Source organism: Urocitellus parryii, chromosome 4, assembly GCF_045843805.1.
Source record: "Urocitellus parryii isolate mUroPar1 chromosome 4, mUroPar1.hap1, whole genome shotgun sequence".
Lineage (NCBI taxonomy): Eukaryota > Metazoa > Chordata > Mammalia > Rodentia > Sciuridae > Urocitellus > Urocitellus parryii.
In genome coordinates this window covers 101,974,172-102,095,537 of record NC_135534.1, presented here as the reverse complement: position 1 = coordinate 102,095,537, position 121,366 = coordinate 101,974,172, and the positions used below count along the sequence as shown (strand labels likewise).

Below are 121,366 nucleotides of genomic sequence, written 5' to 3'. Positions count from 1 at the left end.
TACACAATATGGAAAACAGAGTAAATATTATAAAATATGATCATAAGTTTTGCTGTCCTTTTAGTAGTATATATTTTAATATTTTCATTCTTTTCCTGTCATGAGTATATTTTACCTATTTGTAATCATACTGTATATGTGGCTTTAATACTTTTGCAAGTAACATCATGTACTATAAATATTTTAATATTGTTACATAATTTTGACTATTATTTTTAATTGTCGCATAACATTCCACCAATAACATGTAACACAGGTGCACGGCATATGATATTGGATAATTGGATTATATATAATTTTCATTTTACTTAACACTTGAATAGTTTCTCCCCTTTCATATAAGGATTCATGATTATATCTTAATGACAGATTCCTGAAGATGAAATTACCAGATCATTTATTACTGAAATAAATATTAAAGAATAGTTTTATTCATTTTGACTGATGAATTCTAAAGATTATATTTTATATTATCATCAGCAATGTGTAAGACTACCCTTTATGTCACACCAATGTCGCATTGATCAGTCTAGCAAATAGGATGTAAGGGCTATAAATAATGTAAAGTAAAATAAGAGACTTAGTCAATTGAAATATTTATCTACCTGACAATAAAGACCACCATATGCATCTGCATAATGAAGTAACTGGAGGGAATGTTTCTACCAATTTAAAACCTGTTCAGGTTCCAGGAGTATCTCATGCCAGAAAGGCCACTTACCAGAGACCTTCATGATAGCAGACTAAAATCACTCAGGGGAACCAGGGTTAGAAGCCTACCCCTGATGTTCATTGACTTGTTTGATTTTTACTTTGTTCTATTTTCTAACAATAGACTGCTATTTGATATATATATATTGAACCTAGTATTTCCTCTGTTACAACTTTTGTCCAAGATATTTCTGGAACAAGATATTGAAGTGTGCCCACATAATTACATAGCATCATGTATAGATAGCTGTTTGGATAAAGGGTCATACAAAATTCACCTTCTAATTAATGACTCTGGATAACCCCATGGTTACTTACAGAAAGGGATTATCCTCATATATCACAGTTAGATTTTTTGAAACATTTATTTTTTAGTTGTAGGTGGACACAATACTTTTATTTTATTTTTATGTGGTGTTGAGGATCAAAGCCAGTGTCTCATGCATGCTAGGTGAGCTGTCTTCCTGACCCACAATACCAGTCCCTCAATTTAAATTTTTGATTAAGTTATTGAACACTGTTAATAAAACTGGTTTTAAATTTGACCAGTGAAAATGGAAAATTACTATTACATTTATTTTAATATCAGTATGTTTTCAACTTTATTTTTCTTCCAATAGTTGTTTTACTAATGTATTTTTTTGTGTGAATTGCCCCAGTTACCTCACTCTTTTAACAACCTGGTATAAAACACACACACACACACACACACACACACACACACACACATACACACATACACATACTAGGATTGCCATGTGGAATGTTTGTTGGTTTTCCCATCAAAAAATATTCAGATATTATAGCTGTATCCTGCAGTGAAGTGGTACCAGGAGGTAAAGAACTTTAGAGAGGGGATTAGACAAGGGGGTAGGGCCCTTATGAATGAAATTAGTGCTTTTATAAAATAAGACACATCAGAGAAACAAAACAAAAATAAAAGAGATCCTGGAGAGATCATTTGCCCCTTCCACCTCATGAGGACACAATGAGCTGACTGTCTGAGAATCAGGAAGCAGGTTCTCCCCGGATATCGAATCTGCCAGTGCCTTGGTCTTAGACTTCCTGGCTTCCAGAAATGTTAAATAAATTTCAGTTCTTTATAAACCACTCAGTCTCTGATATTGTTAGAGCATCACAAACAGACCAAGACAAGGGTTTTATACAAATATACACATGTGCACAGGCACAAATTTCTCATATGTATATACATATCCTTCACATATATGCATATATTAATATATATGGACCCTTTTTAGAAAACCTAATATATTTTGCTCCCCTTTCATCTAACCACATATCTAATTTAGTACATAATTCTTTTCTCTTTCATTTTCTCATCCAATATGTTCCATTCATTTGCCAAAGATTTTGAAGGACCTGGCTTCTAGTTCTCTTCATTACTGAAGCCCGGACATCCTCTAGGTACATGGCAAGAGCCATGGAGGCAGATCCTCTAACACCTAGATTCTTTTTGCTTCTGAAGGTCTCAGACATCATATGACATATGGCAATTCAACTTCCGATAATCCTGCCCAACTTAAGTATAATCACACTTTTTCTTTCCTACTTTCTATACTTTTTTTCTGCAGCTTCTTTTGTAAGAATTTAAATGTAATATAATGTCTCCCATATTATGGAGAGAAAACATTTGAACCCCTTATTCTCCTTTAATGGCTACCGTACCTTTTGTTTGTCCTGTACCCCTATCAATCAAGTGTCTCAAGAAATCTCTTTTATCCCCATTCTCTCTCACTCTCTTCTCAGCCTGCTTCTTATTTTGCTCCTCAGAGTTATTAACAAACTTTTTGTCATTAACTGTGGTGAGCCGTTTCTGTGTACTGTGGCAGCCATTACAAGATGGCGCTGGTCTCCGCTGTAGTCTGTGACAAACAACTCCTTATCAGGATGAGTTGGCACGCTGTGACTTGGCACCCTATGAGAAAAGTCCACGTGGCAGTTGTGCATTGGGGCTTTATCTGCTTTATTAAGGCTGGGGCACACTGGAGTAGGGGGAGAATCAAGCTAAAAGACATGTCAAAACAAAGGCCTGAATAAACTGCTGAAGGAAGAATCCTGTGTCGTGTTTCCTTTGCTGGCAAGGGGTCTCGACAATTAACAAACTTTTTCTTCTCACTCTACTGCTCACCCACAGGAATGTCTCAGACTCCAATGACTTCAGCTGCTATTTGTAGTCTAATACTTTCTAATTCTAATATTTTCTAAGCCAGATCTTTTCCAGCCATAGGTCTGTTTATTCTACAATATATAGAAGCAACATCTCCACTTACATCACTATAATGGACCTGGACCTAGACTACTCATAGCTAACTTTATCTTCTCTCCTCCAAATATATTTCTCCCAGTGTGGTAGGAGAACTTCAATAAATGGCATCACCAGCCAAGCAGTTGTACAAACCTGGAATATAATGCCTGGTTAGCCCCATCTCCTCCCCTCCCATAGTCAGTCAATCTTGCTGTCAATTCCATTGTTAAATTCACTGACTTTTCTCCCTCTTTATTATTAAGACCTTATTTCAAGTCACCATTACTTTCTCAGATCAGATCTCCAAACAGTCTTTCTTTACTTAGTTATTTACCAATTATTCATTAAACATCTACAGTATGCCAGACACTGTTAATGAATGAATAATATGTAAATTCTTGCCTTCCTAGAGACCAAGATAGATAATAATCAATGAACACCATAAATCAATAAATTATATACTATAGTGAAAGTGAAACATATTATTGCAACATAAGAAGTCAAACATAATAAGAAGAATCCAAAGAGGTTGTATTAAGGCTGGTTTTAGTATTAAATAAAAAGATGTACTAAATGGTTGGAAGGAGGAGAAACTGGAAGCAAGACCAGTTAAGAAAAACTGCAGAAAGGGGAAATATGAGAAATGTTAACTGGCCTACATAGAAAATGATAATTATAAAAAATTAAAACCCTGAGATGAAGATAGAGAACTGGAATAGAGACTTAATTGAATTAGAATCTCCAAGGCCAAGGGAGGAGAGAACCTTGAGGTGGGATGCTTGGCAGTGCCAAGTGGTACAGAGATTCACCTGTCTCCAGAACAAACAGTAATTGTGCATATATTGTCAAAGAACTAATGCTGAACAGAGAACCCTCTCCTCCACATTATCTGCTAAGATCACATGTTTTAAACATTTCTTTTCTTTTCTTTTGGTACTGGGGATTGAACTCAGGAGCTCTTGCCCACTGAACCACATCCCCAGTCCTATTTTTTATCTTATTTAGAGACTGGGTCTCACTGAGTTGCTTAGTGCCTTGCTTTTGCTGAGCTTGACTTTTGACATGTGATCAACTTGTTTCAACCTCCCAAGCCACTGGTATTATAGGTTTGCTCTACTGTGCCTAGCTTCACTTTCATTTCTTGCCCCAATAATGGGGAACATTCAAATAAAATCACTGTGACTCTCTATGAAATTCTGAAAAAATTCTGAGACAATTCCTACCTTTGTGTGGCCTTTTGAAGTGAAGTAAATGACCCACAAAGCTAAGATAACCATCAGCATCAGGATGCATTTGTGAGGTTTGGCATTTGAAAACAACATAAGTATCCTAGAAGATAAATAATCGCATTAAGTCAAACCACCATAATGTATCTCTGTACACTTTGGTTCCTCCTTAGCAATTTTCACAACAGGGTAATGTTGTTCTGTGTTTGTAGAAAGTTCATTTATTCTGGAAATCAGAAACAAAGTTCTTCCCTGAGGCAGGAACACATCTATTTGAAGGACTCCTGGCTGCTTACTCTCAGGTTAATTCTCCGGGTATGGAGGCCCATCCGGTCACACCTTCTTCTCTCATCCAGGACTTGGTGTGGACAGCAAGGAGTTAGCAATCAGTCACTCAAAGAGATATGTTTCTTTGCTGCCCCCTTTCCCTGCCATTAGAGCTTACCAGTGAGGTCCAAAGGTACGCACCTATGGATGACTATCTGCTTCAGCATGTTCTCAGATCCACCTGTACCAATTTCAGCTGTCCACAGAGTCTGCTTGTTCCAAGAGGTCTTTGCATTTATTTCAGGGTTGGAGTTTCCTCTTAAGCTTCATTGATTTCTCTGAGGCCACAGGAAGCTCTGAAGTTTGCTTTTAGAGAAGATCATTTCAGGGAAGGGCAGGCTCAGTCATCTTTGGCAGAGGCTTCAAGTACTCACACCACACATTTCCCTACCTTGTGCCTTTGTTTAGCTGTCACATTGGATTAGTCAGTTATGTCCCATTTGACAGAAGCACCCAGAAAATTGGAAAGAAAGACCCAAGCCCTATCCTGTATCTGAGTCCTGTCCCAAGAATTGATCTGGCTGGTTCTTCACAGTATTTGGATGCTTTCCTGATACGTCTAGGATTTAGATTTATATTTTATATCCTCCTTGGTGAGTAGAGCTCTTTCTGCTTCCTAGTTTCCATGACCTTCTGTTGTAATATTCTGCCTCCTTCAGGCCCACGGCCATCTACCAATCATGGACTGAATCTATGAAACCATGAACCAAAATAATTGTTTCCTCTTGTATGTTATTTTTGTCAGGTATTTTGTTCACATTGATGAAAAAAACTGACTGAAACATAGGAGAAAAAAATCGACCCTTTTTTTGTTTGTTTGTTTGCTTGCTTCATTTTAGGATTGGCTTATTTCACGTGACATGATGGTTTCCACATCCATCCATTTACTGGCAAATGTCATAAAATGATTCTTCATTATGGCTGAGAAATAGTCCATTGGGTATATATACCACAATTTATTTATGCATCATCATGTATTAGACAAAGGGGAATAAAGGGAAGGGAAAGAGATAGGAAAAGGAAAGACAGTTGAGTAAATTTGACGTAATTTTTCTCTGTACAAATATGTATATACTACAGTGAATCTCACCATTTGTACAACCACAAGAAATTAATTTAAATTAATAATAATAACTGCAAGGACACTCACAGAGTCCACGCTAAGTCCAAGGACCACATCACACACCAGAAGTTCACACAAGAGATTTATTGTTGGTAACACAAGGTATACCTTTGACAAGACTGTCCCTCTGAGGAGAGTAGAAGTCTGTTGGTACTCACAGAGCAGCTTTATACCCCACAAGAGGAATCTCAAAAACTGCTAAAGAGTTTAAGCTGAGGTGGGGTTAATGATTTTTTTTTTTTTTAAGTAGACACATGTTCTTACAAGAAGTTAACAGCATTGCCTCAGAATCAAATCTTTGGAACCTCTAGATAAAATGGCTCCTGACCTAAAATGGTGAATCTGATGCCAATATTCCTCTTTTTGTTTTTATAGATACCTGGTATGGGGATGATGCTCTTTCTTCTTTCGCTTCTTCCTGTTGGTTAAGGGCAAATAATCACATTCCTATAGAGGTAGTTAGGGAGGGTTTTAGGTAGGAGCAGAGTTTCTGGAGTCAGGGAAGTTGACCGTGAATTGTAGGTCTCAGACTTGGGTATCAAGGGCTGGTAGTCTTTCTAGATGGGAAGTATTTCTAAATCCTTGGGTAGGACAGTTAATTGGGTAAAAGTATGAGTGTCTGGGTCTGTTCAGGTGAAGACAAAAATGATCTAGGCTTGGGAGTGTAAGAAAATGGAGAAGAAGATATCTTTTAAATTCAGAAGTGAAAAATGAGTGGTATGTGAAGGAATGATATAGAAGAGTGTGTATGGGTTGGAAACTACTAGGTGAATGGGGATTACAGCCATATTAATGAGGCAAACATCCTGTATGAGTCTGTAGGATCTGTTTGGTTTCTTGACTGTTAGGATGGGTGTGTTAAAAGGGGAAATTGTTTGTTTTTGGAGAAGATCAGAGATCAAAGGTTTGAGACCCTTGAGGCTCTGGAGGGAAAGTGGATATTGGGGTCATGCTGGGAAAAAGGTGGAGTTCTTGAGATATATTATCAAGGGAGGGTGGCGGGCAGCTATGGAGGGGTTTTGGAGCCCCCAGATTGAGGGATCAACCTCTGATGTAGATAAGGGGTAAGAGGGGCCCTCAGAATGTGTCTAGAGTACTAGTGTTATAGTTAAAGCTTTGTCCCAGGGTTTCATAAACTGACTTCCAGACCACTCACATATAATCGAATCAAGCCTTTATTGAAGCACATCGGTGGCGGCTGACCAGAACATAAAGCTGTTCCCCTGATCAGCCCCGAACAATTTCAAGGACACTCCTTATAAGCCTGAAAACCGCAAAAGGGATGTTCAGGGGGTCTAGCCAATGCAAGCAAGCCAGGTTACAGAAGCAGGACAGTGCAGTCAAGGGGAGGGAAGCCTAACCAATCACAGTTAGCCCAGTCACCCCAGTTACAGAAACAGAGCCCCGTTACCCTAGTTACAGAAACAATGCCCCATTAGTAGTTCCGTGTTCTTAAAGGTTTCTATAGCAAAAGGAAAAGAACATCTTGCTCCAGTCATGACTCTTCTACTTGGCATGGTTGTTTTACAGGATGAAGTCATAAAACAAAATGGAGTCACATTTGCTCCTACTATCACACTAGCAGGAGGGAGACAGAAGGCAAGGTGGAGTTGAGGTGAGACTCAGGAGTGAAGGTAATGGAAGCTCCAACTTTGGCTAGGAGATCCCTACCTAAGAGAGGAAGTGGGCAGCAGTGATAACCAGGAAGGAAGGGGAAAGGGTAATGCCTGGAAGATGCAGTGAAGCAAAGGGGTTTGTAGGGGCTGGTAAGGTAGTCCTCCTACCCCCCAAATAGAGAAATGAGATAGAGAAGTAGGTCCCCAAAACTCCTTTAGGACCGAGTATGTGGCTCCAGTGTCCAAGAGAAAAGAGATGGGCCTACCTGCTCCCACAATGGTTACCCTGGCTCCTGAGGAGTGATGGTAGTGGTCAGGTAAGGGGATCCCAGGCTTCTCAATCACCCATTGCCAAAGATGTGCTTGAAAGGTTTCAGAGCCAGATGGCCTTTCACCTCTTGGTGTGTGAGAACAGTGACATCCCAGTGTCCTTCCTGATGGCATTTGGGACATGACCAGGAAGATTCCAGGGATTCGGGCACACTCTGGCCCAATAACCTATTTAACCACATTTGAAGCAGGGGCCATGGGGTCCCCCTAGCTGCTTCCTTGGGAGCAGGGATGCTCAAGTGCCAGTGGATGGGACAGGTTGAAAGGCCTTGGCCAGCATCTGGTATAAGTGTTTACAGGCCTTCTCATCCCTCCCATTATGCACCTTAAAAGCCACTGCCAGAACCTCTGCTAGAGGAGTTAGGGGTCCCTTCTCTAGGCATTTGAGTTTAGTCTTAATGTTGGGGAAGCTCTGGGAGAAAAAGTAGGTGGTTAGCAATGGTCTCCCATCTGGGGTTTTAGGGTCTAGATTGGTGTCCTTAAAAGGGCCTTTGTAAGGTGGTCCAATAACATTCAGAGATTTTCATTTTGGTCCTGAATAATTTCTGGAGTTTCTCATAGTTAATAGCCTTATGGGTCAGTTTTCTTAGTCCTGCCATGAATCAGGTAATAAATTGATCCATCCAGCTAAATTGTAATCCCAGGTGGGGTCATAATCAGGGACGGCTCAGTGCTAATTGGGTTAGTGGGCAAGGTTTGGTGGACGTTGTCTGCATAGTTTCTGGCCTGTTTCCAAACTTGCCTGTGTTCCTCAGGTGGGAGTGTGTTGGGAAGGATCATATGGATGTCATGGAAAGTTACATGGTAGGATTGGGTTAGATACTGGAATTCCTTAATGTACCCTGAAAGATTGGAGGTGAAGGACCCTAGCCTTTTTTTGATTTGGGAGAGGTCACTAAGGGAGAAAGTGATGAGTACCCAAACAATTCCCTCTGACCCTGCTACTTCACGAAGGGGAAGCAGAGGTGTGGGCTGGGTAGAGGGGTCTGTGTGAGAGTGAGAGCGAGTAATGGGACTGAAAGTAGGTGAGGGGGGGTCCTGGAGGAATTGGAGCAGAAGGTCAAGAGTGGTGGGGAGATCAGTGGGATCAAAGTCTGGGGTTTCAGGAGAATCCTCAGGTTGAGGTGAGAGGTTTTAAGAGCAAGGAGAACCTGGGCCATAAAGCAGGAAGAGCAGAGGAATGGTTTGAAATGAGGAAAGAGAAGACCTGAACATAGGGGACCTTTTTCCATTTCCCTGAGTGTTCACAAAAGTTAAAAAGGTCCCTCAAAATATTGGGATCCATAGTGCTGTTAAGCAGCCATTTGGAATCATTGTCTAAGGTAGAGAGGGGCCAAATTTGGTTGTGAAGATGAAATTTTTTCTGTACCTTTAAGTCAGGAGTAAGGCAGAGTGAGTCTAAACTTGCTAAAAGGCAACCCAAAGGGGTGCCTGAGGGGATGGCAGAGGTGGCTGTACCCATGGCAAGAGAGAGTCAGCCATCCTCTGTGCTCTCTTATACCCAATGAGGAAGAGCTAACTTCTCTGGGAATAGTCACTACCTCAGTTCGATAGCTGGGACTAAGACTCATAGGGGTTCTCAGTGCCTGGCACCAGGGCTTTTTAGCACAAAAAGTAACTGAGATCCAGAGAGAGATCTTTTGCCAGGGGTGAGACCTTCCTACCTAATGGACTCAGTTGACTGTAGGGATCAACTGCAGCTCTGAAAGCTGTGGTTGGGAGTGCAATGGGAACCCTGGGAGTGATGGACATTCAAAATGGTCACTTACTGGGACTTGTAGGGTGTTTGAGTCGCACAAATGCAGGGGCCCTTACTGGAATCAGCCAGTGGTGGATGGTAAGTGGAGCCTTGGTGAAAAGAAAGGCGAGTTCGAAGTGGATGAGGACGGCGTAGGACCGAGTATGGGTCAGATCCCCAAAGGAGAGCAAAGTCAATGGGAAAGCCCATCCAAGTATGGGTAAATAGCAGAAAGATCAATATTGGGAAGCAAGGCTGTGGGGAAAAGGAGAGGTAGTGGAATAGGATATATTCTCTGCTTGTATAATTATGTCAAAATGGATTCTACTGCTACATCTAACTAAAAGGAACCAATTTAAAAAAAAAATTGACTGAAACCACATTAAAGGTGATAACTGGCACAGAGATGATAACTTCCAGGGAACCTGTACCCCCATGTCACAACTAACCTTATTTCCTTTGGATATAGACTCAGGAGTAGGATTTCTGGATTACATAGTGGGGCTGTTTTTTAATTGTTTGAGGAATTCTGTATTGCTTTCCCACTTGCCATACTAATTTAGATGGCACAGCAGTGCACTGGGGTTCCCTTTTGTACCTGTCTTCATCAACACTTACCTTTTGTCTTTTAAATTTTATAACAGCCATTCTAACACAGTGTGAGGTGATCTCCACTGTTACTTTAATTTGCATTTCCCTGATGATTAGTGACATTGAACATTTTTTCATACACCTATTGGCCATTTATATTCCTTCCTTCAAGAAATGTCCATTTAAGTCCTTTCCCCATTCTCTAATCAGATTATTTCATTTTTATTGTAATTGACTTGAATTCCTTAGATACTTTGAGTATTAATTCCCTATCAGATGTATGGATTGCAAATATCTTCTCCCATTTTTAGGCTATCTTTTCATTCTCTTGATTTTCCTTTTTCTGTGTGGAAACTTTTAGTTTGGAATAAGTTTATCTATTTTGGGTTTTGTTGCTGGTGTTTTGGCATAATATCCAAAACACTCAGGGACCAGGCCAATGTCAGGAAGCTTTTTTCTGTCAAGAGATAAATATGTTGATTTTTTTCTCAGCTCTCTATTCTGTTCCATATCTGCCTGTTTTTAGCAAGTACCATGCTATATTGATTACTAGATCTTTGTAATAGATTTTAAAGTTAGGTCATGTGATACTTCCAGGTTTGTTCTGTTTACACTTGGGGTCTTTGTAGTTGTGTCTAAATTTTAGGATTGTTTTCCTATTTTTGTGAAGATTATCAGTAGTATTTTGGTTGGAATTAAATCAAATCTGTAGACTGCTTTGCGTAATATGAACATTTGAACTGTTAATTCTTTTGATTCATGAACATGGGTTATTTTTCCAGTAACTTATATCTCCAGTTTCTTTCATTAATGTTTTATAGTTTTTACTGTGAAGATCTCTTACCTACTCAGTAAAATTTATTCTGAATTATTCTTTCATTCTAAAATAGTGAGATTATTTCTTCTGATTTATTTTTCAGATAGCTTATTGTTAGTGCATAGATACTCTAATAATTTTTGTATTTTAATTTTATATCCTACAACATTACTGATTTTTTTTAGTTCTAACAGTTTTTGATAGTCTTTATGTTTTTTAACATGTAAGATTGTCTCATTGAAGGAGATAATTTTACTTCTTTTTTTCTGATTTACATGACCTTTTTTCCTTTTTCTTGTTCAATTTGCTCAGCCAAGGACTTCCAGCAGTGTTATATGAAGTGCTCAGAGTGGGAATCCTTCTCTTGTTCCTCAGCTTGGAAGGAAAATATTCAACTTTTATTATATTGAAGTACATTCCTTATAAACCTAACTTGTTAAGAGTCTTGATCATAAAAGGATGTTGAACTTAGTGAATATTTTTTCTGTGTCTAATGGTTTTCACCCTTTATTCTGCTAATGTGCTGCCTTACATCCATTACTCTGTGTATGTGCAACTAAACTTTTCTCTCTAGATAAATTCCACTTCATCATGATGACGCATCCTTTTAATGTGCTGTTGTACTCAGTATTTTGTTGAGATCTATTCTGTCTATGTTCCACATGGATACTGGCCTATAATTTTTTTCCTTGTATGTCCTTGTCTGGCTTTAGAAGTATAATGCTGGCCTCATAAAATGCTCTTGGAAGTATTCCCTCTTCATCAATAGTTTGAAAGAGTTTGAGAAAGTTTTACATTATTTCTTCTACAGTGTTTGAGAGAATTCAGCGTGAAGCCATTGACACCTGGGCCCTTTTTTTGGGGCGGGGGAGATTTTTGTTTACTAGTTCAATCTCCTCATTATAGATCTAACTAGTCTTTCTACTTCTCCATGCTTCAGTATGGGTAGTTTGGGTATTTCCAGGAGTTCATCCATTTAATAGAAGTCATCCAACTTGTTGGCATAAAATTGACCATAATATTTTATAATCTGTTATGTTTCTATGATATCAGGTGTACTGTTTCCTTTTTCATTCTTATTTTATTTCAGTTCTTTTCTTTTTCCAATGAACATTTATCCAGTTTATTTGTCTTTTTTAAAAAAATCTTAATTTTTTTGGTCTTTCTATTTCTTTTCTAGGATCTGTTTAATTTTTTGCTGTTGTGATCTTTATTATTTCCTACTTTCTACTCCCTTCATGCTTACTTTGTCATTTTGGGGGATGAGTAATAGTAAATTTGGGGGGATTAGTTCTCTGTGATAGTTAATTTTAGATGTCAAGTTGAGTGAATTAAGGAATACCTAAGAATTGGTAAACCATTATTTTTGTATATGTCTGTAAGGGTGTTTCCAAAGATTAGTTTGAGTGGATAAAAGGGGGCAGATATGTTCTCAATGTGTGGGGGAATATTCCAGTCATCTATGAGCTAATAATATAGGACAATGTCACTTGGAGCTAGGACATTGCTGTTCTACTATTGTCTTTGAACATGAGAACTCCAGGCTTTCCAGTTTTGGACTTGAACTCTTTCACCAAGCTTCCCCCAACTTTCTCAGGCCTTCAGCCTTGGACTGAGAATTTCACCATCAGCTTTCCTGTACTGAGGCATTTCAGACCTGTACCAAGTCAGCTACATGTATCCCAAGTTCTCCAGCTTGCAGACAACCCATTGTGAGACATTTTGGCCTCCATGATTGCATGATAGAGTCCCTAATAAATCCCCCCTCATATAGTCAATTATTCTATCTGCAAGGTTTACATCCTTGGGTTAAACCAACTGCAAATCAAAAATATTTAAAAAAGAATCATACTAAATTTGTACACTTTTTTGTTGCCATTATAATTGTCATCATTTATAATACAACAACTGTTTATATATCATTTCCATTGCATTGTTAGTCTATGTAATCTAGAGATGATATAATGTATATTGGAGCATGTTCACAGGTTATACACGAAGCCTGCACCATTTTATATAGGCACTTGAACATCTATGAATTTTAGTATTTACAGGGAGTCCTAAAACTAATCCCTCTTAGAAATCAAGGGACTACTGTGTGTGTGTGTGTGTGTGTGTGTGTGTGTGTGTGTGTATTTGGTTCTGTCTTTCTGGAGAACCCTAATACATTCTCCATTTGCTCAGTCTTTTTTAATTTCTCAGCTTATTCAGAACTCAGCCTAAAGGACAAAATACTATTTATTGGAAGTCATTTTAAAAAAGGAATATTTTTTTCAGTGTATGCCAAAATTGCACTTGAGTTTTTTGTTCATCTTCTCATTTAATTCTTAAACTTGGAAAGTTATAAAGCATTATTCCCATTAGGGTCTGGAAATTGGGAGACTAGACAAAATAAAATAATGTTTTATACTTCTATTCTCTATTCCTGTTTCCAAGTTGAGAAGAGGATGGTACAAATATATTGATTTTTGTACCTTGAACCAACCTTACATCCCTGGAATGAAATCCACTTGATCATGGGGCATTATCTTTTTAACGTGTTTTTGTATGCAATTGCCAGTATTTTATTGAGAATTCTCACATCTATATTCATCAAAGATATTGGTCTTAAGTTTTCTTTCCTTGATGTATCTTTGACTGGATTTGGTATCAGGGTAATACTAGCTTCATAGAATGTGTTTGAAAGAGTTTCTCCTTTTCTATTTCATGGGATGATTTGAAGAAGATTGGCCCAATACTCCAACACATTGTCTTAGGAACTGACTTCCTTAACAAGACTCCTAAAATACAAGAAGTAAAATCAAGAATCAATAAATGGGATGGAACCCACCTTTTAAAAAGCTTCTTCACAGCATAGGAAACAAGTAAGAGTGTGAAGAGACAGCCTACAGCATGGGAGAAAATCTTTGCCACCTGTACCTTAGATAGAATATTATTTTCCAGGATATATAAAAAAACTCAAAAATCTTAATGCCAAACAAACAAACAACAAAAAGACCAAATAACCCAATCAATAGATGGGCAAAGAAACTGAACAAACACTTCACAGAAGAATACAAATGGTCAACAAATATGTGAAAAAAAGTTCAACATCTCTAGCAGTTAAAGGAATGCCAATTAAAACTACACTCACTTTAATAAAAATGGCAATTATTGAGAATACAAGTAGCAACACATGTTGGCAAGGATGCAGGGGAAAAGCTACACTCATATATTGCTGGTGGGACTGCAAATTGGTGCAACCACTGTGTAAAGCAGTATGGAGATTGCTTGGAAAACTTAGAATGGAACCACCATTTAAGCCAGTTATCCCACTCCTCAGTACGTAGCCAAAGGACTTAAAATCAGCATACTATAGTGACACAGCCAATCAATGTTTATAGCAGCTTGATTCACAATAGCTAAGCTATGGAACTAACCCTAGGCACCCATCAACAGATGAATGGATAAAGAAAATATAATATACACACACAGTGCGATATTACTGAACAATAAAGAAGAGTGAAATTATGTCAATTGCTGCTAAATGGATGGAGCTAGAAACTATCATGCTAAGTGAAATAAGCCAATCCCCTCCAAACAAAGGCTAAATGTTTCTTCTGATATGCAGTTGCTAGCACAGAATAATGGAGGGGGTAGGGAAGAATAGAAGTTCATTGGATTAGACAAAGGAGAAGGGAAGGAAGGGAGGGAAATGAGAGTAGGAAAGATAGAACAATGAATCAGATATAACATTCCTATATTCATATATGAATACATGACCAGTGTAATTCCACAGCATGTACAACTACAAAAATGGGAATTTATACTTTGTGTATGTATAATATGTCAGAATATGTTTTATTGTCATGAATAACTAAGAAAAAAACAAATAATAAAAAAATAAAATTGTGGTTCCCTAATTCTGTCATTTCTTCCACATGCATTATGATAATTTTTCTGCAAAGAAAGACTTTCCTTCAATTTTTATGTCTACTGGCTGTTTTTTAAACAGGAAAGAGTACAAGTGCTCATATATTTCCCTTTAATTGCCCACTTTCAGAGTAAGAAGTTTGCTATCTTCACTAATGACTCATGAGCACTTTAGTTTTTGCTTTTCAATATACCTCTCCATTTTCAATATTATTATGAACTCAGGGATTTTGTATAGTGTATATTTTAATCAACTGCAACTATTATTACTTTTGTTGATAAATTTGTCCCATCTTTGGCCAATGAAGAGAGCCTTTGGATTACTCCTGTGTGCTATTATATGACTCCCCATGTCTTTGATAATTTGCTTTCTCGCATAAGAAGATGCTGAGGCTCATCCTTTCTATAAATACATGCCTGTCCTGCCCTTATCCTGGATTCAGCCTTTCCTCTAAGGATGCCTTCTTGTTCTGGGAGTGATTCCTGATAATATTACTATAGTATCTAGGCCTTTTATGGATAGAGCTAGGAAATATCTACGTAAAAAATTAGAATCATGAATTTTTCACTCATTTTCAAGTTGATTAAGCATGTTTTTAAAACTGAAAACTTTGCATCTCAATTTTACACTGAAAGTCTAATTACCTAATGTCATTAATATATTCATTTACTTTATCCAATAAACCAAAAATACTTGCATAATAATAATACTAGTATTACTTATCTATACATGTACTCAAGAATGATAATAAACATATATTAAGTTCATTGGATTAGACAAAGGGGAATGAAGTGATGGGAGGGGGAATGGTAATAAGAAAGACAGTAGACTGAATTGGACATGTCTTTCCTGTGTTCATTTATGAATCCACGACCAGTGAAAGTCCACATCATGTACAACCACAAGAATAGAATCGCAATTAGACCAAGTTCGCAATTAGACCAAGTTATACTCCAAGTATGTATAATATGTCAAAATAGATTCTACTGTCATCTATATTTAAAAACCCAATGTGTTAGTGGTTTATACATTTACTTTTACAATTAATTTATAGTGTTCTCTTTATACTTAAAAAAAGTTTACTGTATTTGGTGAACTCTTTTTATCAATGGTTGTGGTCTTGTCAAATTCAAATGGAGTGTCAAATTGTGCAACAGTCATGGAGGAGTCGTCTTGTGCAGTAGGACCAGCACGGATCCTAGAAAGTTTAGAAAGATTTACAAAGACTGTTGCTTTGGTTTTCACGATTAGTTGTGTAATATCTCTGTACTTTATATATTTTTTGTGAGTAGGGTAGGGATGCAGTTTTTTTAAATGCATGTATATCTTATTTTCTGAGAACGTTTGTTGTGAAGACTGTCTTGTCCTCGTTGTTCCATTTGTCAGAAGCACATGTCAATATTTGCAGGGCCTTCACTCTCTCCTCAATTCTGTTTCACTGATCTTTGACTCTTTTTTTTTTTTTTTTTTTTGCACCAATGCCACAGTCATAATTCTATGGCTTTAAGGAAAGTCTTGCTGTTTGGAAAAGTAAGTTCTTTAAACTTATTTCTTTCTAGTAGTAATTTGATTACTTTTGGCATTTTATGTTTTCTTAGAAAGTTTGGAATCATATTGTCAAATTATATACAACTCCATGCACACATATAATCTGTTAAGACTATGATTTTCCGGAATTGCATTGAATCTACAGAATGCTTTAATCCTTGAGGTTGTGGAGTGTGTATATGTATATAGAGATCTTACATATCCTCTATTCTGTTTAATCCTAACCATTGAGTTAACCACTGTTTTTAAATTTTTTAGTTGTAGTTAGACATAATACCTTTATTTCTTTTTTATGTGGTGCTGAGAATCAAACCCAGTGCCTCACATTGTGCTAGGCAAGTGCTCTGCCACTGAGCCATAACTCCAACCCAAGTGTCTCTTTTTGATAGTTTACTGAGCTGTACTTTGAAGTTTTGTGCATATTTGTAAGACATAATGAATATTTGACAATAGTAAAGATTTTAAAAATACAGTAGATCAAAAAGTACCAAATATCTAGGATTAAGTATAATGAAAGATGTACACAATCTTTATGAAGAGATACCATGTAGTTTTGATTATGTCATCTAATTTTGACTGTTAAAGAAGCTGTTAGGTTTTGTATATTGAACTTGTGTGAGGGCACCTTCTTCTACTTAGGCTTTTGATTGTTTCCTAAGGGGATGATGAAACAGGAGCAGTTACTCTGTTCTTTTCCGACATATACTGCAGTCCACGGGTAGATAGAGCTAGTGAGAGGTTCTTGGGTTTGTATTTGACTTAGTAAGAAATAATTTTTGTGCTTCACTCACTTAACTAAGTTAAGACTTAACTCTAGAAAGAAAAATGAAATTACCAACCAAACAACAACAACAACAACAAACAGCCTAAGTGAGAATAGATGGAGACCTCATTGAAAGTACTTTATGATTAGCCTGAACTTCCAAAAGAACATAAAGTAAGTACATACTTTTTGCAACTCTGGGTAAGTATTGGATCCACTGACGCAGTGTGGAGTCTCCCAGCAGGTAAATGAGTTTTCCTTTCAAGCAGCCATTGATCTTGTTTGTGTCTAGTTGAATCTGGTCACAAAATGTTGTTATCCACCTTCCTTGTAAAGTGTATCCACCAGGGACGGGAATCTTCTTTCCAATTTGGCATTTCTCTGTGCTCTTTTCTCTCTCTAGTGACAGAGATCCCATGGTGAGTGGTGTCAGTGGCATGTGTCAAACACCCAGCCTCCTCTCTTGGTCCTTCCCTTTCTTGGTCCCTTTCTCTCTCCCTCTACTTTTGTCTTTTGTCTCTTACTGGAGATTTTTATGACCGCCAGCTTGTTTTAGGCACTGCTACTCTTTCTTCTGAGAGACTTTGAATCATGCTGACTCCTCCCTGTTCATTTTCTTCCACCTGTGGCCATTAGCTAAGTCTCCATGTCCTTTCCTTTCTTTGCCATTCCTCTGATTCTGCAGTGACTTAATTTGGTTCTCTAATCTGAATGTCAGTGAACTACCCGTTGGTGTCTTTGTTATTGAGTCATTTACATTTGTTCCATCAATGAAGGAATAGTATGAGTTTTTTCATGTTTAAAAGATGGCTTAAATATAATATGCACCTTTTGAAAACCTTATATAATATAAAATACCTAGATTGACTTAATGCAGTTTTTAATAGGACTTTAATAAAATGTGTCATGCAGCACCCAACAGAAACCATGATTCTGAGAAATTATTGCAGCCTGTTCCTCTGTAGCTGCAGGCTGTATCGTTGTCTGCCTTCAAAGGTATCCCTCTTGGCAGAGCACCAACTCTTCGATGTGGCATAACAAAGGTCATCAAATGTATACATCTTATTTCCTTGCCATTCTCTATGCTGTTGCCCTTCTGCTGAGCATTGTCTCATCTTTTAGGTTTTTTGTTTTTATTTTTATTTTTTGCAATGCTTGTAATTAGACCCCAAGTTTCATGCATTAAAGGCAAGCACCCTTCCACTGACCTGTATGTCCAGTAATCATAATTTAGATTTTGTTATATCAGCATTTCTGTATTGCATTCACTTACTGTACTGGATAGGAAACAAGTTGAATGCTATAAAATAGGCCAAAATAATGTCTTAAAATTGGAAATGAATTGTCCCTCACAGAACAGTTTCAGAGTGACCAGGCCAAGGTTAATGTGTTATTGCATCTTGTGAGGGACTTCTCTTTCTCTTGTTGTTCTACTATTGTTAACATATGGTTTTAGTCTTTCAGTCTAACAGGGCAGTTTCCTTTCTCACATTTTATCTTCAGTTCACCTAGTAGCAAGGAGATAAATTAAGAGGAAGGCAAGTTGTTTTGCCTTTAAATGCATTACTTATAAGTTCCCCAGACAATTTCTGTTCATACTATTAGAAAAAATTTAATGTGAGCATAAAGTAGCCACAAGGAAAAGTGGGCATGGTTCCAGCTCACATAATGGTTACTCTTACTAAAATGGAGGAAGGTATGGATATTGGGAAATTACCAGCACTCTGTGCTTTATCTTCCTTGTTAAGTCCCTCATTGACCTTGCAGTCTCTGGTTGCTTATGTCCACAGAATGGTATACTACCCATGGATATACTGAATAGTCAGCCCTCTATATCCATGGGTTCTCGATCAGTGTGTTGCACTCAATAATGGATGGAAAACATTCAGGAAAAACTTTTACTTTTATCAAATGTGTATAGATCTTTTTCTTTTTATTTTCTAAACAAAATGGTATGACAACTATTTACAAAGAATTCACATTGTTAGGCATTGTAAGTAATCTGCAAATGATTTAAAGTATATGGGAGCATGTACCTAGGTTATGTGCAAATACAATGACATATTATGTAAGGATTTTATTGAACACAGTGGTTCTCAAAACCAAACCCCCATGAATACCAAATCTCGTTGTAATTGGTAGACAGAGTGTCAAAATGGTACTGTTTTCAGAACTAAAAAATGTGGACTCAGTCGTGGAGTGCTCGCCTAGCATGGGTGAGGCCCTGGGTTTAATGTGCAGTACCACACTCAAATTGAAAAATGTACTTAAAATACTTCTTAAATCCTGGTGATTTTGCTTGCTAAATGGAGCCTTCCTAATCCTATGATTTTATTGGAATTTCAATGTGACCTTGTTGGGCTCCTAGGGGGCTTGATAGGTCTGCATTATGCATGATTGAATACTATAACCCTAGAAACTTGAGACCCACAGTTACTAAATATTTTCCATCTCCATATTTTTTATTAGATTACAGATTGTGATGGGTACACTATACCCCTCCCCAAAGATATTTGGGTTCTAATACTTTAAATCTATGAATATGTTGCCTTCAAGGGGGAAAAAAACAGATGGCAAAAGGGATTTTCCAGATGTGACTAAGAATATGGATTTTCAGATGGAGAATCTAGGAAAAGGAGTTCAGTCTAATCTCATTGGTTCTCCATGGTGGAAGAAGGAAGCAGCAGGTAAACTAGAATGTTGTAACTTGAAGACTTGACCTACCATTGTGGCTTTGGAGATGGTAGATGGCACTAAAAGAAAGGAAGGCAGCCATTATAAAGAAACTGAAAGTTACAACAAATTCTTCCTTAGAACCTCTAGAAAGGAACACAGGCCTGTTCCACCTTGGTTGTAGCTCAGTGAGACAGATGTTGTGCCTTGGGATAATAACACTAAGATAATATGTTCTTTTTACTTAAAGCCACTTGTTATAGCAGCAAGAAAAAACTAATGCTGAGGAAACTGATACCTTCTCAACATGAAATCATCCCAAACAGAAAGAGTATATTTTCTTTTATGTATGAATTTTATTTTATGTCACATAGTAACATTTTAAATTAAATTGTCTTTGTATAGGTCATGCTTATTATTTTCAGTTGTGAATTTGCTTTTTAAAACACAAGGAGGATCATACCACTGTCTTGCATGGTTGGTCTCAGTGGCTTTCTTTAACTTTCTAAATAAACACTCTAATCCTCAGCACAGTTTATTTACTTAGCTTATTCCTGTTTTTCTAGCTCTATATTCTGCTACATTCTACCATATGCTCACTCCATTGGCTTATGAACACAATGTCTCACATAATTTTGCTTATGAGTAATTATACAGTAAAAAAGTTCTCACACTAAAAATACAGGACACTTAATTATTCTTGTGAAGGACTTTTTTTTTTTAGTGCATGAGTTATGCGATACTTTTCCTTTATCTCAATGTACATATACAGTGGCAATTAGAAATTAGTTAAATTTAACTGATTCCCTGTATTATGTATTTCAATCTGGCAACTCTACCCATGATCTTTTTGAAGTTTCTGACTATTGATAACCTTCAGGGCTCGGTCAAATATATTTAACTTTAAAATAATTTTAAAATGATAAGTCCCAGCTTCTTATGATGACCCATAAACCCCTTATCACAGAGCCTCTGCTTCCATCTTTAGCCATATTTCCTGATATGTTCAACTTTCCTACATACTTGTATTTTGTATTTTGCTTTCTTCATAAAGTTGGTACATTTATAGCAAGAACTTTTTTTTAGATCACAAGCTCAGTTTTTTTTTTTTCATTTGCTCATGGTGCCTCATATCTATCAGGCCCTCAGTAAACACTTGAGGAATAAATGAATAAATATTGACAATATATCATTATAAGTTGCCTAGGATACTAATGTTACTGGTAAACTCAGGCTTTATAAACAGTTATTTAAAGCTAAGTTATAAATAAATATAAACAGTATACTTTCATATATAACATTGCTCTGTATTTTCCATTAAAATATTTAATAAGATGGAAGCTCCATATAAAATTAAGTATACCAACTAAAATAAGGAGGTTATGCTGGTAGATATCAGGAAACTAAAACCACAGTATTCCCACTCTGAAGCTATCAAAGGTATTTGCACAGAACCTCAGACTCTGGGAGATGAATGTAGGATATTTTACTTTCTTTTTTAGGATAAATCAAGATGAATACTGGAATGAACAGTCTGAACTAATTTCCTTGAAACGATTTCTCCCTATGAAGTCTTGCATGATTAAGATCACTGACACCCTCTAGGGATTATGCTCCTGGAAAAGCACAAATAAAAGAATTAACACTGATAATTTTTCTCTGTGTAAGACACATGCCAAACATTACCCACCATGGGAAAAGTGGACTTACTGTTACAATGGGAGACATTGATATGTTCAAGATCTTTCATCATTTCAACTCCCACTTTGGACCTTCAAAAAATAAGACAATAGATTAGCCTGTTGTGTGTCCACAAAGCACAGGCACCAGGCAACACTTGCTTATTTTTAAGCAAGGATATTTTTAACTTTCTTTAACTAAAAATTATTATTTCTGCTGTATATTTTGGGTAAGTTGAGTACTGTAGATAAATTTGGATTTTGAAAGGTTTTCTCTCTTGCTGGGAGCACCTGAAGTCCAGGGCAGCTCTACTCATCTGTTACATGTAATGATATGCAATAGTGTGTGATAGAATTTTAAATTCATAATATTATTTAGTCTGCATAATCTCTATGTGACTTCACATCACCTATTCAAGTTCATGAAATAAATTTTTAAAATTACTGTGAACCTCTAAATGGTCAACCTAATTTTTATCTCACCTAATTTCTCCAGCACAACTACCAGAGCACCCTGTCCAATTGCAAATGCAACTGCTTTATTCTTTAAAAACCTTGATTGTCTCCCTATCACTCACTGCAGGAGGCCAGGCTCTTTATCATGGCACATAGACCCCTTATCACAGAGCCTCTGTTTCCCTCTTTAGCCATATTTCCTGATATGTTCAATTTTCCTACATATTTGCTTTCTGAGGATCATTTGAAGAAAGGTAATTTATTGTCTGTGCTCACTACTGTATCCTCAGTATCCATCAATATGGCTGTCAGAAAGTAGTGTTCACACTGATGTGTGAATAAAAGAACACTGTATTTCTTTCCTCCACTTGACGAAGTCTAACTGACTCTTCCTACTTCAAACTTATTTTCTTACCTCTACCTTCTCTTTTCTTCAACCAAACATATATTGTGTGTAAATAGAGGCAGGCAGGGAGAGGTTATGGGTAGGAGGGTTCAGGTACCCAGTACAACAGATGTACTCTGTTCTCTGTAGGGGGGTCTTTTTAGACCCAATTATGAAAGGAAAGGGTAAAACATGATCTCATCCTTGATGTGATTTAGACATGAGGATGATTAGTGCTTAGAAGGAGATTAAAAACAAAACAGTGAGTACAGAGAGACTCCTCATGTAATTGTGTTTTTCTTTGTGTGTGTGTGTGTGGTCTTTCCTAGGACTCTCATCATTTCCTCATTATGGTGGAGGTAGTGAATATGATACTTCAAAGAGCTCTGCTGATGTTAACATTCAGCATCTCTTTTAGTTATCTGGATAATGTCTATAAATACCCCACAAAGGTAGGAACAGTTTTCTCCAGTTTGGTCTGAAGCCTCCACCTGTGACTCCAGCAACTTAGAACTAAAGTCAGTTCTTACCCTTCCCTCCTGCTCCAGCTCTGCTTTCTTTGTTTCCTTCTCTGCCTCATTTCAGAATTGTGAATAGTTTGGGATTTAGTGAGTTGAATAGATAAGAAGTCAAAATTTGGAAAACTGGGTAAGATACTGGAATGCATTTTATTTTCCAGGCTTGGTCTCTGCTCTAATTTCTCATAAGCATATTTTTTTGAAAGCTTAAGGAAAAAAAAGAGTCTGAGCTTGACTTTGAAATTTTCTAAGAAAGAAATTGCTCAGAATATACTGTCACCAAATGAAGGGAAAATAAGTCATCATGGCACAGTCAAACAGATTTTGGCAGACTGGAAAGTGAAAAGGAGGTAGACTGAGGCTTATGGAAAGTTTGAAAATGAATAAAAGATTCTAGGACTAATAGGTGTCCAGGTTGGCTCACAGATTTTGGATTTGTGATGAGAATCTCCTTTTGCAAACCATCAAAGTGGCCCATGAAGAAGTCCCAATAGTTCATTCTCAGGAATAAAGCATTTCCCATTTCAATGGAGAATAAGGAGATTAGAGAGTGAGCATCTGTTTGTTTGTGAGCAGGGGGAGAAAAACCTAGTGTGGTTACTGCCAAGATGGATAGGGGAAACATGGGCACCGAGGTTAGAGGAGTCTGTTCAACCAGGGCTTCCAGGAACTGATAGGTCACAATGGGGAGAGGTAGGAGGACTCCTCCACCATGAACACTGTGTACTAAGGCATCTCTGATCATGGTATCAACTGGAGATGACCCACAGGAGTTGGCTATTTAGAAAGATTGCTCAGGCTGCAGTATAGAACGGGTTCAAGGAGGATGTGATTGATGATGGGAGGGAGACCAAGTGGGAAGCCATTACAGTCATGTAGGTGAGATGATGATGGTCTCAACTTGGATAGCAGCACTGGAAATGGAGAGAAATGGATGAATGAAAAACACACTTCAATGCCAGAATCTGTGAAATACGGCATGGGAAGTAAAGGAACATGATCTTATGATATGTTTATCATGGAATCCTTTTTTGGTGATGTATTTGAACATACAACAGAACTGTTTTCCATGGAGCATATTTTTTTAAAAAAACCTATGTCTATAGTAAAATATATGGTCAAATGTGACAATACTGGTTTCCTTGAGAAGTACAGGCATATATATTATATAGTTCTAACTTATGTAGCCCGCCTTGAGCTTATTTCAACCAAAATGCACACTATGGTGTGCTGTCATGGACACTGGTCTCCATGCAGATACTGTGTGTCTGATTTTAACCTTTAGAATAGAGGAGGCATCTGAGAAGATCCTGCTTAATATTGAGACAGGCAATGTGGCTCTGATTAAGGACACCACTCATTGTATTGAAATATACTTACTTATGGAAAAGTCTTTTATCCTTGACAGAAAGATAAGAAATTTCTCGGTTCATGGTGAACACATGGGTCAGGGCCTCACAGGGCATGTGTTGAGGCTTTATGCAGTAGAAGGCTTCCTGGTCTCTCCCATACAGGTAGGTACACAGTTCACTGCTAGAGTTTAGGGTCAGGCCACATTCAGTGAAGACTTGGGAGGTGCCATTAACAAATTTACCTTTGAAAGTAATTTTATCATAGCCTTGGTTCCTTGCCCTCCAGAGAGCCGACACCCCTTCACTGGGGTGGATGAGCAGGAGAGACAGGGAGACCTGGCCCTCCCAGAACAGAGTGAAGCTGACAAGGTAGGTGCCATTGTGGAAGTTGTCACCTTTCCTGAGGCGCCTGCCTTCAGGGCTGGGGAGGACATCCTGGCCCTCAAAAAGTCCCCTCCATATTCCTTTCTGCGTCCCAGGTGGTCCCTGGCCTCCAGCAGAATATCCAGCTGGTCCCCCCTGCAGTATGTGTCCCGTGGGTTGAGGAGGATGACTGTGCTGTGTGTGGCACTGGTGGTGGTGTCCTCATGGGTGAAGGGTCTGGGCGGGATCAGCTGGTCTAGTTTCCCCAGGATCTCCTTTATTCTCAGCTCAGTCTCTGTAGGTGAAGTTTCCCTTTGTTTCTTGGCAATATGGTTTCTCAAACTGAAGGAGAACTGAAGAATTGAGGGGAAAGGATATATTTACTACCAACAGATAATAGGGCTTGCTTTTCAATATAAATTAGCATGATTCAGTTTAAATTTCCACAAGATTAAGTTACATATCAGTGTTGAATTCAAACTAGTTTTCAGTTATGAAATTATAGGAATTGATTTCCAGGTAGTGTGACTTCCTCTGCTGCCAACAGATGGTTTCTTTGGGGGTCATTGGCTTATAAAGTAACTGGATAAAATAAATATCTGTATTTTCACTATTTGATCTTATTGTTTTCACTTTGCCATCTTTCATTTATGTTTTCCTTATAAAAATCTTATAACCATTTTATACACAATATGGAAAACAGAGCAAATATTATAAAATATGATCATAAGTTTTGCTGTCCTTTTCATACTGTATATTTTAATGTTTTCATGCTTTTCCTATCATATGTATATTTTACCTATTTGTAATCATACTGTATATGTGACTTTAATACTTTTGCAAGTAACGTGATGTAGTATAAATATTTTAATATTGTTACATAATTTTTGACTATTGTTTTTAATTGTTACATAATATTCCACCAATAACATGTAACACAGGTGCACAGCATATGGTATTGGATAATTGGATTATATATACTTCTTTTCATTTTACTTGACATTTGAATATTTTCTCCCCTTTTATATAAAGATTCATGATTATATCTTCATGACAGATTCCTGAAGATGAAATTACCAGATCATTTATTACTGAAGTAAATACTAAAGAATAGTTTTATTCATTTTGACTGATGAATTCTAAAGATTATATTTTATATTATCATCAGCAATGTGTAAGACTACCCTTTATGTCACACCAATGTCTCATTGATCAGTCTAGCAAATAGGATGTAAGGGCTATAATTAATGTAAAGTAAAATAAGAGACTTAGTCAATTGAAATATTTATCTACCTAACAATAAAGACCACCATATGCATCTGCATAATGAAGTAACTGGAGGGAATGTTTCTACCAATTTAAAACCTGTTCAGGTTCCAGGAGTATCTCATGCCAGAAAGGCCACTTACCAGAGACCTTCATGATAGCAGACTAAAATCACTCAGGGGAACCAGGGTTAGAAGCCTACCCCTGATGTTCATTGACTTGTTTGATTTTTGCTTTGTTCTATTTTCTAACAATAGACTGCTGTTTGATATATATATATATATATATATATATATATATATATATATATATATATTGAACCTAGTATTTCCTCTGTTACAACTTTTGTCCAAGATATTTCTGGAACAAGATATTGAAGTGTGCCTACATAATTACATAGCATCATGTACATCTTAGTCTATAATTAGATAGCTGTTTGGATAAAGGGTCATACAAAATTCACCTTCTAATTAATGACTCTGGATAACCCCATGGTTACTTACAGAAAGGGATTATCCTCATATATCACAATTACATTTTTTGAAACATTTATTTTTTAGTTGTAGGTGGACACAATACTTTTATTTTATTTTTATGTGGTGTTGAGGATCAAAGCCAGTGTCTCATGCATGCTAGGTGAGCTGTCTTCCTGACCCACAATACCAGTCCCTCAATTTAAATTTTTGATTAAGTTATTGAACACTGTTAATAAAACTGGTTTTAAATTTGACCAGTGAAAATGGAAAATTACTATTACATTTATTTTAATATCAGTATGTTTTCAACTTTATTTTTCTTCCAATAGTTGTTTTACTAATGTATTTTTTTTTGTGAATTGCCCCAGTTACCTCACTCTTTTAACAATCTGGTATAAAACACACACACACACACACACACACACACACATACACACATACACATACTAGGATTGCCATGTGGAATGTTTGTAGGTTTCCCCATCAAAAAATATTCAGATATTATAGCTGTATCCTGCAGTGAAGTGGTACCAGGAGGTAAAGAACTTTAGGGAGGGGATTAGACAAGGGGGTAGGGCCCTTATGAATGAGATTAGTGCTTTTATAAAATAAGACACATCAGAGAAACAAAACAAAAATAAAAGAGATCCTGGAGAGATCATTTGCCCCTTCCACCTCATGAGGACACAATGAGCTGACTGTCTGAGAATCAGGAAGCAGGTTCTCCCCGGATATCGAATCTGCCAGTGCCTTGGTCTTAGACTTCCTGGCTTCCAGAAATGTTAAATAAATTTCAGTTCTTTATAAACCACTCAGTCTCTGATAGTGTTAGAGCATCACAAACAGACTAAGACAAGGGTTTTATACAAATATACACATGTGCACAGGCACAAATTTCTCATATGTACATACATATCCTTCACATATATGCATATATTAATATATATGGACCCTTTTTAGAAAACCTAATATATTTTGCTCCTCTTGATTCATCTAACCATAAATCACCAATTTAGTACATAATCCTTTTCTTTTTCATTTTCTCATCCATTCACTTGCCAAAGATTTGAAGGCCCTGGCTTCTAGTTCTCTTCATTACTGAAGCCCTGACATCCTCTAGGTACATGGCAAGATCCATGGAGGCAGATCCTCTAACACCTAGATTCTTTTTGCTTCTGAAGGTCTCAGACATCATATGACATATGGCAATTCAACTTCTGATAATCCTGCCCAACTTAAGTACAATCACACTTTTTCTTTCCTAATTTCTATACTTTTTTCTGTCAGCTTCTTTTTTAAGAATTTAAATGTATTATAATGTCTCCCATATTATGGAGAGAAAACATTTAAGCCCCTTATCTCCTTTAATGGCTACCGTACCTTTTGTTTGTCCTGTACCCCTACCAATCAAGTGTCTCAAGAAATCTCTTTTATCCCCATTCTCTCCCACTTTCTCCTCAGCCTGCTTCTTATTTTGCTCCTCAGAGTTATGTCATTAACAAACTTTTTCTTCTCACTCTACAGCTCACCCATGGGGTTGTCTCAACTCCAATGACTTCAGCTGCTATTTGTAGTCTAATACTTTCTAATTCTAATATTTTCTAAGCCAGGTCTTTTTCAGCCTTAGGTCTGTTTATTCTACAATATATAGAAGCAACATCTCCACTTACATCACTATAATGGACCTGGACCTAGACTACTCATAGCTAACTTTATCTTCTCTCCTCCAAATATATTTCTCCCCGTGTGGTAGGAGAACTTCAATAAACGGCATCACCAGCCAAGCAGTTGTACAAACCTGGAATATAATGCCTGGTTAGCCCCATCTCCTCCCCTCCCATAGTCAGTCAATCTTGCTGTCAATTCCATTGTTAAATTCACTGACTTTTCTCCCTCTTTATTATTAAGACCTTGTTTCAAGTCACCATTACCTCTCAGATCAGATCACCAAATAGTCTTTCTTTTCTTAGTTATTTATCAATTATTCATTAAGCATCTACAGTATGCCAGACACTGTTAATGAATGAATAATGTGTAAATTCTTGCCTTCCTGGAAACCAAATAGATAATAATCAATGAACACCAATCAATAAATTATATAGTATAGTGAAAGTGAAAAGTATTATTGCAACATAAGAAGTCAAGCAGAATAAGAAGAATGAAAAGAGGTTGTATGAGGCTGATTTATTATTAAATAAAAGGTGTGCTAAATGGATGGAAGGAGGAGAAACTGGAAGCAAGATCAGTTAAGAAAAACTGCAGAAAGGGATAATGTGAAAAATTTTAACTGGACTACTCAGAAAATGATAAAAAAATTAAAACCATGAGATAAAGATAGAGAACTGAAACAGAGATTTAATCGAATTAGAATCTCCAAGGCCAAGGGAGGAGAGACCCTTGAGGTGGGATGCTTGGCAGTGCCAAGTGGTACAGAGATTCACCTGTCTCCAGAACAAACAGTAATTGTGCATATATTGTCAAAGAACTAATGCTGAACAGAGAACCCTCTCCTCCACATTATCTGCTAAGATCACATGTTTTAAACATTTCTTTTCTTTTCTTTTGGTACTGGGGATTGGACTCAGGAGCTCTTGCCCACTGAACCACATCCCCAGTCCTATTTTTTATCTTATTTAGAGACTGGGTTTCACTGAGTTGCTTAGTGCCTTGCTTTTGCTGAGCTTGACTTTGGACTTGTGATCTTCTTGTTTCAACCTCCCAAGCCACTGGTATTATAGGTTTGCTCTACTGTGCCTAGCTTCACTTTCATTTCTTGTCCCAATAATGGGGAACATTCAAATAAAGTCACTGTGACTCTCTATGAAATTCTGAAAAAATTCTGAGACAATTCCTACCTTTGTGTGGCCTTTTGAAGTGAAGTAAATGGCCCACAAAGCTAAGATAACCATCAGCATCAGGATGCATTTGTGAGGTTTGGCAGTTGAAAACAACAAAAGTATCCTAGAAGATAAATAATCGCATTAAGTCAAACCACCATAATGTATCTCTGTACACTTTGGTTCCTCCTTAGTAATTTTCACAACAGGGTAATGTTGTTCTGTGTTTGTAGAAAGTTCATTTATTCTGGAAATCAGAAACAAAGTTCTTCCCTGAGGCAGGAACACATCTATTTGAAGGACTCCTGGCTGCTTACTCTCAGGTTAATTCTCCAGGTATGGAGGCCCATCCGGTCACACCTTCTTCTCTCATCCAGGACTTGGTGTGGACAGCAAGGAGTTAGCAATCAGTCACTCAAAGAGATATGTTTCTTTGCTGCCCCCTTTCCCTGCCATTAGAGCTTACCAGTGAGGTCCAAAGGTACGCACCTATGGATGACTATCTGCTTCAGCATGTTCTCAGATCCACCTGTACCAATTTCAGCTGTCCACAGAGTCTGCTTGTTCCAAGAGGTCTTTGCATTTATTTCAGGGTTGGAGTTTCCTCTTAAGCTTCATTGATTTCTCTGAGGCCACAGGAAGCTCTGAAGTTTGCTTTTAGAGAATATCATCTCAGGGAAGGGCAGGCTCAGTCACCTTTGTCAGAGTCTTCATGTACTCACGTCATGCATTTCCCTGCCTTGTGCCTTTGTTTAGCTGTCACATTGGATTAGTCAGTTATGTCCCATTTGACAGAAGCACCCAGAAAACTGGAAAGAAGAAAACCACAAGTCCCATCCTGTTTCTTAGCCCTATCCCTAGAATTGACCTAGCTGGCTCCTCACAGTATTTGGATGCTTTCCTTATACGTCTCCTTATACAGGGCTCAACATCACTGGTTTTATTAAGCATTATGACAATAATGGTTTAAATGAAATCTCAGGAATAAGGGGAAAAATCAATAGATCTAAATCCTACTTCAACTTGCCTAAGGTAAGAATCCAAAAGAGTAAACTCTGAGGATGTAGGTTTCATGACACTTGTTATCGTTTAGGTATCAGATGTCAACCAAAGCCCATGTTCAGAGTGAAATTGTTACATGAGGAGACTTGTAAACTAATCATTGAATTAAGTGGGCAGTAACTGTAGGCAGGTAGGGTGTGGTTGGAGGATTTAGATTTATATTTTATATCCTCCTCGGTGAGTAGAGCTCTTTCTGCTTCTTGGTTTCCATGACCTTCTGTCGTAATATTCTGCCTCCCTTCAGGCCCAGGGCCATGTAGTCAGCCAATAATGGTGTGAAACTCTGAAACCATTAACCAATATAAATGTTTCTTCCTGTATGTTATTTTTGTCAGGTCTTTTAGTCACTGTGATGAAAAAAAACTGACTGAAACATAGGAGGGAAAAAAAGCAACCTTTTGTTTGTTTGATTGGTTGATTTTTATGTTTTATTTTGTTTTAGGATTGGCTTATTTCACTCATCATTATAGTCTCCAGATCCATTCATTTATAGGAAAATGTCATAAAGTTATTCTTAATTATGGCTGAGAAATATTCCATTGGGTATATATACTACAATTTATTTATGCACTCATTATGTATTAGACAAAGAGGAATAAAGGGAAGGGAACGGGATAGGAAAAGGAAAGACAGTGGAGTGAATTTGATGTAACTTTCTATGTACAAATATGTATAAACCACAGTGAATCTCACCATTTGTACAACCACAAGAAATTAATTTAAATTAATAATAATAACTGCAAGGACACTCACAGAGTCTACGCTAAGTCCAAGGACTACATCACACACCAGAACATCACACAAGAGATTTATTGTTGGTAACAAGAGGTTTACCTTTGACAAGGCTGTCCCTCTGAGGAGAGTAGAAGTCTGTTGGTACTCACAGAGCAGCTTTATACCCCACAAGAGGAATCTCAAAAACTGTTAAAGAGTTTAAGCTGAGGTGGGGTTAATGATTTTTTTTTTAAGTAGGCACATGTTCTTACAAGAAGTTCACAGCATTGCCTCAGAATCAAAACTTTGGAACCTCTAAATAAAATGGCTCCTACCTAAAATGGTGAGTCTGATGCCAATACTCTTCTCTTTTTGTTTTTACAGATACCTGGTATGGGGATAATGCTCTTTCTTCTCTTGCTTCTTCCTGTTGGTTAAGGGCAAATAATCACATTCCTATAAAGGTAGTCAGGGAGGGTTTTAGGTGGGAGCAGAGTTTCTGGAGTCAGGGAAGATGACCATGAATTGTAGGTCTCAGACTTGGGTATCAAGGGCTGGTAGTCTTTCTAGATGGGGACTATTTCTAAATCCTTGGGGTAGGACAGTCCAAGTTAATTGGGTAAAAGTATGAGTGTCTAGGTCTGTTCAGGTGAAGACGAAAATGATCTAGGATTGGGAGTGTAAGACAATGGAGAAGAAGACATCTTTTCAATCCAGAAGTGAAAAATGAGTGGTATGTGAAGGAATGATATAGAAGAGTGAATATGGGTTGGAAACTACTAGGTGAATGGGGATTATGGCTGTATAAATGAGGCAAACATCCTGTATGAGTCTGTAGGATCTGTTTGGTTTCTTGACTGTTAGGATGGGTGTGTTAAAAGGGGAGATTGTTTTGTGTAGGAGGCCTTTTTGGATAAGATCAGAGATTAAAGGTTTGAGACCCTTGAAGCTCACAGGGCATTTGAGTCACCCAAAGGCAGGGGCCCTTACTGGAATCAGCCAGTGGTGGATGGTAAGTGGAGTCTCAGTGAAATGAAAGGCGAGTTCACGTGAGGATGGCCTAGGACAGAGTGTGGGACCACAAAGCAGCTCAGATCTCCAAAGGCAGATCAAGGTCAATGGGAGAGCCAATCCAATATGGGTAAATGGCAGAAAGATGAATACTGGAAAGCAAGCAAGGTATGGGAAAAGGAGAGATAGTGGAATAGGATATATCTCCTGCCTGTATAATTATGTCAAAAGGATTCTACTGCTACATCTAACTAAAAGGAACCAATTTAAAAAATTGACTGAAACCACATTAAAAGTGACAACTGGTCATAGAGATGCTATCTTCCAGAGGACCTGTTACCCTCATGTCACAACTAACCTTATTTCCTTTGGATATAGACCCAGGAGTAGGATTTCTGGATTATATAGTGGGGCTGTTTTTAATTGTATGAGGAATTCCGTATTGCTTTCCCACTTGCCATACTAATTTAGATGGCACAGCAGTGCACTGGGGTTCCCTTTTGCACCCGTCTTCATCAACACTCACCTTTTGTCTTTTTTATAACAGCCATTCTAACACAGTGTGAGGTGATATCCACTGTTACTTTAATTTGCATTTCCCTAATGATTAGTGACATTGAACATTTTTTCATACACCTATTGGCCATTTATATTCCTTCCTTCAAGAAATGTCCATTTAAGTCCTTTCCCCATTCTCTAATCAGATAATTTCATTTTTTTGTAATTGACTTGAGTTCCTTAGATACTTTGAGTATTAATTCCCTATCAGATGTATGGATTGCAAATATCTTCTCCCATTTTTAGGCTATCTTTTTATTCTCTTGATTGTCCCTTTTCTGTGTGGAACCTTTTTAGTTTGGCATAAGTTTATCTATTCTGGGTTTTGTTGCTGGTGTTTTGGGATAATATCCAAAACACTCAGTGACCAGGCCAATGTCAGGAAGCTTTTTTTCTGTCAAGAGATAAATATGTTGATTTCTTTCTGAGCTCTCTATTCTGTTCCATATCTGCCTGCTTAAAGCATGTACCATGCTATTTTGATTACTAGACTTTTGTAATAGATTTTAAAGTGAGGTCATGTGAGGCTTCCAGGTTTGTTCTGTTTATACTCAGGGTCTTTGTAGTTCTAAATTTTAGGATTGTTTTTTCATTTCTGTGAAAAATATCAGTAGTATTTTGGTTGGAATGACATCAAATATTTAGACTGCTTGGGTAATATGGACATTTGAACTGTTAATTCTTTTGATTCATGAACATGGGGTATTTTTCCAATAACTTATATCTCCAGTTTCTTTCATTAATGTTTTATAGTTTTTGATGTGCAGATCTCTTCACTACTCAGAGAAATTTATTCTGAATTATTTTTTTCATTCTATAATAGTGGGATTATTTTTCAGATAGCTTATTATCAGTGTATAGATACTCTACTAATTTTTGTATGTTAATATTATATCTTACAACATTATTGAATTTGTTTATTAGTTCTAACAGTTTTTTTGATGGAGCCTTTAGGGTTTTTAACATGTAAGGTTGTCTCATTAGAATAATGAGATAATAATAATAATAATAATAATAATAACTTCTTCCTTTCTGATTTAGATGACATTTCTTTTTCCTGTCCAATTTGCTCAGCCAAGGACTTCCAGCAGTGTTATATGAATTGGTCAGAGTGTGCCACAGTCTGGCTGGGCACAAAATAACTGGGCGGTCACGAGCCACTTGTAGGTTCAAACAGGAACTACTTTATTACTCGAACCCAACAGGAACTCTCTAGAACTCCACGGAAATTCTGCGAGAACCAACGGGAACTCAACGGGAACTCAACAGGAACTCCCCGAGAACTCAAAAGTAGTGGACACCCGAGGAAGCAGGAGCTGCCTTATTGCCGGACAGAAGAGGCTTATATACACAACCGAATACACAGCCTGTTTCAATTTAGCATCATCCAGCTACAGCAATCAGACATTATCTTAATAATTATACACACCTTAACTTAATCACCATCATCCCAATGGTCGCTGGCGTCACTGCCCAACCACTCCTTCTGGCAAAATGCCAGGCGCCATCCTGTCTTGCCTGTGGCTCTCAACAAGACTGGGCATCCTTCTCTTGTTCCTGAGCTTAGAAGGAAAGTTTTCAACTTTCATTGTATTGAGGTACATTCCTTCTTAACCTGACTTGTTAAGAGTCTTGATCATAAAAGGATGTTGAATTTAGTGAATATTTTTTCTATGTCTGATGTTTTTCACCCTTTATTCTGTTAATGTGCTGCCTTGCATCCATTGCTCTGTGTATGTGCAACTAAACTTTTCTCTCTAGATAAATTCCCTTCATCATGGTGACCCATCCTTTTAATGTGCTGTTGTACTCAGTATTTTGTTGAGATCTATTCTGTCTATGTTCAACATGGATACTGGCCAATAAGTTTTCCTTGTATGTCCTTGTCTGGCTTTAGAAGTAAAACGCTGGCCTCATAAAGTGCTCTTGGACGTATTCCCCCTTCATCAATATTTTGAAAGACTTTGAGAAGGTTTTACATTATTTCTTCTTCAGTGTTTGAGAGAATTCAGCAATGAAGCCATTGAGACCTGGGCCTTTTTTTGGGGGGTGGGGGGAGATTTTTGTTTACTAGTTCAATCTCTTCATTATAGATCTAACTAGACTTTCTACTTCTCCATGCTTCAGTATGGGTAGTAGTTTGGATGTTTCCAGGAGTTCATCCACTTAATAGAAGTAATCCAACTTGGCATAAAATTGACTATGCTATTTTATAATCTGTTATGTTTCTATGATATCAGGTGTACTGTTTCCTTTTTCATTCTTATTTTATTTGAATTCTTTTTACAATGAACATTTATCAAGTTTATTTGACTTTTTAAAAAAATCTTAATTTTTTTGGTCTTTCTATTTCTTTTCTAGGATCTGTTTAATTTTTTGCTGCTGTGATCTTTATTATTTCCTGCTTTCTACTGTCTTCAGGCCTACTTTGTGATTTTTTTTTTTTTGGATGAGTAATAGTAAATTTTGGGGGATTAGTTCTCTCTTATTAAAGGATAGTTAATTTTAGATGTCAAGTTGAGTGAATTAAGGAATTCCTAAGAACTGGTAAACCATTATTTTTGTATATGTCTGTAAGGGTGTTTCCAAAGATTAGTGTGAGTGAGTCACACCTCAATGTGTGGGGTCATATTCCAGTCATCTAGGAGCTAATCATATAGGACAATGGGAGAGAGAAGACAAGTTCCTCTTTCTCTCTCTGTCTCCCTCTCTGTCTCTTGGAGCTAGGACATTGCTGTTCTACTATTGTCTTTGAACATGAGAACTTCAGGCTTTCCAGTTTTGGACTTCAACTCTTTCACCCAGCTTCCCCCAAGTTTCTCAGGTCTTCAGCCTTGGACTGAGAATTTCACCATCAGCTTTCCTGTACTGAGGCATTTCAGACCTGTACCATGTTGTGCTGTAGGTATACCAAGTTCTCCAGCTTGCAGGCAACCCATTTTGGACCCATTTGCATGATTGGGTCCCCTAAATTCTCTCTCATTCAACCATTATATTTGCAAGGTTTACATCCTTGGGTTGAATCAACTGCAAATCAAAAATATTTAAAACAAAAATCATACTAAATTTGTACACTGTTTTCCTTGCCTTTATTCTTGTCACCATTTATGGTACAATGTAACAACTATTTATAAACATTTCCATTGCATTGTTAGTCTGTGTAATCTAGAGATCATTTAAAGTATATGGGAGCATGTTCACAGGTTATACAGGAAGCCTGCACCATTATATATAAGGCACTTGAACATCTATGAATTTCAGTATTTATAGGAAGTCCTAGAACCAATCCCCCTTATAAATCAAGGAACAACTATGTGTGTGTGTGTGTGTGTGTGTGTGTGTGTGTGTGTGTGTATATATATATATATATATATATATATATATATATATATATATTTGGTTCTATCTTTCTGGAGAACCCTAATACCTTTTTCATTTGCTTAGTATTTTCTAATCTCTCATCTTATTCAGAATTCAGCCTGAAGGACAAAAAACTATTTATTGTAAATCCTTTAAAAATGAATTATTTTCTCAATATATGCCAAAATTGCACTTGAGTTTTTCATTCATCTTCTCATTTAATTCTTATAAACTTGGAAAGTTATAAAGCATCATTCCCATTAGAGTATGGAGATAGGGAGACTAGACAAAGTAAAATAATCTTCTTATGCTTGTGTTCTGTATTTCTGTATCTAATTTGAGAAGAAGATGGTACACACTTATTGATTTTGGAACCTGAAGCAAGCTTACATATCTGGAATGAAACCCACTTGATCATGGTGCACTATCTTTTTAACGTGTTTTTGTATGCAATTGCCAGTATTTTATTGAGAATTCTTGCATCTATGATCATCAAGGATATTGGTCTGATGTTTTCTTTCCTTGATGTATCTTTGTCTGGATTTGGTATCAGGGTAATACTAGCTTCACAGAATGTGTTTGGAAGAGATCTTCTTTTCTATTTCATGGAATTATTTGAAGAGGATTGGCTCAAAACTCCAACATATCAGGTTAGAACTGACTTCTTTAATGAGACTCCTAAAGCACAAGAATAAAATCAGTAATCAATAAATGGGATGGCATCCACCTCAAAAGGTTCTTCACAGTAAAGGAAACAATCAAGAATTTGAAGAGAGAGCCTATAGCATGGGAGAAAAACATTGCCACCCATACATTAGATAGAATATTATTTTCAAGGATACATGAAGAACTAAAAAAAAAAAAACTTAACCCCCCCAAAAAAAAGAAAGAGAGAAAAAAGCCAATCAAAAAATGGGCAAAGGAACTGAACAAACGCTCTACAGAAAAAGAAATACAAATGGTCAACAAATATATGAAAAATATGTTCCACTTCTGGCAATTAAGAAATGCAAATTAAAACTACACTGAAATTTCATCTTATTTCAGGCAGAATGGCAACAATCAAGAATACAAATAACAATAACTGTTGGCAGGGATGTGGGGTGAAAGGTATACCATACATTCCTGGTTGGACTGCAAATTATTGTGACCATTTTGAAAAGCAGTATGGAGATTTCTCAAAAAACTTGGAATGGAACCACCATTTGACCTAGTTATACAACTCCTCAGTATATATCTTAAAGAGTTAAAATCACCATACTACAGTGATAAAGCCACATCAGCATTTACAACATTTACAGCCTCCTAATTCACAACAACTAAGATAAGGAGCCAACCTAGGTACCCTTCAACAGATGAATGGATAAAGAAAATGTGGTATATACACACAATGGAGTATTACTCAGCCATAAAGGAGAAGGAAATTATGACGTTTGCCAGTAAATGTATTGAACTGGCAATCTACTAAGTGGAATAAGCCAGTCCCCCCAGACCAAAGTTTGAATGTTCTCTCTGATATGTGGAAGCTAATCCACAATCAGGGGGTGGAGGCAAATAGATATTCAATATATTTTTGTTTATCTAATATTCAAAAAGCAATAAAGGAAAGGAAAAGGCATAGGAAAATGAAAGTGGAATGAATCTGAAATAATTTTTCTATGTACATATTTAAAAACATCACAGCGAATTCCACCCAAGTGTCCAACTACCAGAATGTGATCCTATCTAGAATAAGATATATTTCATGCTTAAATAGTTATATCAAAATGGATTCTAATGTCTTGTATAACTAAAAAGAACAAAAAAAATGCCCCACAAAATAGAGGTAATCACTGAAGGATTACCTCCATTTTGTGGGGCATTATATTGATCATGTAAGCCAGACATAAAAAAGACAAGTACTACATGTTCTGTCATATGTGGAAGCAAAAATGAAAAAAAAAAAGTTGACCTAACTGTGGAATAGTGGTTAATGGAAACGGAGAGGGGTAGATAAATGGTGGTTGGACTTGATAAGTATACTCTGTGTGCCCATGTGGAATTATTGCACTTAACTCTTCAGTATATACAATTAATTCTTGTTTGTCAATAGTAGACTAACTATTTTAAAAATATTTTCTAATTGTGCTTACATGAGGTATTCAGGTGTTTAACATATAATGAATAAACCAAAATATTGTGCTTTCTGTGATCACCAAAAGTATCAGCATGCTTACTGAATAAAGAACAGATTGAATTAGAAAAAGGAAGAAAAAGGTAGAAAGGAAGGAAGGGAGGGTATAGAGTTATTATGGGCACTAGCAGAATAAAATGACCCTTAAAGCCAGGATGTTCATTAAAGAGTGTGGAGTTTTCATTATTTGAAAGCAACACTATTGGTAGCAGACCTGCTTTCCGCTGAAAGTGGAATGAATGTGGAATGAATCTGAAATAATTTTTCTATGTATCTATGTAAAAACATCACAGAGAATCCCACACAAGTGTATATCTTCACACTCATGCTGAAACATCTGATCCTCAATACCTGTATGGAGCCATCCTAGTTCATCATGGTCTGTGAGCTTCTTGGTCCTTGATTATTACTAACAAATTTCTAGGCATTTTGATTTAAATTATTGTTAAAGGAAATATATAAATGAGATATGTGACCTTGGAGAATCTCCTAATTCCACATAATATTATTGTTCATAATCTTCTACATAAAAGTTTTTATAATACTATTAAAAAAAAATGTGGATTCTTCACTGTCAGATTGAACTACACAGCACTTACATGATTCTTTCCTGGGCACCATTCTCAGAATGGACTTGGCTTAAATTCTAACCTCAGTTAAATAGTATCTGACTATATCTAAGGTATTTTGGGGGAGTTGTTTAATAAAGATAAAATCAAGAATGTTCATTAATTCCAAGGACTACAGTAACATTTTCCAAAGAATATTCCATGGAAACCTGGATGCACTGAACTCTATGCTCTGTGGACAAAGGAATGCACTGTAAAATAAGATCAGAAACATTCTGCACCCTAACATTCTAATTTTGAGAAATATATTAATTATTATATTAATGGTTCTGAGAATATTTGCAGATGAACTTGTTTCATTTTTCATAACCAATCATCTTCCATATTGATTTACTAAAAACTGCCTTATTCTCCCAAAGTACATATTGATCACAATTCACTGACTTACTAAACTTATTTAATTGTGAAACTATTACCAATTTTAGAATATTTCTATCATCCTCCAAAGATCCCTCATACCCATACCCAGTCACTTCTTGTTTCCACCTCCAGCCCTAGGCAACCGTTAATCTGCTTTTTGTCTCTAGACCTATTCTGTTTATTTTATATAAATGTAACCATTTAAAATTGGCCTTTTGTGTCTGACTTTTTTCACTTAGCACATTTTTGAGGGTTTATCCATGTGGCAGCATGAATCAGTATTTTATTCCTGTTTATTTCTAGATATTATTTCACTAGGAAGATATGCCATATTTTATTTATTTATTAGGCATTCAGGTTGTTTCCACATGTTGGCAACTCTGAATAATGCTGCTATATAAATATTTATGTGCAAATTTTTGTGTGTTCATAAGTTTTCACATCTCTATGCCTAGGAGTGGAATTGCTTTGTTTATAACGATATTCAGCCTTTTGAGAAACTGCCAGGTTGTCCTCCAAAGCGGCTGTTCCATTTTACAGAAGCTCTATTCCATGTATGACACTCTGAGAGGATAGGGCCCTAATTAGTCCCCCAATCAGCTTTCTGTATGAGGAAGAAAAAAAAAAAGCCCAAGAAGAACTAAGAATAAATGGGCCACTGTCCCTGTCTTGAGTTTTGGAACAGCATCAGAGGTTTAGCTCAGGTTAAAAGGCAGGACATAAACACAGTATGTTGCAAAGGTCTTCCCAAGAGAAGTTTCTTTACTTAGAACATAATGAGGGGAGTTTGATCCTAAAGAAACTCTCAAAAATTAATAGAGATAATGATTTAAGTAATCAGAGGTGACTGGTAGCTCCTTAAGAGCAACAATAAAAACCACAGGCCAATAGTTTACCAGAGGAAATCATGCAGACATCTAAGCAGGGCCCTCTGGTATTGGAACAAACCTCAAATGCCTGTTGCAAAGGGGAGCCCATGCAAAAGGGCTTGTATTTAATTGGATTAGACTGTGGAGTAATTTATGTCCCAGAACATTGGAGGGAAGAGTGAAGCAACCAGTCAGCAATTAATGGAGGCTAACATTAATTGCTGGGTGTCATACCTGTAGTTAGACAGCTTAACAAATAAGAGCAAGCAATGGTCAAAGAGAAACATTATAAAACCACTGTTATTTCAAGATGATTGTATATGTGCCAAAGGCTACACCTGAGAAACAACATGAGATACTCTATACAGAAGTGGGGTTTACAAAATCATCTGGTCAAATCAATTAAAAAAAACAGTAAACAACAAAAACATTAAATTTTACATGGTGGACACTGGTGCATAAGTTGCTTAATTGTTTTCTGAAATATCCATTATTCATTAAAAAAATGATCAGACATGCAAAGACACAAGACAGTGTGATCCACAAACATGAAAAAAAGCAGGCAATAGAAACTTTCTTAAAAAGGCCAATGTATCAGCCCAGATCCACCCACACCAGCCTCTGTGATGCCCAGGTGCACAGCAGGCTGGGTCCACCCCTTACCCAGTGGGGCACACACTCCCCAGAGCCTAGCTTCTGTTGTAGGTCCACCCCTTCAGACCAGTGCACTACCTCAAGAGCCAAGATCCAGCTCAGACAGCTCATTACAGCCCACACAGGATCCAGGATTTTATTAGGCCTGGTTCACCCCTCCCCTGGCAGAGCAGACACTGTCAGAGCCTAGCCTTTGGTGCAAGACCGCCCCTTCCTACCAGTGGACTACCACCAGAGGTCAAGTCCAGCAGCTCAGATCCACCCACTCCAACTTACTTAGGTCCAAGACACAGGATGCAATAGCATCCATTAAGGGACACCAGCAGGGCTGGAAGGCCAACATCAAGGTGAGGCACAGACAATTTGCACAGGTACTACAAGAATATAGGGAAGAAACTGTAACATCTCAGATGCATACTGCAAGAAAGGAAGACACATAGACAACATGAAAAAACAAGGGAGAAAAGTGTCCCAAACAAACCAGTACACTGTAATAACAGAACCTAAGGACAGTGAAGTTGATGAAATGTCAGAGAAAAAGTTCAGAAGGTTTATAATTAAAATGATCTGTGAATTAAAGAATGACCAAAATGAGCAAATACAGGCCAAAATTGAACATTCCAATAATGAGATAAGAGAGAAAATACAGGTAACAAAAGATTACTTTAAGAAAGAAATAATCTTTAAAAAAGTTAGAAACCCTTGAAATGAAGTATACAATAAATAAAATAAAAAACTCAATAGAAAGCATAAGCAACAGACTAGATCACTTGGAAGAAAGAACATCAGATAATGAGGACAAAGTATACTATCTGGAAAATACAGTTGATCACTCAGTGAAGATAGTTGGAAACCATGAACAGAATGTCCAAGAATTATGGGACAGAATCAAAAAACCAAATCTAAGAGTTGTTGGAATAGAGGAAGGCAGAGAGTTTCAGACCAAAGGAATGCACAATCTCTTCAATGAGATAATATCAGAAAATTTCCAAGCATGAAGAACGAATTGGAAAACCAAATAAAAGAGGCTTACAGGACACCAAATGTACAAAATTACAGATCTACACCAAGGCACATTATAATGAAAATTAGAGCATACAGGATAAGGATAGAATTTTAAAAGCTGCAAGAGACAGGAATCAATAGGGGGACACCAATTTGTATCTCATCAGATTTTTCAACCCAGACCCTGAAAGCCAGGAGATTGTGGAACATATACCAAGCTCTGAAAGAAAATGGATGCCAACCAAGAATCTTATATCTAGCAAAACTAAGCTTTAGATTAAATGATGAAAAAAAACCTTCCATGATAAACAAAAGTTAAAAGAATTTACAATGAGAAAGCCTGCACTCCATAACATCCTCAGCAAAATATTCCAAGGAGAGGAAATAAAATACAATGAAGAAAATCAGCAGAGGGAGGGATTACACTAAAGGAAAATATAATCAGAGGAGAAACCAAGTCACATCAAATACCAAAAATAAACAAAAATGGCTGGGAAAACAAATCATGTCTTAATATAACCCTCAATGTTAATAGCCTAAACTCACCAATCAAAAAAACATATAATAGCAGATTGGATTTAAAAAAGACCCCAAAGTATGCTGCCTTCAAGAGAGACATCTCATAGAAAAAGACATTCATAAACTGAAGGTGAAGGGTTGGGGAAAATCATACCACTCACATGGACTGCAGAAGAAAGAAGGGGTTTCCACCTCATATCAAATAAAGTAGACAAACTAAAGCCTGTCAAAAAAGGATAAAGAAGGACACTACATACTGGTCAAGGGAACCATACACCAACAAGACTAAACAACCATAAATATATATGCCCCAAACAATGGAGCATCTATGTTCATCAAACTCTTCTCAAGTTCAAGTGTCAAATAGACCACAATACAATAATTTTGAGTGACTTTCACACACCTCTTTCATCACTAGAGAGATCTTCCAAACACAAGCTGAACAAAGAAACTATAGAATTCAATAATACAATCAATAACTTAGACTTAACTGACATATATTAAATATTCTAACCTTCAAGGACAGAATTTTTCAGCAGCACATAGATCCATCTCTAAAATAGACCATATACTATTCCACAAAGCAACTATTAGCAAATGTAAAGAAGTAGAGATACTACCCTGCATTCTATCAGATTATAATGGAATAAAATTAGATATCAATTATAAGAAATAAAATCCACTCCAACACCTGGTGACTAAATAATATGCTACTGAATGAACAGTGGGTTACAGAAGATATCAATGAGGAGATTAAAAAGTTTTTAGAGGTGAATAAGAACACAGATACAAGATATTGAAATCTCTGGGACACTACAAAAGCAGTTCTAAGAGGAAAGTCATTGCATGGAGTTCATTTCTTAAAAGAAGAAAAAGTCAACAAATAAATGACTTAACACTACATCTCAAAGCCCTAGAAAAAGAAGAACAAATCAACACCAAAAGCAACCAAAGACAGGAAATAATTAAAATCAGAGCTGAAATCAATGAAATTGAAACAAAAGAAACAATTGAAAAAACTGACATAACAAAAAGCTGATTTTTTGAAAAAATAAATAAGATTGACAGATCCTTAGCCATACTAATGAAGCGAATGAGAGGGAAAACTCAAAACACTAACATACTAATAAAAATGGAAATATCACAACAGACACTACAGAAATACAGAAGATAATTAGAAATTATTTTGAAAACTTTTTACTCCAATAAAGTAGAAAATATCAAAGGCATACACAAATTTCAGGAGTCATATAATTTGCCCAAATTGTATCAGGATGATATACATAATTTTAACAGACCAATTTCAAGTGATGAAATAGAAGATGCCATCAGAGACCTACCAACTAAATAAAGCCCAGGACCAGATGAATACACAACTGAGTTCTATAAGACCTTTAAAGAGGAACTAATACCAATACTCTTCAATTTATTTCAGAAATAGAAAAAGAGGCAGCATTTCCAAACTCATTCTATGTGGCCGGTATGACCCTGATTCCAAAACCAGTCAAAGACAGATCAAAAAAAGAAAACTTCAGACCAATATCTCTAATGAACATAGAAGCAAAAAATTCTCAATAAAATTCTGGTCAATCGAATACAAAAGCATATCAAAAAGACAGTGCACCATGATCAAGTGGCATTCATCTCAGGGATGCAAGATTGGTTCAACACATGGAAATCAATAAATGTAATTCATCACATCAATAGACTTAAAGATAAAAACCATATGATCATCTCAACAGATGCAGAAAAAGCATTTGACAAAATACATCACCCCTTTCATGTTCAAAACACTAGAAAAGTAGGGAAAACAGGAACATATCTCAGAATCATAAAGGTTATCTATGTTAAGCCCCAGGCTAACATAATTCTAAATAGAGGGAAAAATGAAAGCATTACCTCTAAAAACTGGAACAAGGCAGGGATGCCCTCTTTCACTATTTCTGTTTAACATAGTTTTTGAAATACTAGCCAGAGCAATTAGACAGATGAAAGAAATTAAAGGGATATGGATAGGTAAAGAAAAATTCAAATTAGCACTATTTGCTGACAATATGATTCTATACCTAGAAGACCAAAAAAAAAAAAAAAAATCCCAACAGAAAACTTCTAAAACTAGAACGTGAACTCAGCATGGGAGCAGGATACAAAATCAATACCCATAAATCAAAGAAATTTTGTATATCAGTGATAAATTCTCTGAAATGTAATTGAGGAAAACTACCCCAATTATAATAGCATAAAAAATACTTTGGAATAAACGAGAGAGGTAAAATACCTCTACAATAAAAACTACAGAATGCTAAAGAAAGAAATTAAAGAAGACCTTAGAAGATGGAAAGATCTACCTTGTTCTTGGATAGGCAGAATTAATATTATCAAAATGACCATACTACTAAAAGCACTATACAGATTTAATGCAGTTTCGATCAAACTCCTAATGGCATTTCTTATAGAAAGAAAAAGCAGTCATGAAATTCATCTAAAAAAATAAGAGACACAGAATAGCTAAAGCAATCCTTAGCAGGAAGAGTGAAGCAGGTGGCATCACTATACCAGACCTTAAACTATACTACAGAGCAATAGTAACAAAACAGCATGGTATTTGCACCAAAATAGACCTGTAGAAAAATAGTACTGAATAGAGGACATAGAGACTTACCCACATAATTACAGTTATCTTATATTTGACAAAGGCACCGAAAATATACATTGGAGAAAAGATAGCCTCTTCAACAAATGGTGCTGGAAAAAATGGAAATCCATATGCAACAAAATGAAATTAAACCCCTATCTCTCACCATGCACAAACTCAAAACTGGATCAAGGATCTAGGAATTAAACCAGAGACACTGCATATATTAGAAGAAAAAGTAGGGCCAAATCTAAATCATGTCACATTAGTCCCCAGCTTCCTTAATAAGACTCCAGTAGTGCAAGAATTAAAACCACAAATCAAGAAATGGGATGGATTCAAACTAAAAAGCTTCTTCTCAGCAAAAGAATCAATCAGTGAGGTGAATAGAGAGCCTACATCTTGGGAGCAAATTTTTACCACTTGCACATCAGATAGAGCACTAATCTCTAGGGTATATAAAGAACTCAAAAAGCTAAACACACACACACACACACACACACACACACAAAACCCAATCAATAAATGGGCCAAGGAACTGAACAGACACTTCTCAGAAGAGGATATACAATCAACAAATATATGAAAAAATGTTCAAAATCTCTACGAATTAGAGAAATGCAAATCAAAACTATTTAAAATTTCATCTCACTACAATCAGAATGGCAGCAAACAACAATAAGTTTGCCGGCAATGTTGGGAGAAAGGTACACTCATACATTGCTGTTGGGACTGCAGATTGGTGCTTCCAATATGGAAAGCAGTATGGAGAATCCTTGGAAAACTGGGAATGGATCTATCATTTGACCCAGCTATCCCACTCCTTCGTCTATACCTAAAGGAATTAAAAATAGCATCCTACAGAGACACAGCCATGTCAATGTTTATAGCAGAAAAATTCACAATAGCTAAACTGTGGAACTAACCTAGATGCCCTTCAGTAGATGAATGGATAAAGAAAATGTGGTATATATACCCAATGGAATAGTATTCAGCATTAAAAGAGAATAAAATCATGTCATTTGCAGGTAAATGGATGGAGCTGGAGAATATAATGCTAAGTGAAATTATCCAATCCCTAAAACCCAAATGCTGAATGATTTCTTTGATTGAAGGATGCTGATTCATAATATGCTGCAGAAGGCCAGATGGAAGGATTAATTGACCTCTAGATAAGGCAAAGAGGAAAAGGAGAGAGAGGAAAAGGGAAGGGACATAGGGGGAGGAAAGACATTGGAATTCGATGGTTATCATTACCCTATGGACATGTATGATAACATGAAGTATGTGAGTCTACATTGTGCAAAACCAGAGATATGAAAAATTACAGTATGTATGTGTAATATGAGTTCTAACAATTCAAAAGGTATCAAGAATATACAATGGGAAATGCATTATGTTGTCATATATATCGAATTAAAATTTTTAAAATGCCAAAAATATCAGTTAAAAATAAAAAGAAAATTACAGGCCAATATTCCCAATAAACATAAATGCAAATATCCTTAACCTAAAATAGCAAACTAAATTCAGCAGGATCACTAGGATCTAGTGGGATCACTTCCAGTGATTCAAGGATGATTCTGCAGGTAAATGTGATTAACACAATGAAGGGCAAAAACCACATGGCCATCTCCTTAGATGCAGAAAAATCTATTAACATCTTTGTGTGTGTTGGGGATTGAATGTAAGGGTGCCACGAGTAAGATGCATTCCTATTCTTTTTTTATTTCTAGATTGTGTCTTGTTATGTGGCTGAGGCTTGCCTCCAACTTGAAATCCTTCTTCCTCCATCTCCTGCTTTTTTGGATTTAACATCTTTTCAAGACAAAACTTTCAATGAGTTTGGAATAGAAACAATGTACCTCAACACAATAAAGGCTATATATGACAAGTCCACAGCTAACACACTCTATACTGAAGAGTTGAAAGTTTTTCCTCTAACATCAGGGAACACTTTTACCACTTCTGGTCAACATGGTACCGGAAGATATATTCAGAGCATTAGGCAAGAGAGAGAGACACACAAGGCATCCAAGTTAGAAGGGAGGAAGTTATGTCATTCTTGTTTTCAAAGACATAATCTTTTAAATAGAAAATCTTAAAGATTCTGCCAAAAAAACCTTTTTAAATAAACAACTTTAGTAGGTTACAGGATACAAAATCAGCACACAGAAATAAGTAATATTTCTGTAACTAACAATGAACTTTCTGAAAAAAAAATCAAGAAAATATCTCATTTACAGTAGCTGCCCCCCCAAAAAAAAAGATAAGATAAAAATATTTAGAAATAAATTTAACCAAGGATGTGAAAGACCTGTACACTGAGAGTTACTACACATTGATGAAGAAACTGATGAAGGCACAAAAAAATGAAAAGATACTCTATGTTCATGGATTGGAAGAATTAATAGTGTTAAAACATCCATACTATCCAAAGCAATCTACAGATTCAATGCAAATTCTATCAAAATACAAATGATATTTTTCATAGAAATAGAAAAAATAATCCTAAAATTGACATGGACTCTCAAGACCCTGAATAACCAAAGCTAGAGGTCACAGTACTTGATTTCAAAATACACTACAAAGTCTACTAATCAAAACCACATGGTACTGTTGTAAAACAAATCCATTGACCAACAGAACACAGCAGAGAGCCCATAAATAAATACATGTATTTCCAGTCCTTTGACTTTTTAAAAAAGTATCAAGAATATACAATGGGAAAAAAACAACAGTTTCTTTAAAAATAGCTTTGGGACAAATGGATATCCATATGCAGAATAATGCAATTATACCCTTACATCACACTTTATACAGAAATCAACCCAAAAGGAATTAAAAAGTTACATGTAACACCTGAAACTGAAAAACTACTAAAGGAAAACAGAGGAGAAAAGCTCCTTGACATTGGTCTGGAGAATGATTTGTAGATATGAGTGCAAAATATGTTGGTCACAAATTTTCACTTAGGAGAAATAAGTTCAAGAATAAGTTCAAATATATTGTCTAACCTAGTGACAAAAAAATAGCAATGCATTTGCATTCTTAAAAATTGCTGAGGCTGGAGATGTAGCTCAGGTATGGAATGCTTGCCTACCACGTATGAGGCTCTGGGTTTGTTACAAGGTACCACCAATGCCCCTCTCCCCAAAATACCCCAACAAAACAAAACACAAGAAAAAATTGCTTAGAGAGTAGATTTGAAATATCACCACCAGCACCAGATAATAATAATAATAATAATAAGATCCTAATGTTAATTAGCTTGATTTAGTTATTCCATAATGTATTCATATTTCAAATCATGCACAATACATATAATTTTTATTTGTCAAATAAATATATATTTGAAAATAAGAAAGAAAATGTTTAACATGCATGGGGCTTTTACGTATAATATCATTTTTTCTATTCATCTTTTATATTTTGATTGAACATTCTATGTTATCCTTAGTGTTTTTTCAGATTGTTTTTTCTAACATAGGAAATACTGAAATACAGATTTATAGAATGTTTACTTTCTAATTATAAATAATACCAACATATTATTAAGAATAAAGAGAATGTGAAAAGTGTATAAGAAATAAAATCAGCCCCAAATCATGCCAACCATTGATAATTACTGTTAAAATTTTGCTGAACTTCTCATTCCTTGTGTACCACTTTGCCTGAGAGCAAATAAATATTCATCATTAAATTTTGACTTTTAAGCAATGACATCAAAATCTGTCAACCTTATGTCAAAGTCCTTTATTATTCCAGCCTACAGGTATAGCTTAATATTTTTGGATATATATTGCTTACGGTTTTTATCATATATTTAATTCTATGAAGAATGACTCTTCTTACAAGTCATTCTTTGCAATTCAAGAAATTACCAAGAATCTCAGAAATAAAATAACTAGTAAAATGGTGAACTTTGTTAAAGGATTTGATACATACCAGGAATTGTTAAAAATAAAATTGTTCCATTTTACATCCAGACCAGCAGTGCATGAGAATTCTAGTCTTACCGTATGCTCACAACAGTAGATAGCTCCTTTTTAGAGACATGTACCTTTGATGAAAGCTTAGCTTTTCCACTATCTAGCTATGCAGTTTTGGTCAAGTTCTTAACCTCTCTTGATTCAGTTTTATCATTTGAGTATCAGGGCATACAAAATAAACAGCTTATGTATTTACTGTGAAGATTGATGGAATAACATGTGAAGCATTAGGAAAGATACTGGCACATGCTAAATATTCATTATTACAGTCTCTATTACTTGATAACTAAAGATTTTTTGGTTAAGAATATCTTGGCATATCAAATAATAAAATAGTAGGATGAATAATTACTATTAATCATTTATCAGGATTTCTAATAAAGGCAGAGTAGTATGTACTGGACCAATTCTCCTGTAGACACTAATAATAACCCCCCAAAAATATATATTTTAAAAATCAACTCTCTAAAAACAGTGGAGAATGAGCACAAGCAGATAGGGATGGGAGGACAGTTGATACCCTGAAGAATGGGCAGCACAGGACTTGCATTCTAAGTGCTGACTGAAGTTCTTTAGGCTGTAGGAAACTCAGAACCTCAGCACCAGAAGCAGGAAATATAGATAAATATAAAAGACTGTTTCTATTTCTTTAAAGTACTCATACTTATTTAATAAATTAAAGTTAAAGACCCAAAATACAGCAGGAAAAGAAAAGCAGAGGGAACAAAAAAAATAGAAGGACCAAGCAGAAACTAAATAACAAAAGTGTTCAATCTAAATCCTCTCGTTTTAATAATTCCATTGGATGTAGGTGGACTGCCTGCCTCACTAAAAGGCAGAAACAAAAAAAGAAAGAGCCAACCATTTGCTGTCTACAAGGAATACCACTAATGTATAGGATACCTGTAGGTTGAAAGTTATATGTCATATTTCATACAGACAGCGATTGACTATATAAGCATACAAAAACCCAATATTATTAGTTTTGGGGACAAAGAGTATCACTAGAAATAAAGATGACTATTTCATCCTGATAGAAGAATCATTTTATCAGAAACCATAGCAATCATACATGTGTGTACACTTATACACACATGTACCTATAAATGAAGCAAACTTTGACAAATTAAAGGGGAAAATGGAAAAATCCACAATCAAAATTAGAAATTTAATAATCGTCTCAGTAGTTGCTACATGAACTATATGATAAAAATGGGCAAGGACCCAGAGGATCTAAATAATGTTTTCATAGTAATGTATTTGACCCATCACACCACATTATCAGATAATTATATATGATTGCAAATTTAAATAAAAATAATAAATGATTTTTAGAATGATAGAATTATTTTCTGTGCTAAAATTTTTGGTAGAAATAAAATAAGCAAAGTCTGATTTAAGATGAAAGACTAAGTACATATTGAGGTCTCAATATTTTGCCATAAAAATCCTATAAAACACAGAAAAGAACTTCACAAATCTATTTCTGGGAAAACAGAAATTCCTTAATTGAACCAGAACTAATGGAAAATCTCCAGAAAAAAATGAGATTAAATCAATATGAGATTAAATTAAGAAAGTAAATCATAGCTCCAAGGCAGTTAAGTGTTCTGGAAAAGATGGAAGCCATAATACAAATATACTTTCCATCCTCAAAGAGATGCTGGTGGCATTAATGAATCAAGTAGAGATCCTGGAAAGTTAAAATTTTATTGTTCAATATGCAACAGTCAATTGTGCCCCTCTATACCATCAATAAGCAATTAGAAACTCTCACTTTAAAAAGAACAGCATATACAAACAAAATATTATAGCAACATGTAATTATAAGGTACCTAGGAATAAATCTAACGGAAAATGTTCAAGACCTGTAGGCAGAAACTGTAAGATTTACTGAAACACTTGAAGATGATGTAAATAAATAGATATCCAATGTTGCTCAACAGAAAAATATAAACGTCAGTTTTTCCAACTGGACTTATGTAAGTTGAGGTCATGGTTATAGAATTTAACCAAGGTTTTTCTTCAGATTTGATAGGCTGATTCCAAAATGTGCAAGAAAGAGTGAAGAGCTACGATGGGGCCAAATCTTCTGAAGTGAAACAAACAATGGCAATGTGACCTGCAAGCTTTCAAGACTAATTTTGAAGCTCTGTCAGTAATAACAATGTAGTGTTGGCACAAGGAAGACAAATTGGTCAATGGAACAGAACAAGAGCCCCAAAAGGGACCATCACTTGGTAGACCTTTTGAGATATGAGGTGGCATGCCCTAGAAGGAAAGGACTATATTAAATAAAAGGAGGTGGCTATCTATATGGAAATAAAAGAACAACAGAAAGACACAAAAACAAAACAAAGCACATACATTGAAAGGTTAAATGTCAAAAGTAAGAATTTTTTTATTAGAGCTTCATAATTATACATAGTAGTTGGGTTCACTTGGGCAAATCACACATGCAAGGAATTTGATTTCAATTCCCAGACACCCTTTTCTTCTTTCCTTCCTCCCTCCCCCTAATCTCCCTCCACTACTCACCTAAACTTCCTTTCTTCTACATATACATAAAAGTGAATTTCCCTTTGGCACCTCTATTTAAGAATCTAAAATGATTTTATTAAATTCATTCTATTTATCTTCCTCTTTCCCTTCCTTCCTCACTCTTGACCTCCTTCTTCTACTCCACTGATTTTCTCTGTGTCTTTCTGGTATCCCATCTCCTCCCAAACCATCTTCTTTCCTGTGCTTTGCTCTAGCTTTCACATATGAGAGAAAACATTCCACCTTGATTTTCTAAGTCTGGCCTGTATCACTTAGCATGATTTTTCTCTATTTCCACTGATGTACTGACAATTTCCTTGTTCCAATACCACACAATGGCAAATACCATTATTCCATTCTTCTTTATGGCTGAATAAGACTCCATTATGTCTATGTACATGTTTTCTTAGTCCATTCATCTGCTGATGAATATCTGGGTTAATTCCAAAATTTGACTATTGTGAACAATGCTGCTATAAACATTGAGGTGGCTGTATTTCTATAATATGCTGATTTTAGATTTTCACAAGCAACATTTAAAATTTCAGTAGATTATTTAGACAAATAATCTAATGTTGGAATGTGGAAATATTTCTCGTCAAAGTAAAAAGGCAGATAAATTTTACTATATGAAAATAAACATTTTGTTCTTCAGATGTTCTGTAAAAGAAGGTGAAAAAACAGGGTCTGTGTGTAAAAACACACAGTGTTACCCTCTCAAATGCTGCTTAATGATTTTCAGTTGCTCTGTTTCTTAAAAAGTGTGCACGCCTTTGAAACTCCCCTACTACGTTTTATAGGTCTTGAAGTTTGGACTTTCCTAGAACAGGGGAGGTATCAAGTAAAAACATACTTTTGCAAACACAGAAAGCAAGCAATTCCTACCTTTGTGGAGTTTTGGAGAACTGTAAAAGTGATCAAGAAGGCTAATATCAGCAGCAGTAGCCACAGTGACTTCCGATTGGTCACAGTTGTTTTCATGATCAGGACCCTACAAGAGACAACAAAACAAACACACAATAAAACAAAACAGAAAGAAAAGCGTGGAAACACCCGAAGTTCTTGTGCCTCCTCAGATGAGTTCCTCCCAGAGGTAAACCTTGGCCCCCCCCAGCTGCCCTTGCACTCCCCCAGCAGCTGTTCATGGTGATCAGCTTGTACTTTGCCCAGGAAAGTTATTCCATGCAGCCCACCATGGACTCTAAGGGACTGAGCAGCTAAGCACCTACAGGGTGCAGGGATGCTCATGGTTAAGGGGAAGCCTCCAGTGTATGTGTCATCTCAAATGCTTCCTATTCTCTTGCTTGAAACATCAAGTTGAAGAATTTGAATAAATATTGACCCTGAGATTCATATTACCTCAGTGGCCTTCTTATGTAAATTGATCATTCACCCTCCTCAATCCCTGTCTGTTAATTTGTTCCATTTTCTTGTTTTACTTGGAGACTTTCTAGCACCCATTAACCTTGAAAATAATTATTTTAAAACTCATGTTTATTACTTCCTTTTAAAATTATTTCAGGCTTTATCAGTCTTTTTCTTCAATTTATATAATTTGTCTTTGATCTGGAATTTCAACTTGTGATTTAAAATCAGATTGCTTGGGCTGAGGGCATTGCTCAGTGGTAGAGTACCTGTCTAACATGCACAAGGCCTTGGGTTTGATCCTTGGCATCATAATAAGTAAATAAATAAAATCCAGGTGCTTGATTGATGCTTTCTAAAATGTTTCATCCTGAAAATTTATTTCCCCTCCTAGAAGCAACTACTACCCTGTACTCTCAGTTTACACATAGACTTTAGAAGTTTCTGCACTCAAGAATAAATGTCACAACTCTCCCTCACTTGCTCCACTTTGAAAATGTTTTCATACCTTTAGTTGTAAAGACTTCTTCAATCCTACACCTAGGAGCTCCTGTGAGCGGGATGGAGATTTTCTTCTGAGGTCCCCAATGTGTTACTAAGGCACTTCTTCTCTGTAATAAAATAAATTACAAGCATGAGTTGTAGACTGGATACTTTTTTTTTGTTGTTTTTTGTTTTTTTTTTTTGAAATCATTTTGAATTTTAATCATAGCAAATGTGTTTTAACAGTAGTCATAAAATCAACATTAGCACAGAGTAGCTTAACCTCCTGGAGAATCTTACTACTGCTGGGAAAGTTGGTTGAAGACTGTTTTGGTTTCTGTTCTGGTGGTTGTCATTTATTATATTCATTCCTTCCACCACTTGTCCGTGTTTGTCTCACTTGACAGTCACAGGTGTGGAAGCTGGTTTCCATCTGGATGGTCACACTGCTGCCCAGGGTACCTTCCCTTCTGAGAGCTCTGCTGGTGGGCTCCCTGGGCCCCTGGATAACAAATGGCTAGATGAATGCTGCCTGGAGGCTGTTAACCAGTCCTTGACATGTTTTATTTACAATTATGTGGATTATTTATTTTAGGAGCTTTTCTTTTAAGGGGCCAAATCGCCCTACAGATGAATGAGCTGCTGGGCCACGTAGAAAATATTGTCCAAATGTTGCCAAATATAGACTGGATACTTTTTAAAAAACATTTTTGTTTGTAGTTGGACACAATGTCTTTATTTTATTTATTTATTTTTTCAATGTCCTAAGACTTTAGTAGTCTAATTCTAGGAAGGACATGATAAATACCTGAGAAGACAAAAGGAAATGTAGCCAGAAGTTCAAGTGATCAAGAATAAACTGTCACTCATGGAGAGTTGAACTTCCTATTTTCCATGTGAACCTTGTTATGAAGGCCCCTTTGCCTTGTTATGAAGACCCTGTTGCAGATTATCTTATATTCAATAAAATTTGTTGAGTAGAACTCAAAGAACCTCAAAAACAATAAAGGCAAGACATCTCAGACTGAGAGAATAACAGCACATTTGTGAATTCTAATTTGGAAGACCAGGGTGATGTCTATACAGGAATTCTGAAGTCTGGTCTTTCAAGATCGAATCCAAGTCATATAGACTATAAACTGTGTTAATTCCTCATGTGTGATGCTAGGCTTTAAAAGGACTCTGTGTTTGAGGAGAAATGGCTCTCAAATATTCCATGCCAAGACTTAAAACACTTTAGCATTTCAGCAAATAAAATAGAACAATTTGGAAAAACAAAGCAGATGTCCTTAGGATAAAAAGGAGATTGTGTTAGGTTAAATAGTGCCAGTCTTTTGTATTCGTTGGTTCTGCAGCTGAGAATTCAACCAACCATGGATGGAAAAGTTTTGAAACAGGACATTGCACATGTACTGGACATATACAGACTTTTATCTTATTAGTCCTAAAAGAGTACAGCATAAAAACTATTTATAAAAAATACTGCAACACTTGGTGCAACCACTAAACATTTTTTCTTAAAAGATACATGAATAATAAAATAATAATGGAGATTAAATTAACTAATTTTTATATGTTTAATTAACCCAATATAAGGGTAGGAATGAAGGAAGGAAGGAAGGAAGGAAGGAAGGAAGGAAGGAAGGAAGGAAGGAAGGAAGGAAGAAGACAGCTCTCAGGATAGCAGATTTAAATCCAAAGACAGAAATAGTGACCTGATATATGAATGTTCTGATCCAGAGATAGACAAACATTTTCTGTAAAGAGATAATAAATATTTCAGGAGAATGAAATTACAAATAAAAAATAAAAATGTGTATATTAAAGTGAAATGGGAGGTGTACAGTGAGAAAACTAGACCAGCTGCTCCCTGCACCACAGGCTGGACAGGTCGGGCAGGGTCTCAGCCCTGCAGATCCCAGACCCAGGGCTTGAAGCACCACAAACCTCCCCTCTCCCCACCTGGATGACCTGATGGCTGCAGCTTGTGCAGCCCAGACCCTGCTGGCTGCTGGGTGTCTGGATGCAACACTGTTGTACCCAGGCAAAGTCCAGGGAGGACATGGCACATTTGGGTGGCAGCAACATAGCTTGGGAAGAGACTTTGTGACTACCAGAGAACTATGAGGGCAGTTGGGGATTTGCTTTTTTGTTTGGTTTGGTTTTTAAACTTGTAATTTATGGAGTATTTACCATAGATAATAGCAAATAGTCTTAATAACCAAAATTTCCAACAATAGGGGCCTGAATATATTAGAGTATAGCATATATTGAGATTTATACAACTATGAAAAATCAAAACATTGACTTATAAGGCAAAGTAGAATATTTTAAAATTTTTTCTTTTTATTTTCTCATTTCCAATATTTTCTATTTTTATTAGTGCATTTTAATTATACATAACTATAGAATTAATTGCTACATATTAGTACATGCAAGTAATACAATAATATAATTTGGTCAATTACAATCCTCAGTACATTTCCTTTTCCTCCCCTCTTCCCTCCCCTTATTCCTTTTTATCTTTGCTCTCTGGCCTTTCTTCAATTTTTATGCGACCCACCTCTCTTTCTTTTCCTTTCTAACTTCTACATATGAGAGAAAATATATGTGCCTTGACTTTGTGAGTTTAGCTTATTTCATTTAACATAATGCTCTCCAATCCCAATCATTTTTCTGAATATGCTACGATTTCATTCTTCTTTGTGGCTGAATAAAATTGCATTGTGTGTATATACCATACATTATCCATTCACATGTTGATGGAAACCTAAGATAGTTCCGTAGTTTGGTTATTATAAATTGTGCTGCTATAAACATAGGTATGCATGTATTGCTATAGTATGTGACTTTAATTCTTTAGGATAAATGCCAAGCAGTGGCATAGTTGGGTCATGTGGTGATTCCATTTCTAGTCTTCTGAGGATGCTCCTTACTGATTTCCATAGTGGTTCTACTAATTTACAGTCCCACTAACAGTTTAAAGGCTCTCCATCCCCCTCACAAAATCTTCTCCAGCATTTATCATTTTGTATTCTTAACGACTGCCATTCTGACTGGAGTGAGATGAATGAAGTTTTAGTGTAGTTTTGATTTGCATTTCTGTAATTGCTAAAAACATTAAACATTTTTTCATATATTTATTATCAACCACTGCTTTAGACAATAGAGCCACACAGATCTGGGTCCACTCTATGGCTGTTGGGCCAGACCTCATCTTGTCCTAACAATGACCAACAAAGACCTAAATGGTCCTGGAAGGTGAGCAAAGCCCTGGACAATAACAGGAATGGTCAGTGGCCATCAGGCAGATTGTCTTCATTTTACCAAGAGAGAAACAGTGAGTAACATACCACATTTTGCCAACTGGAAATGCCCACCACTCTCTGGGATATTTACTGCCCATTTGGAGATGATATCTTCTAAAGTAAGCCCTCCTTTGTTGTTACAATTTTTCAGGTCCATGTATCTTTTCCTCATATGCTGTTAAGAATCAATAAAATCAGAATACTACAGTGATGCAGCCCATCAATGTTTATAGCAGCTCAACTCACAATGGCTAAACTATGGAAATGACCTAAGTGCCCTTCTACAGATAAATGCATAAAGAACATATGGTATGTTTACACAGTGGAATATTTTCAGCCATGAAGAAGAATAAAATTATGACATTTGCTGGCAAATGAATGAAACTGGAGACTATCATGCTAACTAAAATAAGCCAATCCGCCAAAAGCAAAGGCCAAATGTTTTCTCTAATATGTGAATGTTAACTCACAATAAGCGGGGGCTGTGTGGAACAATAGAAGTACATTGAATTAGACAAAGGGGAATGAAGGGAAGGAAGGAGAAATGGGAATAGGAAAGATAGTAGAATAAATCAGACATTACAATCCTATATGCAGATATGATTATACAACTAATATAATTATATATCATGTACAACCAGAAGAATGAGAAGTTATACTTCATATATGTATAATATGTCAAAATATATTTTACTCTCATGTATAATTAATTAGAACAAAAACAACAAAAAATAATCAATGTTCTTAGTAAGGTAGCAAGATGGGAAATTAATAGATGGGATGGCATTGAATTAGAGTTTCTGCGCAGCAAAGGAGGCAATTAAGAGGATGAATAGAGAACCTATAGAATGAGAGAGAATGTTTGCCAGCTACTCCTCTGACAGAGAGTTAATATTCAGAATATATGACAAACTATATAAACCACCCAAACCCAAATAACCCATTCGACAAATGAGCAAATAGAAGTGGCCAAAAACATATGAAAAAATATTCTACATCTTTAGCAATTAGGAAAATGCAAATCAAAATTACCCTGAAATTTTATCTCACTCCAGTTTGAATGACAGCTATAAAGATACAGTTAATAATACACTCTGGGGAGGATGCTTGGGAAAAGAAACATCTTACCCAGCTGCTGAGATTGTAAATCAGTATAACCACTATGGAAATCAGTATAGAAGGTTCTCAAAGACTAGAAATAAAATCACCATGACTCAACTCTACTACTCCTCTGTATTTATCCTAAAGAATTAAATTCAACATACTGTAGCCATACATGCTCACCCAGGTTTACAGCCACACAATTCCCAATAGCCTTCAGGTCTATTAATGGATGAATGAATGAAAAAATACATGGTATATATACACAATGGAATTTTATTCTACCATAAAGAAAAAATAAATTTTATCATTTTCAGGAAAATGGATGGATCTTTAGAAGCAAAATAAGTCCAACTCAGAAAGTCAGTGTATACAAAGATGGGAATAGGAAAGACAGTAGAATTAATCAGACACAACTTTCTTATGGTCATATATAAATACACAACCAGTGTAGCCCCACATCATGTACAACCACAAGAATGGCATCCTGATTAGAATAAGTTAAACTCCATATATGTCTAATATATCCAAATACACTACACTGCCATGTATAACTAAAAGGATCAACTGAGAAAAAGTAAAATAATAAAAACTGTCAGTGGTTATGTTTTCTCTCATATGTGGAAGCTAGAAAGAAAAAGAGGAAAACCTCATGAAAATAGAAGGGAGATCAGTATGGTGTAGGAAGGGAACCAAGGGGAGGAAGGAGAGAAGGGCAAGGGGGAGGTTCTGGGGAATGTGAATAACCAAATCATATTTTTTCTATTTTGTGCATGTGCACATATGTAACGACAAATGCTGCTATTATGTATATAATGCACAAAAAATTGTTTAAATGGAGAAAAAGAATATTTCATCTTTTTCAAATCCTCTTCATCTTCCTGTAACTGTGTTTGTTAGTGGCATCTCCTTTCAGACACAGCTTTCTGCATCCTTTGCCTCCTTTGCTCATCTGCTGTCATCCTCAGACATTATCAAGTAAATGTGTAGAGATGGCAAGCATTGACCCTTCTATTTCTGATAATAGAAACTTGTAGCTGGACATGTGACAATGCAGTTAAACAACATTTCCCAGGTTCCCTGGTGTTCAGCTTTGGCCCTGGGATTGCTGTCTCTGCAGTGGAATTATAAACAGAGGCAACACATGACTTATTTTCTCAAGGCTCTTTCTCTTCCTGCCTGCTGCAAACAAGGCATGCCACCAGCCTCACACTGACAGTGAGAATAATGACAACATCCTGGAGCAGGGGGTTCCTAAAACTTCTTTGTAACATGGCGCCCTTGGTCACCTTTTGAAGCCTTTGACCTTCTCCTAATAACATTTTATAATGTGTAAACTAAAATATATGGAGTCATAACAAACCCAGTTAATTGAGATATAATAATCAACAGTTTAAGTAACTCCATTTGTTACATGTTTATATAAAAATTCTTTTTAAAATGTTTTTATTTTTAGGACACAATACCTTTATTTTATTTATTTATCTGTGGTGCTGAGGATTGAACCCAGGGCTTCACACATGCCAGGCAAGCACTGTACCACTGAGCCACAGCCACAGCCCCTAAAAATTCTTTATTAACACAAAAATTCAAAACTTAGCAACAGGCCTGTATGTACAGTAATTCCAAATCTGTGATATGCATGGACGATATTTTAAGATTCTTTAATAGTTGTGTCATATGCCACAGGTATTATAAAACTCCTGTGGTTTGTTGTCAGCATTCATAACTGAGATTAATAAACTTTATGTAGAGGCTGGTGATAATAAAAATGTAATTCTTTTTCCCATTTGAGATCACGAACCTCCTAAATTCCCTCCATGAACCCATAAGAGGGTACCCTAACCTCAGGTTGAGATCACAGGCAGAGGATGGCAGAGCTTTCAGAATACCTGGCTTCCTGGATGACCTCTATGTGATGAACCTGCCTGCATAGTCACAGGAGAGATAAATAAACACCTATATTGTGTTTTTTGTTGTTGTTATTGTTTGGTTTAGGGGTGTTGTTTTAGTTTTATTGATTTTATTTTTTTTAAATACATGACAGTGGAATGCATTACAATTCTTATTATACATATATAGTACAATTTTTCGTATCTTTGTATATAGAGTATGTTCACTCCAATACATGCCTTTATACATGTACTTTCTTTTTTCTTTATTTGTTTGGTTTTGCATTACACTTCTTATTACACATATATACCACAATTTTTCATATCTGTTTGCATGTAAAGTATGTTGACACTCAATTCAAGTCTTCATACATGTACTTTTAAAAGCAGTATGGAGTTTCCCTAAGAACTCCCCGGGCCTTTCAGACATGGCAGCAGGCAAATTGCCAGTGGACAGCTAGAACTCCCCGGGCCTTTCAGATAAGGGGCCCTTAATGTAACATGGCGGCGGGCAAATTGCCAGTGGGCGGATAACAGTTGTTTTGAAAACCTTCTAATTGGCCCTCCAGTCTTCCGAGCTTGTGAACAGTTCGTGCCCCCCATTACTCTTATGCAGGGAAGATGTGCATGTGATGACCTGACCTTTACTATGATTGTCCCCGGGAGCTTCCTGGTTTAAGATAACTAACTTTCACTTTCTATATAAGCTAGCACCAGCTTGCAATAAAGTACTTCATCTTTGTCACTGCTATCTCTGTGTGTGCATTTTAATCTCCGACGACGAGCCTTGGCCTTTCAGAGATTCCTTGGAAATCTGGGAATGGAACCATCATTTGACCCAGTTATTCCTCTCCTTGGACTACACCCAAATGACTTAAAAACAGCATACTACAGGGACACAGCCACATCAATGTGCATAGCAGCACAGTTCATAATAGCTAAATCATGGAGCCAACCTAGATGCCCTTTAGTGGATGAATAGATAAAAAAAAAATGCAGCATATGTACACAATGGAATTTTACTCAGCAAAAAGAGAATAAAATAATAGCATTTGCAGGTAAATGGATGACGTTGGAGAAGATAATGCTAAGGAATTCAGCCATTCCCCCCCCCAAAAAAAAATGCTGAATGTTTTCTCTGATATAAGGAGGTTGACTTATAGTAGGTCAGGGAAAGAGAACCTGGGAGGAATAGATGAATTCTAGATAGGGAAGAGGGGTGGGAGGGAAAGGGAGAGGGCAGGGGATTAGCAAGGATGGTGGAATGTGATGGACATCATCATCCAAAGTACCTGCATGAAGACTTGAATTGGGTGTCAACATACTTTATATACAAACAGAGATATAAAAATTGTGGTATATATGTGTATTAAAAATTGTAATGCAAAAAAACCAAAGTACATGTATAAAGGCATAAATTTGTGTGAACATAATTTATATTCAGAGATATGAAAAATTGTGCCTTATATGTGTAATAAGAATTATAACACTTTCCACTGCTGTCATGTATTGTAAAAAATAAAAATTATAAAAATAAAACAGAAAAGAATAAAGACTGAGGGCAGGTGGCATCTCAGATGTATGGATCAGACAGAGCTTTAAGAGCAAATTCATTTGTTAGACTATGTCAAATACTATTTAAACCATTTGTGTGGGAACTGGAAATCAGAAAATTAGGTAAAATAATTGATTCCCTTAAGTGCTTTACACACACACGTACAGTTAGCCCAAGGAAACATTGCTAGTTTAGAAAAAAAAAACTTGCTGATGTTCTACAGGGCAGTAAAACCATAGCATGTTTGAAGGTTATTTCTCTAAAGATTATGCAACATACTGCCTGAGCAAATCCTTCAGGGTAACCTCTAACTTCACAATGCTCCAGCACCGTTTGCTATTTTATCAATTGTGGGTTGTTAGTTAAATATACTTTGGAAACCATGTAATTAAGCCCAGTAGAAGATAAGGTAGGCAAATCAGGACTGCACAGCCTGACTCCCTTGAGCTTTGGAAGTTCTCAAAATTTCTCTTTGTAAAGGAGCCAGGATTCTCCTGCATCACAATTGCTAGACTTGTATACAAAATTGGAATACGTAGACTCTAAGAGTCATATGTAAGGTCCCTACTCATGAATTTTAGTATTTGGAATATGTGAAATTCATTTTTGCTGCTGAGAAATGTCTTTTGTTTACTAGCTAATTTCATAACAAGTTCTATTTAAGCAAAATGTCAATTCTCTTTTCAGATGCCTTTATAAATAATTCTGCTTCTCTTAAGTACACGAGTCAGAGATCTGTTTTAATACAGGCCTGAGAGAAATCTTGCATCAGGATCAAGGCAACTCTTTACTATTGTGTCCCTGGTGCTAACATGGGACTGGCTTACTGTAGGCATGCTTAGTAAATGAAGTCAGTATACAAACAGTATGAAGTAGTAAATGAAGTCAGCATATGAACTTAGCTAGATGATAAATTCTTCTCACTGATGAAGTTTACCTAGGGCTGGAATGTGTTGGAGTTGGATAAATGGAGTCTGTGAATTGCTTATTAAAATTTCAGTATCTTTTCAGAAAGTAGGTTATTATGGTATCTTCATCCTCATGTCTTTGATTTTTCACAATTTCTTCTAATTTCATTTCCCTGTATTTGGGAGGATAAGTTTCCCAAATTTTGTCCCTAATAAATGCTCCAAAGCAAAAAAAAAAAGTTTCTTCTCAGCAAAAGCAACCATATGTGAGGTGAATAGAGAGCCTACATCTTGGGAGCAAATCTTTACTCCTCACACATCAGATAGAGCACTAATAAATAGGGTATATAAAGAACTCAAAAAGCTAAACACCAAAAAACAAATAACCCAATAAATAAATGGACAAAGGACATGAACAGACACTTCTCAGATGATCATGTACAATCAATCAACAAATACATGAAAGAATGTTCATCATCACTAGCAATTAGAAAAATGCAAATCAAAACCACTCTAAGATTTCATCTTACTCCAGTCAGAATAGCAGCTATTATGAAGACAAATAACAGTAAGTATTGGTGAGGATGTGGGGGAAAAGGTACACTCATACACTGCTGGTGGGACTTCAAATTGGTGCAACTAATATGGAAAGCAGTATGGAAATTTCTTAGAAAATTGGGAATGGAATCTCCATTTGACCCAGCTTTCCCTCTCCTTGGTCTATATCCAAAGGATTTAAGAATAGCATACTACAGGGACACAGCCACATCAATGTTTATAGCAGCACAATTCACAATAGCTAAACTGTGGAACAACCTAGATGCCCTTCAGTAGATGAATGGATAAAAAAAATGTGGCATATATACAAAATGGGATATCACTCAGCAATAAAAGAGAATAAAATCTTGGAATTTGCAGGTAACTAGATGGAGTTAGAGAAGATAATGCTAAGTAAAGTTAGACAATCCCATAAAACCAAATGCCAGCTATTTTCTTTGATATAAGGTGGCTGATTCATAGTGGAATAGGGAGCGGAAGCATGAGAGAAATGGACAAACTCTAGATAGGGCAGAGGGGTTGGAAGGGAAGGGAGGAGGCATGGGGTAATTAATGATGGTAGAATGTGATGATCATTACTATCCAAAATACATGCATGAAGACACAAATTGGTGTGAATATACTATGTATACAACCAGAGATATAAAAAATTGTGCTCTATATATGTAATAAGAATTGTAATCATTCTGCTGTCATATATGTTAAAAATTTTACATAAAAATGAGAAAGCAAACATATCAGACCAAGTTAGACAAAAATTTCAAGACAGCCATTATAAGTATGTTTGAAGAACTAAAGGAAGCCCTTTTTAAAGAAGTAAAGGAATATTTGATGATAATATCTCATCAAAGAGAGATTATCAATAAAAAGATGAAAATTATATTCAAAATACAATATGATGTTACGTTTAAAACATGAATTAAAGAAAGGCTGAGAAAGCATTTAACCTTTTTTTGTGGAAAAACGTCAAGTTGTTTTAGTGTTTACCATATTAACTTTTGAACAGTTTAGGCTCTTATGACCTTAAAAATATGTTTAAATTTTATCCCAGTGTAAAAGGTAACATAAAACTTTATAAATCTTATTGATAACAGGTCTAGTTATAGAACACTAAATAACATAAATAAATCCCCAATAAAATTTGTTATCCTTATAAGTCTAAAATTATTAGACAACTTATTTTGGAAAACACCAGCTTGATACAATGTTCCTATAAACCTTTTACCTTGGGGCTAGTATTATGGCTCAGTGGTAGCCCTCCTAGTACATGTGGGGCACTGGTTTTGATCTGCAGCACCACATTAAAAAAAAAACAAATAAAAGTATATTTTAAAAAACCTTTACCTTAAAGACTTGTTTACCTGGAAGATATGAATGTATTTAAAATAATATCACCACAATTACATTGATGTTGTTAAATCAACCAAGTTTAGCTCTTAAAGAAAAAACTAGACTCCGTAACATAGTATAATACTCCAAAATAACAGTTGTTTAACCATAGTTGTATAAACCTTTATTTTTTCTAGATTACTTGCTCTAAAAACTAAAACTTAACAAACACAATGTTAAGAGTAAATTAATGTTTTTTAAAAATCCTTGTCATTTTAACATATAGATTACTGTTGTTTTACATCAGTACATTAACATTTTACCTTAGGGGAAAACCTTAAATAGTTTTGACTGATAGTTCCATATATATTTCTAATTTAGTTACATATATATATATATATATATATATATGTATATATTTCTAATTTAGTTACATACAATCTTTTTGAAATTTCTATTTTTCTTACACAGATATTTTTTATCACTTAAACTCTCTTGTTATTTATTTTATAAAGATTTCTTTAGCCCATTTATTGATTGGGTTTTTTGTTTGTTTGATTGGTGTTAAGTTTTGAGATATATATATATATATATATCTCCTGGAGATTAGTGCTCTCTCTGACTGGTGTGGGGCAAGAAATATGCTCTCAAAATGTTTATATCATTAATTGTTTCTTTTTCTGAGGAGAATCTGCTTTTGAGTTTGAGTCCATCCCATTTTTTAATTCTTGATTTCATTTGTTGTGCTTTAGGAATCTTGCTAAAGATGTCAAGGACTAATTCGATATGAAGAAGATTTGGACCCACTTTTTCCTCTAGTAGGCTCAGGGTCTCTGTCTAATTCCTAGGTTCTTGATCTACTTTAAATTGAGTTTGTGCATGGTGAGAAGTAGGGGTTTAGTTTCATTTTGCTGCATATGGATTTGCAGTTCTCCCAGCACGATTTGTTGAAGAGGCTATCCTTTCTCCAATATATGTTTTTGGTGCGTTTATCTGGTATGAGATAACTGTATTTATGTGGGTTTGTCTCTGTGTCTTCTATTCTGTACCACTGGTCTACATGCCTATTTTTGTGCCAATATCATGACATTTTTGTTACTATAGCTTTGTAGTATAGTTTAAGGTCTGATGTTGTGATGCCTCCTGATTTACTCTTCTTGCTAAGGATTGCTTTGGCTATTCTGAGTCGCTTAGTTTTCCAAATGAATTTCATGATTGCTTTTTCTATTTCTTTAAGGAATGACATTGGAATTTTAATTGGAGTCACATTTAATCTTTATAGTGTTTTGGGTAGTATGGTCATTTTCACAATATTAATTTTGCTTATCCAAGAGCATGGGAGATCTTAGAAACACTTTTTTCCTTCAATTAAATATAGTCTCATACCTAGAACTTTCTATTTTTCTTTCCCATCTGTTAACCACTTTTTCTATTTACATTATGATACAATTCCTATAAATTTCTGAATTTAGACAAATTACTCCATTTTAATGAGAAGAAATACTTTTGTTATTTACAGTAGTCTAGTTGAAACACAGTTAAAAATTTGGGGCCTTTATATATAGAAATCTTCTATAAAACTTTGTATTTAGAATCACATTTGTTTATCATTTCATGAAAACACAATATTCAAGTATATAGAATTACTCATGTTGGGACTTTAAATTTTTAGTAACCTTGTTTTTAGTGATGACACTCAGCATTTTTAACCCCCCCCTTTTTTTTCAATCTATGAAATCACCAATAATGTTACTCTATGGAATTTAAGGAGCTAAGAGTACTTGATGTTATATTTAATAGATAGAATTTTAACTTTGTAGATTAATCTAGATATCTTTAATAAACACATTTATGAGTAATCCCATACATGTCAAACCTAATTTACTTATTTTACTGTAAAAACCAAGGATATAAGACAAGTGTATTGAGTAGTGTTAGCCACTTCTCCCTTGTTGAAAAAAGTCTATAAACTATGGAAATTAGACATTTTATAGATGTTAACATTTCATTAGTTTTTTTACCACCTAGAGAGACTGGTGAGTTAAGTAATTTTAAAGAAATCTTTACTTTGATTAGTTTACCCAATTTAAATTGAATATGTTTTAAAAATGTGAATTAAAGGTATTTGAATCCATATTTTTTTAAAAAAATTTAGTTTATGAGCACTCTATATGTTGGTTCTGATACACACGTCAACAAGACAGTACACAGAACAAACAAGCAAAGACCTTATAACTTTTAAGACTCATTAGGTAAGAGTCAACTTTTGTAAATTAGCCTCTGAGTACACCAGAGTATAAAAATTTTTATAGTTGGATAAAACAAGTCTTATCAGAAATTCTAATTTAGACACACAGAATCAAAATTATGAGCTCAAAAATATAGACTTTTTAAAAAATAAGAGTCCTAGGAAAAAATGTTATGGCCATTAATTATTTCAGTGAAGCCTTATGAGAGAGTTCAAATGACAGAGTGAGAGAGAGTATTGATATCAGTGTTCTGTGTTGCAGCCAGGAAGGAGTTAAATAGAACTTTTTTCCACTTTTTTCTTTAGTTTTAGGTTGGTTCCCCACTGAACCTATTGGCTTTTTCAGTTTACATTCCAATGTATACTTCAGTGCTCTGGCCAGGGAGATGGCTGCCTAGGGGTTTTTAATTATTTTTTCCAGTTGGTGATCAGGCCAGGTTTGGATGCAGAAAATCATGAGACATTATCTCCCATTATTTTTAAGGGATGAGGCTATTATGTCATGCTCCTTATTGAGACACATCATTGGCTGCTGGGCTAGTCAGGGTTTAGGAAGGACAGTTAGAGAATTAGCTAGTTGTGTCTTTCTAATGCCTTTAGAAGAGAATTATTTGTCTGCTGCTTAGCTATTTACCATCCTTGTAATTTGGGGCTCCTTGGATGTATTAGAGGACTTGAGAAACTGGCTGCACTGAGGAGAGGGGTGTTTTTCCTTGGGGACAGTCCACTTTCCAGTGTCTCCATTGTTTACACTTGGGACAGGGTTGGTGAAGGGCATCAGGTTAGGGCAGGCTTTTACCTAGTGTTGAGTCCATCCATATCAGAAACAGTGCCCCCAGGGTATTTTGGAGGTTCAAGACACTTGGGTTACGGCATGAGCCACAAGAACTTTCTTTGACCCTGAATTGTGGAAACAAGGAGCTGATATTTAACTTTAAGAATTTTTCCCCTTTTTGGCTTCATCCTCCTGGTTATTAAAAACCTTGAAAGCCTTGATCAGAGGAGGAAGCCCGGCGCCAAGCCAGACAAGACCAGAGGAGAAAGCCCGGCACCAAGCCGGGCCAGACCAGAGGAGGAAGCCCGACCCTGTCCTGCGTGCTAGTCTGGAGGAAGCCCATCAACCCTTAAAACCCATTAAAGGGGGTATGACTACTAACATGGTTCTGCGGCTGATCCAGGTACCCAGTTTCCAACTCCTCCACCCTTAGCTGTGATAACTCAAAATATTTCCCACAAGCTTTTGGGGGGCGTAGCTATCAACGCAAAACAACAACTGTACAGGCACCTGGTTTCTACCTCAGAGACTAGACTAGGGAAGATACAGGTGGAAGCTCATTTCCTTTCTCACTGCCTATACCCACCACCCTGAATACAGAGGCTCAAGCTAGGAATAGACAATGCCACCTACTGGAAGAAAGGAAAACAGAGTTATGAGAGACTCTTTTTCTCTCTTTTCTACTCTCTCTTTCACAACCTCAACATTTGTGAAACCAAGAACTGTGCATGAACAACTGAATCACCAAAATAATATAATATAGAGGAATTGCATATGCCCCACCTTCCACCCATTTTTTCCTTATTTTTTTCTTACTTTCTTTTTCCTTCTCTCTTTTTTCTCTTTTCTTCAGTGTTATTTTTTTTCTTCGTCATTTTACTCCCTCTGTCCCACTTTCAACCACCTAAATTTTACTATCTATATGTAGGGTAAATATCTGAATACAGATATGAGGTTGAATCTATACATTCTTCTATAAATTACCAGTCTATTGGTTAGAGTTCTCCAAAGTTCCTAAGTTAGTTTAACCTCATACCCTCACTCCTTTCCCTCTAAGTATAATATCTTTCATTTGAAATTCAGTTTTCTATATGCCACCAGATATGGTATGCCTTTTATGAAACTAATGACTATATTTTTAAATAATAATTGAAACCAATATCTCTAGACTTAGATTCTAACTCTGAATGTATTAATAATGAAAACATGTGCTTAGATGATGTACTGTTGATATTGGGAACTGTTAACATTGTCTTTCTCCGCAAAAGAGGGATTTTGAAGCTATACAAGAACAATTTAAATATATAAAGAGAAAACTTTTAACACAACAGTTTCTCAAAGCTAGAAAGAAACATGAGCAGTATGAAAAGACAAGGAAAGAAAACAAACAATGCAGGTCAATTCAACATTAGAAGAGATAATGTCTGCAGCTAATGGAATGTCAGAAAATAGTTCAGGATATACATGCTTCAGATGATCTGGAGTCTCAAGGAAGACATTTGACAGCAAATTCAGACAATGAAAGATCATTTTGACAATGAATCACATAAACAAATCCAAGAAGCAAAAGATAAACTCCACAGGAAGAGAGAGGGTATAAAAAAAAACAACAGAAATACTGGAAATGCAGGAAACAATAAACCAAATTAAAAACTCAAATGAGAGTATTACCAGCAGAGTAGAACACTTAGAAGATAGAACATAAGACAGCAAAGACAAAGTTTTTCAATTTGAAAAGAACATAGACAGCTCAGCAAGAATGTTAGAAAATCATGAGCACAACATCCAAGAAATATGAGATAACATAAAGAAACCAAACTTAAGAGTTATTGGGATACAAGAGGGTATAGAGGTCCAAACCAAAGGAATGAGCAATCTGTTCAATGAAATAATACTAGAAAACTTCCCAGACTTAAAGAATGAAAAAGAAATCCAAATACTAGAAGCCTACAGGATGCTGAATGTACAAAATCATAAGAGATCCACACCAAGACACATAATAATGAAGATGCCCAACATAAAGAATAATGAGAGAATCTTAAAAGCCACAAGAGAGAGGAAGGAGATTACATTTAGGGGTAAACCAATCAGGATAACGGCTAATCTTTCAACACAGACTCTGAAAGCTAGAAGATCCTGGAATAACATATTTCAAATGCTGAAAGAAAATGGGTTCCAAACAAGAATCTTGTATCCAGTGAAATTAAGCTTCAAGATTGAAGATGAAATAAAAATCTTCCATGATAAACAAAAGTTAAAAGAATTTGCAGCAGGCAAACCAGCTCTTCAAAACATCCTTGGCAAAATATTACAGGAAGAGGAAATGAAAAATAAAAATGAAATCCAACAGTGGGAGGTAGTACAGTAAAGGAAAAACTAATCAAAGAGGAAAATCAAATCATGTTAAGTAACATAAATAACCAAATATGGCTGGAAATACAAACCATATCTCAATAATAACCCTAAATGTTAATGGCTTAAATGCACCAATCAAAAGATATAGGCTAGTATACTGGATTAAAAAAAAAAGATCAAACAATATGCTGCCTACAGGAGACTCATATGATAGGTAAAGACATACACAGACTGAAGGTGAAAGGTTGGGAAAAATCATACCACTCATATGGACTTTGGAAGCAAGCAGGGGTGTTCATACTTGCATCAAATAAAATAGACTTCAAGCCAAAGTTAATCAAAAGGGATAAACAAGGACACTACATACTGCTCAAGGGAACCATACACCAACAAGACTTAATGATCATTAATATATATGCCCCAAATAATGGTACAGCTACGTTCATCAAACAAACTCTTCTCAAGTTCAAGAGTCAAATAGACCACAACACAATAATCATGGGATATTTTAACACACCTCTCTCACCACTGTACAGATATTCCAAAAAAATAGTTGAATAAAGAAACCATAGAGCTCAATAATACAATTAATAACTTAGACTTAATTGACATATACAGAACATACCACCCAATATCAAGCTGATGCACTTTCTTCTCAGCAGAACATGGATCCTTCTCAAAAATAGACCATATATTATTTCACAGAGCAAATCTTAGCAAATACAAAGGAGTAGAGATACTACCGTGCATTTTATCTGATCATAATGGAATGAAATTGGAAATCAATAATAAAATAAGAAAGAAAAAATCCTACATCACCTGGAGAGTAAACAATATGCTACTGAATGAACAAAGGGTTACAGAAGACATCAAAAAGGAAATTAAAAAATTCTTAAAGGTAAATGAAAACTCAGACAAAATATCAAAATCTCTGGGACACTATGAAAGCAGTACTGAGAGGAAAATTCATTTCATGGAGTTCATTCCTTAAAAGAAGGAAAAGCCAACAAATAAATGACCTCACACTACACCTCGAAGCCTTAGAAAAAGAAGAACAAATCAGCAGCAAATACAGTAGAAGGCAAGAAATAATTAAAATCAGAGCTGAAATCAATGAAATTGAAACAAAAGAAACAATCAAAAAAATGACAAAACTAAAAGTTGGTTCTTTGAAAAAATAAATAAGATTGATAGACCACTAGCCATGCTAAGAGAAGAAGAGAGAGAACCCAAATTACTAGCTTACGGGATGAAAAAGGCAACATCACAACAGACACTTCAGAAATACAGAAGATAATTAGAAATTATTTTGAAACCTTATACTCTAATAAAATAGAAGATAGTGAAGGCATTGATAAATTCCTTAAGACATATGAACTACCCAGATTGAGTCAGGATGATATAAACAACCTAAACAGACCAATATCAAGTGAGGAAATAGAAGAAGCCATCAAAAGACTACCGACCAAGAAAATCCCAGGACCAGATGGATATACAGCAGAGTTTTACAAGAACTTTAAAGAAGAACTAATACTAATACTCTACAATCTATATCGGGAGATAGAAATAGAGGGAGTACTTCCATATTCATTCTATGAGGCCAACATCACCCTGATTGCAAAACCAGATAAAGACACCTCAAAGAAAGAAAACTTCAGACCAATATCCCTAATGAATTTAGATGCAAAAACCCTCAACAAAATTCTGGCAAATCGGATACAAAAATATATCAAAAAGATCGGTGCACCATGACCAAGTGGGATTCATCCCTGGGATGCAAGCCTGATTCCGTATACAGAAATCAACAAATGTAATTCACCACATCAATAGACTTAAATATAAGAATCATATGATCATCTCTATAGATGCTGAGAAAGCATTTGACAAAATACAGCATCCCTTTATGTTCAAAACTCTAGAAAAAATAGGGATAACAGGAAATTACCTCAACATGGTAAAAGCTATATACACTAAGTCTCAGGCCATCACCATTCTAAATGGAGAAAAATTGAAGGCATTCCCTTCAAAATCTGGAACAAGACAGGGATGCCCTTTCTCACCACTTCTATTCAACATAGTTCTTGAAACACTAGCCAGAGCAATTAGACAGACGAAAGAAATTAAAGGCATAAATATAGGAAAAGAAAAACTTAAATTAGCACTATTTGCCAATGACATGATCCTATACCTAGCAGACCCAAAAAATTCAACCAAGAAAGTTCTAGAACGAGTAAATAAATTCAGAAAAGTGGCAGGATATAAAATCAATACCAATAAATCAAAGGCATTCCTGTGTATCAGTGACAAATTCTCTGAAATGGAAATGAAGACAACTACTCCATTCACAATATCCTCAAAAAAAAAAAAAACCTGGGAATCAACTTAACAAAAGAGGTGAAAGAGCTATACAATAAAAACTACAGAACCCTGAAGAAAGAAATAGAAGAAGACTTTAGAAGATGGAAGGATTTACCTTGCTCATGGATTGGTAGAATTAATATTGTTAAGATTGCCATATTACCAAAAGCACTTTACAGATTCAATGAAATTCCCATCAAAATCCCAATGACGGGCTGGAGATGTGGCTCAGCGGTAGCGCGCTCGCCTGGCATGCGTGCGGCCCGGGTTCGATCCTCAGCACCACATACCAACAAAGATGTTGTGTCCGCCGAGAACTAAAAAATAAATATTAAAAATTCTCTCTCTCTCTCTCTCTCTCTCTCTCTCTCTCTCTCTCTCTCTCTCTCTCCTCTCTCACAAAAAAATCCCAATGACATTCCTTGCAGAAATAGAAAAAGCAATCATGAAATTCATTTGGAAAAATAAGAGACCCAGAATAGCTAAAGTAATTCTAAGCAGGAAGAGTGAAATTGGTGGTATCACGATTTCATATTTTAAACTATACTATAGAGCAATAATAACAAAAACAGCATGGTACTGGCACCAAACCAGGCTGGTCGACCAATGGTACAGCATAGAGGACACAGAGACAAATCCACAAAATTACAACTACCTTATATTAGACAAAGGTGCTAAAAACATGCACTGGAGAAAGGATAGCATCTTCAACAAATGGTGCTGGCAGAACTGGAAATCCATATGCAACAAAATGAAATTAAATCCCTTTCTCTCACCATGCACAAAAGTCAATTCAAAATGGATCAAGGAACTAGGAATCAGACCAGAGACTCTGCGTCTAATAGAAGATAAAGTTTACCCTAATCTTCATCATGTGGGGGCAGGCCCCAAATTTCTTAATAAGACGCCTATAGCACAAGAGTTAAAACCAAGAATCAACAAATGGGATGAATTCAAACTAAAAAGTTTTTTCTCAGCAAGAGAAATAATATGTGAGGTAAATAGGGAGCCTACATCCTGGGAACAAATTTTTACCCCTCAAACATCAGATAGAGCTCTAATCTCTAGGGTATACAAAGAGCTCAAAAAGTTAAACAACATAAAAGCAAATAACCCAATCAACAAATGGACCAAGGACTTGAACAGAAACTTCTCAGAAGAGGATATACAATCAATCAACAAATACATGAAAAAATGCTCACCATCTCTAGCAGTCAGAGAAATGCAAATTAAAACCACCCTAAGATACCATCTCACTCCAATAAGATTGGCAGCCATTGTGAAGTCAAACAATAATAAGTGCTGGTGAGGATGTGGGGAAAAAGGTACATTTGTACATTGCTGGTGCAGCCAATTTGGAAAGCAGTATGGAGATTCCTTGGAAAGCTGGGAATGGAACCACCATTTGACCCAGCTATTCCCCTTCTTGGATTATATACCCAAAAGACCTAAAAAGAACATACTACAGGGACACAGCCACATCAATGTTTATAGCAGCACATTTCACAATAGCTAGAATGTGGAACCAACCTAGATGCCCTTCAATAGATGAATGGATTAAAAAATGTGGCATTTATACACAATGGAATATTACTCAGCACTAAAAAATAACAAGATCATGGCATTTGCAGGCAAATGGATGGCATTAGAGAAGATTATGCTAAGGGAAGTTAGCCAATCCCTAAAAAACAAATGCCGAATGTCTTCCCTGATATAAGGGGGGTGACTCAAAATGGGGTAGAGAGGAAGAGCATGAGAAGAGGACTACCACTAAATAGGGAACAGAGGTGGGAGGGAATGGGAGGAAGAAGGGAAGTTGCATGGAAGATGGGAGGAGAACCTCATTGTTATACAGAATACATATATGATGTTGTGATGAGAAAAAGAAAAAAAGTGTTTAGATTAGATAGAGAGAAAGGATGAGAGAGGAGGGGAGGAGTAGGGGGGATAGGAAGGGCAGCAGAATAGATTAGACATTACGATTGATGTATGTACATTCCATGTATGTATTATATGTCAAAATACATTCTATCATGTATGACTAAAAAATAAAAATAAATCATATGGTAAAAAAAAATTGAAAGCCTTATCTAAAAGTAACTGCTAAGGAGACTCATGACCCTTCTCTAACTATCTGAGTTTCTTGCAGATGTCAGGTGTAGACCCACAGATAAAGTTAAAATGTAGAAAGAGCCTATAATTAGGACTGTTGGTATCTAAATTTGTATATTTGGTGATGGCCTCAGTTAGTCAGGTGAAAAATTGTGTGGGACTTTTATGGGGTCTTTGGGCAAATTTCTTTATTTTTTTCCCCAGTTTACATGGATGTGAGAATTTGTTTGACTTTTTTTAAGGAGGCAAGTGACCATATGCTGTAATCTGATTAGTGAAGGGAGGATGGGGAAGCTGTCTTCCTCCAACAGAAAAACAGAGATGGAGTAGTGTGTAGAGGCCCAGATAATTAATACCTAGCAATCATCTTTGGATGATTGATCAATTTTGAGAGGCATGCTGGCCAGCCCTCCAACCAAGAGGAGGGTAATAAGAATTATGATTTGAAGAGCTAAAAATCATGGGGGCCTAATGGTCAGGAGAGTGAAGGAAAGAAAAAGAGAAGGAGACTGTGCAACTTCCTCAGGGGAGAAATCAGAAAGTGTCTTGGAGAAAGAGGGACTGGATCCCAAGGAGGACTCAGGTAGGGGAGCAGGACTGGCATAGATTATAAGAAGAATAGAGGCAATGTTTCGACTGGAGGAAAGAGAAAGCTTTCATGCAAGGGATTTTCTTCCATTTATCTGAGCACTCACGAGAGTTGTAAAGATCTCACAGAATGTTGGGATTGAAGGTGCCATTAGGTGGCCATTTGGATCCATTGTCCAGTTCATAGAAGGGGCATGACTGAGTGGAAAGTTGAATCAGTGGAGCTTTTTTAGATTTGGAGCCACACAGAGGGGGACTAAGGGGGCCAGGAGGCCACAGAGAGGCGGGACTTTGGGTCAGGCGTTCCCCCATGGTGGGTTCTTAGCTACAGTGGCTAGAGGCAGGCGTCCCCAGCTCTAAGTCAAACCAGAGTAGAGGGTACGACATGAAGTGGGGTCATCACCACATGACTCACTGGTCATGAGATAAGCCTTTCCAAGACCAAGAGAAGAGGATCATCACCTACTACTTCTGTAGTCAAGCCAAGGCAAAAATCCCATAGAGAGGTTAACTGCTGAGGTTAGCCTATGTGAATCTTGGCACCGGGCCAAGGCTTTGCAAACTCTGCTGAGGAGCTGAGAACCAAGACCTGAGAGCAAACTTGCCAAGGGGAAGGAATGGGAAGAGTCCTGGTGCTGAGCCAGGACCTAAGTTCACTGTTGTCTCTAGAGAGGAGACTTGTGAGGAGGAGGGGAGGGGAAGGGCAAGCTCACCTACCCAGTTGGGGCCAGTGTATGGATGAGGGAGAGCGCTTGGTGGGTAAAAGGGGTGTGTGGTGATCATCCAGGGCTCCATGGGCCAGGATCCCAAAGCAGCTCAAATCCCCAGCTCAAGGTCAACTGGAGGACCTGGATCTGAGTCATGGCACCAATGAAAGGAAACTGGGTACAGGACTGACTACACACCCAAGGCCAAGAAAAGCAAATTTGTCAGAAGCCTGACAGCTTCCTTGCACAGAGAGAAGAGCAGCAACTTCCTTCTTAGAGTTTCCTTTTGTAAGCAAGGTCTTGGTTAAGAGCAGGAGGACTCCATCAGGGGTCCGGTTAGTCTTTGTGGTTAGCACAGCGGACGTTACCTGATTTCATGAAAAGCAAATTCCTATTTGTTAAGGGCAGAAACAGACAGGTTTCTATTCCTCAAGAACATAAATAGGCAGCTATTTCTTAATAAGAAGAATAATAGTTATAAAATGGAAGGGACGAAAGTAAGATGGCTGTAGTTATGCCAACATTAATCACAGGCACACCCTATATCTGCTTACAGTTACTCAAATACGATTTTTAGAAAGACTTCCTAAATATCCTTGGTTATGCTTTAGATATGAGGTGTTCTCCGTAAGCTCACATGTGAGACAGCGCAAGAATGTTCAGAGATGAAATGATTTGATTATGAGAGCTGTAACCTAATCAGAGGATTAATCCCCTGAAGGATTAACTGAACAATAACTCTAGGCAGGTGCAATGTGACTGGAGCAGGTAGGTAACTGGGGGCATGACTTTGGGGTTTTATTTTGTCCATGGTGAGCAGAGCTCTCTCTCTCTCTCTCTCTCTCTCTCTCTCTCTCTCTCTTTCTTTCTCTCCCCCAGACTTCATGTTCTAAGCTGCTTTCTTCTGCCATTCCCTTCTGCCATGATGTTCCGTCTCACCTGGAATCAAGAACTATGGAGTTGGACAACCATGGACTGAACCTCTGAAACTGTGAGCCAAAATAAACCTTTTCTTCTCTAAGTTGTTCTTGTTGGGTATAATGCTCACAACAACTCAAAAATAATTAAAACATCCTTCTTCCTGATCCAAGATGGATCTCTTTTCTCCTCATATCCAAAGGTCCTCAGCTGCATTTTTATCATAGCATTTATCACATTTTTTGTTTGCTTGTTTTTGTGTGTGTGTGTGTGTGTGTCTCTAGGTCAAGAACTTTGTCTTTTACTTTTGTATCCTCTGTATATTAATTGTCTTCTCCTGTGTGATTTAGTGGTTTCAAACAGCATTATAATTATCTCTCAATGTATATGTTTTAGAATTTAGGATTAGCTTAGCTGGTTAGTCCTGTCTTAGGGTCTCCAATGAGGTTGCTGTCAGTATGACAGCTAGAGATACAATCATCATCTGAGAGCTTGACTGGGGCTAGGAGATCCACTTCCAAGATGGCACAATTATACTGCTGTTGTCAGGACCTCTCCATGGATAGCCTGAGTGTCTTAATAATGTGACAGCTGGCTTCCCCCCATAGTAAGAATTATAAAAGCAAAAGCAGGAAGAAACTGCAATGCTTTTTATGGCACCATTGCTTCCACCAAATTATGTTTGTTAGAAGTCAAGTCCAGTCTCAAAGGAGAATTAGAAGCAGTATCAAAGAATTTGTCATCACTATTCTTGTAATGTATTTTAATTAATGAATGATCATCAGCTTAATTAACATTTACAAATATATTCAATCAAAATTAATCTTGATATTGATATTTTAGGAGACTTGTCCAGTTATTAAATGTAATTATATTCATTAAATTATATTTACTGTTTTTATATTTACTTTGCCATTCTTTGTCAGTTTCATGATTGGTAAAGTGAAAAGAATGAATAAGAAAAGTTCAGAAAGATTTTTTCAAGTTCTAGAAAAGGAAATCCAGTTCCATTACTCTCTGTCCCTTAATCTCTGACAATCAAGATCTGGATCTTCACATGAAGATCTTTGGATACTTAGAGAACTTGCTACACCATATGGCCACCACAGCACAGGTAGAATAACACCAGACACATAATAGGTACTCAATAAAATTTTAATTAGTGAATAAGGAATATAGAGAGATATATTTTAAGGGCAATAATTTAGGTGTTCTTTAATGTTCAACCTCATTTTTGTGTTTCTAAGATCTGTGAGTGTGATATATGTGTGGTTTGTGTAGGGGTATGCATATATATTTCATGTAGAGGTGAATTATTTGTTTTTCCCTTGACAAAAATTCTTTCCATTAGGACTTAAATAAGAATTTGATTCAATTAAAGGCTCTAAATACAAGGAAAACACAATCACACTAAGAACATTCCAAAGCAAGCTTATTCTCTAAATTTATTTATCACATGCACAAGCCAGCAATTTGAGTCTCTAAGACCTCTCTTGAAATTATTTGTTGAAATAATGCCTGGTTTTTCCCATCAAAGAAACCAAAGTACAAAGTAATTGTATGACTGAAGGCCATGTAACAGATTAAGCAAGAGCTTTAGGATAGAACAGGTCTCTTGACTACCAGTCCAGTGAATTTCAGTTTTACCATTGTAGTATTTCTGGGGATGGGAAGAAATTTTTTTTTGTTTGAAATTTGATAGATAACAGCATTTTAAAACAACTCAAACTGATTTTGATAGTAACAATCAAATTGAATTACCTTTATAGGGAAAAGTTTCCCTGCCTCAGAATTAAGAGTAATTATGGAGCTATGGGACCTTCATTATAAAGAAGTCCCCAGCACAGACCTCAGACTACCAAAGAGTGCTGTACAAAGTAAAATGCTACTGTCTGTCCAGGAAGAAGAAATTATAAAAAAAGAGTGAACCGATACAGGGGAGCTAAGGTTGCATGGGTTTCAAAAAAGCCAAGTGGAGGAAAATGTCAGGGTCCCAGATGGGATGAGAGGGCCAGTGGGAAGAGTGGAATGGCTGTCTGAAGATGTGTAGAGTTTACGAAGTCTGGAAAACACATAGTAGGGAAAAATAAGCCTGAGTGCTGGGAGGTTTCTCATAAGATGCAGAACATTGTGAAAAAAAGTAAAAACACTGGAGTCAAAAAGTTGTATAATTAACTCCTAATCCTGCCACTCACTCAGTTTCCTCACCTGTAAAACAAATAGCAAAATAACTACACACTGGTTTGCCATGGAGATAAATGTGTAAATGCAAGCTGAGGCCCCCATTCAATAAATGGTAGCTTTAATTGGAGCTGTGCAACCTAAGAATGGGCTTCTAAATTGCCATAGCCTTCCTCCAAATCCCTGTGTTCTGACCTTGACTTTTCCTCTGGACATTTACCACCTACAAGCTAAAATTAAATTCTTCTAATGTATTGAACTGTCTTCCACCTACACTGAGTCGGCATCTGTTCTGGTTCTCCGTGTCCCCTCCAACTGATACTTAAGATTAACCATGTGGGCTGACACAAACATTGTTGAACTATTTTTTTTCATTGTTCATGTTTTACTTTAATTACTTCATTGTTATTTTATTTTTATTGATTTTTTAAAAAAATAAATGACAGCAAAATGCATTACAATTCTTATTACACACATACAGCACAATTTTTCATATCTCTGGTTATATAAAAAGTATGTTGACACCAATTCTTGTCTTCATACATGTACTTTGGATAATGATGTCCATCACATTCCACCATCCTTACTAACCAAGGCCCTTCCCTCTCTCTCCCCTTCCCACTCCTCTTCCCTATCTAGAATTCATCTATTCCTCCCATGCTCCCCCTCCCTACCCCACTATGACTCAGCCTCCTTTTTGGGGGGACTGGCTAACTTCACTTAGTATTGTCTTCTCCAACACCATCCATTTACCTGCAAATGCCATGATTTTGAAATATTTTAAAAGATCATGTCTCTTTGCATGGTTTGAGACCTTCAGATTTTTCTAACTCTTCATTTTCAGTACTTATATATTGACAATTGGTATAATGATGGTTTTCACAAAATTTTTCCATGAATGTGGTAAAACTCCACACACCACGTTCATAAAAATTTTGAATTTTGGGCAAGTTCAGAACACACACCATTGTGAACAGATTAATCAAGTTGTGATAGACTTATAACCACAGAAATATAATTGGAAAAACTGTTGGAGAAAATTGGCATCTCAAATTATCATGTAACTGGATGAGAGAATATTTTAGAAATAAGCAAACATTTTTTGAACTTATTTTAAATAACTTTATTTTCTATATTTTGCTAAGAAAATGGCATTCTCGTAAAGAAAATGGGGAAAAGTGGCAAAACTATTTTTTATATATCTAGTGAAACACTAACATAAGTTTTATTTGACAGAAGCAAATGTAAGATATTCTATGTCATAAATTTCAGTTCATACAATATTATTGTGTACATCACTTTAATGAAATTATACTTTCATAAAGATCATTTTTTTCAGTGTTTGCAGAATAGACTGTCAGGGAAGCAGATGTTGAAAATGACATTCCATCCAGGTCTTTAAAAATTCCATGTATTAAGGGACAATTTATACAGTAAAATTTTCACCATCTTTTGTATATAGTTTTATGAATTTTGATAGTAAAAACCACAACCAAAGCATAGGAGAATCCCACAACCCAGAGCATTATCTCATATCCCTTTGTGGTCAATTGTTCTTTCTTCTCCCAACCGTTAGCAGTCCCTCGATTGGTTTTCTGTTACTATAGTTTTGCCTTTTCTAGAAGGTCACAAAAGTCTTTTTGATTCGTGTTTTTTTATTCCTTTGACATCATGTATTTGAGATCCATATTATTCGTGTCTTACTTTTTACTGCTACATAGTTAATTCCATTATATAGACATATCTCCCCACTTGTTCATGCAGCTGAAGGACACTTGAATTATTTCCAATTTGGAGCAATTGTGAATAGAACTTTTATAAATATTCACCAATAGGTTTTTCTGTGAAGGTAGGTTTTCATTTCTCTGATGTGGTGGTGCTGTGTATTAAATCTATTTTAGTACTCCAAGAAACTGTCAAACTGTGTTCCAAAGCATCTGCACCATTTTTGTATCCCCTAGCAATGGATGAGAGTTGATGTCCTAATAGGTACATAATAGTATCTCATTGAGATTTTAATTTTCATATTCCTAATGATAGATGATGCTGATCATCTTTTGATATGTTCATTTACCATCTGTTTTTCTTCTTTGATGGAATGTTTAAACCCTTGACCATGTTTTACTTCAGTTGTTTATTTTCTTATTGATAGTTGGGAATGAATATATATATATAAATTATATTAATTATTAATTATATTAATATATTATATATAGAAAATAAATTAATATATATATATACATGAATATATCTATTTTTCAGTATACAAGTTCTTACATGTGATTTGAAAACATTTTCTCCCAGTCTGTGGCTATATTTTTATAGCAATGTCTTTTTAAAAAACAGAAATTTAATTTTACTTATCAACTTTTTTTCTTATGAGTTGTGCTGTTGGTATCATATCAAAGAAATATTTGCATAATGCAAGCTCACAGAGATTTTCTCCTGGGTTTACAGGTAGAAGATTGTTAGTGTTTTAATTTTGCATTTAGGTTTGTGATTAATTTTTAGGTAGTTTTTGTACCTGCATGAGTTAAGTTTCAATATTTTTACATATGAATTTACAATGATTTCTCTTCTTGAAAAAAAATTTAAAAATTTTTCTCCATTTAGTTTCCTTTGCACTTTCATCAAAAATACATTGATCATATACATGAGCATTAGTATCTGGAATAGAATATTTTCTATTGATTTGTGTCTATCTTTTCATCAATTCTATATTCTCCTAATTACTATAGCTTTATAGAAAGTCTTGAAATATGTATTGCAAGTCTATAGGGGAATGGTTCCTGGGTGGCCTTGATCTTCCCCCTCTTCTTTGACTCTTGGGAAAAAATGTACTGAGAATGCAAAAATCTTGAGACAAGGAGGAATTCTTTGGAACAGCTCAGGCCGCACCCTCATTATTTCCAGAATCAATGCTTGCAATTCAGCATTCCCAGTGGCATTCAGGGAACTAAACCCAGAATGGAGTGCCTTGGGGTCCCTCTGCTACAGTATGATACAGGGCACATACAAATGAGGTTCAAGCAGCTTTCCTACGTGTTGGAGGTCTGGTGTGTCATGGGTCTTAGGCTTCCGCTATGCAGCTGTCTACCTGAGTAATAAAGTTGATTTGTCTTACTAGACTAGGTCCAGGAGGCTTTGCAGAGTCCTCAACATTGCTCTTCCTCTTAAAAACTGATTATTCTAGTCCCTTGCCTTTCTATATAAAATTTAAAATCAGGTTGTTGGTTTATATAGAAAAATACCCTGCTGGATTTTGATTTAAATTTTATTGAGTCTATAGGTCAATGTGGGAGAATTGATGTTGTAATAATATTGAGCCTTCCCATGCATAAACATGGTCCACTTACTATGTCTTCTTTGATTTCTTTCATCAGAGTTTATGATTTTCAGCATATAGATCTTGAGTATTTTATTAGATTTCTTCCTAAATATTTTATGGGTTTGATGCTATTCTAAATCATTTTATGTTTCTAACTTCAATTTTAAATAGATGATTTGTAGAATAGCAATAAAGCTTTATTATCAACCTTAAACATTATAATATTATTGACACTAACTAGCTCTGGTAGATTTTTTGTAGATTCTTTGGAACTTTCTATGTAGTCAATGTTAACTGTAAAGAGTTTGTATTTCTATTTTTTCAATATGTGTGTTTTTATTTCATTTCTTAATAAGACCTCCAATATGATGTTGAATAAAAGCAGCAAAACAAATATTGTTGCCTTTACCCTTATCTTCAGGAAGAAGATTCTGTCTTTTATTCTGCAGTATGATATTAATACAAGGTTTTCCTAGATGCCTTTGTCAAGTTATGGAACCTCTTGTTTCTAGTTTATTGCAAGCTTTTATTATGAAGAATACTAAATTATGTGAAATGATTTTTTTTTGGTACTAGGGATTGAACTTAGGGTCACTAAACCATTGAGCCACATCTCCAGCCCTATTTTGTATTTTATTTAGAGACAGAGTCTTGGTGAATTGCTTAATGCCTTGCCATTGCTGAGGCTGGCTTTAAACTCATGGTCCTCCTCCCTCAGCCTCCAGAGCCTCTGGGACTATAGGTGTGTGCCACTGTGCCCTACTTAATTTTTTGAGATTATTATATAGTTTTTCTCCATTAGCCTAGTCATATAGTGATTACACTGACCTATGTTGAATAAGATATGTATTACCAGGAAAATAAACCCCACTTTTTTGCAATATATTATCTATTTTGTAAATTGTTGGACACTGATAGAGTTTAAAAAGGAAATCATCTATACCTGGACTTATGTTTGTTTTGCAGTGGGGTTATTATTTTAGTCTATTGGTGAGAGGGGCAGATTTGGGATACAATTTCTTTCATAGATTCAGAGCTCATGCGGTAATCTACTTTTCCTGAGCAAACTTTGGTTATCTGTGCCGCTCAAGGAATTTAATTTCTTCTAAGTTTTAGAATTAAAGAATACAAAGTTGTTCTAACATTCCCTTATTAGATTTTTAATATCTATAGTACCTATACTAATGTTCCCTCAATCATTTCAGATATTGGACATTTGTTCCTTCTCTCTTCTTTTCTTTGGCTCACTGATAAACAACATTGATCTTAACAAAGAACTAGCTTTTGGTTTCATTAATTTTTCTTGTGCTTCTGCTTTTAATTTCATCAATTATTTGATCTTTCCTTTATTATTTTCTTCTTTTGTTTACTTTGTTTTGATTATTCTTTTCTAGTTTCTTAAGGGGAAAATGAGTTCATTGATTTTAGACCCCTCTGTTATTTTCTAATACAAGTACTTAAAGGTAACAATTTTCCTTCAAGCCCTACTTTACATGCATCCCACTTATTTTGACATTCTTGTGTTTCTACCCACATGCCATTAAAAATACTTAATTTCCTTTGTGACTTCCTGTCTATCCTATGAGTTATTTGTAGAAGTTTATGGTTTTTATTTCAATACATTGAGAGATTTTCCAAATATCTTTCTGTGAGAACATCTGATATTATTCTGCATCTCTTGGGTATTCATACTATGTTTTCTTCACTCCCTTTGTTTGAGTAGGATAGTTCTCCTTGACTCATCTTCACATTCACTGCTAGCATCCTCATCTTTGGTAAGACTACTGATAAGGCCATCAAAGGAATACTTCCTGTCAGTAACTGTCTCTATAATCTCAACACATGGGGCATCTCTGGAGCTGAGTCTGTTGATTGCCTTGCTCTTTACTATGGGTTACTTTTTTCTTCCTCTTTTTTTTTTGGTATCCTGTTATTTTTTAAAATGATGGGATAATGTCAAACATAATTTTTAAACAATTCAGACTGACATAAACAGCAAAGAAACATGTACATGTCTTCTCCTAAGCCTTTAATAGGAGAGGATGTAAGCTGACATTGTCTAGCTTTGAGTTTTGTTTTCTGTGAGCTACCTTCAATTCTGTATGAGGTTTCTCTTAGTATTTCTATTTCACTCCTAGCCTAGTTCTTCCTTGGTGAACCTGTGTCTAAGAAAGTATTCCTGCCCTTGTTTCTTCTCTACTGGGAGACTACAATACTTTTCCCTTAGGGTTTTCTTGGCCCAGTGGGGAGAAGGAATGAGATTCTCGGTTGTTTTCGTTAATCCTCAGTCTTAAGCATGTCTCTGTCTGATTTTTCTGAGTTTCTGGCTGAGCGAGGGAAAAGTCTTTCTCTGTGGTCTTGTCCTCTCCTTCTCCCCTTCCCACCAACATTAGGAAAATCTCTACTGCTCTCAACCAAGGACGGCTTCCTGCCCATCCCTGAGGAGCTCACAGTTCATTTATTTTCCATTTCTGGCATGTGCTGTCTCTCATCCAGCAAGGAGGTCCACAGAACAGGGTAGAGGAGAGCGGCTGCAGAGTCACTATACAAGACCTCCAGAGACCAAGTAGGAAGCAGTTCTGATTTTATTGTACAGCATATATATACATACACATACACACACACATACACTCAGGCAGTAGCTAAGCAGATTACAGGAAGCCACCAATACAATTTTTGGCCAACTGTCCCTGCAGTGACCAATCAAGGAGGGGGCCATGGAGCAAGTTCAGGGACTGCAACACTTGGCCTCATGCCCAGGGCTATGCCTATGGGGTAAGTGGTTTGCCATCACACACCTAGCACGGGGAGTGATTTGCCACTCAGATGCCCTTAATGTATGCCATGTATGCAGTACTCCATGCACTTGTCCCCCACATCTCCTCTCTATGACTGTGCAGCAAGGACTTCAGCCAGCATTGCTGTTTTTTGTTCAGTGGCCTTTACATGGTTACATAAGTGTCTCACAACAAAAGAAAAAATTATCACTATTATAAACAGCAGGGCCAGGGTAATAGCATTATAAGGATTAGTTAATTTGGTTATCAGGCTTTTCCAATGATCAGTCAATCCCTGGAAGAAAGAAGAGGCTGTCAAGATAGATACCTGAGTCTCATTGATTTTAACAATTGCCTTGGTAAGGTTATGCATAGTCATAACTTAGCATCCCAAGCACCCTTAATATACTGAAAAAAATTGGAGAAATGTAAGGTTACATTTTCAGATACAGCATATTGGGTGATAAAAATACTGTGGATTCAGCATCACAAATGAGCCTTTGCAACATAAACAGAGTATCTAGTTGTTCCTGGTGGAGTTCTATTTCTTGCTGAATGACTAAAATAGGAGCTCAGGACAGTTTATTTAAGTCTCTTTGAACAGCAAAAGTTTCTATGGCAGTAGACAAATTATTTACAGTCTGAGTAGTCTGGATACTCTGAGTGAGCAAAGCAGTAGCAGTGGTTATGGAGGTTATGGCAGCTACCAAGGCAATAATTCCAGGAATGGCGCAGCTAATTGCATGCCTTGTCCAGTGCAGGATCTCATTCAGAAATTCTTCATCTCCATGTCCCATGGAATTCTCCACTCTCTGGATAGGTTCACTGGAAGCCAGGTTGCTGGGAATACTCTAAGGATAAATATACATTTAGATTTCATAGTGTTTAGACAATTTATGAGCCAGCAGGATGTATTGACTGCACAAGGGATCTCTGTATGAGTTATATTTATGCCATCAGTATCATTGATTATTAGCATGGCAAAGGGTGGTGTAAAACAAGCTTGTGCATTGTGGTTATGTGTATAATTTAGCACAAAGGCAAATCCATGATCAGGGTCTGGACTCAATATAGACCCATTTATCCAGATGGCTGCTGCCTATTTGATGGGTCTAGCAGCTGGTAATATTGGCGTGATATCTATCATGCAATACTGATTTCCTACATAACGGTTAGTAACGGCTTGTCCCGTATAGCAGTTACTGCAGAAGCTCATATAGCTTTGGGGCACATCAGTTACATTCCATAGAGCTGTGCCCACTCAGGTGCATAGATGTTGTTCTTCCCCAGAGAAATTCCTCTTGTCAAGGAGATAAGGCATGTCAGTGACACATTGATTCCATGGGATGCTATCATTATCTGAGGGGGGTTTTCCTAAAAGCTTTGTTGGACAGGTTGGAAGCAAGAGTTTCTTGCAGTTGCCATGGGGGAGTTTATGGCTGTAGGTAGTATTAACTATAACTCTATGATCAGTGAGAGCCCAACACATGACTTATTATATTTATCTACAATAGTTTCATTGGCAAGAATGAAACAGAGGGGACTGCCTGGATTATAGGTCTCATTATCTATTACAGAGAAACAAATAGGCAGAGTGGGTATGGAAATGCTGGTATTCCAAGGTACAGTTACCTCCTGGATAGATAACTCAGGATGGAATTATTGGATAAGAGCTTAGATAAAGCCCCTTCCCAATTAGCAACAGCCAGAAGGGTGGTCTAGTGACCAAGACCCAATTTACCTGGGCCATTACACTGTTGGTGGTTAGAGCTGTGCATAAGAGTAGAAAGAAGACCTGTCCAGGAGGATTAGAACCATGACCCTGGCTTTTTCCAATATCATTGGCCTGCTGTATTAGCCCTTTTACAGCACCCCATGTGACCCTGTGATGGAATCTCCTCTGACGTCCTCTTGCCCTCTTGTAGTGTTGTTGTTGTTGTAGTTGTTTGGTTTTGGTTTTGGTTTTTTTTTAGTTGTAATTGGACACAATATCTTTATTTTATTTATTTATTTTTATGTGGTGCTGAGGATTTAACCCAGTGCCTCTCACATGCTAGGCGAGTGATCTTCCACTGAGCCACAACCTCAGCCCTGCCCTCTTGCAGTTTTGCTTCCTCTCATCTTGGAGCATGCAGCTGGCTATCATGGTAGGTAGGCATCCAGGTTCAGACATGGAAGGCTGGAATCCAGATGGACTGTGGATTTTTTTCTGGGAAGACACAAGCAAAACCCCTACCTAACACCAGGAGCAGTGAAGGCTCTGACCACTGATTAGTTAAGGGGTCTTTATATTGCACTAAGGGTAAGTGGGATGGCCCCATCAAGGGGGCCCAATGCTTGAAGGCAAGTGTGTAATCATCATCCATAGGCACTGTTAAAAATCTTAAAGTAAAGAGTATAATATTAAGAATATCATGGGGAGAACTTTTGTTTTAAAATGGCAGCCTTTAGCTCTTTGTGGGCTCTTTCCACTATCCCTTGCCCTGGGGATTATAAGGAACATTAGTGGGTTGTTTAACATTCCACTTGGAACAGAACTCCTCAAAAGCTGTACTAGTATATGTGGGGCCATTTTCTGCTTTTATTTGATATGGTACTCCCATGGTTGTAAAATAGCCCAAGAGGTGAGAACACACGTTTTTATTTTTCTCCTGGGGTCACTGTTGCCAGGAGGAGCCACAAGTAGGTGTCTATACATACATGTACGTATTTTAAATGCCCAAAGGATGGCACATGAGTGATATTCATTTGCCATAGGGCATTGGACTTTAGGCTCCTAGGATTAACACCTGGTGGTTGTAAAGATCCTATGGGCAAGAAGAGAGTGCATTTAGTAATTAGCTTGCAATTTTCTTTTGTTAATTGAGGGAATAGTTTGTGCAAACTATGGGCTGATTGATGGAACTTGCTGTGCAGCCTGATCGCCTTTTCAGGCAAGGAGGTTTCATAGACTTCACAAGCCAGGTTATCAGCCTCCTCATTTAGTTGTGACAAAGGCCCAGGAAACCCAGAATGGGCTTGAATATGTTAAATGTAAAGAGAATTAGTCCTTCCTTCTAGGAGGGTTTGAATAGATTTTAATTGGTATCATTTTTTTGTGGAAGCAAAAGGCAGTCTAAGAATAGCCATGGCACAATATTGACTATCAGTTACAACATTAACAGGTTCAGGGAATTTTTGCAAGACCAAGTTTATAGTTGATAATTCTATTCCTTGGAAATACCCAGGGGAGTAATTATATTGTAAGGTCCTTTTTACCCCAGTATCAGGGTGGAAATAGATTATGCCAATTTTCCCCATAGAGCTGGCATCCATGAACACCAAGGGTACACAAGGAATAGGCTGGCCCACTATTATCTTTGGTTGCTTTAGAGGCAAAAGGGAAATGGTTTGCAGGATTCTTGATGGAGGCATATTACAGCCAAGGACCCCAGTGAAATTAGCCATGGCCACTTGGAAATTAGGGCTAAGCATCATGAGATTATTCACCTCTGAAGTTGTGAGAGGAGTTATGAGCCTATCTGATTCTTTCCCCAGCACTCACAGTAGGAACCTTCTAATGAGGTAATCCATCTGTGAGATGCTTTCCACTTGGCTTTGGACTTTTCTTTGTTCACTTGAAGAATAAGTGCACCCATGATATGATATTGTCTGGCTCTTGCCAGATGACTTTAGTAGGAAGCCATTCTATTTCCCAGACATCCTTCTTAGGGTCATAGAGATTTACCACCATGTTGTTTAGGGATGTATTAACCAATTCCAAAGCCTCAAGACCTTCTGGGGTAACCTGTCAGGGGGAGTTTAAATGTCGGTCTCCCTTTAGCAAATCAAATAAGAGCCTCATTTGTTGAGTAGTGATTTTTAAAGAAGGTCTAACCCAATTCAGATGCCCCAGGATAGTTTTCAGTTGGTTCAAGGTAGATTTTTCAGGGAGAACCACCTGAGGAACTACTTGCATAACCACTCCTGGCAGGATGGAATGTCCTAAAAATTTAAAAGGGGGTTCCCTTCAATTCCAATTCATTGAGGTTGTCAATCAAACTTGCAGTAGAGCCTCTTTTTCGTGTGCTAAGAGTAGGGCATCCATGTAGTGTACCACAAAATACATTTATATTGTTCAAGGCCTCTTAGGGCTTGAAAAACAAACAACTGACAAAGAGTGGGGCTGTTTTTCATGCCTTGTGGTAATATTTTCCACTGAAAACATTGTGCGGGTACTGAGTTGTTGATGACAGGTACCATAAATGCAAATGTTGTTTATAAGCTGGAAGCAGTGGAATTGAGAAGAAACAGTCCTTTATGTCCACTATGCAAATTTTGTAGCTTTTTGGAATACATTGGATCAATGGAAGCTCAGGCTGAGTAGTGCCCATCAAAAGATGTGCCCATGCAAAAGCATGGTCTCATTTATGGCCCACAAATACTGATATAATCTCCATTTTCATTTTGCCTTTTTTTAAAATACAAAAGATAGGGGTATTCCATGGATTTTGAGAGGGCTCAATATGCCCCAAAGCCAATTTCTCTTTTATCAATTCCTGGATATACTATAACTTTTCTTGGGAAAGTAGCCACTGTTCCACCCAGACCAGTTAATCAGAGAGCCATTGCAACCATATTGGGAAAGGTGCTGTAATACAAACAGTGTCCTTTAATATGGGGGGGGGACATCTGAAATCCTCCTCTCAAGGTTGGGTCTTTTAAATCTCTGTCCATTAGTTCATCGTAGAAGGCCTGGTCATCAATAGTGAGCACTGCTCCCTTAGAGCCCAAGATATCTGTGCCAAATAGGTTGTTAGATATTCCTTCCACCACCAGGGGGCATTGGTCCCTTAGTTGCCATCCATGTCCTCCTATGTCCAGCCCTATGCTGCCTGCCAAGAGGGGGTTAGCCCTCCAATACCTGTAACATTGGGCCTTGGTTTAGTGGCCCATGACTTGGGTACCTCCTCCAATCTCAGCAATGTTAAGTCAGCCCCTGTGTCCATCAACCCCTTGAAAATTTTCTTATTTATCTTTAGCATTGCACTGGGTTTGATGTCTTCCCTAATAGGGATTGTCCTCCATGTTCCAGGACCACTTATATCCATCTGATTGGTTGTTTGGCTTAGTTTTTGTTTCTCTCTGTTTGGTTCCTCCCTTGGTCATGGGGCTGGGGGGGTGCCCTGAGAGGTTCAAAGGCTTTTCTGCACAGTCTTTGCTTGACTGACAGTCTCTAGCTCAGTGCCATCCCTTCTTACACTGTGGGCAAAGGCCCGGTTTGTCCCCTCCTCTCTGGGAAGGGCACTCTCAAGAGAGATGTCCTTTTTCTCCACAGCTCCAGCACCCATCTGCTCTACTTTGGCAATTCAGGAACAGAGCTGAGAATGTCGAGGCCATCAGCATGGCCTATTGTCCTGATGTCCCTATATCTTGAGTGGCCCAAATCCAGTCATCCTGTGTGCCATTGCATACTGGTCCCACTGCTGCTCTATGTTCCTTATTTAGTCCATCCCAGATCAACTCCTTGGCTAAGGCTGCCCGGGCTCCTTTATGAGACACCTTCCCTTCTACCACCTTGTTTACTCTGTCAATAAATGGTGGCAAGTCCTCAGTGGCTTTCTGCCTTAAGCTCTTGCTGAGGGCCATTGCCAAGAAGGAATGACGCATCAAAATTTCCTTGCCAGCGTACCCCATGTTAAATGGACTTGCCTTGGAATTTCACTGTTGACATTGCATGTAAGGTGACCTTGCTCAAGGACCAGGGCGGATCCGGGTTTAGAGCTGATCAGGTTTGAGGAAGTATCCCTCTCCTTGAGTTTAAGGCATTCCCGGTTTAAGACAACATGGGTTTTAGGGAAGTTGGAGGTTGAAGATTATTGCTGCTGGGATTAGGGTGTTCCTGCTGCTTGTTCCCGTTGAGTTCTCATGAGATTCAAATGGGATTGGGAAAAAAAGCCTCATGGAGTAGGTGAATGGGGGGTGAATGGGATTTTCCCCTGAACGTGTGTGGAGGCCGGTGTGAGTTCGGGAATAAAGAATTGCTGTTTGAATCTACAAAGTTGTGAGTGGCTCATGATCTTGTGCCAAGCCCAGACATTGGCAAGCTCTGTATAGAAACTGTATCTTCCCTAGCTGGCAACTTCCTCCAGGTTCTCAGAGCACAGAGCCACACCTGATTGAAATAATTTGGTGGACCTTTGGCTTGTACTACAGGGGAACTGTAGATTCCTTCTCCCTGCAAGCACTCAGCTGGGAAGTTAACATTTGTGGTGTGGTTATGACCCCCTGCTGTTCATAGTCATCATAGAAAAATACCTTTCACTTCAAAAATGTTGTGGGCTCCAAAGCTGCTCTGGCTAGGACTTTCCAGTCTTGAGGACAATTAAGTTCAAGCCCCCAGGGTCCATCCTCTTTTATTGCCTTCTTTAACTCCTTCAGGGTACCCAATGCATGTGGGTACCAAGTGTCAGGGCGCTGGTGTGGGAGCCATGTTGACCGGGAAGGTTTGTACTCCTTTACCCCACTTTTCATATCTTTCCTACATACAGCTTCAAAAGGATCTCTGGCTTCCTGGAATAGATTTATGGGAGACCATGGCTTGGGCCTGTCTGGTGGCTTGGTCATTTCTAATCTGTCATAGTCCCTTGCTGGCTTTGGCGTTGCCTCACAGGGAGGCAATTGCCATTGAAGAAAATAATCTTTGCCTGTCAGTGGAAGGTGCACCTGCACCATTCGTGGTCACCTCTTCCTGGTACCATTTCCTGCACCTGTTGTGGTTGCTTGTTTTGAAGTAGATTCTCACCCCTGTTTTCCTGTGCCTGCTGCAGTTGCTTGCTTTGAGGTATATTGTCATCCCCTCTTTTTTCCCCTTGCCTGTCTTTCACAGACTCATCTTCCCTCAGGGCCATCATTATATGGCAAGGGTCTGTCACAGGGCCCCCTAAACTTTGCTGAATGGCTCTCACAATAGGAAAAAAATGTAGTGGCAAAGTATATCCCTGTCTCACTTCAGCTTGCTGTGCATTTGCCATTGTCTTGTCCCATATCATAGGATCAAAAACATCAGCAGCACTTATCCATGGACTAGTATCAATCACTACATCCCAGAATTTGTAGGCTTATCTCTTATTCAGGGTTAAACCTCTAGTGTCTAAGAGAGTGCACAGCACTTGCAGCTGCAAGTCTTTGGTGGAACTTGGTAGGTTCCCCATTTCCCCTTTCTCATTGCTCTGTGAGGGGCCACCCTATGTTATAGGTTTACCTCAGGTCTTTGTTCCGGTGCCAGCTGTGTGGGCTCTCTCTAGTCCAGTGAGAAAGTCCACAGAACAGAGTAGAGGAGAGTGTGACTGTGGAGTCACTAATCAAGACCCCTGGAGAACAAGCAGGAAGCAGGTCTGATTTTTTTTGCAGTTACCATGTATATATATATTCAGGCAGTAGCTAAGCAGATTACAGGAAGCCATCAATACAATTTCTGGCCAACTGTCCCTGCAGTGATCAATCAAGGAGTGGGCCGTGGAGCAAGCACAGGGACAGCAACATGTGGACTCACACCCAGGGCTGTGTCTACGGGGTAAGTGATTTACCACTCACACGCCTAGCAAAGGGGAGTGGTTTGCCACTGAGATGCCCTTAATGTGTGCCATGTATGCAGTACTCCATGCACTTGTCCCCATACTACTCTCTCCCTAGCCCACCTTCAGACTTTAACAATTCTTTAATTAAAAATATAAATAAGATGAGAGGGAAGTATTACATCAATGATGACAAGTGAGTTTTATTTCAAATGCTTACCTTCTGATATGTGGTCACTTCATTTTCTTTCTTTATTTTTTTGTGATTCCTTGCTTTCTTTTTAAAAAATTATTTATTTACTTATTCTAATTATGCATATGTAAAAACAGAATGCATTTTGATTAGTTGTACACAATTACAGCACAACTTTTATTTCACTGGTTGTGTATACAATGTAGTGTCACACCATATATGCAGTCACACATGTACTTGGGTAATGATGTCCATCTCATTTCACCATCTTTCCTGCCACCATGCTCCCTTTCCTGCCTTCTCTCCTCTTTGCCCAATCATAATTCCTCCATTTTTCCCATGCCCCACCATGATGGATCAGCATCCACTTATCAGAGAAAACATTTAGCCTTTGGATTTTGGGGAATGCCTTACTTTGCTTAGCATGATATTCTACAACTCCATCCATTAACTGCAAATGCCATAATTTTATTCTCTTTTAATTCTGAATAATATTCAATTGTGTATGTATACCACAGTTCATTTACAAGGGCATCTGAGTTGGTTCCACTATTTAGCTATTGTGAATTGAGCTGCTATGAGCACTGATGTGGTTGCATTACTATAACATGCTGATTTTAAGTCTTTTGAGTATAGATCAAGGAGTTGGATAGCTGAGTCAATGGTGGTTTCATTTCATTTTTTCCAATGAGTTTCCATATTGCTTTCCAGATTGATTACACCAATTTGCAGACCCACCAGCAATGCATGAGTGTGCCCTTCCCCCAACATTCTCGCCAACACTTATTGTTGTTTGTATACTTGATAACTGCCATTCTGACTGGAGTGAAATAAAATCTTATAGTAGTTTTGATTTGAATTTTGCTAATTACTAGAGATGTTGAACATTTTTTTTCCATATATTTGTTGGTCTTCTTCTGAGAAGTGTCTGTGCAGCTCTTTAGCCCATATTGATTGGGTTGTTGTTTTATTTTGTTGTTGTTGTTGTTTTTGCTTTTGTTTTGTTTTGTTTTTGGTGTTATTTGAGTTCTTTATATATCCTAGAAGTTAATGATCTATCTGACATGTGTTTGGCAAAAATTTGCTCCCCAAAATGTAGGTTCTCTCTTCACCTTATTGTTTCTTTTGCTGAGAAGAAGCTTTATAGTTTGAATCCATCCAATTTATTGATTCTTGACTTTATTTCTTATGCTTTAGGAGTCTTGTTAAGGAAGCCCGAGCCTAATCTGACGAGATGGAGATTTGGGTCTACTTTTTCCTCCATTAGGCACAAGGTCTCTGATCTAATTCCTAGGTCCTTGATCCACTTGAGTTTTGTTCATGGTGAGAGATAGGGGTTTAGTTTCATTTTGCTGCATATGGCTTTCCAGTTCTCCCAGCACCATTTGTTGAAGAGGCTATCTTTTCCCCAATATATGTTTTTGGTGCCTTTGTCTAGTATAAGAGAACTGTATTTATGTGAGTTTGTCTCTGTGCCTTCTATTCTGTAACATTGGTCTACATGCCCATTTTGGTGACAATATCAGGCCATTTTTGTTATTATACCTTTGAAGAATAGTTTAAGGTCTAGTATAATGATGCCTCCTGCTTTACTATTCTTGCTAAGAATTGCTTTGGTATTCTGAGTCTCTTATTTTTCCAAATGAATTTCATGATTGATTTTTCTATTTCTATAAGGAATGACATTGAGATTTTAATTGGAATCACACTGAATCTATATAGAGCTTTGGGTAGTATGGTCATTTTCACAGTATTAATTTTGCCTATCCAAGAGGATGGGAGATATTTCCATCTTCTAAGGTGTTCTTTAATTTCTTTTTTAATATTCTATAGTTCTCATTATAGAGGTCACCTCTTTTTTTAGGTTGATTCCCAAGTATTTTATTGTTTTTGAGGCTAATGTGAATGGTTAGATTTTCTTATTTCTCTTTCAAAGGATTTATCATTGAAGTATAGAAATGCATTTGATTTTATATCCTGATACTTTGCTGAATTCTTTTATTAATTCTATAAGTTTTCTGATGGAGTTTTTTGGATCCTCTAATATAGAAGTTTTCTGATGGAGGTTTTTTTTTGGATCCTCTAATTATAGAATCATGTCATTGGCAAATAATGATAGTTTGAATTCTTCTTTACCTATTCATATCCCTTTAATTTATTTTTTTCTGTCTAATTTCTCTGGTTAAAGTCTCAAGGACTATTGAATAGAAGTGGTGAAAGAAGGCATTTCTGTATTGTTCCAGTTTTTAGAGGGAATGCTTCCAATTTTTCTCCACTTAGAATAATGTTGACTTTAGCATAAATATATTTTACAATATTGAGGTATGTTCTTACTCTCCCTAGTTTTTCTAGTGTTTTGAACATGAAAGGGTGCTATATTTTGTCAAATGCTTTCTCTGCACCAATTGATATAGTTGTATAATTCTTATCTTTAATTTTACTGATGAAATTAATTACATTTATTGATTTCCATATGTTGAACCAACCTTGCATCCCTGAGATGAACCCCACTTGATCATGATGCACTATTTTTTAAATATGTTTTTGTATGTGATTTGCCAGAATTTTATTGAGAATTTTTACATAATGTTCATTAGGGATATTGGTCTGAAATTTTCTTTCCTTGATTTGTATCTGGTTGGTTTTGGTATCAGAATGATGCTAGCTTTATAGAATGAGTTTGGAAGGGCTTCCTTGTTTTTTATTTCATGGAAAATTTGAAAATATTGGTATTAATTATTCTTTGTAAGCCTTGTAGAACTCAGCTGTGAATCCATTCATCTGGTCCAAGGCTTTTCTTGGTTGGTAGGCATTTGATGGTGTCTTCTATTATCTTGCCTGAAATTGATCTATTTAAATTGTGTATGACCTCTTGACTTAGTTTGGGTCTGAAAATTTGTTGGTGTCTTCAAGGTTTTCTGTCTTAATAGAGTATAAATTTTCAAAATAGTTTCTAATTATCTTCTGTATTTCAATAGTGTCTATTGTGATATTTCTTTTTCATCACAAATTTTAGTAATTTCACTTTTCTCTCTCCTTCTTTTCATTAGGGTGGCTAAGGGTATGTCAATTTTATTATTTTTTTCAAAGAACCAGCTTTTTGTTTTGTCAATTATTTGAATTTTGTTTCAATTTCATTGATTTCTGCCCTGATTTTTATTATTTCCTTTTACTACTTTTGGTGTTGGTTTGTTCTTCTTTTTTTTTAGATGAGATGTAATGTCAGGTCATTTATTTGTTGACTTTTTCTTCTTTTATTCAATGAGGTTAATGCAATGAACTTTGCTCTTAGCACTGCCTTTATAGTGTCCCAGAGATTTTGATAAGTTGTAGCGGAATCCTCATTGACCTCCTAAAAACTTTTTTCTCCTCCCTGATGTCTTCTGTTATCCATGTGTCATTCAATAATGTATTATTTAGTCTCAGGTGTTGGAGTAGCTTTTATTTTTTATTTTATCATTAATTTCTAATTTAATTCCATTTTCATCAGTTAGACTGCAGGGTAGTATCTCTATTTTTTTGTGTTTGCTAAGACTTGCTTTGTGGCATAACATATGGTCTAATTTGAATAAGGATCCATGTGCTGCTGAGAAGAAAGTGTATTTGCTCACTGACAGATAGAATATTCTATATATGTCTGTTAAATCTAAATTATTGTTTTATTGAGTTCTAAGCTTCTTTGTTTGGTTTTTGTTTGTATAATCTATCCAGGGTTACCCAGTAATATTGTGTTGTTGTCTATTCAATTCTTGTAGTTGAGAAGTGTTTGTTTGATATACATAGATGCCCCATTTGTGGGCCACAGATATTTATGACTATTATGTCTTGTTGAGTATGAATCCTTAAGCAGTATAAAATTTCCTTCTTTATCCTGTTTCACTAGGCTTGGTTTGAAGTCCACTTTATCTGATGTGATGATGGAAATCCCTGCTTGTTTTCAGGATCCATGTGAGTGGTACATTCTCCCCACCCTTTTACCTTCAGTCTGTGGATGTCTCTTTCTTTGAGATGAGTCTCTTGAAGTCAGTATATTATTGGGCATTTTTAAAAATTCAATTTATCAATCTATGTCTTTTAATTTATGCGTTTAGGCCATTTATATTCAGGGTTATTATTGATATATGATTTGTATTCCTGGTCATTTTGGTTTATTTTTTGTTTTTAACTTGACTTGGTTTCTCCTTTGATTGGCCTTTCCTTTAGTGTAGTATTTCCTTTTGCTGATTTTCATTGTTGTTTTTCATTTCTTCTTCATGATATATTTTGTTGAGAATGCTCTGTAGTGCAGGTTTTCTCACTGTAAATTCTTTTAACTTTTGTTTATCATGAAAGGTTTCTATTTTGTCATAAAATCTGAAGCTTAATTTTGCTGTATATAAGATTCTTGGTTAGGCCTAGGGTATTGGCTCAGTGGTGGTGAGCTTGCCTAGCCTGTGGGAGCTACCGAGTTTGATTCTCAGCACTGCATATAAATAGATCCATTAACAATTTTTGAAAAATCTTGGTTAGCATCCATTTTATTTCAGAGCTTGCTATATGTTGTTCCAGGATCTCCTGGCTTTGAAAAATTTGCTGCAATCCAAATTAGTCTCCTCCTATATGTGATATCATTCCTCACTCTCTTGTGGCCTTTATGATTCTGTTCTTATTCTGTATACTGGGTATTTTCATTGTAATGTGCCATGGTGTAGATATGTTGTAATTTTTGTACATTTTATGTCCTGTAAGCCTCTTGTATTTGATTTTCCAATTTATTCTTCATGTTTGGGAAATTTTATGGTATTATTTCATTGAAGAGATTGTGCATTCCTTTAGTTTGAATCTCTTTGCCTTCCTCTATCCCAAGAAATCTTATATTTGGTCATTGGATACTATTCCATAATTCTTGGTGTTCTGTTCATGGTTTTTTATTATCTTCACCGTGTGGTTAACTTTATTTTCAAGATTGTATAGTTTGTCTTCATTATCTGACATTCTGTCTTCCAAGTGATCTAGTCTGTTGGTGATGCTTTCTATTGAGTTCTTTATTTCATTTATTTTTTTCCTTCATCTCAAGGATTTCCTTTTTTTCTGAATCTCTTTCTTGAAGTAATCTTTTGCTACCTGTATTTGATCCCTTATATCTTTGTTGAAGTAATCAATTTTGCCTGCATTTGCTTTCATATGTCATTCTTTGATTCTCAGATTACTTTAATTATGTACATTCTGCACTCCTCTGACATTTCATCAACTGCACTGTCAATGGAATCTATTGTTGTAGTGTCTTGGTTTGTTTGGGGCATTTTCTTCCGTTACTTTTTCATGTTGTCAATGTGTCTTTCTTGCAGTGCAGAATTGAGATATTACAGTTTCTACTCTATAATCTTGTTGTGTCCATGCATATTATCAGTACCTCACCTTAGTATTGAGCTTCTAGTCCACAGCTGGTGTCCCAAGATGGATGCTACTTCAATTAAAGGTGGTAGTAGCAATTGCAGAGGTAACTCAAGATAGCAGTAGGGTTATCCCAAGATGAATACAACCACTTTCAGAGATGGGGCTAAGCCTGAGGTCCTGGGTGGGTTGGCAGGGGCAGTCATTGGCCTTACCTGGGCCTGGGTTCCCTCATAGGTTTGCAGGGGCAGTTCTACATCTGGACCTGGGCTCTAGTATGAGTTGGCAGGTTGGTGGGGCAGTCCTGGTCCTGATTTGAGTCTGGGCTCCCACAAGTGTTGGTAGGGTCAATCCTGGGCCTGGGCCTGAGCCATGGCATGGGTAGGAATGGGCAGTCCTGGGCCTGGGCTCTGGAATGGGTTGGTGGGGGCAGTTCTAGGTCTGGGCCTGGTCTCTGGTGTTGGTCACTTCACTTTTAATGTGTTGACAAGGGCTCTGTGTTAGTAGATTTTCCTCACTGTGACCAAAATACAAACAACTTAAAGGAGGAAATATTGATTTTGGCTGATGGTTTCAGTCCATGGTTAGTTGGCTCCATTGCTTTAGTCATGAGGAAAGCAAAACATCATGGAGTAAGGATACAGAAGAGGAAACCTGCTCAGTCCATGGCAGCCAGGAGGAAAAAAGAAAGAGAGAAAGAGAGCCCACGAGAAAAATATAATCCTCAAGAACATGTCCTCAGTGACCTACTTCGGGTAACATGCCACATCTGCCTACAGTTTTCACTTCTTCCCAGTAGTGCATTAAAGTTATTGATCTATCAATTAAATTTATCCCCTGATGAGACTATGTTCCTTCATTTCAAATACCTCTTCAAGGACTAATTTTACATTCTTTAATGTTGGATATTGGCTTTTGTGTTAATTTGATAGATTCATCCATTATTTGATATTGTATACTTCAATCCAATTTTATGAATTTTAAATGTTTTAATGTGTTAAATAGGATTCATTCTATTTTATTCATTCTTTGTTATTTTATACTCTCCTCTTTTTTCTTTCCGTTGCATTTTCTGCTTTGCCTGTCACACACACAATTGATTTTGCTGCTTCTTTTCATTTTATATATTTTTTATTTGTATTTTTTAAAATTTGTTTCAATTAGTTACATATGACAGTACAATGATCTTGACATATCATACATTTTAATCAAACGAGGTATAATTTCTCATTATTCTGAGTGTCCAGGTTGCAGAATCACATTGAACATACAGTCACATATAAACATACAACCATACTAGTGTCTATTTTTATTCTGCTCTCCTTTGTATCCCCTCTTCACCTCCCCTCTCATCCCATCACTTCTCTCTACCCAATCTACTGGGACACACATTTTTTATATATATATTTTTATTTTCTATATATTTTAATAGCAATTTTACTTGCTTTAGTAAGTAACTTTTTAGCATATTCCATGGCATAACTCTGCTTTTACACTTTTGAACTAGTGGAGTTTTGGCGAACACTTTCAATAAGTTTTCATAAGTTCATAACAAGTTCATAACACTGTAATAACTAAATCTATAGATTTCAAATTTTAAGGAATGTCAGAGAAGGAATTTTAAAAAGTTTAATTCTAAAATAATCAATGAATTAAAAGAAGATTTAAGGAATTAACTAAGGAAGAAAACACAGGAAATGAAAGATTTCAATAGAGAGATGGAGAGATACTGCAAATGAACCAAACAGGAATCTTGTAAATGAAAAATTCAAAATAAATAAAGAAAAAGAATAAAAGAAAAAGAAAGAAATACACAAGAAATACACAAGAGCAGAATACACAAGAGCTCTGTAACATTAAAGAAATGAACTTAGGATTCATAGATCTTCAGGAGGAAGGGAGATACAGACCATAGAAAACCTGTTCAGAGAAATAATATTAGAGAGTTTTCCTAATTTTGGGAATGAGATAAACATGCAGGTAGTGGAGGCATTTGGAATTCTAAATACACATGACTAGAAAAGAAATTTCATGACATATGGATGAAATACAAAAATTTCAAAATGAAGAATTTCAAAAACTGAAAGAGAAAGGCAGCAAGTGAATTATAAAAACTCAGTAGAGAGCCCTTTCACAGCCACCCAACCTTTCCTCTGCAGCTTGGACCATCTATGCACAAACACTGAGAAATGAATGAGAGGAGAGAATGGAGGGATGGAGAGGTGGAGGGATGGAGAGGTGGCAGGATGGATGGGGCGCAGGAAGCGAGGTATTTCCTAACTGAGCAGGTGGACTTGTGTTAGCGCATGGGTGGGAGCGTCCGTCACAAGCCAGAGGATGTGTGTGCTCTATGTACACGTGTGCATGAGTGCATGTGAGAGTGTGTGTTGCCTGAGCGCGTTCCTACCCGAACAGGCAGAGAGCCCCTCCTCCCTTCCTCAACACAGGACTGGCCCTGGGGTAAGCGGGATCTCCGGAACTGGATCCCGAGTGCGTCTTGGTGACAGTAATGTTGTCCCGATGTATTTAGGGGTTTCCTTTGTTGCCGTCCTGAGGCTGAGATGTGGACAGATGCTCAAAGATCACTGGCTTGCCAGAGCTTCATGCTGCCCTGCGAGTGGTGCAGCCGGTAGCTTTATGGTGTCAAAGCGCGTGTGTTAGCGATGCCAGCGGCGGGGAAAGAGGCAGCTGATACTCAGCGTGGGGTTCCATTAGGCAGGTGGCCAGCCATCCCTCCCTCTGGGGCCATGTGAAATTTCAGTCTGTCATCCCCTTCCCCACCATGAATATTTAAGTAATGTTAATGACCCTTTGAAAATAAACCATCTAGAAATCCCAAGAGAGAACACAAATGTTCACACAAAAGTCCTACACAGAAAACAGCTTTTAAAAAAAAAAAAGAAAAAGAAAAAAGCTTTGTGTGCCTCACTTTACCACACTTTCTATGCTGGAAAAAAAAAATCACCTGAAGTCCGATTTCTTTAGGCATGCTTTCTTGGTGATTCTCCAGCATTGCAAGTCAGAGCCCCTCCCCCACTCCATGAGTTTTCTGCCTCAAGTGGCCTTCAGCTTTCTCAATCCCTAGAGGAGGTCCTGGACTCAATTTTGCTTGTTAAACACAGCAGGAAGGTAACTGTGGTCCACTTTTGGCTTTGAATATAATCCTTACTGCTCTGCCCCCATTTTTCAGGCGGTGCTGGGGATTGAACCAGGACCTTATGCATGTGAGGCAAGCACTCTACAACTGAACTATATCCCCAGCCCCCTGCAACTTATTTTTTAATAATGGACATTTTTCTTTCTCTTCCTCTCTCCCTGCTCCTCCCTAATCTCCCCCACTCTCTATCTCAGGGGAAACGGGGATTACCATTCTTTCCCATCCTTGGCAAAGTTAATCTGTCCTTGAGGGTCTGGGCTCAATGGTAGAGCGCTTGCCTAGCATGTGTGAGGCACTGGGAGCAATCCTCAGCACTACATAAAAATAAATAAATAGAGGTATTTTTTTCCATTTACAACTGAAAAAAAATGTTAAAAAGAATCTGTCTTTGAGTACACACCCACCATGGGAACAAAGTAATCCAGACTTTGGGGATGGTACCAGAAGATCTCATAAATGACTATCTCCCAAATTAACAAATGAATTACAACTCCAACAGAGAACTAGTGGAATGTAGCCTTTGAATCACCTCTTTAAAAGCCCCCCTATTCCTACTGATGGGCAGAATCACAGCCTTTGGGACAGTAATACCTTGTGTTTCTCCTTTGCTAGCAAAGCAATAAACCTTCTTTTTCCTTTCTCTCAAAAAAAAAAACCTCATTAGAATAACAGAAGATTTCCTATCCAAAACTCTAAAATCCAGGATGATAAGGAATGATACATTTCAAGTTCTAAAAGAAAATGACTGCCAAGCATTACTATAGGCAACAAAGTTATCACTCAGAATTGAAGAATAAATAAAAATTACCCAAGATAAGCATAACCTAAAAGAATTCATGACCAATAAGCCAGCATTTCAGAAAATACTTAAAGGAGTTTTATATACAGAAGAGAAAAATTAAAATTAAAAAAAAAAAAAACAAACAGGGAAACATGGGAAAGAATAAATAACACTAGAAGATAAAAAAGCAATTAAGAATTATGAATGAAGGGATCCAAGATAGTGGGCTAGAGGGAGGCTGCATTCCCTGTTGCTCAGGGACCTGGAATTCAAGTATTGGTATTATTGGTTCTCTGAGTGATTGGAGGACCCCCAACAGCTGCTCTCACACAGGAATCATGCACCCATGCCATGCAGGTCTCTAGGCCTCGGCTTTAGCATAGGGCTTCCAACCTCTTGTCCCATGCAGAATCAACCAGTGCCTGAGTAAGACCACTGGCATTGGCATTAGCATCCATGCAGGACTCCTGGCCACCCACCCATGCAAGAATATCAGCCATGCTCCCACACATGACACGCAGCCACAGTCCACATGCAGGAATTCCTACCACCACTTTCATGTGGACTCCCATCTATGAATGTGGGGCTCCTCCAGTTGCCTCCATCTTGGACCACTAAAACCACTGACATAGTCCCCTACACCTGGGGACACTGCACTGAATCTGGAGACAGCCACCAATCACAATACTGCACACCACAGAGATGCACCTCTGAACATGTTACTCAATACCAGCGCCTGGCCCCATCCAACCCATTGCTGAAAGCCACCGCCTCCATATTGGGTCAACATTTGCCATCTTTAGTTGGGGCAACTCCCAGCTTGGAACACTGGCTGGGGCTTAGAAGCAATATCAAGGTACTGAAAGTCCCCAACACCACCATCCCCCTGGCTGCCACAAACCTAGCACAGTGTGGCTACATGGCCAGTCTGTAGCTTACAAAACTGGGTCCTAAACTGCCTAATACAAAACAATTCTGTGGGAAGAATGAGATCCAAAATGGCGGATTAAAGGAGAACTTGTTTCTACCGTGACCCTGAGTTACTGGATAGATGGTCCCCCTCATAGGAGCCCTCACCCATGAATTTAAACTTCATGGAGCCTGTGACAGGAATTTAAACAGCGGCTTCTCACAAATGCAGTCCAGGAACGTGAGAAACTCCAAGTTGTTCTGTGCGTGGAACCCCGCCAGCGGAATTGAATGTTGCGGAGTTCTGGCAGCTTAGAGACACAGAGTTTCAGATCCTTTGGAGACAGAACGCACCAGACAGCAACCCACATCTCCACAGGGCATCAGACCCAGGACTGAAGTTTAAACTTAGTAGAGAAACAGCCCAGTTTCCTCCCTCTCACCAGACGCCCTGGCACGGAAATGGGCAGTGGCCATATTGAAAATCTACCTCATGAGCTTTGGGCGGATCTCATGGACAGAGAGATTGGCGACAGACAGATCATCTGTGATGACTTGGTGAGTGCCCAACAAAGAGCCTTCAGTTGATCGTGAGTGCGGGGTGGCCAGGGCACCACACACCCAGAGTGAACCCAGGGCTGTGGAGAGGAGCCCCAGTAATTGTGGCCTGGTGAGCAGGAGAAGTGAGGGAGATAGAGACTGGGAGCAACCCAAAGAGACCAGGATTGGAGAGGTGCCTGGCAGGGGAAGGAGAGCTGCCCAACACGGATTACTTCCTACCTCCTGAGGGCAGAGCCTCAACCTAGAATGCACAATGCCACCTACTGGTAAAGAAAAAAAATAGAACTCTAAGAGTACAATTTTTCTTTCTTTCTTTCTTTCTTTCTTTCTTTCTTTCTTTCTTTCGTTCACTTTCTTCTACTTTTATTTTTATTTTTCTTCCTCTTTCTCTTCCCCTCCCAACCTGCTAAGTGTTACTGTTTCAACTACGTGTAATTTAGAAATGCAAATAGATGAATGTTTCTATTCTTCTTATAGTCCTCTCAAGTACTTAGCTACCCCAAAATACTCCTGTCTATTCTCCTGTAATAACTCCCTTCATTAGAGCTCTTCTCCAAAGTATCTAAGATATATTAAACCCATATCCTCAAATCTTTCCCCCTAAACATAAAGTCCTACGTCCGACACTCAGTTCTCTATATGCCACGAGAATCTGTATGCCTTTTATGAAGCTAATGAATTTATTTAAAATTACAATTGAGCCCAACATCTCAAGACATTGTCTCCCATCACAAAGGAGAGATCTTGGAGCTATACAAAAACAACACAAATTTATAGGAGTAAATAATAACACAGCAGTCACACAGAGCTGGAAAGAAATGTGAGCATCATGAAAAAACAAGGAAAAAAAGGAACACAAACAATGCAGAACAACTCAACAATAGAGGAGTTGGTAGCTGCAGGTAGCTAAAGATTTCAAGATATACATGCTCAGATGATCTGAAGTCTCAAGGAAGACCTTAGACAGCAAATGCAGATAATGAAAGATCACTTTGACAATGAGTTACATAAACAAATCCAAGAAGCAAAAGATCAAATCTACAGGGAGATAGAAGTTATACAAAAAACCAAACAGAAATCCTGGAAATGAAGGAAATTATAAACCAAATTAAAAACTCAAACAAGATTATCACCAGTAGAGTAGACCAATTAGAAATCAGAACATCAGACAACAAAGACAAAATATATCATCTCGAAAAGAGCCTAGACAACTAAGAAAGGCTGATAAGAAATCACAAGCAGAGCATTTCAAGAAATCTGGGATATCATAAAAAGACAAAATTTAAGAGTAATTGGGATAGAGGAAGGTATAGAAGCCCAAACAAAAGGAATGAGCAATCTGTTCAATAAAATAATTTAAGAAAACTTTCCAGACATGAAGAATGAAATGGAAATCCAAATCCCAGAAGCCTACAGGACACGGAATGTACAAAACCATAAGAGACCCATGCCAAGACACATTATAATGAAAATGTCCAACATACAGAACAAGGAGAGAATTTTAAAAGCTACAAAAGAAAGGAGGCAGATTACATTTAGGGGTAAACCAATAAGGTTAATGGCTCATTTTTCATCACAGACACTGAAAGCTAGAAGATTCTGGAACAATGTATTTCAAATGCTGAAAGATGATGAGTTCCAATCAAGAATCTTGTATCCAGCAAAATTAAGCTTCAGATTGGACAATGAAATAAAAACCTTCCACAATAAACAAAAGTTAAAAGAATTCGCAGCTAGAAAACCAGCTCTGCAAAGCATCTTGGACAAAACATTACATGCAGAGGAAATGAAAAACAACAATGAAAAAATAAATAAATAAAAAAATAAGAAAAAAAAGAGAAACAACAATGAAAATCAACAGTGGGAAGTAGTACAGTAAAGAGAAAAACTAATCAAAGAGGAAAAACAAATCAAGTAAAATAACAAAAATAAACAAACATGGTTGGAAGTACAAACCATATCTCAATAGAAACCCAAAATGTTAATGGCTTAAACTCACCAATCAAAAGACATAGGCTAGTAGACTGGATTTAAAAAAAAAGATCCAACAATATGCTGCCTACAGGAGACTCATCTGATAGGAAAAGACATACACAGACGGAAGGTGAAAGATTGGGAAAATCATACCACTAACATGGACCTTGGAAGCAAGCAGGGTTGTGCATATTCATATCAGATAAAACAGACTTCAAGCCAAAGTTAATTAAAAAGGATAAAGAAGGATACTACATACTGCTAAAGGGAACCACTCACCAACAAGACATAACAATCATTAATATATATGCCCCAAACAATGGTGCAGCTATGTTCATCAAACAAACTCGATTCTCAAGTTCAAGAGATAAATAGATCACAACACAATAATCATGGGTGACATTAATACACCTCTCTCACCACTGGATAGATCTTCCAAACAAAAGTTGAATAAAGAAACTATAGATCTCAATAACACAATTAATAACTTAGACTTAATGACATATATAGAATATATCAACCAAAATCAAGTGGATACACTTTTTTCTCAGCAGCACATGGATCTCTCTCAAAAATAGAGCATATATTATTCCATAGGGCAACTCTTAGCAAAATATAAAGGAGTAGAGATATTACCATGCATTTTATTCAACCATAATGGAATGAAATTGGAAATCAATAACAAAATAAGGAAGAAAAATTCCTACATCCACTTGGAGAATGAACAATATGCTCCTGAATAAACAATGGGTTACAGAAGACATCAAGGAGGAATTATAAAAAAATTCTTAGAGATTAATGAAAACACAGACACAACATATCGAAATCTATGGGACACTATGAAAGCAGTACTAAGAAGAAAATTCATTGCATGGAGTTATTCCTCAAAAAAGAAAAAGCCAACAACAAATAAATTATCTCACACTTCATCTCAAAGCCCTAGAAAAAGAAGAGCAAATCAGCAGCAAATGCAGTAGAGGGCAAGAAATAATTAAAATCAGAGCTGAAATCAATGAAATTGAAATTGAAAAAAACAATTGAAAAAAGTTGACAAATCTAAAAGCTGGTTCTTTGAAAAAATAAATAAGATTGACAGACACTTAGCCATGCCAATGAAGAGAACAGAGAGAGAGAACCCCAATTACTAGCATATGGGATGAAAAAGGCAATATTACAACAGACACTACAGAAATACAGAAGGTAATTAGAAATTATTTTGAAACCTTATACTCCAATAAAATAGAAGATCGTAAAGGCATCGATAAATTTCTTAAGTCATATGATCTGCCCAGATTGAATCAGGAGGATATACACAACTTAAACAGAACAATATCATGTGAGGAAACAGAAGAAGCTATCAAAAGATTACCAACCAAGAAAATCTCAGGACCGGATGGTATATAGCAGATTTTTACAAGACTTCTAAAGAAGAACTAATACCAATACTCTTCAAGCTATTTCAGGAAATATAAAAGGAGGGAATACATCCAAATTCAATCTACGAGGCCAACATCACCCTGATTCCAAAACCAGACAAAGACACTTCAAAGAAAGAAAATTTCAGACCAATATCTCTAATGAATATAGATGCAAAAATCCTCAATAAAATTCTGGCAAATCAGATACAAAAACATATCAAAAAGATCATGCACCATGATCAAGTGGGTTTCGTCCCCGGGATGCAAGGATGGTTCAACATACAATCAATAAATGTAATTCACCACATCAATAGACTTAAAGATAAGAACCATATGATCATCTCAATAGACGCAGAAAAAGCATTCGACAAAATACAGCATCCCTTTATATTTAAAACACTAGAAAAACTAGGGATTACAGGAACTTACCTCAACATTGTAAAAGCTATCTATACTAAGCCTCAGGCCAGCATCATTCTAAATGGAGAAAAACTGAAGTCATTCCCTATAAAATCTGGAACAATAAAGGGATGCCCTCTCTCACCACTTCTATTCAACAGTTCTTGAAACACTAGCCAGAGCAACTAGACAGACGAAATAAATTAAAGGCATAAATATAAAAAAAAAGAAGAACTTAAACTAACACTATTTGCTGATGATATGATCCTATACCTAGCAGACCCAAAAAAATTCTACCAAGAAACTTCTAGAACTAGTAAATGAATTCATAAAAGTGGCAGGATATAAAATCAACACTCATAAATCAAAGGCATTCTTGTATATCAGTGACAAATCCTCTGAAATGGAAATGAAGAAAACTACCCCATTGGCAATATCCTCAAAAAAATAAAATACTTGGGAATTAACAAAAGAGGTGAAAGATCATACGATGAAAACTATAGAACTCTAAAGAGAGATATAGAAGAAGACCTTAGAAGATGGACAGATATACCTTGCTCATGGATAGGCAGAATTAATATTACTAAAATGGCCATATTACCAAAAGCAGTCTATAGATTCAACGCAATTACAATCAAAATCCCAATGGCATTACTAACAGAAATAGAAAAAGCAGCAGAATACAACAGACACTACTATGACAGCATGTAAAAACATGGATGTGTTTCTGCAATCTGTATATGGGGTAAAAATGGGAGTTCATAATCCACTTGAAGCAAATGTATGAAATATGATATGTCAAGAGCTTTGTAATGTTTTGAACAACTAATAATAATAATAAAAAGAAATAGAAAAAGCAATTATTAAATTCATCTGGAAAAATAAGAGACCCAGAATAGCTAAAGCAATTCTAAGCAGGAAGAGTGAAACAGGTGGTATCGCTCTACCAGATGTTAAACTATACCTCAGAGCAATAGTAACAAAAACAGCATGGTACTGGCACCAAAACAGGCAGGTATACCAATGGTACAGAATAGAGGACACAGAGACTAACTTACAAAATTATAACTACCTTATATTAGACAAAGGTGCTAAAAGCATGCAATGGAAAAAGGATAGCATCTTCAACAAATGGTACTGGGAAAACTGGAAATCCATATGCAACAAAATGAAATTGAATCCTTATCTCTCACCATGCATAAACTCAAAATGGATCAAGAATCTAGGAATCAAACCAGAGACTCTGTGTCTAATAGAAGAAAAAGTTGGCCCTAATTTCCATCACGTGGACTTAAGCCCCAAGTTCCTTAATAAGATGCCTATAGCACAAGAATTAAAACCAAGAAGCAAGAAATGGGATGAATTCAAACGAAATTTTTTTTTTCCTCAGCAAGAGAAATAATATGTGAGGTGAATAGGAAGCCTAAATCCTGGGAACAAATTTTTACCCCTCACACATCAGATAGAGCTCTAATCTCTAGGGTATACAAATAACTCAAAAAGTTAATCAACAACAACAACAAAAAAAACCCAATCAACAAATGGGCCAAGGACCTGAACAGACACTTCTCAGAAGAGGATATACAGTTAATCAACAAATATAGGAAAAAATGCTCACCATCTCTAGCCATCAGAGAAATGCAAATTAAAACTGCTCTAAGATACCATCTCACTCCAGTAAGAATGGCAGCCATTATGAAGTCAAACAATAACAAGTGCTGGCAAGGATGTGGGGAAAAGAGTACACTCATACATTGGTGGTGAGACTGCAAATTGGTGCAGCCAATTTGGAAAGCATTAAGGAGATTCCTTGGAAAACAGGGAATGGCATTTGACCCAGCTATTCCTCTTCTCAGACTATACCCAAAAGACTTAAAAATGGCATACTACAGGGACACAGCCACATCAATGTTTATAGCTGCACAATTCACAAAAGCTAGACTGTGGAGCCAACCTAGATGCCCTTCAGTGATGAATGGATTAAAAAAAGTGGCATTTATACACCATGGAATATTACTCAGCACTAAAAAGATCATGGCATTTGTGGGGAAATGGATGGCATTAGAGCAGGTTATGCTAAGTGAAGTTATCCAATCCCCAAAAAACAAATGCCAAATATCTTCTCTGACATAAGGGGGGTAACTCAAAATGGGATAGGGTGGAAGAGTATGAGAAGAAGATTTCCTCTAGGTAGGGAAGAGAGGTGGGAGGGAAGGGGAGGGAGAAGGGGAATTGTACGGAAGATGGAAGGAGACCCTCATCGTTATACAGAATACATGTATGGCGATGTGAGGGGAAAAAAAAAAGAAGTGTGTCACATTAGATTGGGTAGAGAGAAGTGATGGGAGGGGAAGGGAGGGGAAAGGGTGAATGGAAGGACATCAGAATAAAATAGTCATTATTATTGCTGTGGGTATATACGTGACTGCATGACGAATGTGATTCTGCAACCTGTACACTCAGAAAAATGAGAAATTATATCCCATCTGATTCAAATGTATGTCAAGATCATTGTACTGTCATGTGTAACTAATTAAAACAATTAAAAAAATCCAGCTCTCTGCACACAGGCATACCAACCCCTAGAACACAGCCTGCAACAACTTCTAGAGAGAAAGGTTCCTGATTGGGAACTAGAAAGGGAGGGGTTGAGTGAGATATAGTTTAGAGACTAAATTAGAGGTCAGGAATTGTGGGATCACAGGTGATGTAAGGAGATAATACCAGGTTCCTACATCACACAAGCAGGCCCCAAAGGAGATTCTTGGGGTGCAGTCTCCCATTGGGGACCTGTGGGTTTCATGTTCCACTGCCAGGTGCCCTGCACCCAAGACCAACCCTCTTACCTTGGTAACCTTCATCATCTTGAGGCTGGAGATACCAGCAAATCACAGACAGCTCCACCTGTGGGACAAGAATGGAAGCAGGAAAGATACTGATCTCCAACCAAAACAACCCTTGTATCTTCCTTTGAGATTTTTTTTTCTTTCTCCTTCTCTCTTCTCCCACTCTTACATTCCCAACATTGTGAAGTAGGGATGAGGACTGGGATGTATGAATTGTATATTACTGCTGTGTTGCATATTTATTTATCTCTGGATTTTTACATTTTTTATTTTTCTTAATTTTATATTTGTTTTTGAATACTTTCTATCATCTTCCCACTTACCTATCTACCCCAAAGCACTTTCTCTTTCTTTTCCTGGTACTAACCAACTTCTTTAGATTCTACTTTCACACTTTGTAAGATCTAATAACTCTATATCCTCACCTCCTTCCCTCTCAACACCTCATTTTACACCTCTCCCCCTGGTTTTCTGTCCACCATCAGGAACTGTAGACCCTTTTGCAAACCTACTGTTTATATTATAGATAATAATTAAACTCACCATTTCTGTAGATTGTGACAAAACTGTAGACATCTTAATAACAGCTATTTGGTTTAAAGTTGTATATTGTTTGTATTTGGATCTGTGAACATTGTTCATCCCCTCAAAGGAGAGGTCTTGGGACCCCGCAGGGGCACTATAAGCCTATGAGGTAAAAATGATAATGCCCCAGATATGCAGTGCTAGAAGGGTAGACACAAACAACATGAAGAAACAAAGGGGAAAAGTGCCCCAGAAAAATCAAGATACTACATTATTAGAACCCATAGCCAGCTCAACAGAAGAAATTACAGAGAAGGAGTTCAAGATGTACATAATTAAAATGTTCTGCAAATTAAAGGATGATATAAGAGAACAAATACAGGCAACAAAAGATCATTTTGATAAAGAGCTACATAAGCATATAATGGAAGCAAAAGATTACTTCAATTAAGAATTAGAGGTTCTTAAAAAACAAACAGAAATCCTTTAATGAAAGAAACAATAAACCAAATTAAAAGCTCAATAGGAAACATCGCTAACAGATTAGATCACTTGGAAGACAGGACCTCAGACAATGAAGACAAAATATATAATCTTGAAAAGAACATAGAACACACAGTGAAGATAGTCAGAATCCATGAGCAGAGCGTTCAAGAAATATAGGATAACATAAAAAGAATAAATTTAAGATAGAGAAAGGCATAGAGTTCCAGACTAAAGAAATGAACAATCTATTCAATGAAGTGCTATCAGAAAATTTTTCCAAACATGAAGAATGAATTGGAAAACTAAAAAGAGGCTTACAGGATACCAAATGTACAAAATCACAATAGACCCAAACCAAGGCCCAGTATAATGAAAATTTCTAGCACACAGAATAAAGAGAAAATTTTAAAAGCCATGAGAGAAAGAAATCAGATTACATATATGGGGAAACCAATAAGAATATCTGCAGAATTTTCAATCCAGATCCTGAAAGCTAGAAGATCCTGAGAAAATATAAGCAAGTTCTGAAAGAAAATGGATGCCAACCAAGAATTTTATATCCAGCTTTAGATCTGATGATGAAATAAAAAACCTTTCACAAAAACAAAAGTTAAAAGAATTTTACTACTAGAAAGCTGGCACTACAGAAAACCCTTCACAAAATATTCCATGAGGAGAAAATGAAAAACAACAATGAAAATCAGCAGAGGGAGATAGTAAACTAAAGGAAAAAAAACAATTAAAGAGAAAACAAGTCAAATTAAATTCCAAAAATAAACAAAAATGACTGGGAAAACAAATGATATCTCAATAATAATTCTGAATGTTAATGGCCTAAAATCACCAATCAAAAAGACACAGACTGGCAGACTGGATTTTTTAAAAAGCCCCAACAATATGCTGCCTTCAAGAGACTCATAAGAAAAGACATCCACAGACTGAAGAGGAGAGGTTGGGAACAAACCTACCACTCACATGGAATGCAGAAACAAGTAGGGGTTTCCATTCTCATATCAAATAAAGTAGACTTCAAGCCAAAGTTAATCAAAAGGAATGAAGAAGGACATTTTTTACTGCTCATGGGAACTACACATAAACAAGGCATAACAATTTTAAATATACATGTCCAAAACAATAGAACATCTATATTCATCAAACAAACAATTCTCAAGTTCAAGAGTCAAATATACCACAACACAATAATTCTGGGTAACTTTAACACACCTCTTTCACCACTGGATAGGTCTCCCAAACAAAAGCTGAACAAAGAACACATAAAACTTAATAATATAATAAATAACTTAGACTTAATTGAAATATATAGAATATTTTATCCATCAATGTGTGAATACACTTTCCTCTCAGCAACACATGAATCTTTCTCTATAGACTATATATTATTCCACAAATAAACTCTTAGCAAACACAAAACAGTAGAGATACTGCCCTGCATTCTATCAGATCATAATGGAATGAAATTAGAAATCAATGATAATTTTTTTTTATATAAAGCTACTCCAATAACTGGAGACTAAATAATATGCTATTAAATGAACAATGGATTGCAAAAGACATCAAACAAGAGATTAAAAACTTCTTAGATGTAAATGAGAACACTGATACAACATATCAAAATCTCTGGGACACTATGAAGGAAGTACCAAGAGGAAACTTTATGGCATGGAGTTCATTCCTTTAAAGAAGAAACATTTAACAAATAAATGACCTAACATTACATCTCAAAGACCTAGAAAAAGAATAACAAATCAATACCAAATGCAGTAGACAGAAAATAATTAAAATCAGAGCTAAAGTAAATTAAATTAAAACAAAAGACACAATTGAAAAAAATGACAACGCAAAAATTTGTTTCTTTAAAAAAATAAATAAAATCAATAAATAAACCTTTAGCCATGATAACAAAAAAGAAGAAGAGAGAAAACTCAAATTACTAACATCCACGATGGAAAAGAAAATATCACAATGGACACTACAGAAATACAGAAGATAATTAGTTGTTATTTTGAAAATGTGTAGTCCAATAAAATAGAAGGAGGCATTGACAAATTTCTAGAATCATATGATTTGCCCAAATTGAATCAGGATGATATACACAATTTAAACAGATCACTTTCAAGCGATGAAATAGAAGACCCCAACAGAAGCCTACCAACCAAGAAAAGTCCAGGACCTGATGGATACACAGCTGAGTTCTATAAGACCTTTAAAGAAGAATTAATACCAATACTCCACAAATTATTTTGTGAAATAAAAAGGAGGAAACACTTACAAATTCATTCTATGAGGCTAGTATCATCCTAATTTCAAAACCAGGCAAAGACACATCAAAGAAAGAAAACTTCAGGCCAATAACTCTAATGAACATAGATGAAAAAATCCTCAATAAAATTTTTGAAAATCAAATACAAAAGCATATCAAAAAGACAGTGCATAACAATTAAGTGGGGTTTATCTCAGGGATGCAATGTTGGTTCAACTTACAGCAATCAATAAATGTAATTTATCACATCAATAGATTTAAAGATAACAATCATATGATAATTTCAATAGATGCAGAAAAAGCATCGACAAAATACAGTACCCCTTCATGTTCAACACACTAGAAAAACTAGGGATAGCAGAAACATATCTCAACATTGTAAAAGCTATCTATGCTAAGCCCCAAGCCAACATCATTTTAAATGGAGAAAAAATGAAAACATTCCCTCTAAAAATTGAAACAAGACAAGGATGCCCTCTTTCACTACTTTTATTTAACATATTTCTGGAAACACAAGCCAGAGCAATTAGACAGAGGAAAGAATTTAAAATATACTTAAATTTAAAGGATAGGAAAAGAAGAACTAATTTTTGCACTATTTGCTGATAACATGATTCTATACTTAGAAGATCAAAAAATTCCACCAGAATATTTCTAGAACTAATAAATGAATTCATCAAAGTAGCAGGATATAAAATCAATGTCCATAAATCAAAGGCATTTGGTACATTAGTACCAAATCTTCTGAAATAGAAACTAGAAAAACTACCCCCATTTAAAATAGCCTAAAAAAACAATAAAATACTTGGGAATCAACTTAACAAAAGAGGTGAAAGACATCTACAACAAAAAATACAGAGCACTACAGAAAGAAAATGAAAAGGACTTTTGAAGATGGAAAGTTCTCCCTTGTTATTGAATAGGCAGAATGAATATTTTCAAAATGACCATACTACCAAAAGCACTATGCAGACTTAATGCAATTCCAATCAAAATTCCAATGACATTCCTCATAGAAATAGAAAAAGCAGTCATAAAATTCATCTGGAAAAATAAGAGACTCAGAATAGCTAAAGCAATTCTTAGCAAGAAGAGTGAAGCAGGTGACATCACTGAAACAGACCTTAAACTATACTACAGAGCAATAATAACAAAAATGACATGGTTTTGGCACCAAAATAGGCATGTAGACCAATGGTACAGAACAGAGGACACAGAGACAAAAACACATAAATACAGTTATCTCATATTAGATAAAAGTTCCAAAAATATATATTGGAGAAAATATAGCCTCTTTAGCAAATGTTTCTGGGAAAACTGGATATCCATATGCAGCAAAATTAAATTAAGGCCCCATCTCTCACCATGCACAAAACTCAACTCAACATGGATCAAGGACCTAGGAATTAAATCAAAGACCCTGTGCCTAGTACAAGAAAAAGTAGACCCAAATCTCCATCATGTCAGATTAAACCCAGACTACCTTAATAAGACTTCAATAGCACAAGAACTAAAATCAAGAATCAATAAATGGGATGGAATAAAACCAAAGAGCTTCTTCTCAGCAAAAGAAACAATCACTGAGATCAACAGAGAGACTACAGAATGGGAGCAAATTTCACCACATGCACTTCAGATAGAACACTAATCTGTAGGATATATAAAAAACTAAAAAATCTTAATATAAAAAAAACCAAACAACTCAATCAACAAATGGTCCAAGAACTGAACAGACACTTCTCAGATGATATACAATCAATCAACAAATACATTAAAAAATGTTCAACATCTATAGCAATCAAAGAAATTAAAATCAAAACTACTCTAAGAGTTTATCTCACTCCAGTCAGAATGGCAGCTATTAAGAATACAAACAACAATAAGTGTTGGCGAGGATGTGGGGGAAAAGGCACACTCATACATTGCTGGTGGGACTGAAAAATGGTGCAGACAATGTAGAAAGCAGTATGGAGATTCCTTGGAAAACTTGGAATGGAACCACCATTTGCCCCAGGTATCTCACTCCTTGGTGTATACCCAAAGGACTTAAAATAAGCATACTATAGTAATGCAACCACATCAATGTTTGTAGCAGCTCAATTCACAATAGCTAAACTGTGGAACCAACTTAGATTCCCCTCAGTAGATGAATGGATAGAGAAACTGTGGTGTATATATACACAATGAAATATTTCTCAGCATTAAGAGAGAATAAAGTCATGGCATTTGCAGGTAAATGGATGGAGTTGGAAAATATTATGCTAAGTGAAGGAAGCCAATCCCCCCAAAAAACAAATGCCAAATGTTTTCTCTGATATGAGCTTGCTGATCCATAATGGGGATGGGGTGGGAGGAGTATGGGAGGAAACTTTAGATAGAGCAAAGTGGAAGGAGGGAAAGGAGGGGCAGTGGGGTAAGAAAGAAGGTGAAATGAGATGGACATCATTACCCTAAGTACATGTATGAAGACACTAATGGTGTGACTATATTTTGTGTACAACCAGACATGAAAAATTGTGCTCTATATGTGTACTATGAATTGAAATGCATTCTGCTATCCTATATAACAAATTAGAATAAATAAATAAATATATCATAAGTCAAACATTAAAAATAAAGCAAAATGATAGGAAATGACACATACCTCTCTATGATAACACTGAATATAAATGGTTTTCATTCTCCATTTTAAAGATGTAGGCTGGAGAATTGTATTGAACAAAATCCAATGGTGTCTTTTCTCCAAAAAATACATTCATAGGCAAAGATATTCACAGACTGAAAGTGAAAGGATGAAAAAATTATATTTTATTGTATCTGAATCAAAGCAGCTATTTTCATTTTAGAAAAAGCTGACTTGAATGAAGCTCAAATTAGTCAGATGAGACAAAGAGAATCATTACATATTGGTAAAGGGAAAAATCCAACAAAAAAGTTTTAATGGTTATAATATTTATGCCCCAAATGATGTGTACACTTAATTTAATAAAACAAACATTACACAACATAAAGGGACTAACAGGCCCTAATACAGTAATAGTGGAGGACTTCAACATGTCGATTTCACTAATAGGTAGGTAATTTAAGCAGAAAATCAACAAAGACATCAGATTTAAATGATACCATCAATCAAATGAACTTAACAGATATATACTGAATGTTTTATACAAAACCAGCTGAATATGTTTTCTTTTCAGCTGCTCATGGACTTTTCTCCAAAAATTATCATATATTAATTAGGCCATAAAGCAAGTCTTAGAAGATACAGAAAAAATCTCTTGCATATCATAAAGGAATGAAATAAGAAATCATTAGCAAGAGAACCTACTGAAACTATACAAATATATGGAGATTAGAAAAACTATTTTTTGAATTGTAGGCCACCAAAGAAATCAGGGAGAAATTTAAAAATTCTTAGAATAAAATGAAAATTGAAACACACCATAACAGAATCTGTGGAATGCAGTGAAGGCTATTTTAAGATGGAAATTTATAGCTATGAGTGCATTAGAGAGAGAGAGAGATTACAACTGAGCTAATAATGTACCTCCTAGTCTTAGAGAAACAAGAACAAACCAAAATAAAACCAGTAGAAGAAAAGAAATAATAAAGATCAGAGCTGAAATTAATAAAATAGAAATTGAAAGAATGATATAAAGGATCAATGAAACTAAGAATTGTTTTTTTGGAAAGATAAATAAGATCAATAAACCCTTAGCCAAACTAACCAAAAGGAAGAGAAAGAAGACACAAATTAATAAAGTGACAGAGGAAAATGAAAATAATTCAAAGACAACTGAAATCCAGAAGATCACTAACAACTATTTTGAAAAATTTTATTCAAATAAATCAGAAAATATAAAGCAAATGGATGAATTTCTTGGCACATATCATCTACCAAAGCTGAACCAAAAGAAGTAGAAACTGAAACAAACCAATAACAAGCAATGAGATTGAAGCAGTAATAGAAATTCGAATAAAAGCCCAGGACCAGATTGGTTCATAGCTCAATCATACCAGATCTTCAGAGAAGAATTACTACCAATGATCCTCAAGTTATTCCATGAAATAAAAGGAGGTTGCTTCAAAATTCACTATCACAAATGATAGGAAATATTTATATATAAAACCAGTATCACCCGGATACCAAAACCAGATAAGGACATTTCGTAGAAGCAAAACTATAGACCAATACCCTTGATGAACACAGATGCAAAAAATTCTTAATAAAATATTAGCAAATTAAACTCAACAACATATGATATTTTTACTTAGAAATGTCATATACCATAATCAAGTTAATTATCTTCAAGAGATGCAATGATATTTCAACATGTATAAATCAATAAACATAATACATCACATAAATATAAACAAAGACAAAAATCACATAATCATCTCATAAATGCAGAAAAAATTACAAAATTAGCATCCATTCATGATGAAAACTCTGAAGAAACTAGTAATATAAGAAACTTACCTCAGCATCTAAAAGGTCCCTATGAAAACACCACAGCCAATATCATACTGAATAGGGAGAAACTAAAAGCATTATCTCTAAAATCATGAAAAGATAAGAAATCAGGAAAAGATAAGATATGTCTACTCTCACTACTTCTATGCAATATAGTACTTGAAATTTTAGAGCAATTAGACAAGAGAAAGAAATAAAAGGGATACAAATAGGAAATTAAAAAGTCAAATTATTCCTATTATCAGATGATATGAGCTAATATTTAGAAGACCCTAAAGTTTCCAACAGAAGACTTCTAGATCAGATAAACAAATTCATCAAAGTAACAGTATACAAAATCAACACATAAAAATAAATAGCTTTTCTATACACCAATGAATCCACTGAAAAAGAAATCAGAAAATAATTCATTCCAATAGCTTTTAAAAATATGTAGGAATAAATATTATCAAAGAGGTGAAGGAACTCTATGAGTAAAATCACAGAATACTGAAAAAATAAAATGAAGAAGACACTAAGATGGAAAGATTTTCTGTGTTCATAAATAGGAAGAATTAATGTTGTTAAAATGACCATATTACCAAAAGTGATCTATAGATTCAATGCAATCCCATTCAAAATACCAATGACATTCATAACAGATCTAGAAAAAAAACAATTCTAAAATTCATATGGAAAAACAAAACACAAGAATGGCCAAACCAATCCTGAGCAAAAAGAGCAAAGCTGGTGATATTACAGTATCTGACTACAAATTATACTTCAGAACATTAGTAAGAAAAACAGCATGGTACTGGCATAAAAACAGACACATAGACCATTGGAACAGAATTAGAAGACAAAGAAACAAACCCACACAGCTATACCCATCCGATTCTTGACAAATGTATCAAAATTATATTTTAGAGAAAAGACATCCTGTCTAACAAATGTTGATTTTGGGAAAACTGAATATCCATATGTAGAAAAATAAAACTAGATTACTATCTCTCACTGTGTACAAAAAATCAATTCAAAATGGATCAAAAATACAGGTATAAGACCAAAACTTTGCAACTGTCAGGAAAAAAAAAACAGATGAAATACTTTGATATATAGGCTCAGACAACAACATCCTGAATAGGAAATTATAGCAAGCTCAGGAAATTATAGCAAGAATCAACAAATTGAATTGTATCAACTTAAAAAGTTTCTGCACAGCAAAAGAAAAAACAGTAAAGAGACAGCCTACAGAATTGGAGAAAATCTTTGTTACATACTCTTCTGTTAGGATTGGCATCCAGAATATGTAAAGAACTTGAAATAATACTAAAAACAAATCAAACAAAAACCTCCATCAATAAATGGGTAAATAAACTGAGAAGACAGTTCTCAAAAGAAGAAATATAGATGGCCAACAATTATATAAAAAATACTCAATATTTTTAGGGGCAAACATAAATTGAAACTACACTATGATTCTATCTCACTCCAATAGAATGGTAATTATCAAGAATACAAATAATAATAATTGCTGGGGCTGGGGATGTGGCTCAAGCGGTAGCGCGCTCACCTGGCATTCGTGCGGCCCGGGTTCGATCCTCAGCACCACATACAAAGATGTTGTGCCGCTGAGAACTAAAAAATAAATATTAAAAAAAATTCTCTCTCTCTCTCTCAAAAAAAAATAATAAATGCTGATAAGAATGTGGGGGAAAACTCTTATACACTGTTGGTGGGAATGTAAATTAGTACTGCCATTATGGAAGTTATTATGGAGTATCATAGAAAACTAAAATATTACTACCATATGATCCAGCTATAATACTCACTAATATTTACCCTAAAGATTTAAAGTCAGCATACTTCATAGATGCATGCATACACATGTTTATCACAGAATAACTCAAATAGCCATATTATAGAATCAGCCTAGGTATCTGTGTATCTGTGAACAGATGAATAGGATAAAGAAAGTTATATATATATATATACATTTGATATGTAGGCTCAGACAACAACAATATATATGTGTGCGTAGTACACACACACACACACACACAAAGGAATTTTATTCAACCACAAAGAAGAATAAAATTATGTCATTTACAGGAAAATGGATGAAACTGAAGAGTGTCATATTAAGTAAAATGAGCCAGACTCCAAAAGGGAAGAGTTTTCCCTCTATGTGGAAACTAGTAGGAGAGGGCATCATGAAATTAGAAGGGAAAACAATATTATAGAAGAAAGGGAGCAGGGGGGAGGATTGAGAGAGTGGTAGGGGGCTGGGGTTGAGGTTATGGGGAGTGACACTGATCCAATTATGTTGCATGCATGTACCAATATACCACAATGAAACCTGCCATTCTGCATAATTAATATGTACCAATTAAAAATAGATCAAGAAGTATGCAATTGAGAATGAGTATAGTATATTCAGAAAACAGAAAGTAATTCAGTATTTTGGAACACTATTACTACTATGTGCAACAGTAATTTTTTTGAGGGCTTTTTAGATATCAAGTACTGTATTGAGTCTATTTTAAATATTTTTCATGTAATTAAGTCCTCACAACATATACTTAAAGCACTTGATCCTTATTTGAAAGATGAAAAAAACAGGATCCAAGAATTTTAAACAACTTTCCCAAGATCCAGTAGTTAGTATAGTAGTCCCACCCTACGCAAGATACCCAGTGGTTGCCTGAAATCACAGATAGTAGTACCACATCTTATAGTTAATGGCAATTCCTGACTTATTATAATTCATCTTAGTATTTTTAGACTTCCTGATGACACAAAAGCCATGCACATTCAGTGGAAACAATACTTTAAATTTCGACTTTGTTTCCTAAACAATATGCAAAACCATACTTTCTCACCTCTCTCACAATGCTGGGCAGCAAGTCAAAACTCCCGGTCAGTCCCCAATCACAAGGAGAGCAACTGGTACTCCACAGAGCACTGTGCTTTTGAGCTAGGATACTCAATCGGCTAGGAGTATCCAATGCATTTGCAACTCATAATATTTTCAGCTTACAATGGGTTTTTTGGGAGGCAGCCCCATCTGGACTATATATTTTCAAATACACAATACTTACTTTATAGTTTAATTTATAAATAGGGCACAGTAAAATACTAACAGCAACAAGTGATAATAAACTAGAACAACTATAACAATATATTCTAATAAAAGTTATGTGAATGCATGCCACCCTTTCTCCTTCTCCCTCTCTCAAACTATCATAATGTGCAGCACTCCTCCGGGTGACAGTGAAAGATGATACAATGCTACAGTTGGCTGTAGTAACTGAAACCACCAAAAGCAAAACATGGATAAGAGAAGACTGTTGTAGGTGACAGATCACGTATTTAAATCCAGAATTTTTTTTCTTTCAAAGCTCGTAAGGAGTTTGGGACATCTCTTTATCTGTGTAGGAGGCAGGCATTTCAGTCTGGAAATGATCAGGGTTGAAGAGCCTCAAATGCCAGACAAAGGCAAACCTGAGCTTTTGAAAAGCTAACATGAGCTTGATCTCCTTTCCAGCTTCATCTGACCCCTCTTCACATGCACATTCACCAGCTTTAGCAAACATAACTTGGTCTTCCCACCCTCTTGCTTTGCACCTGCCTTTCCCTCCTCCAGGTATGTCTCCTTCCTCTGACAGCTGGAACACATCTTTTCAGATTTCCCAGGAAGTTCCTCTCTAGTTCCTTGTTTAGGAAAGCTGAATTCAAACCCAAGCAGAAAAGGGGAAAACATTTTCAAAGTTGCCTTATAGGGTCAAAAAAAAAAAAAAAAACAGAACCATGAGAAATCAGAAGAAAATTTGAGAGTTTATTGCCTCTATTATAAGATTGTTTGAATTCCTGGAAAATAAAAGGGCCATAAGCTGACTAACAACACTGTTACTTCCTTGAATAACCCCACCTGGGGGTTCAGCCCTTATATAACACATTTATAATGTTTGCCTACGTGTCCTTGGACATCTCTAATCTTAAGTTGTTAAATCTACAACAAGAAATTTGTTCTTTTAAAATGCTTTTCCTCAAACACTTCTACAGGTTGGACAGTTATAAAACCAGTCCCTATTGGTATATATAGGTCTTAGAAAACTCTGTTCTTGAGAATTCAGTCTTTCAACCAGTGAAAAATTGAAAGGCACTGTGGGACATCTAATGATGAGATCTATAGCAGCACAGCCTCTAGGAACTTACACAGAGGTGGAAAATTGGCACCTCACAGTCACCTATGGTATGCTCCAGAGTTTTAAGAATATTGAAAATTCAGATTACATATAATCATCTAGACTTCTGGCTTCAACTAAAGAAGTGGATGATTGGTGTCGCAAGCCTTGCAGTTCCAAATGAATGTGCTGGAGCTGAGGGACCTGCTTTTTACAGACCAGGTGCTGGCATTCCAGAGCCCTTAGAGAAGTCCCTGCTCTGCCAATTCCCAAGTATCAAGTGAGGAGCTATTCTTGACCTTGATCTCTCATCCTTCATATTCAGTCGAGTCAATTCAATCTCTACAAAGTCCTTGTCTTCCATC

General features: G+C 36.5%; 1 pseudogene; it reads right to left on the bottom strand.

Moving 5' to 3' along the window:
* Nucleotides 1-9,364: 9,364 nt before the first annotated feature.
* Nucleotides 9,365-89,232, bottom strand: LOC144254314 (NXPE family member 1-like; annotated as a pseudogene).
* Between the last annotated feature and the right edge of the window lie 32,134 nt (nucleotides 89,233-121,366).